A 144179-nucleotide genomic window follows, 5' to 3' on the forward strand; every position below is an offset into this window, starting at 1 on the left:
CATTTAAACAATAACATAATCAATTACCTAGCTCTCTTCCAAGAAACTGAATGCAATATAATCAAGTGTAGCTGAGCCTATAAATATGGAACGTGTTGACCCAACCTGCATAATTTTAGAGCAAATCTTGTGCCAATTTCTTTTTGCCTTTCTCCAGTTTCAAGAAAAGAATAAGAATATATATTTAGCAAACATGGAAAGGATGGCAGTTAAATTTATAGACAAATGCTGAATAGTGTTAAATGTCACTTAAGTTTTGAAATATGCAGTATGAATTAAAGGCAATGGAGACGTTAAGTGATGAAAATGTGGAAACTCCATGGATTTACATTTGCTAAACTTTTATTTATTTTTTCTATCCACACATGTGAGAGTACCCTGCCTTTTTGCCATGGCACAAATGTAGCTGTGAGAGAACAATCTCAGGTGTCAGTCTTCCCCATCACGCTTGTGTGAGGCAGGGTTTCTAGTTCACATCCGTTCACGGCTATACACAGAAGCGTATCTCACCCTAAAAGCTTCTGGGATCCCCTTCTTTCTGCCTCTCATCTCTCCTTGCAAATGCCAAGATAACAGACATGCGCTGCCTTATCCAGCTCTCAGCCAGGTCAGGGAATCTGAAGTCAGGTCCTCATACTTTCACTGTAGACATTATAGCCAGAGTCAGCTCCCCAGCCCATTTTGATTTTAACTTTACTGAAAATACCAAAAATGAAATGTACCATAAAGAATAAAATTTTAACCCACATCGTGATGATGCACACCTTTAGTCCCAGTACTCAGGCAGGCAGATTTCTGAGTTCAAGGCCAGCCTGGTCTACAGAGTGAGTTCCAGTACAGCCAGGGAGGGCTGCAGAGAAACCATATCTCCAATAAAGAAAACAAAACGAGAACATTGTAGGATACTTTTACTTCACTTTTACCTATTTTTGTATATTTGATTATTAAAGGTTCAATTGAATTGCAGCTACTGAACACCTCACTGGAGGAAATAGGTCATTACGATAGGCCCTACCTCTCAACTGAGTTCCTTACCTGATTCCTGATTCATGGAGATGTATGTGCAACCTGCCTGCCCCTGTGCCTCCTTGCCGTGGACTGCACTGCCAAAGCTAGGGCAGGAAGTCCTTCCTCCTCCTCTTGTTGTTTTGTTGGGGACTTGTCATGGTGCTGTGGAAACTAAGTAAAATACTAGTCACACCAAACAAAAAGCATTCCTACAAATTTCCCTTGACTTTATAACCTAAGCTCATGTACATTTCCAAACTACTTAGAAGCAGCACCATACCAGCCCCCTCCACTTTATGTCTTTTAGCCTGTACCTGCTTTGCTCCTCTTGGCTTCTGTTCCATGTAGTCATCAAAACAGCTGTATCTCTTCCTCCTTGCCCCCACCCTGTTGTGATATTTTTAAAAATCCCCTGAGCTCCTCTTTGATATTTAAAAGTATTATGCCAATGTCCTGCTGGGTGTTTTCTTTAGAAGACTGAAGAGGCAGTTAATTCTCAGTAAGACTAAATTAGAAGCTTGTGGTCACCCTGCCCTAAATCCTGTTCTTTCTTATTGTTACCACGCTCAGTGCTTCAACCACCAGTTGCTACACATTATATTGGCTTTAAATTCCCCTTTCTCATCTGCTGCTTAGTCTATGTTCAACTCATTTACAGAATTATTTAATTTTTAAAACAATATAATTATGCTCATTTCTGCCCTTCCCCCAACACCCTCCCATATACTCCTCCCCATTTTCCTTTAACCTCATGGCTTCTTCAACTTATTTTTATTAATTTCATATATATATTTACCTACATTCTTATCATCATGTGCATGTGTGCTAATGCTAAATTTTGCGTACATTCCTGATTTCATGGAATCACCCTCCAACTTCAGAGTAATTAATACAGCATCTTACCATCTCTTTACATCATGCGATTCTTCTATTTTCCTTTATAGAAGGAAATAATGTGATTGGAAACACTCAGCTCACCCAGGAAACTCAAGATTTCTTTCTTTCTTCTTTTTTTAAACTTAAAGATCATTCATTGTTTAACCATGGCTGCAAAATTTCATTTGTTTGATAAGTGAACATAGCTACAGGATCTGGGCATTAGTGTGGAGGCATTTTTAAATCTCTAAGAGCCAGCTGACACCTTTCATTCATGAAGTTAATACAATCTAAAATTGCTTTTCTATCTTTCTCTGCCACTTATTAGCATCATTTAAAGGTATACAAATATGTGCACATTTATATGTGTCTGTGTAAGTGTGTGCATGTATGCTTGTCTGTGTATCTATCTATCTATCTATCTATCTATCTATCTATCTATCTATCTATGTATGTATCTATGCATGTGTATGTAAGTATATGTGTTCTATTTTAATTTCTGTTGTTGTGATAAAAATACCCTGTAAAAAGCACCTTATGTGACCTTATATTTCTGGGGGATAGTACATCACCTTGGAACTTCAAACAACAAGTCACATCCACAGGGAAAAGCAGAGAGAAATGAATGTGTACTTGTTCACTTGCTTGAACACAGCTTGACTTCTTCACTCTTGCAACATTTAGCATTCCCTTCCTAGGGAATGGGCTGTACCTTTTAGTGGTCTGGGTTTTCATGTATCAATCCTGTACCCAGGACAGGAGAGACAATCCATTACTAAAAATCTTCTTCTCATTCTGTGTCATTCTGTGTGAAGTGTAAGATTAAAACTAATACCACAATATGTTTGTAAATGTTCATTTGTATGCTTAGGTATAAGTACATATGTTATGTGATACTATCCCTGGGAGATGTGAGCAAATATCAAGGAATCAATGGCAGAACAAAATGTGTAAACCACCAAATTCAATTTGATGAAACAATGAGTTTCATTAGGACTACATATAGGCATAGAAATAACTCAATAGTAGATATATGACCAAAAGCCCACCAAACATCGGTGACAGTTGACAAAATCTGGAAATGTGGAGCATAATGCACAGCCTTCAAGCAGTTCAGAGGTTGGAGGGTGTCCTTTCCAGATAGTATAAGGAAGCACAGCTTGCTTGAGATACTCTCTTAGTGTGTATTACACTTCTATATGTTTTGAGAAGAAGGGGACTGGTGAATTTGGTTGGTTTCTGGAACTTCCTGAAGGTATTTGAGATGTTTACTTCCTGAATTACTTGAACCTCCCCATAGGATGCTATACTACATCTTTTAAAACACCAAGTTAATAAAGTTGCCTGTGTCTTAATGAGCTCCCTCCAAGATGGAAAGTTTTTTTTTAATTATCTGTTTATCTATCTATTTATTTACTTATTTCCTTTTTTATTAATTTATTCAGATTACAGCTAAATTCTTATCCATTCCCTTGTATCCTCCCATTCTTTCCTCCCTCCCTGTCTCACCCTATTCCCCTCCCCAAGGTCTGTGACAGTAGGGGACCTCCTCCTCTACCATATGGTCACAGCCTATCAAGTCGCATCTTGATAGCCTGCCTATTCGTTCACCTAGTGCCACTAGGCCTCCCCTTTAAGGGAAGTGGTCAAATATGAGGCACCAGAGTTCATGCTAGAGTCAGTGCCCACTCTCCACACAACTGTGAATAATGTCCTGTCCCTTGGATAGAGACAAGTAGGGGTTCAATATTTACGGCATGCATTGTTGGTTGGTCCAGTAGTTGCAGAAGCCCCCCCCATGGGTCCTGATCAGCCCATCACGATGTTCTTCTTGTAGGTTTCTAGGACCCTCTGCATCCTTCTATTTCTCTATTCTCCCATACTACTCTCACCTAGTGTCTCAATAGGAGGTCCTTGCATCTATCTCAATTTCCTGCTAAGTGAAGACTTTCATGGGTCATCTCTTTTGGGTTAGTGTTCAATTGTAAGTGAGCATACACCATGTAAGTCTTTCTGAGTCTGGGTGAACTCACTCAGTATGATCATCTCTAGTCCATCCATTTGCCTGCAAATTTCAGGGCTTCCTTGTTTTTAATACTGAGTAGTGTTCCGTAGTGTAAATGTACCACAGTTTCTTTATCCATTCTTGGATGGAGGGACATTTAGGTTATTTCCAGGTTCTGGCTATTATGAGTAAAGCTGCTGTGTACATGGTTGAGCATATGTCCTTTTTGTGTGGTGGAGCATCTTATGGGTATATTACAAGGACTTGAATAGCTGGGTCTTGAGGTAGCCCTATTCCCAGTTTTCTGAGAAACTACCAGATAGATTTCCAAAGGGATTGTACAAGTTTGCACTCTCACCAGCAATGAAGGAGTGTTCCTCTTTCTCCACATCCTAGCCAGCGTGTGCTGTCACTTGAGTTTTTGATCTTAGCTATACTTATGGGTGTAAGATGGAATCTCAGTGTCATTTTGATTTGCATTTCTCTGATGACTAAGGAGGTTGAGCATTTCCTTAAGTGTTTCTCAGCCATTCAATATTCTTCCGTTGAGAATTATTTGTTTAGTTTTGAGCCCCATTCCTTAATTGGGTTATTTGTTTTGGTGGTGTTTAATTTTTTGAGCTCTTTGTATATTTTGGACATTAGACCTTTGTCAGACGTAGGGTCAATGAAGATATTTTCCTAGTCTGTAGGTTTGTTCTCTTAACAGTGTCTTCTGCCTTACAGAAGCTTCTCAGCCTCATGAGGTCTCATGTATTAATTGTTGACCTTAAGAGCTGGGCTGTTGGAGTTCTGTTCAGGAAGTTGTCTCCTGTGCCATAGAGTCCCAGGCTCTTCCCTATTTTTCCTTCTAACAGATTCAGTGTCTCTGGTTTTATGTTGATGTCTTTGATCCACTTGAACTTGAGTTTTGTGCATTGTCATAACTACGGGTCTACTCGCATTTTTCTACATATAGACATCCAGTTAGGCCAGCACCATTTGTTGTAGATGCTATCCTTTTTCCATAGGATAGACTTGGCTTCTTTGTCAAAAATCAAGTGTCCATTATGTATGTGGATTTATTTCTGGGTCTTCGATTTGATTCCATTGATCAACTATCTTATTGATATGGCAGTATCATGCTGTTTTAATTACTGTTGCTTTATAGTACAGCTTGAGGTCAGGTATGGAGATTGCTCTGAAGGATCTCTTATTGTAGAGGATTGTTTTGGCTATTCTGGTTTTTTGTTTGTTTGTTTGTTTGTTTGTTTTTCCATATAAAGTTAAGAATTGATCTTTCAATGTCTTTAAAAAATTATGTAGATATTTTGATGGGGATTGCATTGGATCTATAAATTGCTTTTGATAAGATGGCAATTTTTACTATGTTAATTCTCCAGAACCATGAACAAGGGAGATCTTTCCATCTTCTGATGTCATCTTCAATCTCTTTCTTCTGAGATTTGAAGTTTTTTTTTTCAAACAATTCTTTCATTGGCTTGGTTAGAGTTATTCCTAGATATTATATTACTTGTGGCTATCATGAAAGGTATACTTCCCCTAATTTCTTTCTCTGCATGATTGTCTTTTGTATATAGAAAGGCTATTGACTTTTTTGAGTTAATTTTGTATCCAGCTATTTTGCTGAAGATGTTTATCAGCTGTAGGAGTTCCTGGTAGAATTTTGGGGGTCACTTATGTATACTATCATATCATCAGTGAATAGGGATAATTTTGGTTCCTCCTTTCCCATTTGGATCCACTTGATCTCCTTTTGTTGTCTTATTGCTCTAGCTAGAATTTCAAGAATTATATTAAAGAGATATAGAGAAGGTGGGCAGTCTTTCCTGGTTCCCAGATTTTAGAAGAATTTCCTTAAGTATCTCTCCATTTAATTTGATGTTGGCTATTGGTTTGCTGTATATAGCCTCTGTTTTGCTTATGTGTGCGACTTGTATCCCTGATCACTCCAAAGCTTTAAACATGAATTAAGCAGGAATGGGTGTTGGATTTTGTCAAATGCTTTTTCTGCATCTAAGGAGATGATCATGTGTTTTTTCTTTCAGTTTGTGTATATGGTGGATTACATTGATAGATTTCTGTATATTAGACCATTCCTGTATGCCTGGAATGAAGCCTACCTGGTCATGGTGAATGATATCTTTGATATTTTCGTGGATTCAGTTTGTGAGTATTTTATTGAATGCCTTTGCATCAATGTTCATAAGACAGTTTTGTCTGGAATTTTCTTTCTTTGTTAGGTCTTTGTGATGTTTAGATGTCAAAGTGACTGTGGCCTCATAGAATGAGTTTGGTAATGTTCCATTCATTTCTATGTTTTGGAGTAGCTTGAAGAGTGTCAGTATTAGGTCTTCTTTGAAGATCTGGTAGAATTCTGTGCTGAAACCAGCTGGCCCCGTGCTTTTTTTGGTTGGGGGACTATGACTTCTTCTATTTCTGTAGGGGAATTAGGATGATTTAGTTTGTGTTTCTGATCTTTATTAAATGTTAGCAAGTCGAATTGATCAAGAAAATTGTCCATTTCCCTAGATTTTCAAATTTTGTGGCATATATGTCTTTGAAGTAGGATCATATGATATTTTGTATTTCTTTAGTGTTTGTTCTTAAGTCTCTCTTTTTATTTCTGATTTTGTAAATTTGGATAGTGTCTCTCTGCTTTTTAGTTAGTTTTGCTAACAATTTGTCTATCTTGCTGATTTTCCTCAAAGATCTAGCTCCTGGTTTTGTTGATTCTTTGAATTGTTTTCTTGGTTTCTAATTTATTGATTTCAGCACTGAGTTTGATTATTTCCAGACATCTACTCCTGTTGGGTGTTCTGTTTCTGTTTTTTTTAGGGCTTCCAGATGTGTTGTTAAGTTGCTTATAAGGGATTTTCCAATTTCTTTATAAAAGCACTTAATGCTATGAATTTTCCTCTTAGCACTGCTTTCAATGTGTCCCACAAATGGAATGTTGTTCTTTCATTTTCACTGAATTTCAGTAATTTCTTTCTTTGTTTCTTCCCTGACCCATGTGTCATTAAGTAGAGAGTTGTTTAGTTTCCATGTTGTGTATGCTTTTTGTTATTTCTGTTGTTGTTGAAGTCCAGCTTTAGACCAAGGCGATCTGATAGGATACAAGATATTATTTCAATCTTCTTGTATGTGTTGAGGTTTGCTTTGTGACCTACTGTATGATCAATTTTGGAGAAGGTTCCATGGGGTGCTGAGAAGAAGGTATAATCCTTTGTGTTTGGGTGAAATGTTCTGTAGATATCTGTTAGATCCATTTGGTTCATGTTGTTGGTTAGTGTCCTTATTTCTCAGTTAATTTCTGTTTCAATGACCTATCCTTCAGTGAAAGTGGGGTGTTGAAGTCTCTCGCTATTAATGTGGGGGGATCAATGTGTGGTTTAAGCTTTGTTAATAGTTCTTTTACAAATGTAGGTGCCCTTGTATTGGGAGCATAGATGTTCAGAATTCTGATGTCACCTTGGTTGACTTTATCTTTAATGAGTATGAAGTGCCTTCCTTATCTCTTTTAATTAATTTTGGTTGCAAATTAATGTTGCAATGTAGATGTTATAATGGCTATACCAGCTTGCTTCTTTTGTCCATTTGCTTTGAATACCTTTTTCCAGCCTTTTACATTAAAGTAATGTCTATCCTTGTGGCTGAGATGTATTACTTGAATGCAGAAGAATATTGGGTCTTGTTTATGTATCCATTCATTTAGTCTGTGTCTTTTTATTGGAGAATTGAGACTGCTGATGTTGAGAGATATTAACAACCAGTGATTTTGATGTTGGTTGCAGTAGAGTGTTTGTGTGGTTGTGTTTTTGTGATGGTGTAGTTAACTATTTTGGTTGTAGCTTGGTCCTTTGGGATGGAGTTTTCCTTCTAGTAAGTTCTATAAGGCTGGGTTTGTGGAAAGGTACTGTTTGAATTTGCTTTTGTCATGGAATATCTTGTTTTCTCCATCAATGGTTATAGATAATTTCGCTGGCTACAGTAGTCTGTTCTGGCATCTGTGATCTCTTAGGGTTTGTAGAACCTCAGTCACGGCCCTTCTGGCTTTTATGGTCTCTGCCGAAAGATCAAGTGTAATTCTGATAGGTTTGCAATTATATGTTGCTTGGCCCTTTTATCTTGCTACTTTTAATTTTTTTTCTTTGTTCTGTATATTTTGTGTCTTGATTATTATATGAAGGGAAGCTTTTTCTTTTCTGTTCTATTCTATTTGGTGTTCTGTAGGCCTCTTATATGTTTATATGCACCTCCTTTTATGATTCTGTTGAAAATATTTTGAGTTATGGAGTCAGGCATCTTCTCTTTCCTTAATGCCTATTATCCTCAGGTTTTGTCTTTTTATGGTGTCCTTGACTTCTTGAATGTTTTATGTCAGGATTTTTTCAGATTTAGCATTCTCTTTGATGGTTGTTTCAAGATCTATGATTGTATCTTCTAGTCTCAAGATTCGTTCCTCCATCTCTTGGATCCTACTAGAGAAGCTCACTTCTGTGTTGCTTGCTTTCTCTCTAAGGTCTCTTGTTCTCGTTTTACTCCTGTCTGTGCCTTTATCATTATTTCTATTTTCATCTTCAGATCTTGAACAGTTTTATTGATTTCCTTCATGAGATTGTATATTCCTGAGTTTCTTTCATTTCCTCTTTATAAGGCTTCAGATTTTGAACTGTTTTATTGACTTCTTTCATCTGATTGTGTTTTTCTGAATTTCTTTCAGGGTCTCTCTATAGGCATCTTTTATGTCTTCCACTTGTTTGGATTCATCTTCCTGCATTTGTTTATGGATTTTATACATTTCCTCCATTATGATATTCATTACTCAGGATTTGAGGTCATTTTCTTGTATTTCAATTGTGTTTGAGGTCTCCGGGTTGCTTACTTTGGGATAGCTAGGATCTGGAGATATCATATTGTTTTGGTTTTTGTTGTTTATGATTTTATGCTAGCCTTTAGTCATCTTGCTGTCTCTGATGTCATTAGATAGCTTCTGGTGTCCTTCACTGCTTGGTGAGAGTGGATTGTTGGTGAGTGATTGTAGGTTGAGTGCCTTTGCCTGTGGGGATCAGAGAATCTTCCCTGGGACAGGCAGGTCACCTGGTTTCAGCTCCTAGAGACTTTTCGCCACATCCTGGGCTCCACATTGGGTCAGCAGAAGTAGGTGCTGGTTCTCTGCATCTTCAGAATCAGTTTGAGGTAGTGTTTGTAGACCTGGTTATCCTGTCTTTGGCTGGGCTTTGAATACTCTGCCCTCTGACCTTGTGGCTTTGGGTCCTAGGCTCAGATCACCCTAGAGTGCCTGAACCTCTGCTGTCTTCTAGTAGTTGTTTAGGTTTCTGCCTGATCCAACCAAGAAGTGGGGCCTAGGTACTGCCTGCCATGGAGAGAGCACCTACTGACTTCTGATTGTTATTGGTTGGCTAGATTTCAGTTCTATCCCCTCAGGCCTGGCCAGACTCTCCCTAGAGATTGGGAGGCCCTTCATGGCTGATTACTTTTCTGTCTTATCCCCTCAGGCCTGCCCAACCTCTGCTGAGAGCATGGGAGGCTCTGCTAGGCTGTGGAGCCTGGCTTTGTTGGGTCTGTTCTGGCCAATTGTACAGGGACAATCCCTCTGGCTGGTAACGAGGTTCCTGCCTGGCCCATTCAGACTGCGCACCTGAGGTAGTTTCATCTCGCTGGGTTGGCCCAGCTGAACAGTCCTGACCTTTCCCCTTAGGCCTGTGCAGCCTCTCCCAAGAGCATGGGAGACTCTGCCAGGCTATGGAGCCCATCTAGGCTGGGTCCACTGTTACCAATTGTGTCAGTACAGTCGACTGGGGCTGGCAGTTAGGTTCCTGCCCAGCCCTGCTCAGATGTGGCAACTGTGGCTAGGCAACATGTCCATAGCCATCTGGGCCTCCATGTGACACCTGGGCTTTCTGAGGACTGGCACGGAGTGGGTGGGTTCGATTCTGAGGACCCAAGATTTCCCTAGGCTAGGAGCTCTGGTTTTTCACTGCCAGGAGGTCAGTCCCATATACCAAGTTCTTACTGCAGAGCAAGGCTACAATTTGCAGCTCTCAGGCGGGCTGTGTTCCAGACTCTGGGGACTAGACTTCCACCGTGTGTTGGCAGATGGATGACCAGAGGCCGGAACCACCTGTGGTCTGCACAGTGCAGACCTTTCTCATCCAGTGCTCCGCAGCTCCTGCAGTCTGTGGCTCCCAGTAGCATCCCCAGTCTCCTTTCTGTAAATGAGATACCTCGCATTCTCAGTGCCCCCATCTTGAAATCTGATGGAAAGTTTTAATCTCAGAAGAAACTAAAATTGCAATCATGTGTATGTGTGTATGTGTATGTGTGTATATGTGTATATAATATTTCATGTATATGCAAAAATGCATATATGTACATATGTAAGTATAGCTATTTTATTTTTTGCATATCATATTTCTAGGAGATCACTGTTTCTGTAAAGGTCATTTTAAATCCTATTACAGTAAACTGATGGCCTCTTGGTGGTTTGTGATCATGACACAGGCCTTATCTGGAAAAAATCAGGAAACTGAGCATCCAACAACTTTCTAGTAAGTTTTTACAGAAAGACCTCTTGTTCAGTCTTCCTATTTCATTTACACTAAGTTGAAGATGGTTCTGAACTCTAATGCTACCAGGCTCTATAAGGCTGTATGCAATCCCAGAACTTTGTGTGAAATCCTGTTTACCATTACTTGTTGTTTTTCAGATTCCAAATCTAGCTCTATTCCTGAAGTTTAGTCTATGTAATTAATGTTTGTTCAGGATTCATGTGATGCAACTTACTGTATCTGGTTCACGAGAATCAAAAACAAACACCCCCCTCCAAATCCCAAACCAACCAGCCAACCAACTAAAAAAAAACCAAAATTTCAATCCATTCTTCAGTTCTATGTGTTTCTTTGAAGGCACTTTCCACCCTCCTGCCAAGACAACATACAGCATATCTTGTGGACAATACATAGTTGCATAGTAACTTCCTTGGTCTATAATAATTTAGTAGATGGTGGATTCTGAAACTAACAGTTGTGAAAGAAACCCTCAACACACATATACCCAGCTAGGAACAAGGGAGACATCACTATATTGTGTTCACTCCATATAGGATTCTGATGACAGAACAACAACAGCAAATTTCACCTACATCTAGGTTAAGTGAACCAATGAGTCTACTGGGATCACTTTCAGAAGCAAAACATGGTTGACTCAAAGGCAAATGTCTCATCACAAAATCCATCCATTATGAGTGATGGTTCATTAAAAACTATATCCCTAGAGCTCTCTGAATGACTTTGGGTCAGTTTGACATATAGGGAAGACCTGTTTCTAGAGAGCAATTGTTATTGTTTGTGTAATCTTTTGGAAGAGCATTGTGAGTCCGGAGAAATATAAGTTTTGTTTGCTTCTTGAGTTTTAAAGAGGTCTCCCAGTGGTGGAGTATGCTTCAGGACTAGAGGTAATAGTTTTATAATACATGGTCTTTACATTCATAAAATAAGTCTTTCAGCATGCAATGATTTAAAAATTTCCATGAAAAATTGATATGGGTAATTATATTAATTTTATTCCTAGGTATTAAAAGATCTCAGGTAACAGGTTTAGTGGAAAGATTAAAGCAACTTGTCCTTTTGGGTAAGATATTTCTTAGGAGAGTTATTAACAGTATAGGTTGATGATATGATATGGATTCTAAAGAGAGTTCAGACTCATGAATAGAAGACCAAGTTCCCTCTTATAGGTTTCAGAGAGGAGGGGGAAGCTTTGTCTTATTTAGTTGGCAAGTAACCCATAATGCATATTTACATTGAGAATTTGGCCCTTTAATTAATGTGTATCTGTTATACAGGAGAAAGCACTTGTCGCCCCTGGTATCTTAGGATATTGGTAAACCATCTATTGGGGAAGTGAGGATTACACATTGACAGTCATGGTAGGGTTCATAACAGTACTTTTTTTTTTTTTTTAGCAACTATGAGGGGAGAGAAATAGACTTTGCTGTGGGTGACTTCAGCAACTATGAGGATAAACTCCACTGCAGAAGACAAAATCAGAGCAGCTCCTAGCATTACTCTGCCTGGCAAGTCCAGTGTACTTCCCTAGAGCTTTTCTTAAAACACATATTCATTTTAAAATAGAATCTAGCTTCTTAGACAAATGCATTCTAGTTCAGATTGGCTGTTGAGGAGACTGTTGCTTAGATGTTTTTTCTCATCCTCCATCATAACGTCAGCTTTCTCATTGAGTAAGGGGCCATGATCATGATTATAAATATCAATTATAGAAATAAAGCAATTATTTTCCTCCCTGAGTACTTAGAGTACCACCTGTCTAAAGGAACCCTATTCACCCAAGTATATATTACTTTTGAGAAAATTTGCCTTAGGATTTCTGATATTCAGTATAAAGAAAAAGAAAACAAATAATTAACTCATCTTCTTAGACATTTTATCTTGGGTGTATTTCTTCTCCTTTTGAAAAATAGAAAGGAAATTAATCTCCAAAGTTTATGATTTGTATATATGTTTTAATAACATATAAAATAGTGAAATGATTATTCTTTATTTTATGTATATGAAAATCATGCTTGCAGGCATGTCTTTGCACCACATGGGTGCCTGATGCCCATAAAGGCTTGAAAATGATGTTGGGCCTCTATGAAGTGGAGTTTCAGGGTTATTAACTACCAAGATGGGAAATAGACTGTGGTCCTCTTCAAGAGCTAATATGCTTAACTGGTCATCTTTCCAACCCCTTTAATTTTTTTTCTCAAAGTAAAAAAAAAAAAAAATCAGTGATACGTAAGTCTCTTACCTCTAGAAAAATTTGAGAATATTCTTGAACAAATAAAGTTCAGAATTCTTAGTGTCTCAAAATATTAAAACTTGATAGAGAGAAGAATGGTATTTAAAAAGAGTAGAGAGTATCTTTGTGTATTTGTACTTCAAATGGCTTGATACTTGCACTAGATACTTATGACATTCATCCGAATTAATAAAAAAGATTAAAAAAAACTAAACATTATGTGGAAAACTACTCTCAGTCTGCAGACCTGGAAAGAAAGGAGTAAGTTCATTTAATTGCTACAGGGGAAAGATTTCTGCAGTGCAAATGTTACAGCTCTAAAGGGAGCTGTAGAAACACCAAAAAGGGACACTGCAGAACAAACCTCACATAAGGGATTTATTGGGAAAGACGTAAGATGATGGCTGCCTGTGCTTGGGCAAGAAGCAGCAGAGAACTGAGTGGGAGGCAGGATTGTATAGATTTCCTTTGGGGCAAAGTTTTCCAGAGAGGTTATTTCCTGGATGGAGACTGGTGGGATTGATAGATTTTTCAAGCTCAGGGATTGGTTGGTTTTCAAAAACTGGAAGTAAGCTAACATTTTTTACCCTACCCTGCATGATACCACATCTCTAGCTAGGCGTATTAGTCACAATTGAGAAGACCGTGTTGAAGATTGGGACTGAATAAGCTGGTTTCATAGTGTTTTCATCAAGAAAAAGAATAATTCTCTTTCATATACTTTATGTCTATGATATAATGTTAAAGCGTTTTTGTGTTCAAACATAGCATTAGGCTTGCAATACAGTCTATATAATTTCATTTACTTAAAGTTTATATATTTTCCTAGATATATATTTTTTTCACAAAGAAAAGAAAAAACCATAAAATTTATAGATATATCTCAATCAAATAATGACTAAGTGTTTAAAAAATGGCTTGATGACTGCTGGTGTAAATTTACAGTCAGGACAGTATAATCTCCCCAACTCTACAAATAATGTTGATGTGGAACTACAAGCCAATATGAAAAAAAGATGAAATGAAGTGCCTACAAATATGGAAGATACATGTCCATTGGGATATTTTAACTATTCAGACTTTGATAACATCCAATAAAGTTAGTACCAGTGTTGTAACTACTGGTTATTTTTTATAGTTGTGAAATATCTTGATACTAATTAAGAACAACTATGAATATATTGGCTTGAGCCTCCAAAAACCCATAATATGATGACAAAATCAACAAAAAACATGAATTTACTATGTAGCTAGTGATATTAAAATAATCATGATTTAAAAGTAAATATAATCTTCCAAGTTGAAAAAAATGAAAACACACTATAATTTATTTCCTCATTTAACTTTCTATACTACAAAACGCAGTTAAATAAATGAACAACTCACCCACCATTATTATATACCATACTCATCAATAAGACATTTGAAATGATTCATCACTCTAACCAAAGCAGTCAGTGAGTACGCCAAGAGCACAAAATGGAATCCAATGCAGGATAAAAAAAATAAAGGGAGGTTATGTTTTGCTGACATGAGATAACATCCTAGCTGACTTTTTCTTGAAAGAAAGATTATTGGCATAAATGTTAATGCCTGGTTTGAAAGAATAAAATTTTTAACAAAGTCACAAGGACACAAAAGATACAAAGGAGTATATCTAGCCATATTGAAAGTATAAGAAATTTAAAAAATAATAGTCAATAAAGCACTTTTCTAGCAAGCATGAATGCTTAGGTATGGTCCCCATAACTTACTTTAAAAAGCTATTTGTGATAGTATGCAGCTGATGCTAGTTTTACGGAAATGGAGACAAGAAACTCTATGGGGCTTGCTGGCCAAAGATGATGCCTTGCTCTTTGTACGAGCAGGTGAAAGATATCTGGTTTTTTTCTTTTTTAGGCTGGTCTGGATTTTATACCAAACTGTAATACCAATTTTATCTATGCCATTTAAAAGAATGGCATGATAAGTCCTGAGGATTTTGTAGCAAACAAGATTTATTGCCTATCTGTACACATTTATGACTCAGCCATTTTAAGAGCTAATCCAATATAGAGGTGCTAGCACATATATAACCAGTCTTGGTCTTGATTTGTTTCTTTTTGTGTGTAGTCAAAATCTTCCAGGAGTCTCTCTCTGTCAATTCTAATTTTCAACTATTTGAAATGAAGACACAGCTTTTCATTTCCTGTTGGAACATGCACAAAATCTCCCTAATGCAATACACCTCCTTTCTCCCTTTTTGGAATTAGGGCCTCTAGATGCTGATATAATTCAGCAGTCCTTTCTAAAATCCAGTATTGTTGTGGTACTTGTCTTATATGGACCTTTTAAAAATTGAAAGTCAACAAAGCAACATTTAACCAAAGCATTCTGGGATATTCTTTATCCCCCTTCTGTTTTATAAGCACATCTTTTAAATTCTTGTTGGATCTCTTTCCCTCTAGGATTGTAAGTTCTATCTGGAACATTTTCTGTGATACAATGTTCAAAAAACTGATGTATTCCAATGGATACACATGCCAAAGCACCATCAGTCTCCATTTGTAAATGCACCTCCAAGATAGTCAACGTCTCTAAAAAAGATCTAAACTCCGAATCATCTTCCCTAGAATTCAAGGGGAAATCCCACTGAAATTCTGAAAATATATCAATAAGTGGAATCTGAATTTTTCATTCAACTTATCGCAATTCTATAGGTTGCCGTTCTAATCCCTCAAGCTTTTGCAGATTTCTCTCATCTGGAACTACCTCTATTGTCATTATGGTAAGTTTGGATTACTCTGAAGGTATTTTATGTTGATTTGAAGAGACCAACAACCTCTGTTTTATGTGTAAACTAGCACGTAAGTTCTTAGGCTCCTTTTTCTTTAAGTTTGTTTTAGTTGATTTTTCTTAAAAAGAGTACACATACACACAGACACACATATAGATGATTATGATTCAAATTATTATTATTATTATTACTATTATTATTATTATTATCATGTTAATAGTGAAAACAAAACTTGAGATCCAAGTCTTCTCCTATATATGGTTTCACATTTTTTAACATGAAAAATATTTATTTGTTCATTTATTTATCCACTCATTCATTCATTCATGATCTCTTAAGGAGACTTACATTATTATGTAATCTTTGTACTTTTTGATTGTCTATGATAAGTATGTTTGTTTATTAATGTTTTAGCATCTACATACCATTAAAAACATTTGAAATTTTTTTATAATTTTATAATTTATTCATTGCATCCAGGCTGTTACCCCTTCCTATCCTCCCTACCTCTTCCTATTTACCTACACTAGTCCTCTCTCAGGGGGACCCTTCCTTCCCCACCATCGGACCATAGCCTATCAGGTCTCCTCAGGAGAGCCTGCATCCTCTTCCACTGAAGTGATCACATCTCAGGCACCAGAGTTTATGTCAGAGGCAGTCACCACTCCCACCCACCACCCAGGTAGAGAATGAGCTGTCCATCCTCTACAGCTGAACATGGTACTAGGTCCTCTGCATGCACTGTCCTTGGTTGGTGCATCAGTTTGTGTAGGACCCTCTGTGTCCAGATCCACTGGATTTAATGGTCTCCTTTTGGAGCTCCTGAACCCTCTGGGCCCTCCTATTCCCCTACTTTCCATAGGGCTCTCAACTCTCTACACAGAGACCAATTGCAAATCCCTGCATCTTTCTTGATCCCCCTGGGTGGAGTCTTTCAGAGGATGTCTATATAGGGCCAATATTAACTTATAGTTGAATATATACAATGTATGTCTTTCTAGGTCTGGGTTACAACACTCAGGATGATAATTTCTAGTTCTATCCATTTACGTGTGATTTTCTTGATTTCCTTGTTTTTGATAGTTGAGTAGTACTCTATTGTGTAAATGTATTACAGTTTCTTCATCTATTCATCTATTGTTTCCAGATTCTGGATATTATAAATAAAGATGCTATGAACATAGTTGAGCAAATATCCTTCATTTATAGTGGAATATCTTTTGGATATATAACCAGGAATAATATAGCTGGGTCTTGCAGTAGCACTACTCCCAATTTTATGAGAAAGCAGCAGATTGATTTCCAAAGTGGCTGTTCAAGTTTGCACTCTCACCAGCAATGGAAAAGTGTTTCTCTTTCCCCACATCCTCACCATCATGTGCTGTCACTTTAGATTAGCCATTCCGATGGGTGTAAAATGGAATCTCAGAGTCATTTTGATTTGTATTTCCCTGATGACTAAGGACACTGAACATTTCTTAAAAGGAGAATTTTCTGTTTAGCTCTGTACTCCAATTTGTAATTGGATTATTTGGCTTGTTGGTGTTTAATTTCTTGAATTCTTTATATATTTTGAATATTAGCCGTAAGTCAGATGTACCATTGGTGAAGATCTTTTCCAAGTCTGTAGGCTGCCATTTTGTTCTGTTGAAAGTGTTCTTTGCTTTACAGAAGCTTTTAAGTTTCATGAGGTCTCATTTATTAATTGATCTTAGAGCCTGAGCTGTTGGTGTTATGTTCAAGAATGTGTCTCCCATGACAATGAGTTCAAGGACCATCCCCACTTTTTTTGGACATATTTAGTGTTTCTCTTTTTATTATGACATCTTTAATCTAGTTGGATTTGAGTTTTGTGCAGGGGATAAATATGGATCTATTTGCATTTTGCAACATGTAGTCCTTCAGTTGGACCAGAACCATTTGTGGAAGATGCTATCTTATTTCCATTGTACGACTTTGGCTTCTTTGTCAAAAATCAAGTGTCTGTAGGTATGTGGGTTTATTTTGAGGTCTCTGATTCAAACCCATTGATCAACCAACCTATTCTGTGTCTGTAACATGCAGTTCTTATTACTCTTTCTCTGTAGTACAGCTTGAGATCAGGGATCTATATTCCTCAGGAAGATCTTTTATTGCACAGGATTGTTTTTGCTACTCTGGATTTATTGTGTTTCCATATAAAGTCAGGAATTTATTTTAAGGTGTGTAAAGAATTGTGTATGTATTTGATAGGGATTGCATTGAATCTGTATATTGCTTTTGGTAGGATGGCCATTTTTACTATAGTGGTCCTCCCAACCCATGAGAATGGGAGGTCTTTCCATCTTCTGATATCTTCTTCAATTTCTTTCTTCAGAGACTTGGAGTTTTTTCATACAGTCTTTCACTTGCTTGGTTAGAGTTACATCAAGATACTTCATATGGTTTGTGAGTATTGTGGAGGGCATAGTTTCCCTAGTATCTGTTTGTGTTTTGTATAAAAGAGGCCAACTCAATTTAAAAAAATTAATCTTGTATTTAGCAACTTTGCTGAAGGTGTTTAGCAGCTGTAGGAGTTCTCTGGTGGAATTTTGAGGATCACTTATGTATACTATATATATATATATATATATATATATATATATATATATATATATATATATATATATATATACATATATATGTATATTTTGACTTCTTCCTGTCTGATGTGGATTCCTTTGATCTCCTTTTGTTGTCTTATTACTGTAGTTAAAACTTCAAGCACTATAATGAAGAGATAGAGAGAGTGGGCAGCTTTGTGTAGTCCCTCATTTTAGTGGAATGTCACTGCATTTCTCCCCATTTAATTTGATGTTCCAATCAGATTGCTGCATATAACCTTTATTGTGTTTAGGTAAGTACCTTTTTTCATGATCACTCCAATACTTTAAACATGAACAGGTGATGCATTCTGTCAAAAGGGTTTACTTTTAAAATATTATTTAATTAACTTATTCAGATTACAACTCAATTGTTATCCCATCACTTGTATCCTCTCATTCCTCCCTTCTTCCCTTTTTCACCCTATTCCCTTCCCCTAGGTCTATGACCGAGGGATATTTCCTCCCCCACTATATGGTCATAGGCTATCAAGTCTCACCTTGGTAGCCTGCTTATTCTTTCTTTGAGTGCCACCAGGCTTCCCTACCATGGGAAGGTGGTCAAATATGGGGCACCAGAGTTCATGTTAGAGTCAGTCCCCGTTCTCCACATAACTGTAGAGAAAGTCCTGTCCCTTGGCTAGATCACGAACTCCTACTCTGATCTAGCCAAAAGGTTTTTCAGTATCTAAGATGATTATATAGCTTTTTCTTTCAGTTTGTTTATATGGTAGATTAAATTGATATATTTCCATATAGTGACCATCCCTGCATGCCAGTGATGAGTCCTACTGGGTCATGTTGAATATTATTTTTGATATGTTCTTGGATTCATTTTGTGAGCATTTTCTTGAGTATTTTTGCATCAATGTTCATAATAGATATTTGTCTGAAATTCTTTTTGTTTATTGGGTCTTATTTCTGGTTTAGGTATCAAGTTGATTGTGGCCTCATAGAATTAGTTTGGCAGTGTTTCTTCTATTTTGTTGAATAGATTGAAAAGTACTGGTATTAGCTCTTCTTTGAAGGTCTGGTAGGGTTCTGCTCTGAAACCATCTGTCCCTGGGTTTTTTGTTTGTTTGTTTTGTTTGTTTTTTTTTGCAGGGGAGATTTTTGGTACTCTGTCCTTTGCTTACAGGGGATATAGGACTATTTAGTTTGATTACCTGATTACTGAACATTGGTAAGTGGAATCTATCAAGAAAATTGCCCATTTCATACAGATTTTCAAATTTTGTGGCATTAGACTTTTGAAATAGGACCTAAAGATTCTTTGGATTTCCTCTGTGTCTGTTGGTACATCTTCCATTTCAATTCTGATTTTGTTGATTTGAAAAGTGTTTCCCTGTCTTTTAGTTAGTGTGGCTAAGGGTTTGCTATCTTTCCCAAAGAATCAGCTCTTGGTTTCCTGGATTCTTTGAATTGTTTTTGTTTGTTTGTTTGTCTTTCTGGTTTTTTTTTTTTCTAATTTATTGATTTCCACCCAGATTTTGATTATTTCCAGCCATTTATTCTTCTTGGGTGTGCCTCTTTATTTTAATAGGGCTTTTCATTATGCCATTAAGCTGCTTATTTGAGAGGTTTCCAATCTATTTATGAAGGCATTTAGTGCTGTGAACTTTCCTCTTAGCACTCCTTTTATTGTGTTCCATACTTTTGGGGATGTTGTACCTTCATTTTTATTGAATTTTAGGAAGTCCTTAATTTCTTTCTTTCTTCCATAACCCAGTTATTGTTGAGTAGAGAGTTGTTCAGTTTCCATGTGTGTGTAGGCTTTTAAAATTTTCTGTTGCGGTTGTGTCCCAGCTTTAGTCCATTGAGGTCTGATAGGATAGCACATACTAATTCAATCTTATTGTATCTGTTGAGGCTTGCATTATAAGCTGCTATAAGGTCAATTTTGGAGATGGTTTAATAGGCATAGTATTTTGTGTTTGGGTGAAAAGTTCAGTAAATACCTGTTGTGCCCATTTGTTTTATGACATCTGTTATGTCATTATTTCTCTGTTTAGTTTCTGTTTTGTTTACCCATCCTTTGTGGAGAGTGGGTTGTTGAAGTCTCCACCATTAATGTGTGTAGATTGATGTGTGCTATAGGCTTTATTATGTTTCTTTTACAAATATGAGTGTCCTTGTATCTGAGGCACAGCTGTTAAGAATTACGATGTTATGATGTCATCTTGGTTGAATACTCCTTTTGTGAGTATGAAGTGTCCTTCTTCATCTTTTTAAATTAATTTTGATTGAAAGTCTATTTTTATTAGATATTAGAATGGCAATTCCAGCTGGATTTTGGGGTCTGTTAGCTTAGAAAATAGTTTTCCTGCCTTACTCTCAGGTAATGTCTATCTTTGTTGCTAAGGTGTGTTTCTTGTATGCAGAAACATGTTGGGTCATGATTACACATCAATTTTGGTTGTCTTTGACTTTTTATTAGAAAGTTGAGTCCATTGATGTTGAAGACTAATGACCAGTGACTGTTCGGTCCCATTATTTTTATGTCGGATTTGGGAGTGTGTTTATGTGCTTCTGTAATTTTTGTTTTTCTGAAGTAACTTTATCTATTTCCTGTGTTTTCCTGTTTGTAGTTATCCTCCTTGGGTTTGAGGTTTTCTTCTAGTATTTTCTGTAGGTCTGGATTTATGAATACAGACTGTTTAGTTTGTTCTTCTCATGGAATAGCTTGTTTTTTCCAGTTACGGTTATTGAAAATGTCACTGAGTATCGTAGTCTGGACTGTCATCTGTGGTCTCTTAGGGTTTTCAAGACATTTGCCCATTCACTTCTGCTTTTTATGGACTCTGCTGAAAATCCAGGTGTGATTCTGACAGGTTTGCCATTGTATGTTACTTGTTCTTTTTCCCTTGTTGCTTTTAATAGTTTCTATTTGTTCTGTACATTTAGTATTTGATTATTATATGCCATTAATATTCTATTTTCTCTTCTAGTCTACTTGGTGTCCTGTAGGTATCTTTTATGTTTATAGGAATCTATTTCTTTAAATTGGGGAGATTTTCTTCTATGATGTTGTTGAAAATAGTTTCCTAGCCTTAGAGTCAGGAATCTTCTCTTTCTTCAATTTCTATTATAATTGGGTTTTGTCCTTTCTTTAAATATCACATTTAAAAGCAAATAAAATAAAATAAATGATAAGGCAAGACATGGAGTATTTTCAAATAGCTTTGAAGCCAAGGTGCTGTTTTAGTGAGCAAACATATGTAACTTTTATAGTAACATAAGAAGGGTTGGAGAGATACATCAATGGTTGAGAACACTTGCTGCTCTTGCAACAGACCTGAGTTCAGTTCCCAGGTCCCATGTGGCATAACACAACTACCTCTATCTCCAGCTCAAGGCAACACAGGGCCTTCTTCAGAATCTGTACTCATATGCACATATTCACATACACACAAACATATAAATCAAATATTAAAAATACATTATTTAAAATATACTCTCTGCTAAACCACTTTCAGGAGTTTCTGACAAAATATATTTCTTGTTTCTCTTGGATTTAAATTTGTGTTAAGGTATGACAAGTGTGTTTCAGTTGCCCCGAATGATAATATCTCTGAAAGTAATACCAATTTAAGGCTATACACAAGGTAATTGAAAAAGTCATAAATAAAAGTAATGATTAAAAATAAGTTATTAGATGAAAGTGATTTCTTAAGAAATATTCCTACAAAGTTATCAGCCATATTCTTAAAACAGGTAATTCACATGACAAAAATAGGATAGTTTTAAAGATTTACTTTTACCTTTAATTATGTATATATATGTGTGTTGGTGTGTGAAAGTGCCCACAGATCCACAAGTGGGTTAGATAACCTGGGCTACAGGTGAGTATTTGCCATCCATTGTCAGTGGAAACAATGTTGTTGTCCTCTGGAAAAGTGGCAAGTTCTCACAATTATTGGGGCATCTCACCAGTCCAAGGATGGACTGTTTTGAACCATTAGAAACCTATTTGATGTAGTTTATTGGGAAATTTCTATTGACAATCACAAGAATATATATAATACATATAATAATATATAATAATAATAAATTAATGCATTCTCCTGTGATTTTCAGATAATACTCAGGGTCTCATCCTTCATCTAAGGATTTTTTTATTTATCAAATGAACAGCACCTATCTTTCTCAGTAACATGAAAGGATAGAAGATGTAGACTTTCATTTTGCACACATGTGTGTTCACATATGGCCTCCATTAAACCTTTTGCAGGTGCTGAATGTTCAGGTTTGATTTATTATATACCTCAGCCCCATGAATGACCATATGAACCTATAAGTCAGAACATTTTAAATTAATATTTTCATTTATTTATTTATGTGGTAGCATCTTGTGTGGAAGTCACAGGACATCTTTTGAGAATTGAATGAGAAGTTACCCTTACAGCTTCACATATTTGAACACTTATTTCACCAAGTGGTACTATTGGGAGAAGTTATGGAATTCTTAATAGGTGATGCCCTGCAGAGGAAGTACAATACTGAGGCTGAACTGTGGACTGTGATGTGGGACAGACTTGTTTATTCTCTCTCTCTCTCTCTCTCTCTCTCTCTCTCTCTCTCTCTCTCTCTCTCTCTCTCTTTTTTGTGTGTCACCAGCCAGCCTCTTGCTCCTGGCACTGTGATTTCTCTGACCATTACCATGCCTTCCTTTTCACCATGGACTCCATCTCTCTGAAGCCCAAGACAAACTCTTTGCCTCCTCTCAGTTGCTTTTGATTATGGGAATTTATTTCAACAATAGATACATAACTAATATACATTCTACACAGTATTCATGAAGTATTTGGAGTTCTGTCATATAATTCAGAGATCTATTTTATAAACTGCAGAGAAGCATTCTGATACTTCTGTCCAATACATCACAGCCTCCAAAAATATTCCAAAATTGGAATTAATTTAGTTTTGAGAAATGAGTTCCTAGACATATGGATGTGCTGTTGTAATGGCTGAGTTTATTATGGATGTAGGGGATATTCTACCTGGTAATTTGCAAGAACCTTTTCACCCCATTTTTCATTCTCATAATAATCTGAAGTGAACAAAGTCTAAAATGATTTGAAGAACCTCACCAAGTTCTTGCAGGGAGCAAAGTAAGCATAAAGGATTCATAGGTAGGTCTGTGCATCAAGAAAATGGTCCTTTCTCTGCATCAAGCCTAAATTTTAACAACCATATGTGTGTGTGTGTGTGTGTGTGTGTGTGTGTGTGTGTCTGTGTGTGTGTGTGTGTGCGCACACACACATGTGTAGGAATGTGTTGTTTGTGTGTATATGTATGTGTGTATTAGTCTTTGTGCATGTGTATGTGTGTAGATGTATACATGTATGTCAGTATGTGCATGTATATGTATGTGTATGTGTGCATGTGTATATGTGTGATGTTTAAGCATTCATATCATATATACATATATATATATATATATACATGTATATATGAGAGAGAGAGGCTCAAAATTTACTTTAGAATATTCTTTGATTGCTATCTACTTTATTTATTGAAGCAAAGTCTCTGTCTGATCTAGAAATTGCTAATTAGACTTTTGTATCTATGTAGTTTGTCTTGAGAAGCCATATCTCTGTTTCCTGACTTCTGGGATTAGAGGTATTTCTGTTCTGAAACACATATTCTGGTTTAATTGTTTTAGCTTGAGCCCTTTACCAACTGAGTCCTCTCTTCTGCTCCCATAACTATTTGTATTAGAACATTTTTCCTCTGATCAGAGGGATCTATGGTATTTATTATAAATTTAGTCACATTTCTCATTACTAAAATGTTTATTTTTAAAAATCATTAGTTTTCTTCAAAGAACTAATTCTTTCAAAGTCACCTTTGAATCCATCTCGATGGTGGTACAGTTTAATCAAAATACATATGAAGCTAAAACTTCAAGTATATGGCCAAAGGCACAAAGAAAGAATCAATTTTTGTGCTTAATATTCATTTCCAAACCTGTAGTTTTGAAAGAAGTTTCTAGAAACCTCACAGATCTTTTTGTACTTGTTAAAGGTTAAAACCAAGGTGTGTGTGCCTTTGGGCTATTTATCCAATAGAGTTTCCTAATTGTGGGAACCTATGCACAGAGACTCTGAGTGTTGGAGCTGGCATGGAAAGATAGCCTAGCAGTTGGGAGCCAACGAATACCACAGAGTCAGACTGCACAACACAATAAACCTTACACAAGAAATTTATTGGAAGAAAAAAAAAACCCAGGAGGGTGGCTGGCTCTGATCAGATGAGATGCTGCAGAGAACTGAGCAGAATATAGGGATTGGACGGCCTGGGATTGGACGGATTATGTGGCTTGATTTTGGGGTAAGTTCTGGGATTGGTGGGATTTTTTTCCTGTAGGTAAAGGCCTGACCACGCTCTCCTCTCAGGACTGGGGATAGCCACTATAGCCATTAGGGAAGGCTGGAGGCCCGGCTCCTTGGGGGCTCCTGGAGCTCCTCGGGGGGTGAACCTGGCTGATCAGCTGGCCACTTATGTGCCTCAAGGGCCTCAGTGTGTCCCTTGCAACCAGAGTAGTCTAGGATCCTGCTCACATGAGGTCCCCAGAGCTGTGGCTTACATGGAATATCTGACCCTGGCAAGAAAGTCCCTCTTGCTTTCTTGAGTTGGAGTAAATAGCAAACAGGGACCACCAGGGAGAATAACTCTGCTGTAACACCTTTCTTCTGCTAAAGCAGACTCTACTTTACTTCCTTGTTTGTAGAATGGGAACAATCAAAATGGAGCACACTTAATTTTAAAATATTATTACAAACATTTATTTACTAATTCATTTTGTATGAGTGTCAACATAAGTGCATGCACACACATACACGCACACATACACACATACACATACACACACATACACATACACACACACATACACGTGTGAGTGTACCTACCAAAGCATGCATGTAAAGGTTAAGGAGAATTTGGGGCACTCATTTCTTTCCTTTCCCAATGTGGGTCCCAGAAATGGACTTGGGTTGCCAGGCTTTGCAGTAAGGGCTTTAATCTGCTGATCCAATGCAGTATAACTTGGGGAATCACTTTTATTTTGTAAATATATATACATATTTATATGTATATATATATACATATATATTCATGTTTCTAAACTGTAGACAGTAAATGAAACACTAAAATATATAATTCTTCTTTATTAATCTAATTATTACTAAAAGAGAGTATAAGGAAGTCAGCAAAAAATCAGAATAGAAATTTCCACCCTCACTCCCTTAGTGAGACACCCTTAGAATTATGATGGGCAAGATACCTTAAGAAAACCCAGAAAACAACTGAAAAAGCCCAGTCCTCAAACAAGAGAAAGATGGGAACAGCTACTTTGATATGTGGACAGTTTGCTCTTAAGCATCTTCCTGACTGGAATGACTTAGATGCAACATGGAAGGCATTTGGCACAGAGCTACGTGTGGAAAGAGTATAGAGAAGAGGAGAGCTATCTTCTGTTTTTCCGAGCACTGACCAGGGCTGGGGTCTTCTTTCCCTAAGTCGGAGACATGACAGTCCTGGCATAGGGTGGAAACCTATGAAAGGCATAAAAGAAGACAAGGGAAGCTGCCTCAAAACATGGAGACTTCAGCACCATGGAGAGTGGTTGGTATCTTTCAACCCTTTGAAACCCAGGGAACCTGCTCCAGTGCGGTTCGCTCTAGAGGGAGAGAAACAGGGCACCATTTAAATCCACTTTACCTTTTCTTGTATTTATTTTTTTCTTCCTATTTACTTTTATTAACTTCCTCCCTCCTTTTGTTCTTCTTCAATTCTCTTTTATCTTTCTTTCCTGCTCCACTCTCACCACACTTTCTTTCTACTGAAGAGAAACTCCTATGTTTTCCATTACTGAGAATAAGAGAGCACAGAGAGACTTACTGCTGTAGCACTCCAGAATCTGCACTATAATGGATCCCCATTTGCATATCCAAGGCAAGTCAATTCTAACCTCACAGTGGATATTTGAATTTTCAGTTAGTTCTGAGCTCTATACATGTTATTGACTAATATGTATAATTTGTAAATTAGAAGAAGTGGATAATTGACAGTAGCTGATAATAAAATGTGAACATAAGGTAGACTGTAATAGACTTTAAAGGAAACAGTCTATTTCGCCTTAAAATATTTTCTTCTTTATGGCTAGCTGTAGAAAATGAAAACAATGGGGCATGATGGTGCATGCTTTTAATCCCAGCTTTAGGGAGGCAGAGGCAGCAGATCTCTGTGAGTTCGGGGCCAGCCAGGGATACACAGAGAAACTGTGTCTCAAATAAATGAAGAAAGAAAGAAAATGAAAACAAGGGTAATGTAGGACTGTTTCACCATGTATGGGTCACAGAACACTGAATACATGACCAATTCCTTAAAAGAAAATCCTCACGGACCTCTAAGGGAGCCTTCACACACATACCCAGAAAAGTTACATGTTCACCTAAAAGGCTTCACTGAGCTCAGGGATTTCTTTCTGGGGTAATTGTTGAAGGGTTTCCTGAGTACCTACACTATACAGAGGCTTCTTTTCTTCCAGTGCATGAACCCCAGCAAAATAACACAAGGCATATGAAGAAATAAGAAAATGTAAACCACAAACAACAAGATAATTATGTAAAAATCAATCTGAAAAAATGGAAATCAAGAAATTATTTAGAACAGCACTATTTTTAAAACTATGTTTTCACTTATTTATGGGAAAAGAAAGACAGCTAAACAAATCCAGTGATAAGACACAACAGAATGAGAATTTTCACAAAAAGAAATGAAGTGTGATTTAAACAAACAGATTCTGAAGCTGCAGAATATAATAAAAGATTGAAAAAATCTAACAGGGGCCTGAGAGATAGCTGAGCTTTCTTTAGAGTTCTATATATATGCTTTGGCATGATCACACTCATACAATGCACACACATGCAGGCACACACACTCAAACACACACACACACACACACACACACACACACACACTAAAATTCACTGCAAAGATTAAACTGAGAAGTTCAAAGGCAGAGTTGAGGAAGCCCACATCCTCCTCCTAAGCAAATTATTTGAAATTACTGATTTAGAGTATGAAAAGTTATCTCCTGTTTTAGACTATGGGAAATAATGTGAGGATGTCCATCCTACTGAAAAAAAGAATGTTGGCTGCACTGCCATCCAGTAAAAATTCAAATGGGTCTCTTATTCAAATGAGTTCTAAAACTAGACTGAGGACATGGTTATGTAGCATGAACAATGGTTGGGTTCCACCTCCAGTGCCACATAAACCAGGTGTGGTGGTACATGTGATCCAAATACCACGGAGGTGGAGACAGAAGGATCAGAAGTTCAAGGTCATCCTCAACTACATAGTAGGTATGAGTCCAGCACAGACTACGGAAATTATGTCTCAAAACTAACTAACTAACTAACTAACTAACTAACTAACTAACTAACTAACTAACTAACTAAACAATCAAAGAAACAAGACAGAAAAGATTTTTCGTAATTCTAAAATTATGTGATATCTTTTTTCTGTTGTTTTTTCTTTTTAAAATATATTTTATTAATTTATTCATATTACATCTCAATTATTATTCCATCCTTTGTATCCTCCCATTCCTCCTTCTCTTCCATTTTCTCCTTACTCCCCTCCCCTATGACTGTGACTGTGGGGGACCTTTTCCTCCTGTATATGCCAATGGACAGGACATTCTCCACAGTTGAGTGGAGAGTGGAGTCTGACTTTCACACGAACTCTGGTGCCCCATATTTGACCACGTCTCCTGGATGGGGAGACCTGGTGGCACTCAGAGGAAAGATAGCAGGTTACCAAGAAGAGACTAGATACCCTATGAGCAAATTATGTGATATCTTAAGGGAGCCATGCTGTGAAAATGATTAAAGCTAGGCCCATCCAACTCCCTGCTTCAAAATGCAAAATGAAACTGTTCACAAGTGTGGTATCAGCTTGGTTTCTCTATTTCCTGTGACCAACGTGTTTGGTGTATTCAGCAATCCAGTCCCACTGTCAATTCTAGTGGGCAGCTAAGAGCAATGAAAATAGCTTATATTGTTTTGGGCTCTAGGGAGCAACCTGACTAAGAACACAGAGAAGAATACACCACACTTAGGACTGGGCTTTTTGTGATAGTTTAAAAACATTGGGAAAATGTTTTATGAAGTTGGAATGGATACTACTTTTTGGAAATGCCAATGCATACAGGAACTGAAGCCAAAAATGGACAAATTTTTCTGTGTCTGGTTTGAGAGTTTTTCCTACAGCAAAAGGAATAATTAGAATTAGACGAAACATTTGAGGCCAGTGAAATATCTCCATAGATAAATGTGCTGACCATGTGAGACTGGCATTTCCTATAACTATCAACTGTCAGGAAGGGGGAGAGACACAATTCCTGAAAGGTGTCCTATGATCTCATCTCCAGATTTACTTCATAGCAGTCCCTATGAGTAGATATAATCAAAGTCTATCTATCTATCTATCTATCTGTCTGTCTGTCTGTCTGTCTATCTATCTATCTATCATCTATCATGCATTATATATTTAATTTTAAAAGCAAATGATGATATGTAAAATATATATTTGTAATATAAAATAAAAAGGTTAGATATCCATATAAAGAACTTCTATGGTTCAATAAGAGAAATAATATAAATATTGATACATTTTATTTGTCTGCAATGGACTCCAGGCCTATGAGAAAATACAGCTCATCATCTATCAATATAGCACTTCAAAATCATCATGTGAGGTCACTCCATGTTCCTAACATTGGTACAGTAAAAAATAATTATAGCAAGTGGAGAAATTAAAACTCTAAAGCACTGTTGAGGTGATTGTAAAATGACCTTCTTACTATGGAAAACAGCAAGGAGGTCCCACAAGAAATGAAAAAACCAAACTACACTACAATGCAGCAATATTGTTATTGGATGTAAATTCAAAAGGTTTGAAAACTAAGTCTGTGAGAATAATTTGTTTTTTTCTCATTTATTGTAGCTTCACTTAGAGTAGAGAAAGTGTTGAGAGTAAATATTCAGGCTAATAGGAGGGAAAGAAAGAAAACATGTGGCACATAACTAGTGGAATAATACCCTTAAAAAGGAAAGATATTCTATTTTATGATGCAACATATTATTTCTGGTAGGAAAAACATGATAATCGCAAAATATAATTTCCTGTTGGAGTTTATCATGCTTAAAAGACAAACTGAAAAAGAATGATAATTATCAATGTTGGAAGGCACAAGAAAAGTAATTGTTTAGTGGATATAGCTTTAGATATAAAATATGCAACATTTCAAGAGGTTTGTTTTATACAAGTATAGAGTTAGTATACATGGTTCTAAATGGTTAAATTAATGGTGTGTTTACCAAAATAAGCAAATGTTTATGTATAGATAGTTAGATAAGTGATTCTATGTGTGAATGAAATCACATAAAATTAAATGACATTTATAATGTATGTACATATTTATAGATAAATATATTATCACCATATAAATGTCCTTATACTATTTCATTTTTATTTTTATTTTAAAATATATTTATCTCTGTGTGTCTGTGTATGGTGTACACATTTGAGTGCAGTACCTGGAAAGACCAGAATGAGGCATTAGATTACCTGGAACTAGAGTTATAGGCTTGACATCATGTAGGTACTCAGAATTAAATTCAGGACCTCTTTAAGAGCAGCCCGTGGTCCTAATAGCTGAGCCTTCTTTTTGGGTCCAATGTTTACATTTTAAATGTAGAGATTTTGTTTCAACTGGACAAAGTATACTTGTTTATTGCTCCATTAAGATTTTATTTCCTATGCTTCTCTCATCTAGAGTTCCAATAGGATGTCCTCCCCTCTATCCCAGTTTCCTGGTAACTGAAGGCTTTGGTGGGACATGCCCCTTGGGCTAGTATGCAGATATAAGTGAGTATATACAATTTAAGTCTTTCTGCTTCTGGGTTAACTCCCTCATTATGATAATTTCTAGCACAATCCATTTATCCACAAATTTCGGGAATTCCTTGTTTTTAATAGCTGAGTAGTATTCCATAGTGTATATGTACCACAGTTTCTTTATCCATTCTTCTACTGAGGAACATTTAGGCTGTTTCCATAATCTGGCTATTATGAATAAGGCTGCTATGAACATGGTTGAGCAAATTTTCTTGTTGTGTGCTGGAGCATCTTCTGGGTATATTCCCAGGAGTGGAATAGCTGGGTCTTGAGGAAGCCCTATTCCCATTTTTCTGAGAGAGCACCAGATAGATTTCCAAAGTGGCTGTACTAGTTTGCATTCCCACAAGCAATGAAGGAGTGTTCCTCTCTCCCCACATCCTTGCCAGCATGTGGTGTCACTTGAATTTTTGATCTTAGCCATTCTGATGGGTGTAAGATGGAATCTCAGAGTTGTTTTGATTTGCATTTCCCTGATGACTAAAGAGGTTGAGCATTTCTTTAAGTGTTTCTCAGCCATTTGATATTCCTCTGTTGAGAATTCTCTGTTTATTTCAGCATGGGAGAATGGCAAAGTAGAAGGATCCAGAGGGTCCTAGAAACCTACAAGTAGAACATTATGATAGGCAGATTTGGGCCCAGGGGTTCCGCTCAAACTAAGGCACCAGCCAAGGACAATACAGGCGGTAAACTTTAAACCCCTTCCCAGATCTAGCCAATGGTCAGAATATTCTCCACAGTTGAGTGGAGAGTGGGGTATGACTTTCTCACGTACTCTAGTGCCTCACATTTGACCATGTCCCCTGGAGGGGGAGACCTGGTGGCACTCAGAGGAAGGACAGCAGGTTACCAAGAAGAGCCTTGATACCCTATGAGCATATACAGGGGGAGGTAACCCCCCTCAGGAACAGTCATAAGGGAGGAGAATAAGGGGAAAATGGGAGGGAGGGAAGAATGGGAGGACACAAGGGATGGGATAACCATTGAGAAGTAACAAGAATAAATTAATAAAAAAAAAAAAGATTTTATTTCCTGGGGCTTGGAGAGATGGCTCAGTGATTAAAAGCAGCAGGTTTGGATTCCATCACCCCATGTTGGCTCACCTCCATCAGTATCTCCAGCGCTATGGGAGTCGGCCTCCCTCTTCTGGCCTTTTTGGGAGCCTGACACACACATGGTGCACAGATGTACATGTAAACAAAGTTGCCATAAATATTAAGTATATATTAATTAAGAATTCAAAAGCATTTTTAAAAGATTGAGTTCCCTCTATCAAAACTATAAATGTTAGAGGACTGTCAAAGGTTTAAATCATTATAATTATTTTGTAAAGTTTCATTTAGTCAATCTTATCTTTCCACTTTTGACACCCAAAAAGTACATATAGAAATGAGAGGTTTTCACAAGTATGAATAAAAGTTTTCATGAATCTGTTATTGACCATCCTTTGGATAATTACAAAGGTTTTGAGTCTGGAAAGCATTATTTACTACTTCATCTTACTCTTGCTCTTTGCTTTCATTTGCTACAGAAGGAGGACGATCTGTTGTATTTTCACATGACTGAAAGTTCAGCAAATTTTCAACTAGGAATTTTACAAATACTCCCTAGATATCATATGGACTCTCATAGTTTGGATATAGGTTTCTAAAAAAAATGTAGACATTCAGTTTTGGAATGTTGATCTACATACACTTATATTTCTTCTGGTGTACTGACAGCTATTATCCTTGAAGCACAATGGAGGATAGTTTCATATTTAGACATAGATTTGCACTCAACAAAAACAGGAAGTAGTCTGAGGCTACAAAACTTCAAACCCTAGTCCCTTCTGTTCTAATGTTCCACAGCACACATTTCTTACATGCTTCCAAAACAGCACAGCTGGGGACCAAGCACTGCTACTCATGACCCTGTGCAAGACACTTCAGACTGAAACACAACACATGCACACACTCATTTGTTTTATTAGATATTTCTTTAAATCTTTTGAACTTTCAATTGCTTATGATTTGGTTAATTATTGTTTTCTGATTAGTATTTTGGTTTTCATTTAATGTCAGCCTCTTAAAATGGCCTACGTATCCTCCATGTGAAACTCTTAAGGTAATTAGTTCTGTGAAAGGACTGACAGCTGCAACTGTCTTGAGGAATTTTCTACTGTATGCTGAGAAAAATTGATGTATGGGTGCTAAAGAAAACTGGATCAAGAGGACACAAAATTGATATTTCTCTGTGTTTTATGTTCTGATAGCATAGGAAGACAAGGGATGTGCCTCAGATGGAAAGATGAGAATGTTCAAAGTCATGAAAATAAGACAGCAAGATCTATCTTCATAAAACCTTTGTATGACCACAGAAAAAGTCTCATACACCAGGCTGGCTTCAAATTCAAAGGGATTCACCAGCCTCTGTCTCTCAACTGCTGGGGCTAAAGGTGTGTATCACTACTATCCCATTTAAATAATATTTTTAAGATATTAATTTTACATATGTTTATGACATGAATTAACATGTTTGTATGGGTATGTACACACTTGTGTATGTGTCCACAAAAGACCAAACAAGACATCAGATGACTTGAAGATAGTTACACGTGGTGTGATCTGCCTCATGTTGGTGCTGGGAACCAAACTATTCTCTGCCAAAGCAGGACTGGTCATAGCTGCTGTTCCACTTGCCCAGTCCCAAAGCGCATGTTTTAAAGGCGTTGTTCTTAGAGAGAGCATTCTGGTGGGTGTGGCAGATCTTAAAATGTTATCTACATTGAGAAGTTCTCAAATGACAGGGGGCATGTACTCAAGAAGAGTTGCAGACAGCTGTCACTTCCTCACTCTTTCCTTGTACCCTTTCCATAAGAAGACAACTTCTTCTAAGCCCATGTTTCCAAAAATAACAGGGCTGAGGATCTTTAGCCCACAGGTTGGTGCTGCTCTCATTGAGGATAGTTCTTTATGGCACTGTTAACTCAATCTGAGAATGGCCTTACACATACACCAACGAGTCATGTATCCATGGCAATTCTAAGTCTTCAAGTTGACAATGAAGATTAGCCTCTGCTGAAGGTGAAGAATCAGAGCTCGGCCATTTCCTTCAGGCCTCAGTAATTACAATTTCAATCAGCACATTGTGCAAAGAGTGAATGCTGTGTGCTCTGAAAGAATATTGACAGATTAAGTTACACAAACTACTCTCTGTAAGCAAACTGTGCCTTAGTAAACTTATCATATTGTGGTAAACACCACTATTAATCAGACCTCTTGAGTGGAAATGCCATCAGAATATCCATGAAGGAAGAGCCTATTCTTTCAATAACACCAGAGATGCTTTTGAAACTTCAGGATAAAAAAAAATTGATCTTTGTTTTTTGTTTTTGGTTTTGTTTTTGTTTTATTCTCTCACCCCTCATTGAGAGTACCAGAATCGATAGGTTTGTAATTACTATGCGACTGTATAAAAGTGTATTGTATTTCGAGTAAGTACCAAGAATATCCTGGGAAGGGTGAATGGCTCAGTTGGCAAAGCCCTTGTCATATAAGTGTGAGGATCTGAGCTCCAATCTGGACAAACCATGTAAGACAGCGTATGGCAGCATGTCAGTGTAATTCCTGAACTAGGAGTCAGTGATAGGTAGATAATGGGCCAGCTAATCTGGTGAGATACAGATTCAGTGAAAGACCTTCTCTCAAAAAATGAGATGGAGTACAATTGGGGAGATGTTCAAGACTGACCTCTTACTTTATATCTAGACTTACTTTAAACATGCACGCATGCACAAACATTCGTGTGCCACATACATATAAAGTACTTTATAATCTGAAGAAACAGATGTGGCAAAATATAGAAGCTTCATGTAATTTAGTCACTCCTTGTATCATTGAAATAAGGACCTCAGGCTGGAGAGGTCACCCAAGGACAACTTCTATAGAGTAACTTGAGTTGAAATAATATTATTTTGCTTCCTGTAAAATTTTAGGAATTTTAATTAAGAAATAGCTTTCTAATATAAACAGAATACTCTAGGTACATTTGTGAATATTACCAATTATATTCTACATTTAAGACATTTTGTGCCAAATATTATAAAAGCTAAAATGTAAATTCCAGTCAAAGTGTGATTTTATAAATGTAAAATAAATCTCACACAACAAGCCTTGAGCATAAGCTTCCACAATATGAAATTCTGATGTTTGCTGGTCAGGAATGAAATTCAAATAGAGAGGCTCCCTGCTAGACCTGAATTGCTCCAAAGTCTTCTGCAAGCTGGATGAGAATTTACTTTACTGTTCATAGTGAAAGGGAATAAAGAATCAACAGACAGCTAATCAAATACAAGATTAATAGTAAGATCTGTAAGCCCAGTTGCACTGAGTAGGGCCAAGCTAAGATTTGAGGCTTTTTTTTCCTTTACACTTTGAGACTCCTCTTAGGATTATTGAATTCTGTATGAGACAGCTAAGGAGATAGTTTTGGATGAATTTTAAGAAATGGTAGGTAAATCTGTCTTGAAGTACAATAATGCCTAAAGTAAACAAGGGACTTTAGTAAATATAATCTGAGCCAGAGAAATGGCTCAGGGTAAGAGTACACTCACTTTTTCAGAGGACTAGAGTCAGGTTCCTATCAGCTGCCTATGGAGACTCACATTGGCCTGTAATTCTAGCTACAGGGCTTTCCTCTGCTTCTGAGGACACCTGCACTCATGTGCATGCATGTTCAAGCTCATACACACACAGACACAAACACACACACACATACAGTGATGTAATCACTTATTTTCTGTTATGAAATGCAGCCTTTGCTAAGAGTATTTGGGGCATCATCACATCTAATTTTTGTCTGGTGCTGAACGTCCTCAGAGGTCCACTCATTTTAATTTAAACCATGTCATTTTGTCACAAACCCTGTCCATGACACAGTGCTGAAAGGGTCACAGGCTACACAATCATTCCAATTTCAGTCTCAGCATGGCTGTCTAACATCTACAAAGACACATGATAGTTAATTAATCTCTCTGAGAATTAATCTCTAGTTCTCTCTCACATAGAATAGAGCCAGCAGCATTCAAGCTCAGGCTTGTGTTGCACCTAAGATAATTGTGTTCCTTAATACACAATTCATTACTTATTCATATACAGCCAATACTGTGCAAAATACCGAGCTACAGGAGGTTCTCTTTACATTTCTTGGAGATGTCAGCCTGAGTTCATTCAGATGGATCTTTCTTTTCACATTTTCTCCTCAGCTCACATTTATACTTTGTGTTTGATTTCCATATGTAAATGTCTTGCTTTGACATTTGACAGTCGATGGATCCATCTAGGGAAAATGTTCCTTTCACTTCATGGAAAGTGAATTTAAATACTTCCCTGATGACAGGGGTCAGAGGTTATAACATGTAGCCTTTCTGTAAGTACACAGAGTACAAGGTGAAATAATACTAACGATCAAAAGCTGCCACTCAGTTGATGGAGTGCCAGTTTCACATGCTGGAGGCCCTGGGTTTAATACCCAGCACCACAGAAACCAGGGATGGTGGTACATACCCATAACCCCCGCATTTGGGAGAGAGAACCAGGAGGACAATGACCTTCTGATGTCACTTACAAATGTACGTCACCAAAGGTCTTTCCCCTTTATGCTTATCAGACAATATTTGAATTGTGGCTATTTTCCAATATGTATTTGAAACTATTCCATCATGGTGAAACTACATCACCATCTTTAGTATTTCATAAACTTAGCTTATCCTTAAAAACATCAATCTAAGAGAGTAAGCATATCAATTCTGTTTAGAAAGAGAATTATTTGAATAATTTGAATAACTTGGTGTATGTGCGTGTGTATGCATACATGTGTATACCTATGTCAAGAGTCTTTTATTATCTATATCTTATTTTTGAGGCCGATTCATGCATTAAAATTTGAACCTACTGATTTAACAAGGTTTTCTGGCCAAAAAACCTCCAGTGATATCGTTGCATGCACAAGCTGCTGAGACCACTTTGTTTTATGTGGATGCTAGGAATACAAATTAAGACCCTCATAAGTATACAGTAAGCTCTTTACCCACTGAGCCATCCCCTCAGACCCTACAAGTAATCTTCAATAAGAGAAAATAATGCAGTAAGTAACCAATTACGTGTACAAGCAAGCAGTTAGGGCAGACATTGGTTTAATGTGATTGGAAGTAAAGAACCATAGTAGAGATTGAACACTGTAAAGCTTTCAATAAGCTAAGAGGGGAAAAATTCATATCTTGATTTACAACTTTCCTTCATAATTCTCCCTGTGGCCATCTGTGGAACTTGTGGTAGGAAGGATGCCCAAGACATCTGCATCTTCTGCTCTAGAGAGAGTGAATTAATACGCACTCCCAAATGAAATGAGAAACTGTATTTACTTTTCTTATTGTGACAAAATTTCTGGCCAAAGTTCACAGTTTGAGGAAACAATCTACCATATCCCGGAAGGCACAGAAGGACAAGTATGAGGTCACAGGCATCCACAGTGGGGACATATGGAGATGAGTGCTGCTGCTTAGCTTGCCTTTTCCTTTTCAATAAATCCAGGATCCCAGCTCATGGAAAGTTGGTACCCTCATTTAGAAAGGGTCCTTCTGGCTCAACTAAACTAGTCTAGACACTCTTTCTGAGATATGCTCTGAGGTTTGTCTTGTACGTAATTTTAGATTTGCTCTAATTGACAACCACTAATTATTAAAGAAAGTTTGGACCTGTGGCTTAGGACTTATGATACTGAGAGGGGAGATTCCAAGTAGATCATCTAAGAGTGCTAAGATTAATCCTGGGAGGCAGAGGTGGAAAGGCCAGGCCTAAGTAGATCTGAATGTGAAAGAGTGTGCAATATCCAGGCCTTGCTTTGCTGCTGGCTTTGAAATAGGGAGAGGGGAGACCACAATGCAAGGCACCAAGCTGATTCCCTCTTATGGATCTGTGTCCAGTGTCTGTACTAATGATAGACTGTGTGTTGTTTCTACACATAGACCTATTTCCCATTATCAAATACAAAATCCTCTATTACCCTCCACAACATACCCCACACAATATTCATCTCTAGTAGTGACTAACTTTTAAAATAATTTATTCACTTTACATCTGGATTGTAGCCCCCTCCTTTCTCTCTTCTTTCCCTCCCTCTCTTCTTCTTCCCCCTCCCAATCCCATAGTTCTCAGAAAAGGAGAGCACCCCTATCCCAGACTATTTAACTTTGAAATGGGGAGTTTTAGCTTCTACATATGAAAGGATATAGAAATTCATTGTTTCCTAGTGCAGGACTTGTTTTATGCAATGTGGTATCCTCCAGTTCTCTCTACTTTGTTTTAGTTGATGGGTTTCAATCTTTTTTTTTTTTTTCATACACAATACTTCAGTTGGCTTTTCTCCCCCATTTTCTTTATTTATATGGAAGCTAAGGCAATTTGGCCTGTATTTATTCAGTCATCATTGTGGTTCCTCTCTCTATCTCTTTAAAAGATTCATTTTATTATCAATCTATGCATGTAGAGGGTGATATGTGTGCAAGTGTTTAAGGATAGCTAGTGTCACACCTCCTGGGGATGGAGTTAGAAATGGTTGTGAGCTGCCTGTCCTGGGTGCTGGGAACCAAACTGACCTTCTTCAAGCTTTCTTAATCACTAAGCCATTTCTTCAGCCATGGCATTGGGCTCTACCCAGAAGAGTAGTGATAATTTTCACAACCGTCAGTGGTTCCCTCAGAAGTTCCAGGGTTTAGATGTACTGTACTGTCTTCAGAAGAACGTGAGTAATAGGCAACATACATTCCCATCACAGGGAAAGAAATCAGGCAAGCTATGGTGCAGTGTCTTTGCATGAAGACCAGAGAAGACATGGGGATAATTGACACTATGGGAAGAAGAAACACAGGGAAAGAAAGATGTGTTTGGGAGTTAATACAGAAATAGTTGTCAAAACCTCCTAGAATGAATGAAATTCTGTGAACTTCATTAAAAGACACAGCTTTCTGAGAGTAAAATGTTTCCAAGGTAGACCCAAGCCAACCATCTAGGGAGCTGATAAGGTGATTGAACAAGTACAGCAGCTTGCTGACATGCCCGATGACCTGTGTTCCATCACTGAGACACACAAGATAGAAGTTAGATGGACTCCTGCAAGTCATCCTTTTGTCCTCAACATGTCTGTCATGGCACATGCGTCCTTTCCCACTCAAATAAAGAAATGTGGTGAGTATGGTAATTTTTCAGTTTCTTCGTTGAATATATGAAGAAGTCTAGACAGATCGACTTATTACCAGTCACTGTATCACTGAAATAATAATAAGACATTGCAGCCACCAATGGGAGAGAAACTAATATTTTGAGTGCCATTATTTGATTTAACAGAAATCTCTCTTTATGCATTTTATAAGCATTTATGAATTTTTAGATATTTACATTTGCACTATGCTCTCATTGCATATGTAAATTATGGTTAAAATCACAGGAATTTAAATAGAATTTAGCCATTTAAAAAGTGTAATAGATAATTTGCATAAAATCTCTGGAATATGTTATGATGAGTATTTTATACAAATCAGTAGCTCTCCAGAAACCACACTCAGGCCTCATGTACTCTCAATTCCTACAGGGGATGCACCTGTTTCAGAGTCTTATTCTTTAGATGAGGATGGCCTCAGAGCTAATGCCCTCCTATCTTAACCTTCTGAATGTCAGGGTACATGAGTATATCACCATGTCTGTCTGCACTGTCTATCATCCATTACCTAACCATAGTATTATATTTTTTCTGAGAGAATGCAGGAAAACTATGCTGTTTCTCATGAAAGTTAAGAAATATTGATTGAGACAGAATAAATTTCACTTTTCTGTAATGACTCAGTCTTTCATTCATGTCCTTGAATGCTATTTTTGGAAACATCCCATAATTATTACTACTAACCATATCTTTGTGTACTCATACTGGAAAAGGGTGTTGACTCATACAATTGACACTTTTCTTAAATTTACCAAAGGTAGTTACTGGAATTAGAAACCTAGCAATAAGGTATCCCTGATGTGATGATACAATTTTGGAACAAAACATTTACTGTGGCCCATATGAGACACAGACAGTGAACCAGCAGAGGTGATTTGGGTAAAGGCCACAAACCACATTGTCTGCCATCCCAAGGTGGCCTGGGCAACACCCAAGCAGCTTTAGGCTTAGATCTCTTTCTACCCACTCTACACTGTCCTGGCCTGTCTAGGAAACAGAGAGCGAACTAGCAGAGGAGGCAGTGGGGCATGCAAGCAGCTTTTGCCTTGGATCTCTTTCAGCCTACTCCTCACCTGCCTGTCCTTACTGGGACACAGACAGTGAATCCAGCAGAGCTGAGCTGGGTACAGGCTCCAACACCATCCTGAGGAAGCATCCAGGGAGACCTAGCAAACAGCCTTTGAAAGGGAGCACTCTGTATGCTCCTTACCCAAGGGACCCACCTGGGACACAGGGAGCTACCCCATTGGAGAGACCTTCAGGCCTGCTAGCACCAGAGGAAACCAGATGGCTACGGGCCAGCATAAAACATAAGCAACAAAACTTAGATCCATATGACACTGCTGGGCACCAGTGGTCCTACCATAGCAAGTCTTGGAGATACTAACATCCACAAAACACAGGAAGAAGGTTTTGAAATTAGAGGTGATGAAAATGATAGAAGCCTTAAAGGAAGAAAATAATCTATAAAAGAAATACAGGAAAACACATTCAAACAGATGAAGGAATTGAATAAATGCCTTAAAGAATTACAGGGAAATATAATAAAACAGGTGAAAGAAATGAATAAAATCATTCCAGACCTTAAAAAGGAATTAGAGGGAACAAAGAAAATGCAATCTGAGGCAATCCTGGAGTTGGAAAATCTAGGAAAGAGAACGGGAAATGCAGACACATGCAACAACAACAGAATATAAAAGATGGAAGAGGGAATCTCAAGTATAGAAGATACTATTGAGGTAATCAATACATAAGTCAAAAAATGAGAAAACTAAAAAGTTTCTGGCAAAAAAAAAAATAATACAAGAAATCTGGGACACTATAAGCCAACCAAACCTAAGAATGTTAGGAATAGAAGAAGGAGAAGACTCAAAGCTTCATGGTCCAGAAAATATTTTTAACACAATCTTAGAAGAAAACATCCCCAACCTAAAGAAAAAGATGCCTTCAAACATGCAAGTAGCCTACACAACTCCAAATAAATTGGACCAGAAAAGAAAACCCTACTGCCACATATTTATCAAAATACTAAATGTACAGAACAAAGAAAGAATATTAAAAGTTTCAAGAAAAAGAGGCCAAGTCAGATTTAAACTCAAACTTATCAGAATTACAACTAACGTCTCCACAAAGAATATGAAAATCAGAGGAGCCTGGACAGATGGCATGCTGACCTTAAGAGACCACAGATGTTAACTCAGCCTACAATACCCAGCAAAACTTTCAATCACAATAGATGGAGAAAACAAGCTATTCCATGATAAAACCAAGTTTAAACAGTACCTAGCCAAACAGAAGATGCTAGAAGGAAAACCCCAACTCAAAGGGGCCAACTACACCAGGAAAACACAGGAAATAAATAAACCCATATCAAGAAAGCAAAAGAAAGGAAACACACACTATCATGTCCAACATAAAAAAACAGGAACTAACAACCACTGGTCATTAATCTCTCTCAATATCAGTGACTTCAACTTCCCAATAAAAAGGCACAGGCTAAGAGAATGGATGCAAATACAGGACCCATAATTCCACTGCAAACAAGAAATATACCCAGCAATAAAGGTAGAATTACCTCAGAGTAAAAGGTTGTAAAAAGGTATTACAAGAAAATGGACCCAAATTGCAGGCAACTTTAAGTAGACAGTCTAGAATTTAATAAAGTAGACTTTCAACCAAAACTAATCAAAAGAGATGGGGAAAGACATTTCATACTCATCAAAGGAAAATACACCAAGGTGATATCTCAATATATATGCCTCAAATCCAAGATCACCCACATCCATAAAAGAAACCTTACTAAAGTTTAAAGCACACACCTAACCCCACACATTAATAGTGGGAGACGTCAACACCCGACTCTCACCAATAGACAGACAGACCATCAAGACAGAAAATAATTGGAGAAATGACGAAATTTAAGAGATGTCATGAATCAAATGGACCTAACAGATATCTACAAACATTTCACCCAAACACAAAAGAATATATATTCTTCTCAGCAGCTCATGGAACCATCTCCAAAATTGACTACATACTCGGTCACAAAGAAATCCTCAACAGATACAAGAAGATAGAAGTAGGCCCTTGTATCTTATCAGATGGAGCTCAACAACAGAATCAACAGAAAGCCTACAAACTTTGGGGTGGAGCACAGGGAATCTTATGGAAAAGTTGGGAGAATAGAAGGGTCTAGAGGGGACAGGAGCTCCCCAAGGAGACCAGTGGAGCCAACAAGTTTGGGCTGGGGCTGGGGCTGCTGCTGAGACTGATGCACCAACCAAGGACCATGAATGATGAAGATCTAGACCCCTGCACAGACGTACTCAATAGGCAGCAGAGTCTCCTTGTGAGTTCCATAATATTGGGAGTAGGAGAAACCTTTGAAATAGACTCTGGTGCCCACACGTTGACCACTTCCATCTGGTGGGGTGACATTGCCAGAAGACAGAGGAAGAGGATGAAGACCGTCTAGATGAACCTCAGTAGGCTGGGTTCAGATGATAGGGGAGGAGTTTCCCTTTCTGAGGACTAGGGCATATGGGAGGGAGGAGAAGGGAGAAAAATTTGGGATGCCTATGGGAAACAATGCCATTCAAATTTTTTTCTATTTTGTTTTGTTTTTTTGTTTGGGTTTTTAAAATTAATTTATTCAGATTACAATTAAATTGTTATCCCATCACTTGTATCCTCCCATTCCTCCCTCCCTCCCACTTTCATTCTATTCCCCTTCCCTAGGTCTAAGACCGAGGTGGACCTCCTCCTTGACTATATGATCATAGGCTATCAAATCTCATCTTGGTAGCCTGCTTATTCTTTCATTGAACATTTAAAATTATTATACTAAATTTAGGAAATATTTTATGTGAAGATTCGTATATTTTTAGAACTTCTTCCTGGGAAATAAAACTACTTGCTATATGACAACTTTCTACTCTATTCTGCTTGCAATAATTTCTTCAGAATTTTCATTTTGATTCTTTTTAAATTTAATTAACATTATAAGTGTGTATGTGCTTGAGAAAAAAAGAGAGGTAGTGGGTCTTGTGTATGTGTGCCTCTGTGTGTGTGTCTCTGTCTGTCTGTCTGTCTGTCTGTCTGTCTGTATGTATGTATGTCTTCCCCCTACTCCCTATGTTCCTCCTCAAAAAGAGGAGCGTGCGTGCATGTGCGCATGCGTGCACACACACACACATACACAAACAACAACAACAACAACCCATCCCAGCACATCAAGGACTAAGCTCATTCTCTTCCCCTGTGAGCTGCCGAGGCAGCTCAGTTTGGTGGAAGTGACCAAAATCAGGAAACAGAGTCTATGTCAGAGATGGGCCCCAATTTCTCTTACTATGGTACCCACATACAGAATGAGCTGTCCATTTCTTACATCTGTGTAGAGGGACTAGGTCCAGTTCATGCATGGTCCATGGTTGGTTCTTCAGTCTTTGTAAGCCCCCATGGGCCCAGGTTAATTGGCTGTTGGTTTTCTTGTGGCACTCCTCTCCCCTCTAGGCTTTTCTATCCTTACCCCTACTCCTCTGCAAGACGCCCTGCATTCTGCCCAGTGTTTGGCTGTGGATCTCAGTGGATATGTTTTGATCCACTTCCAGGTGGATTCTCTCAGAGGCCAGCTATGCTAGGCTCCCATCTGCAAGTGTATCAAAGTATCATTGGCTTTCTTCCATGGAGTTGGTCTTAGCTTGGGCCAGACATTAAATGGAAACTCTGTCAATCTCTGCTCTATCTTTATCCCTGCCTTATAGGAAAGGTAAATTTTGGGTCAAAGTTTTATTGGGTATGTTGGTGTTCCCCTCCCTCCACTAGGAGTCCTGTCTAGTTAGAGGGTGGCCTCTTCAGAGTCCATGACTCTTGCTACGAGGAGGTTTAGCTGGAGACACCCACATACTCGCCAAGGATCTTGTGCATCTGCAGCTTGGCTCAGAGGTGACTCACTCATGGTTTCCCTTCTCTCTGCAAGCCCTCTGTTTTCCTACTTCATTTTCTCAGAAAATTGGGGACAGTTCTACTTCTAAACCCAGACATACCACTCCTGGGAATAAACCTAAAAGATGATCCGCTATATAACAAGGACATTTTCTCAGCAATGTTCATAGCAGCTTTATACATATGAGCCAGGGTATGGAAACAACCTAGATGTCCCCCAACCAAAGAATGGATAAAGAAACTGTGGTATTTTGCACAATGGAATACTCCTCAGCTATTAAAAAGAAGGAAATCTTGAAATTTTCATACAAATGGATAGATCTAGAAAATATTATCCTGAATGAGAGCCAGAAAGACACACACGGTACCTACTCACTTATAAGCAGATATTAGCCGTATTATACAGAATAACCATACTACAGTTCATGGACCCAAAGAAGATAAACTAGGATGGCCCAAGGGAGGATGCCTAAATCTCACTCAGAAGGGGAAATAGTATAGATCCTTGAAGTGGTTCTTTCCTGTTTTGAAAGTTCTCTCAAAATTGCACATTATCTTTAATAAATAATTTGCAAGTTAATAACAAGTTGTAAACTATCTATAATGAGGGTCATACTTTCCTTTGACTGGACAGCCACTTGGTTCACTGACATAACAGAAGTGTTAGGAAGTGCACATGGTCCATACAACAACAGACAATGTTTGAAAATGCATAAGTAACTGACTTGTAGATTCTAACAAACATGGAGATGGCCATGGAAAGATCACTCTCAAAGCTCTGTCATCCTCATATCTATGTATAAACTATCTATCTGCCTTACATAGCCAAACATGGCTGCTAAAGGCAATGGATTATTCTGTATTAAATATATTTGATTCAGGGTCATTCATTCACCCAACAAACAATTCCAGCAGGCTTATTGTTAGCCTCCAAATCTTGGAGAGAGTAATGAATTACTAAGTTACTAGGTTCCATGACTTAAAAATTAGCCTCCTCAGTGGCAATAAATAACAAAGCAATAAAAGGGTAGGCATTCTCATTTATTTCATGATTCTTCTGTTAGCATATGTATGCATATTTAATGAAATAAATCCCATCTTGTCAATTTTTAGGCAAGTGTAGTCTCTGATTCAACAGTTACTTTATCTAAGAAACACTGGGCACTGGGCTAATAAGCAATGACATTGTCTTTTCATTAAAGTACATGGCCAGTCTAAGAATAAATTAGCTTTATGGTTGCTACTACAAGCTGCCTTCTATGACACCACTTGGTGTCGTAGTGAAGAATAAAGGAGACACTTGAAGATCTGCTTTCATAAAGAGTAGATAAGTCCTTGTCTTTAAGAGAACTAGGAGATGAGAGAAGCCTATTCATTAGCAAGGTTAACCAGAGATGTCAAGAAAGAAGACTGTCACAGTCAGCCTTTATCGATGCTTCCAAACTTCTACCATTTCAAGAAACCTTCAAGGATGAAAGAAAAAGATGACACGAGAGGAAGCTGGAGAGATGACTCCAGGCTTCAATCTTTCCCCACTTTATTTGGGGTTCTTTAATGACTCTACTTCCCTTCCAGCCCACCAAGCCTAGATAGGAGAGAAACAGGGTTAGTAAGGACAGGAGAATTAGATGTTTTAAGACTCAGTTCTTTGGGCAGATTCCACTCTTTATTATCAGGATTCCAAAGACTCCTTAAAAAGAAAACCATAATTCTGCGAAAGTGACCACAACCAGGGCAGCTGGAACCTGGAAGCATTCTCTGCATGGTTTCTCTCTAGGATCATCTCAAAGCAGAGAGATTAACAGCCAAGAAATGTGAAACAATGCAAAAGCCAAGTCTCTGTTTTTTGGCCTCTATTTATCTCCTCTCAGAGTCCATACCAGGATGTTTATCAACTGGTAAAGACCATGTCCCCACAAAAGGCAGTTCCTTTTCTAGTGGACAGACATCTTGCATCCTCTTACAAGTCTCTTTCCCATCCCACACTTGCGATAAAGACGAATACGTGTTTATATCTGTTATACATGGCTCATGGGTTAAGAGTATTACTTCTAGAGCAACCCAGTTAAGTTCCGAGAACCCCCATTTTTCTGGCAGATTACAGACACCTATAACTCCAGCTGTGGGGGATAGAATGGCCTCTACTGGTTTTTGTGGGCACCTGCAAATCCACACATAGACTCATAAGTGAAAAAAAATAGCAGTGCTTATCAGTTGAACAGAAGACTATTTGGGCCCATAAAAAGCTGAGATATTTAGTGTCTGTCATGTAGTATGTCAGACACATTTGGTGCAAGTAATATTATTTGATTTGAGATGGTCATATAATAACACAATATTGTAAGGAAAATATACAGGATTTGGGCTGTGTCAGAGTTTGTAGAACATTTTTTTCTAGCAGGCATGAAGCCCTCAGTTCCATGCTAGCACCTGGAAAAACAGAGCATGAGGGAAGATACCTATAGTCCAGGCAGTTGGCTGGTAAAGGCAGGTGGGTCAAAAATTCACAGTCATTTTTGGTTACATACCAAGAAGAAGGCTAGCCTGAGATATATGAAACCCAGTCTTTTCTTAAAAAATAAAAAAGAGAATAAGTACAGGAAAATCTAATATGAGCTTCCTTCTATTTTGTTGATGACAGTCTTGTAAACTGTAACCCAAATTTATAAGCATATAGGACATATTTCTATCACTACTAAGGTCCTTCCCATGACCCTTTACAAATGACAACAATTTTATTCTGGCTTCTAGCTCTCGTGCATGCATCTCCAGAGAACCAGTCCTCATTTGTAAAAAGGTTTTTTTTTCTTTTCTCCTAATAGCTTTGTGGGCATTTGCTTTTTCTTCTTTGGTAGGAAAGACTTTCCATCTTTTGGTGAAATATTTTGTGATTTTATGAAAATCTTTTACATATGTTTTATGGCTCTATTCTTTGATCAATTTTATTGATCGTTACAGATAAATAGCTCTATTTTATTCATTTTATTTATTGTTTTCTTGTTCTCAGTTTCATTTATTTATGTTCTTATGCTTGTAATCCCTTGATTTCACTTGTATCATTTTATTTTATAATTCTTTTTCCATAATAGGTTCCTAAGGTCATGGCTGAAATTATTGATTTGAGCATTTTGCTTTCAGTTCATTGCATTAGCTACTGGTTGCTTTGGTAAAACACCTGTCAAAAGCCTGTTATAAGTAGATGTCCTGGTGTCAAGAGCAGTGACAGGTCTGAGAAGAATCAGGTCACATGGTATACACAGTCAGGAAGCAGAGAGAGAGAGAGAGAGAGAGAGAGAGAGAGAGAGAGAGAGAGAGATTGAGATTTACCTTATTTTCTCAGTTACTCCCCTGTTATTCAGTCCAGAACCCTTTTAAGAGGAATTGCACTCAAATCTCAAATTCAGGGCAAGTTTGCCTTCTTCAGTCAAACCTCCTGATGCTTTCACAGACAATATTATAGTGGTGTGGATAAGTGCCTCCAAATACAGTCTCGTTCACCACGAAGAGTGAGCTTCACACTGCAATGTATAGGTGAGACCATAAATGCACCCACAATACCTTGGTTTTTCACACATTTTACACTGAACTTTTATGTATGTTCAGCTCATTGTGTATATTTATTTTCTTCTGTGATTTTTGTGACTTCCTCTTTAACTTTTGAATTACTGAAGACTGTCTATTTTTAAACATTCAAATGTCTGGAGATGTTTCCTCTATCTACTATTTATCTATAAGTGCTCTGTGTCCTTAGTTGCTTCAATGTAATAGCATGGTCCTATTCTTAGAGCACATTTATATTTATTTATTTTTACATTTATATTTATTAAGATCTATCTAATTCTTTATTTTTGTTAATACAGGGTTTCTTTGTAGCCGTAGTTGTCCTGGAACTTTCTCTGTAGGCTGGGCTAACCTTGAATTTAGGGATCAGTTTGTTTGTCTCCCAAATGATGGGAATAAAGGCATCCAGCACCACACACAGCTTGCTAAGATCTATTTTACATGCAGGCTGTGCTGAAAACATCTAAAGATGGTGCTGGGAGATGTCTCAGTGATTAGGAGTACTTGCTGCTCTCGTGAGGAATATGTGTACATGCATACACAAAAACACATATGCACACGCATTAATAAATAACAGAAATCCGTTTCTAAAACTTTTAATTTTGTGGGAAAGTGTCTAGTTATGACTTGATATGGTGGCATTCACCTACAGTCTGAGATGTGGAAGTCCTAGGGCAGAGGCCCAGGAGTTTGAAACTAGCTAGAGATAACCTGGTAGTTCCTTGTCTCAAAGTCCAAGATCTCAGGATTTAGTTCAGTGGAATTTCCCTTATTAAACATGTCCAAGGTCCTTAGTTTAGTCAGTGGCAACACAAAAGGCAAGCTTGGAAGTTCTTGAGTGCTATTCAGCTTTACCTGGCTCGTTTCATTATAACATGTTAGTGAATTTTGAGTGGTCACATTCATCTCACCTCACTCCAAGTGTTCATTTTCCACTTATATTTACCACAGAACATAGCATGATGTTGGTCATTCACGGCAGCTCAAGCCAAAGGGAAAGGTTTCCCTGTGGTGGACTCTCTTTGTAAACTTTGTAAACCCTCAAGGAAGGAAAGTGTCGCAGGCCTCCACCTGAGGAGCTGCAGAATCCAGGCCAGGGAGCTTCAAGCTTTGCCCTGGGGTACCTCCTACATCTTTTCTCGGGTGCTCCTCTCTTCAGCTCCCCTGGGTGCCACCCACTGTGGTCCTGCGAGGGGTGCTGGCATCTTCAGCCTGTGCTGCTGGCCTCTCTACCTCAGGACAGCAACACCTCAGGACTCCAGAGGCGCTGAGGCTAAATCTCCACAGCTGTGGGGCCTGCGATCAGATGCCTGGAGACACTGAGGCGCTGAAGCCTGAGCTCCCGCAGCTGCTAACAGAGAACTCAGGCGGAGGGAAGCACGGTCCAACTGGTGCCAGTCTGCCAGCTCAGGTGCCATCTCTGTGGCATCAATGTATAAACTGGCCATTCCCCCTAGGCAGGAAGCTTTACAGAGTTCAAGTCTGTGTGAACCTATTGAGGCCCCTCCACCACACCGCTCAACTGTCGAAATGGCATTTCCAGCTTCTGTAGCTGTCACAAAGGTCATCTCCAGTCCCTCAATAGGACCCTTCCCAGACTATGCTAACTTTAGGTGAAGAGTCAGAACTAAAAATCCCCACAAAACCCTGTGCAGGGAAATCCACCGATCCTTGAGCAGGAAACCTTATCAATCCCTAATTTCTACCAAGCTCAGCATTTAAAATACAACGAATCCTCACCCTGGAAATCTGTGCCCTAGAAAGCTCTGCCCACTAAGAAATCCTACTTAAAGACTGTCTGCTCGGTTTCCTGCTGCCTTCTCCTAGGAGCAGAGGCTATCAGCCCTAGATTCATCCCTGTACTCCCCGAAACCTCCAATAAATCTCTATTATGAGATTTACTGCATGGTGTGATTCTCTCCTTGGTAGAAACCAGGAAACACTGAAGAGAAGAAGGAAAGAAATGGAGTAGGACCGAAGCATCTGGGCTCCTTAGCTCCACTGGGGATACCTTCCCCTGGGAGCTGCAACCCTGAAGAAGGAGCAAAGCTGAGGGTCCTGAGCTCCTCAGCTCAGCTGGGGATACAGCAGAGCTGCCATGGCTCCACTGAGGAGGCCTCTTCCCAGAGCTGTGTGGTTCCTGGACTCCCGTATCTCAGGATACCCTTCCCTTGTACCATCTCAGAGCATGGGTTCCTTGGGCTCCTGAGTCCCAGGATGCCTTTCCATCTGAGCAGGAAAAACAACGATAACCTCTTCCAAACTGTCCCTTTCTCTTAGGAACCTTATGTTTACCAAAACAAATTTCTCTTACTTAAACACTACAAAATAATGTTTCTCACGTGATCATCTGATATAGTAGGGCTTTAGTGAGTTTTGGGGCAGAGCAATTTATATGATTTACCAATGTTTTATCATTCTAATGATCTGGGAGGGATGGAATTAAAATGTATTTCGTAACTTATCTGTTTAATGATTTTTAGTGTTTCTGACATTTTAAAAATTGGCTGATGGCTTGGGAAATGTGAATAAAGTGCATGCTTCCCAAGAATAAGGACCTGACATCAATGTTAATCACCGTGTAAATTTCTAAGTCCTTTGGTGTGAGCCTAGAACTGGAGTGCCTGTGTAACAGCAGAGAGATTTCTAGGCCTTTCTGGCCGGGAGAGTCTAATCAAATTAATAAGCTCCAAGTCTGCTGAAAAAAATATCTCAGAAAATGAAGTGGAGAAGGAATTTATGAAGACACCAAATGTCAATGTCTGCACCACTAAAGATATGCTAGTTTCAGAAACCAAGTTGGGGCCAGCGAGATGGCTTAGCAAGTTAAGGTGCTTGCTTCCAAGTCTGACCACCTGATTTTAATCCCCATATAGTAAAGAATAGACTCTTGTAGGTTTTTCTCTGTCCTCCACTTGTATACTATGGCAAAGTGCATGCAATGCGCATGCGCGCGGGCGTGCACACACACACACACACACACACACACACACACACACACACACACAAACACACACACACAGACTGAAATGTAAAAAGTAAACCAAGATGGACTTTCAACCTTTCTCCTACTCAGTTCCTTTATATTATGTCATTACTGCTGCAATCACAAATTAGAGATTTTCCTGACGTACTTGTAATGGCAAACAACAATATGGCTATCCTCTTAAATGAATATTTGATAGAAGCCTAAAATACATGGCTAAATACTAGGGTCAAAAGTAAAACCTCTAAACTTCAGTTGGAAAGATGACTCAGTATTAAAGCTGCTGCTCTTTCCAGGGACCCGGTTTTGGTTTCCAGCACTCCTGTAGGGAGGCCCATAAGCACCTCTTACCTGTCTCTAGAAGAGTCAACACTCTTTTCTGTCCTTTTTAGGAACCTTTGTGTACCTAAACACATAGTCATAATTTAAAATAAAATTTAAAAATAGACTCTAAACTTTTACTTACAGAGCATGCATTAAGAGAGTCAGAATTATCAAATTATTTCCCAGTTGTGTGAGGTGGACTAAGTCTTCTGTAACAAGCTACATTTGATTAGTGTTGATTGCACTCTGGGCTCATCTGATTTATGTTATGGCCTGGTATTACAGAACATTAAAAGTAAACCTCTTTTAAAGTTGTGCTTCACTCTGCCAACAGTGTCTTTCACTGGTAATTTAAGATTTGCTTAACTGATAAATGTTTCCAGAATCCATTAAGGTCTTAACTGCATAATATATAGAAGCTACTTTGGTCCTAGTGTCTCCAAAGGTTTATGTGATGAAGTCTTAATTTCTAACACAGCAATGTTGGGAGGGGGACTAGTGGGAGGTGTCTGATAGAACCATAGTGAGTGGTGGTCTAGTGTCATATCAGTTTCTGTGACAAAATACTTTGACAAAAAAAAAAAAAAAAAGAAGAAGAAGAAGAAGAAGAAGAAGAGAAGAAGAAGAAGAAGAAGAAGAAAGAAAGGAAGGAAGGAAGGAAAGAAAGAAACCTAGGAGAAAAAGGCTTTATTTGGTTTATAATTCTTGGCTCCTGGCAATCATTCTTAGGAAGTCAAGACAGAATCTCAAAGTAGCTCTACTCGTGCCTACAGGAGAGGCAAAATAAATGCATGATGTCCATTTGATTTCTTGCTTGCTCTCCTGAGCTTGACTTTGCTATTATTACATAGGTCTGAACCCTATGTGTGAGGAATGATACCACCAACAGTGGCCTGAGTTTTCCCACATCAGCAGGCTTAATTACAACAACCCCCCCCCCATAAGCATGAACATAGGCCAAACTACGTAGGCAATCTATCAACTAAACTTTTCCCAGTTAACTGTTAGTTGTGTGAAGATGAAAGTTAAAACTAGCCACCTCAAATAGGTTTCACTTCACTTATGAACTAGTCACCATGATCCTCTTTTCTATTTTAATTCAACCTCTCTCTTCCCTTCTGACTCTACTTCGTTATGAAGCAGAATAACACCATTGCTTAACTTTGGACTTCTTGGCTATATTAGCTAATTTTCTCAGTGTGTGTCAAAACTCGTATCCAGATCAACTTAAGCAATGATGAGGGTTTATTTTGACTCAATACTGAAGGACATCATGGTGGACTGTCACAGAAGGACAGTGAGACAACTGTTCACACTCATCCACAGTCAGAAAGCAGAAAGCGGTGAATGCTGGTGATGAGCTTGCTTTCTACATTTTATTCAGGCTGAAACACAAGCCCATGGGATCATTCCATGTACTTCATGAGTTTCCGTGACCACACTCATAGTCACACCAAAAGGTATTTTTCCATGTTGATTGAAAATTTCAACATGTTGGCAAGATTATCCATTATTTTAGAATTATGGGTCAACATTAGCCTCTTTAAAAAATTTTTCCATTCAGAATTAGTTACTCTGAGAGTTTATAACACTCAACACTTATCAGACTGGCACATATGCAATTCTGTATCACCTCATATGGCAAGCATTTATCAGTGTGTTCCAGGAGTCATCAATAAAGTAGAGAAAATGCCAAGGCCCATAAAAATTTTAGTAAAGGAAAATAAATATCAGGTGTGATGTAAGGAGTATGAGCTCAAGCAAAATTTCTCTGTCCAGCTGTATTTTACAGCAATTGTAGATAAAGGGTAAGGCCAGTGGTGGCTGCACATCCTATGTCCTGTACCTTCCCCTTGAGTATTCTTGTCAGACAAGTGTCTCATGGAGGAAATCAGCTTACATATAAGGTAGAGTTTAAGAGCTAGAGCTAACATGTGCCAGATATGAATCTCTTTCAGTTACCCTTGGTACATAGATCAATCCTATGCATTAATTCCAGGGTCTTGTAAGTCATTGACTGCTGTTTCAGCCATATATTCAGCCAGAGAATGGTAAGTAAATTACATGTATTGTTTTGTAACCAGCAGAGGGAAGATTTCCACAGAATGCTTCCCAGGGCTATGCTATTGCTATTACTTTCTAAGCCACATCTCTTACCTTTGTTCATTTGTCCTGTAATTGGTTTGCAAGAAAAATCAGCAGTACATAGTGACCAGGAAGATAACAGGAAGAAAATAAACCAAAAATTTTGAGGGGAATAAAAGGAGAGGGTTTTTTATTAGCAAAAAGATTGGTATTATCATCACTCAGAGTCTTTGACTTTTAGGAGGTTTGTGAAACAAGTGCTGACCCTAAGCACTGGAGAGAGCAAGGAAAGACTGAAAAAGCAAGACATATCGGCTTGGGATGATTTAACCTAATGTATTCGATTGCAGATGAATTAAATATTTAAAATTAACAATAGACTAATAAAAAAGAGAGGTTTGACCTTGTTAAATGTAACCCAAGATTTTCTCCCATTCCATAATTAAGTTTGGCTCTCTGCATAGTCTTTGATTTGATAATTTCTTTAGTTGTAAAGAAGTTTCTGTTGTTCCTGTTGTTGCTGCTGCTGTTGTTCTTGTTGTTTGTTTTCTCTTTATGTCTTTTCCTGGAACTCACTTTGCATATGAGGCCAGTGTTCAACTCACAGAGATGCCCTTGCCTCTGCTTTCTGAGTGCTGAGATAAAGACATGCGCTACCATGCCTGACAGGAAGATTTTTATTTGTCAATTTGGTGTATGTGTGGGGGTGTTCTTTCTATGCTATCAGGTTTCATTCAGAAAACTTTTTCTTTAACTGTCCTTTGAAGGCTCCCTTTAAAGATGTCTACCTCTCAATAAAAATCTCCTTTCCCCAATTTCATGGGTTCTTTTCCGACTTTCCAACCTCTTCCGACAGAAATTCACAGCAAGTAGAAGGTAGTACTGATAGCTATGTAGAACACGCTGCGTTTGCTTTTCTTTGTATAGTGGGAATGCATTCTATAATTTTTAACATACTTTTAAAAATACATGGAATTGGGCCTATAGAGATATCTCAGAGGGTAAGAATGCTTGCTGCTCTCACAGAGCACCTGGGCTCAGGCTTCAGTATCCACATTCACATGTCAAATCATAAGAGCCTGTAATTCTCATTGTTGTGGAGCTTACACCATTTTTCTGGCCTTCCTTTGCATAGCACACAGGCAAGCAGGCACACACATATATGTACATATATGTATGTATATATATAAACATTATATTATATACAATCAGATTTATATTAAAATTAAATATATGAATTCCAAAAACAGATATAAAATTTTCAAGTAATATGGTCTAACTCACATATTGACAAGCTGACTTTTCTTCTCAAGACAAAGCTAAATTCCTTTTCTTGCCTTTTGAGCTTCTAAGGATTTTCCACATCCCATAGTCCATCATCCTTCCTCTACTTTTATTTATAAGTCATCAAGTACATGTTAATTCATCTGTAGAACACTAGAATGCCCCGCTATGATTTGATGCCTTCATCCCACATGTATAATTTAGGATAATCTCATTAACGATCCATGTCTTGATCATAGGCACACATTTCCTTTCATAGTAAAAGTATTTTATTCAAAAACTCCAAGAACAGACATCGTTATCTTTTGGTGGAGAATATATTATCAATAATACGTTACTTTAAAATTTACTGGCTCAGAAATAAAATGATAATTATTTCTCATGTTCTGGGGCCAGAGTTCTGGTTGATTTTCTTGGTGGATCTGGACCAGATTCTCATGAAGTTGCCCAGGAGTTATTGGCTAGGATTATAGTCTTCATCAATTTGACTTGGAATAAGAGGCTGCTTACACTGTCTTACAGTTGTTTGCACATCATGTTGTATCTTCACAGTGTAAATATCAAGGAAAACTATAGCGCCACTGTACATACCGGTTTGTTGGGCAGTCCTTGCATTCACACTTTCTCCTGATAGACGATAATGCACTGTTTAACCCTTTCCTTTATAAGTTTTGTGAATTCACATTCATCTATTCTATTATTAATGACTTCCAATCTTGGCATAACATTCTAGAGATAGCTTACTGTGTTTCATCATAAGAATTTTAGGGATTTGAGCCTTACTTCATAGTCTTTACTACACTTTAAGTACTGTATGTGACATGGAGGGAAGACCAAACTTTTTAATGTTGTATCTTACTCTCTGAGCATCAGTTATGCAAAAGCGCTATCATTTCCCCTCTTGAACACTAGTATTGGAGCAGGTCCACCAGAACAACATAAACTCACTTTGGTACCTTCACTTCTGTCATGGTGACCCATACGTCAGTCCTTATGCTAATGTAGCTGAGCCACTGCCACCTAGGAGTGAGTTTAGCAGTAGAATCCAAGGGTGCTCTGAACCGATTCTCCTTAACAGGTTAATAAGTACATACTTCTATCATGACGTTTATTTTCCTAAAATATCCTTTTGGGATTATTGTAATGAGTTTTCACTTCAGGGTACAATGCTTGTTGATCATAAGTAAAGCTTTGGCTTTGACACCTTACTCCACATAAGAAAATTTAAAAAGTTCACTTTAGATTGAGTATTGCATGTATATAAAATACAGCTGGTTGTGTCTAATTTCCTTGCTTCAAGTTTTACTAACACATTTAATGTTAGTAAAGAATCTGTGGGATGCTTTAGGATTTCGTTTCTAAGACTGTGTTACTCCAAGTGTTGACAGGCTTATTTCCTGCTTCATACTTAAAATTTTATTTTCAAAAAATATTTTGATACATCAGTGTTTCAATTTAGAAGTGATAAGGACACCGATCTTTCTCTTATTCCTCATATTTTACGAGTAATCTTCCAATGTCACTATTAAGTAGGATGCTGTCTGTGAGTCTTCCTTTCAGGGGAGGTTTTTTTTTTATCTAGCTGTGAGGCTTTTTTCCAATTCTTCATTGTTGATGTTTATCATGAAAATGTGATAGTTTGAACATTATTTCTCAGTCTACGGTGATCACTTAAAAACTACCTGTAGAACACTAATTACTGTACACTAAACTTGCTTCGTATTTCTGGGATAAAGCCATTTTATTCAGTCTTTAATTTCTGTTATTTGCTGCTGGATTTGATCTGATGCTATTTTTGTTGCCACATTTATCCACTTTAAAAACAGATCTACATGCATTTTCTCCCATTTTACTGCTTTTTAGTACTCACGAAATTGGAAAGACCTTACCCCAATGGGTAAAATCAGTTGAGAAGGCTTCCCTGATAATTCATTGTAATTAATTCCTCCCTGTTTGGTACAACTTACCAGAGAAGCATTTGAGTCTGACCTTTCTTTGTGGTTATCTTTTATTGGTAATCCTTGGTGTACTGACCTTACCAATAGCTTATTTCATTTCCAGTTTATAACTGTGAGTTGTGTCTTTCTAGAAACTCACTTGTTTTGTCTAGTGGACCTTATTTATGTAATTCTTTATATTATTCGTGTGTATTTCTGACAGGTTCATAGTAACCTACCCTTGTGTACTGAAGTTTTTGTTTGTTTTTTAAACATAGAAATGCTATGTGATATGTTTTTGTTTCAATTCCAAGTGAGGGATATGGGCTGCTTCAGATTGTCCGCAACAGCTGACTCAGGTTTTCCTTGTACTCTGGCAGGGGCATGGTTTTGCCAGCTGAGTATTGTTTACAGTTGTGATTCAGTAGACTCTTCAGAGTTTGTATAAAAGTGCAGGAGCTGCAAGATGCAGGGACTGCTGCTCCCCCTGTCGCTGCTGCTGCTGTTAGTCTTGTTGTTTGTTGCTGGATTGATGGCTCCTGGTTGCTGGTTGGAGATGTCCTAAAGAAAGAACTTTGCCCCAAGGAACTGGATGCTCCTAATCAGCAGGAAGTAGTCTGAGGGTATCAGTGTCCTCTTCCTCCTCTAACCTTCTTTCTCTCCTACCTCAGGTTAGGATTTTGAAGGGATGGGATAGGTTAGGCAAGTAGAATAAAGAACCCATGTATGGAGCTTCTCAGGCATCTGAACTGAATCTTACACTTCCAAAGAAGAAAGATCCAAGTCAAAAGTGCATAATTGCATAAGTACTAAATCATGAGAACGCAGGTCAAAGGAACAACTTGTGGGCACCAGTTCTTTCCTTCATACATGTGTATCCTGGCAATCAAAATCATGTTGTCAGCCTAGTAGCAATTGTCTTTTCCTGCTCAGTCATCTTGCTTGACTCCAGATGTACTCTCAGCCTGCTTTTAGCTACAGCCCCAGGTGAAGAGGTTTATAACCCCATCTCAAGTCCTTGCTAGTCGTTTCACAGTGCGCAATCCAGCAAATAAAATATGGCAGCATACGGTATATTAATAAAGTCAGCTTGTGGGGGGGCATGCCAATATTGATAAACCAGAGTGCTCTCCATTGGCTATATCTGAACAGGGTGTCCAGGTTCTCTGTATGTAATGTCTTTGGTTGGTGCAACAGTTTATGCAGGGCCCCTGGGTCAAGAGCTGCCAGTCTTAATGGTCTCCTGGGAGGTTCCTGAAGTCCCTGGGTCCTTCCATCTCCCAATTCTTCCATATCACTCTCAGTGTTCCACCCAGAGTCCAGCAGATTCAGGCAGCATCTATACCAATCCATCACCCACCCCACCCCCACTGGGTGATGTCTCTCATAGGACATCTATGTTAGGCTTATATCCACTTATAAGTGAGTGTACACCATGTGTATCTTTCTGGGTCTGGGTTACGTCACTCAGGATTTGCCTGCTAATTTCAAGATTTCCTTGTTATCAATGGCTGAGTAGTATTCAGTTGTTTAAATGTATCCCTGTTTCTTTATCCATTCTTTGGTTGAGGGACATCTACGTCGTTTCCAGATTCAGTCTGTTATGGATAAAGCTGCTATGAACATAGTTGAGGAAATGTCCCTGTTGTATGGAGCATCTTTGAGGTATATTCCCAGGAGTGGGTATAGTACTATTCCCAGTTTTCTGAGAAAGCAGCAGATTGATTTCTAAAGTAGTTGTACAAGTTTTCACTCCCTCCAGCAGTGGAGGAGTGTTCTCCTTTCTGCACATCCTTATCACCATGTGCTCTCACTTGAGTATTTGATCTTAGCTATTCTGGTAGGTGTAAGATGGAATCACAGAGTCATTTTGATTTGTATTTTCTTGATGACTAAGGATGTTTAGTACTTCTTAAATATTTCTTGGCCATTTGATGTTTCTTTGTTGAGAATTCTCTGTTTAGCTCTGTACCCCATTTTTAAAAATTAGATTATTTGGTTTGATGATGTTTAATTTCTGGAGTTCTTTATATATTTTGGATAGTAGGCTTTTGTCGGATATAGGGTTGGTGAAGATCTTTTTCCGGTCTGTAGGCCATCTTTTTTTCTGTTAATAGTCTTTTCCCTTTTTCCCGGTCTGTAGGCATCTTTTTTTCTGTTAATAGTCTTTTCCCTTTTTCCCGGTCTGTAGGCATCTTTTTTTCTGTTAATAGTCTTTTCCCTTACAGAAGCTTTTCAATTTCATGGGGTTTCATTTATTACTTGTTGATCTTAGTGCCTGAGCGAAATAGTCTTCTGTTCAAGAAGTTGTATCCTGTGCCAATGACTTCACGATTTTATCTGGGTTACTGAAGCCTCTACCTCCATTCCACCACCCTTAACCCTGGGTATGAGAAAGGTTAATGGGGAGAAGAGGCACAGATCCCTTTACTTCTCCTGGCTGTTTAGGGTAACTGTGTTCTTTTGGGACAATACCCATCTTTGTCAATGGCAAATGCAACAAGTAGTCTCCTCCAAGCCAGTGCATTGAAACGTCTCTCCCCTTTTGCCACCCCAGTCTCTGGGCTCTCGAAACTGCTACAAGCCTCATACCACCACCACCACATGCCAACTTCATTGTATTCCGCAGTCTGGGGATGCCATTCTCTCCTTTTATATGTTACATTCCTTGCTCGGATTGGATCTTCTTCACCAAATCTTCAGAGGACCTATTTGTCTATGTAAGGTTGTCATGGATGTCTTTTGGACCCCTGACATCCTTTTTGTTACATACAATGCCTGTATGTCAAAACTTATGACAAGAAAAATGTCTAAGGCAGAGCTCAGGGTTAAATATTGCTTTGCTAAGAGTGATGGTAAAACTGTATTGGAAATCCTGCTCCTTTTTGTCCCTGATCTCTGGTATTCCATATCTGATCATCTTGACTTTTAATATCTGACTAATTTTAGCTACTCTTAGCTAACTTTGTTTCCCTTGGTTCATTCTTCCCCAAAGAAGTAAGATACCAAGATATCCATATAACCCTCCACTTCAGTACCTTCCAGGATCTTCATCTTGGTATGGAATACATAATTATCCTGGTCTAATACTATTGCTAGTTGATTTTTAAAGCAATTTCTTCTATTGCTTCTGCAATAATGTGAAAGAAATCCCATTTTGTATCAGGTTGTGGTGAGTAGACAATAGTTCTTCTGATGATGTACTAAGCCCACACTGTAAACTTTACACTCAGGGAAGAAGAGGAGACAGCACTACCAATGATTTTCAGTAATTTTCTAGGGGAGATATTGGTATAGTGGAGGTGGGAGTTTCACCCTTCTCTGTCTGATTTCAATACTATTTGATGTTTCCTATATTTATAAGGCAGTTCAAGAGGGATATCGCCTGGGGATGTGGATCAGTAGGCAGAGCATCCATGAAGCCTTGAGTATGATCCCTGACAACACACAAAGCAGGGAGCAGCTGTGCACATCCGTAATCCCTGCATGCTGGGGAGGAAGAGGTAAAGGAATGGGAGTTGAGAGTCACCTTCAGCTACAGAGCTACACAGCTACACAGCTGTACAAAGGCCAGCTCAGACTGTAGGATAGCACCTGAAACAAGATTAAGGGCAGAAGAAAAAGTTACTTTTATTAATTAATTTATATTAAGATTTATTATACATTTCTTTTGGGGTTGGCCGTAGGTTCCAGAAAGAGCAAATGATGAAATTAAAGTATGGAAAGAAAACAAAGTCTGAAAGTAAAATTAAGACTTTGTGAAGTCACTAAGTATTTTAGCTGCATGAGCAACATATATATATATATATACATATATATATATATATATATATACATATATATCTTCATGCGCACAAGCATACTCATGCACAAACTCACACACAAGTACACATACATATTCACACACACACACACACTCGCAAACACAAACATGCACACAGAGAACACTTTATAATTTAGACCCAGCATAGCAACAGCTGTTTATTTATATTTATACTAAGACTATAATTTATTACCTTATCTTAATAAATAACTTAAAGGCACCCATGCTGTCTTCTGCAACAAGCACAGAAATTAACTAATGGCCAAAAAGCCTGGGAAAAAAATTTTTAGGTCCTGTTTATTCAATTATCATTAATCACTTCAACATAAAATACCCTTTCATAAAAACTCAGAATTAATTGTGGATATGATTAAATAGGTTCTTTGGAGCTGTAAAACATATTGTAAAGATGAGTGTAATTATTTTCACTCAATAATTGTGTTTGTATTATATTTTTGCAAAGTATTTTATTTTTCGTTGAGAAAACTAAAGATTGTAGTTGGAAAAGGAATTTGACTTGTTTTAAATAAACATGTTAGAATTTATAGAGATTTTGTAAACTCTGTGTTTAGTTACATCACTAGCTAAATTTATAGATACATTAAAAGACACAACAGGCATTTCCCTAATCAGCTGGTCTTTCTCCCCTTAAAGCTACTCACCGTTAACATTTCATGAAGAGGGAGATGCATTCCTTACTGGTAGAAAACATCAGGGCGCAGCTGACGATGGCACCTCACATCTACAACCTCAGTGCCAAGACGCTACTATTAGAACATTACCTGGAATTTGTTGTCAGCCTGGGCTACACAGGACCATTCAGGCTAGCCTGAGAAACAGAATGATACTCTGTATTGGGAAAAAAAAATCTCATAGCTATTAAATGCCAATAAGAAAATTCTCAAATATAATTTGCTTCACTCCTTGATGTTTTCTTCAGGAATTATCACTCATAATTATGAATTTCAGTTTTTTGAAAGGACATTGTTTTAGGATTACAGTAATGGGGTCAATTTAAAATCAGTTACTGTCATTTCATTCAATTTTATAGATAAGTGTGTATTTTTTCTAGTACTATTTATTAAATAATAGGGACATATTCCCTTAGTTGGATTTGGGTATCTCTAGATAATGCATGGCTCTTATTGTCAGTAGACTTCAGCCTTATTATCTCATTGAATGAAGACAACTACAGACCAGAACCATAACTGAAATATGCAACAGACTCAACAAAATGCAACTCGTCTTGTAGAAGTGCCTCTCTCTTGAACTATAGGCATTCTCATAGCCTTCAGTGCTCTTTTCTCTTATATTTACAGCTTTTCAGTAAAATAATTATTCAATTGCATTTGTATTAATATTTAGATATTAGTTTCTTTTGTATAACACCTCAAATCTAAACTAAAATAACATAATGCACGAGAAACAAATTTACAAATTCAAGTCACATATAATGGAAATATAGTTTCTATTGTTATCCAAACTGCAAAACAATTTGCAAATTTCCACTAAAAGTTTGTCTAATAACATTATTTAGTTATTGCCCAAAAGGTTGAGTGAATGACATGGTACAACTATAATTAATGCTATATTCCTTCCTATGTGCCATCTCAAAATACATTGGTGTGAGTGCTGGGCAGGGGCAGGGAAGAAGGCGATTGAAGGAAGAATACGTGCAATCAGAGTCTTTCTATAATGTTGATAATACAGATTGGTACAGTCAATGTCCTCTACCTCCCTGAGTATCATTTTCTTGGAGCAATAGTATTTGACAGGACAGCCATTTTGGTTCAGTACTGGGACACATTTCCATATTTTTTAAAGAGTACTTTAAATTTTATTTTTTTATTATATATGTGCATGTGTGTGTGTGTGTCTTTATGTAGGTTTGTGCACATAAGAACAGAAACCTGCAGAGTTCAGAAGAGGGTGTCATACTTCGAGCTGGAGTTATAGATGGGTGTGAAACTACGGATATGTGTGCTGGGAAACAACCTTGTCTCCTTTGGAAGAGCAAGAGGTGCTTTTACCTGCTGAATCATCTCTCCATCCCCCATAGGATTTTTAAAATGTTTTTTAAAATATATTTTATTAATTCATTCATATTACATCTCAATTGTTATCCCATCCCTTGTATCCTCCCATTCCTCCCTCCCTCCCGTTTTCCCCTTACTCCCCCCCCCCATGACTGTGACTGAGGGGGCCCTCCTCCCGCTGTATATGCTCATAGGGTATTAAGTCTCTTCTTGGTAACCTGCTATCCTTCCTCTGAGTGCCACCAGGCCTCCCCATTCAGGGGATGTGGTCAAATATGGGATACCCAAGTTCGTGTGAAAGTCATACCCTATTCTCCACTCAACTGTGGAGAATGTCCTGTCCATTGGCTAGATCTGGGTAGGGGTTTGAAGTTTACTGCATGTATTGTCTTGGCTGGTGCCTTAGTTTGAGCTGGACCCCTTGGCCCAGATTTGCCCATCATAATGTTCTTGTAGGTTTCTAGGACCCTCTTGATCCTTCTATTTCCCCGTTCTTTCATGCTTCTCTCAACTAGAGTTCCAGTAGGATGTCCTCCTCTCTGTCCTACTTTCCTGGTAAGTGAAGACTTTCATGTTTTAAATTTAATGTTATGGTTGGGATATGTTCATGGATGACAAAGGGCAGCCTGGTGCAGCCATTTCTCTCCTTTCATCTTTACATGGGTTCTAAAGATGGGATCCAGGTCCTCTGGCTTACACAGTGAATGCTTTCTCATTGAGTGCTCTCATTGGACCTACTTTCCGTATTTTCTGTTCTTGTAGAATTTATTTTACATTTCAGAATTGAATACAATAAATGTTTGTATACTGTAACTTTCTTCAGTCTTTTAAGGTGCTGTCCAATTTTTGTTTTTATTTTTTGAAAAAAGTGAACCATTTGACATTCCCATTGCACAGGAAATTAAGTTTCTATTCATTCACATTTTAATTTGCTTGGTTTTAGTCATCCTGCTAGATTTGCACTGGTGTCTTAAGAAGGGTTACATTTCCACTTCTCACTGCCTGCCGACATTGAGCTGTTCTCGTTGGTTTAGTGGGTATGTACACATTCTCCTGGGAGAAACACCTTTGCAAATCCTTCTACCATCTTTTCATTTAAATAAGCTATTTCCCATTTTACTGTTGAGGTGTAGTATAGCTTTGTCTGTTCGGAGTATAGCTATCTCCTAGGATGTGGTTCATGTCTGTTTTCTTCTCTTCTATGGGGAGTCTTTAGGGCTTATTGCTACTGTCCTTAGAAACAGGAAACGTTTCCATCCCCCCAAGGACAAACAGTAAGTTTTTTACAGCCATACATTTCCCTACCTTATCCTATATTTAAGAATACATTATTTAATTCCAACGTATATGTGAACACCTAATACTTTGATTCTGTTTTTGATTTGCTACTATATTCTACTGTGGCCAGAGAACACACCTGGTATTATTCCAATTCCTTCTGTCTTCTGGGATTATTTTCTGGCCTTATATGTACGCTACCCTGAATAACTTTCTCTGATGAGGCAAATGGCATGTGGACAAGCTTGAGAGTAGAGCTTCTGAATGGCACATTCACAACCCTGGTTTATCCCTAATGCAGAAAGAAAGCATATTCGGATGCATGTCACCAGTTCTCTGGATGTCTGTGGAGTCTTCATGGCTTTTCTTGTTATTCCGTACAATGTAGTATCCCCAGCTATTATTGGACTGCCTGTTTCTTCCATTCTGCCAGTTTCTGTTTCATGTATTATTTGGGGGTCTCTGTTTTAAGTGGTAACACTGATAGAAAAAAATCTCTGCAGAAAAAGAACACTTTTATTTTATGTGTTTACTTATTTTTATTTATTTACTCATTTGGTATTTTATGAGAGATTCTTGCTATATAACCAAAGCATACCCCAGACTTGGGGAGATCCCCCTGCCTTTGGCTCCCAAGTGCTAAAGTTACAGGCATGTTTTGCTATGCTGGTTTAAAAGAATACACTGAATGTGGTGGCATATGCCTGTAATCCCAGCACTCAGGAGGCAGAGGCAGCAGATCTCTCTGAGTTTGAGGCCAGTCTGGTCTACAAAATGAGTTCAGGACAGCAAGGGCTACACAGGGAAACCCTGTCTTGAAAAAACCAAACGAAACAAACAAACAAACAAACAAAGAACACACTTAAATGATAAGAGATTTGATCTACAATGAAGGAAAAAATATTCAAATATAAATAGAGTATATAATGGAGATATGAACAAGGAGACACATTTTAATTAGATTAACAGAAGAAAGAGACCAAAATTAATAAAGCAAGGAAGGAAGAAAAGGAGGGAGGGAGGGAGGAAGGAAGGGAATGAGGAAGTGAGTACTACTAACGACCTTGTAAAAATAAAGGTGATTAAAGGTTCCAGTGCCTGTTCAGAATCTGTGACATCTGAGATTTTCTTTTTTGCGGGGGTGAGGGGGGCAAACAATTCCATTGATTGCATCCCCTTATCCCTAGCTTCTCATTTACAAACTCTTTCTCTTCTATTTTTCTGTCATCAACTTCTTAACTTTATTTGGATACATATAGGTTCTTAAATTATATTTTCATTATGTGCATTCATTATAATTGGGACAGTATGTTTATATATTGTTTATAAATGAAATACATTCATTATGGTATAGAAGAATAGATGAATACAAATACATATTGCACATATAGGCTATTCTCCCCTCACTCACTATTTCTCCCTTTTCTACCCCTCCATGTGTCCTCTCTGATGCTTCTATTTTTGTGTCTTATATGTGAATTTCATGTAAGTAAATGTAGATATGCAGTTTTTCCAGTGGCATAAGTTGGAGAAGTGGGCTTACTTCAATGTAAAGAATCACTTGAAATACCTTCAGATGAGTCTGCTAATTCTTTAAATTCAGCAATGCGGCGTCTGTCTAACACTGGGCTTTTCTTTGTTGGGAGTCCATCTTCAAACTCATTGCTCAACATTTTTACAACTAGTCTCACACAAGCACAGTGGAACACAGGGTTCTGTCATAATGTGGTTTTTTTGCGATCTATTTGTAAAGCAGGCTTAGGTGAGTTTTCAAGAACATTGGCTCTGTCAGAATTTTTTTACCCTACTGCTGCGTCAGTGGAGTGATCAAGTAGGTTAGCAACTTATTCTACCATTTTCTGAGACATCACTCCACGTCTGAGAACCTCTCAGCTGAGGACTGTGCGTTATCTGTCTGATACATGAGGATAGATTCTGGCAGAGACATTGCATTCAGCTTGGCTCAATTCATCATGACAACTAGATGAAACAGTTGGAGATAATGGGCAATTGATGGAGCCCTAGAACAACTCCCACAACAATAGAAACAAATACATCAGAAAAATTCACCTGGCAAAACTGCACACACTGCTGCCCAGAGCCATTCCTTTGTACTAGTGTATTGACTCTCATCTATCAACTGTAGAATTGCAGGAAATTTATGTTTAATTTATCATGTAATTGCATCTTAACAGAAAGAAAGATTTCTACTAGATGGAACTTATGTCCTTCAAATTTTACTTCAGTTTTGACAGTCACAACCTGAACTAGAAAGAAGTTTTTTTGTTTTTTTTTTTGAAATACAAAAACATACTTCATTAAGCTACAGTGTTCCTAGAGCTATTTCTTTAAAACATGTTGTAGAAGACAAATTCCTTTATCTTGAGGTGTGTAGGTGCCCATGGATGCACTGGTAGCCACTGAGTCAGCTTTTGAGCTGTGTAGGTGCCCATGGATGCACTGGTAGCCACTGAGTCAGCTTTCTACCATGTTGGATTTTGCATCACAAAGCAGTGTCAGACAAGTTGAAAGGAAGACTTAATCAGAGAGGTGGAAGATCTTTTAGAAAACAAATTAAAAGGTGCCAATTTCATTCTTTATCTCTATGGTTTATATGATTTGTGCTTGACAGCCCTGTAGGAAATCACTACTCCATTAATTACTAGCACAGGAAACCAACTCTAGGAAGGGAAATGGTTGCATCGACCTGCCTTAACTTTTCTGATATAATGAACTTCCAAATTAGGGGATTGCTGACAAATTTCATCTCCCTATTAAAAATACCTGGTTTTGTCTAAACATGACCACTGAATTAATTATATATAACCAAAACTATGGCTGTTTTAAATGTGTATTATTAGATGAATTGTATGTGCAAGAAACTCATAAGAAATTTTAGTCATAATTTCACCTTCATTATTGTTAATAGCTTTAATTATGAACTTTGAAGAACATGGCATTGTTACTTGCTATTTGTATAAAACAGCTGACACTAGAAAATGATATTTTCAGTCAACTTTAGCTGTTTAAGATGTCAACACTTTTGGTTACATTTCTGAGCTTTCAGTATTACCGTGTCTATAAAAACATTTGCTATAGATCTATACAGTCACATCCTTCTTGTTTCTTGATGTTTCCTCAAAGTAACTGCTATCTTGGAGTAAGCTCAGACCTTGAGTCATGGCCACCAAAATGGAAAGTCAGTTTGGTTTCATGTTAACAATTTAGAATTTTGTGTTGTTTTAGAGGTTTTGTTATATTAAAGGGCTGGTGAATTATCTCAGTTTTATGTAATTAATCTAGTTTAGAAAGCAGATTTGGGCCCAGGGGTCCCGCTCAAACTAAGGCACCAGCCAAGGACAATACAGGAGGTAAACTTTAAACCCCTTCCCAGATCTAGCCAATGGTCAGAATATTCTCCACAGTTGAGTGGAGAGTGGGATATGACTTTCTCACGTACTCTGGTGCCTCACATTTGACCATGTCCCCTGGAGGGGGAGACCTGGTGGCACTCAGAGGAAGGACAGCAAGTAGCCAAGAAGAGACTTGATACCCTACGAGAATATATAGGGGGACGTAATCCCCCTCAGGAACAGTCATAGGGGAGGAGAATAATGGGAAAATGGGGGGGGAGGAATGGGAGGATACAAGGGATGGGATAAACATTGAGATGTAACAAGAATAAATTAATAAAAAAAAAAGAAAGCATTGCATGTGTTCAAATGAAATCTGTAACCATCCCAATCCAACAAGGATGAGACACTGTGAAAATAGTTTGTCCTTTAAGAAAGCAGAAGATCTCCCAAAGCATGGGAGAGATTTAAAGACAGGACTGAGTCACACAGACAGAAAAATCTCAAAATTACGCACAAAGAGAGACCAGAAGGAAATACCAGCTGTGAAAGGATGAATTTTTTGCTTCTTGGCATACATAAAAGCATAGATAGCTGTCATGTGTGAGCGTGGCCCATGCCCATATATGCACAGTTCTACAAAGTCTACATCTTGATGTGCCTGTGGTTTTCTGGTATCGATAACTGGGTTTCTGACATCATCACTACTTGCTTACCACACAAACTGGGTAAAGCACTCCTGATGCTCTCCACCTTCTCTGAACCAGTCTGCTTTAGGTGTATGGTGCTTCGGGGAAAGAAAAGTTCAATAAATATTGAGTCACCATGTTTTAAACTTTTATTGAAAAGGTTTTTTTCCATATTATATATTATGATTACAGCCTTCCTTTTCTTTCTGATAGTCTGGTTTTTTTTTTTTTTTTTGCTTGTTTTTGTATTTATTAATTTGTTAATTAATTAATTAATTAGTTTTATTTATTGATGTAAAATTTATTATTGTACATCCCAATCAAAAGTCCACTCTCTACTCTCCTCCCAGTCCCACCCTCCCACCCACAATTCCTAAATCCCCTTCCCCCACTTTCTAACTCCTGGGTACCTACCCACCCTGGAATGTTGATTCACATCAGGATTAAGTGCCTCCTCTTTCCTTGAGGCAAGACAAGACAGCCCTGCTAGGAAAAGGGGAGCCAGTGGCAGGCAACAGAATCCAAGTCAGACACAGACCCCACTACCATTCCAGTTGTTAGGGGACCCACAGCCCACAGACTTCATATGTGCAGGGGCCTACAGTCTCTATGAGCCCCCATGGGTCCCAGTTAGTTATGTAGGTCTTCTTGTGCAGTCCATTACCACTTTAGTCCCTTCGATCCTTCCCCTAACGTTTTCACAAAAGCCCCTGTCTAACGTTTTGCTGTGGGCTCTGCATCTATTTTCATTATCTGTTAGATGAGGCCTCTCAGTTGACAGTCGTGCTAGAGTCCTGTCCGCGAGGATACAGAGTATGATTATAGTGTCAGAGGCTGGGTCTTTCCCATGGGGCGGGTCTAAAGTTGAGGCCAGTCCCTGGTTGGCCGTTCCCTCAATCTGTTTCATCTTTTATCTGTACACATCTTGGAGGTAGGGCACATTTTGCCTGAGGGTTTTATGGGTGGGTTGGTGTCCTCCTCCCTCCACTGGAAGTCCTGCCTGGCTATAGAATGTGAACAGCTCAATCTCAGTATCGACTTCTATTAGCAGTTTCAGCTAGGGTCACCTACATATCTTCCCAGGAGCTTCCCCCATCCCTGGTCTCCAATTTTCCCCAGAGATGCCCCAACACTAATTTTCCTTCTCTCTCCCAGCCCTCTCATACCCTGACCCCTGCTGTCCCCATGACTTATTCTCCGCTCCACCTCCTCTCTCACCCAATTCCCTCTACTTCCACTTCTGAGGTCTATGGTCTTTGTTTTATTCACCAATCTTAGTGGGATTCATGCATCCTCCCTTGAACCGTACTTGTTACTTACTTTCTTTGAGTCTCTGGGTTGTAGCACGGTTATCCTGTACTGTATGGCTAATATCCACTTGTGAATGAGTACATGCCAAGTTTTTTCTTCTGGGTCTGGGTTACTCCACTCAGGATGATCCTTTCTAGTTCCATCCATTTATCTGCAAATTTCATGATGTTATTGTTTTTGATACCTGAATAGTATTCCATTGTGTAAATGTATCACAATTTCTTTATCTATTCTTTGGTTGAGGGACATCTGGGTTATTTCCTGTTTGCGGCTATTACAAATAAAGCTGCAATGAACATAGTTGAGCAAGTGTCCTTGTAGTTTGGTGAAGCATATTTTTAAGTATATGCCCAGGAGTAGTATATCTGCTTCTTGAGGTAGAATTATTCCCAAATTTCTGAGAAACTGCCAGATTGACTTTGAAAGTGGTTGTACAAGTTGGCAGTGCCACCAGCGATGAAGAAATGTTCCCTTTGCTCTATCATGTGCTGTCCCCTGAGCTTTTGGTCTTACCCATTCTAACAGGTATAAGATGTAACCTCAGAGTCATTTTGATTTCTACTTTCCTGATGACTAAGAACGTTGAGCATTTCTGTAAGTGCTTCTCAGCCATTTGAGATTTCTCTGTTGAGAGTTCTCGGTTTAGCTCTGTATCCCATTTTTTAATTGGATTATTTGGTTTGTTGGTGTTTAATTTATTGACTTCTTTATATATTTTGGATATTAGCCCTCTGTTGGATGTCGGATTGGCGCAAATCTTTTCCTAATCTATAGGCTACTATTTTGTCCTATTGACAGTGTCCTCTGCCTTAAAGAGGCTTTTCAGTTTCAGCAGGTCCCATTTATTAACTATTGCTGTTGGTACCTGAGCTGTTGGTATTCTGTTCAGGACGTTGTCTCCCTTGCCAATACTTTCAAGGCTATTCCTCACTTTATCTTCTATTAGATTTAGTGTATCTGGTTTTATGTTGAGGTCTTTGATTCAGTTGGATTTAAATTTTGTGCAGGGTGGTAAATATGGATTTATTTGCATTCTACTATATGTTGACATCCACTTATACCAGTAACATTTGTTAAAGTTACTTTCTTTTTTCATTATATTATTTCTGGCTTCTTTGTAAAAAATCAAGTGTCCCTTGGTATATAGGTTTTTTTCTAGGTCTTTAATTCTATTCTATAGGTCCATTTATCTATGTGTATGCCAATACCATGTGCTTTTTATTATGATTTCTCTGTAGTACAACTTAAGATCAGGGATGCTAATACATCCAGAACTCTTACAGCAAAGTGGCTTGATATAAAATTCACTCAAAAAAAATCAGTAGCCCTTCTATGTACAAACAGTAAGTGGGCTGAGAGGGAAATTATGGAACCAGCACAATTCACAATAGCCACAAATAATATAAAATATCTTGGTGTAACTCTAACCAAGCAAGTGAAACACCTGTATTACAAGAAGTTCAAGTCTTCGAAGAAAGAAATTGAAGAAGATATGAGAAGATGGAAAGATGTTTCATGCTCTTTGATCAGTAGGATGAACATAGAAAAAATGATTATCTTATAAAAAGAAATCTCCAAATTCTACATGATTCCCATCAAAATTCCAATGCAATTCTTTATAGACTTTGGAAGAGCAATTCTCAACTTCATATGGAAAAACAAACAACCCAGGATATAGAGAGCAACCCTGCATAGCTTTCCTATTTGCTACATCTACAGATCCTGCCCACGTCTCCTCCATCTGATCCACACTTTTCTGTCTCTCATTAGAAAGCAAAAACACATCCATAATCATAAAATAAAATAATTTAAATAAACCCAAATAGAACATAACTACCTAACAACACCAACAACAGCCACAAAAGAGAAACCACAGACATTTAAGCACATATTTTCCTTACCCGCTCATCTGCTGGTGAGCATCAATGTCGTTTCTAATTTCTGGCAAGTATGAATAAAGCATCAGTGAACATGGTTGAGCAAGTGCCTCTGTTATAGGATGAAGTGGCCGTTGGGTACATACTCAAAAATTCTATACCTGAATCTTGAGGCAGATATATTCTCACATTTTCTGAAGAACTGCATATTGATTTCTATAGTGGCTATGAAAATTTACACTTCCACCACCAATGGATAAGTGTCCCTTTCATTTCATATCTTTACCAGCATGAGGTGTCATTTGTTTTACCAATCTTAACCATTCAGACAGGTGTATGATGACATCTTAAAGTGTTTTGATTTTCATTTCCCTGGCAATTAAGGATCTTGAACATTTCCCTAAGGCTTCACAGGGATTGGATTCCTTATTTTGATAATTATCTATTAAGATCTGTACCTCATTTTTAATTGTTATTTGTTTTCTTAATGTCCATTTTAAAATTTTGGTTGTAGATTTTGGATAATAGCTATCTACTGGATATAGAATTGGTTAAAATATTTTCTTATTCTGTAGGCTACTGCTTTGTCTGTATAATGTACAGAAACTTTTAAGTGTCATAAGGTCCCACTTATTGTTATTGTGTCTATGCTAGTGATGTTTGGTTTAGAATGTCTTTTCCTGTGACAAGCAATACAAGATAATTCCAAGATTTTTCTTCTATCAAGTTCAATGTTTCTCGCCTTGTGTTGAGGTCATTGATCCATTTGGAATCCATTGTGCAGGGTTATATGTATGGATCCATTTTCATTTTTCTACATTTAGCCATCAAGTTTGAGTATTTATTGAAGATGCTGTCATTGTTTCTCTGTGTGTGATTCTGGCTTATTTCTCAAAATTCAGGCTCCCATAGGCATGTGGACTTATTTATGGGCTTCAATAAGTTTGTTTTTATACCAACACCATGATGTTTTTATTACTATAGCTTTGTAGTGCAATTTCAGATTGAGATTGACAATACCTCCAGCCGAATTTTTTTAAGAATAATTTTATCACCTTGTTTGTGTTGTAGTTTGTGAGTGTATGTGTAGCTGAAAATTGTCTTTTATAGATCTATGAAGAATCATGTGGGAATTTTAATGGGTATTGCACACTTTTACTATGCTTCTAATCAATGTTCAGAAGAAATCTTTTCCATCTTCTGATACTGTCTTCAAGTTCTTTCTTCGATGTCTTAAAGTTTTTAATCATGCAATCCTACTTGCTTGGTTATAGAGTTGCCCAAAGATATGAGTTTTTGAGACTTCTGTGAAAGATATTGTTTCCTTGATCTCGTTCTTATTCTGTTTGTCATTTTCATATAGAAAAGTTACTGATTTTGTTTGATAAGTTTCCCCTACTACTTTGCTGAAAAGGTTTCTAAGCAGTGTGAGTTTACTATGGGATTTTTAGGGTCATTTATGTATACTATCATATCATCTGCAAATAAAGATACTTTGACTTCTTTGCTTCCTTTTCGTATCCCCTTGACTGCTTCAGTTGTCTTATTGCTCTAGTTAAGACTTCAAGTACTATATTGAATAGATGTGGAGAGAGTGGAAAACCTTGTATTGCTTCTGATTTTAATGGAAATGGTTTTAGTTTCTCTCTGTTTAAGCCAATATTGGCCATGATCTTTTTGTAAATTGCTTTTATTTTGCTGATGTGTGTCTATTGTATTCTTAATTACTCCAAGACGTTCGCCATGAAGGAGTGTTGTATTTTGTCAAAGGCCTTTTCTGGATCTAGTGGATAATCTTGTGCATTTTTGCTTTCTAGTCTATGTGTATGGTGGACTAAATTTATAGGTTTACATGTGTTGACCTATGCCTGCCTATTTAATCATGGTAGATGACCTTTTGTTGTGTTCTTAGATTCTGTTTCTAAGGCAAAATGATCTGCAGTTCTCTTTCTTTGTTGAGTGTTTATGTGTGTCTAAAAACAGGGTAGATAAAATTATCCTTTAAAAAAATCAGGGTAACTGGCTTCGTAAAACAAACCAGGCAGTGTTCCTTCTGTGTCTATTATGTGGATAATTTGAGAAGTATTAGAATTAATTATTCTTTGAAAGGTTGATAGAATTCTGTATGAAAACAACCTGGATATGTCAATGGTACTCCTTGCTAGCCCCTACTTGAATGTATATACTAACAGAGAATCATAAATGACTATGAGAATGTCATGTTCTTTTTATGTTCATGCTCTTAGTTCCATCTGTTATGTGGTTGGCTAATATTATCCTGAGGTGTATTAAGTGCATGGTCATGTTGATTTGCTAGAATTTCCTGTATTAGGCCTTCACCATTGGAGTGGAATTCTAACAAGAAGTCGATGATGACTCCTCGGCTCCACATGCCTACACATTACCTCAGGGGCTGTGTGCTCTGCCTCGGGGTTTGGTGCTAAGTTCATCCTTACCTCAGGGGCTGTGTGCTCTGCCTCGGGGTTTGGTGCTAAGTTCATCCTTAAGGGAATTTTAAAATTAAGAGTGTTGCCATTAATTATAATAATTGCAATCTACTTGGTATTTAAAGTGTGATGTTATGCATTCAGAACTTACACCAAAATATCTGAAAAGCAGTAATAAGCAACTAATATTTGACTGAGCATCTGTTTAAAATGTAACAAATGGTTACATTACTCACAGTGTCAAAACCTTTTATTGCCAAAATGTCTTCATTCACCCCCACAACTCCAGCAGGAAGCAACCAAATTCCCTGGGTAGGGGTTTAGAAAATCTCTATAGAAAATATAATAAAACATGACTTTAAAAAAAGTACAGAAAAATACATTCCTAAATAAAGAGTGCGCCTTTCTAAAATGAAACACCCTTTCTTTTTTATTAATTAAAAGTTTTAATTTATTATAATTTATTCTGATTATATCCCTAATGTTATCCCTTTGCTTATATCTTGCCATTCTCACTCTCCAAGGAGACCTTGTCTCTCACTATATGACCACAGCCTTTTAGGTCTCATGTTTTGCTTATACTAGGCATCCATACACAAAATAAACATCTGACCAACAATGGGTTTTCCTCCTAATCTTTGGTGTCCCTGTCCCTCATCATTCCCTGGTGGAGACATAGAAGGGAAGATAGGCAGGGTCATCTCCTCCATCATCATTTTCAACTGCAAAATTAGTATCTCAAAGGCAACATAAAAGTTGCTGTGAAGGAACATTCCAAGGACATGATACAGCAAGCTTTCACCAAACCAACCCTTCCCTAAGTGGAAAAATCTTCCAACCATGTCTCCGTTAGAAGTTCAAAGGCTACCCTACTTTTGAAAATAGGGAATGCTAGATCTGGGTAGGGGCTCAAAGTTTACCGCCTGTATTGTCCTTGGCTGGTGCCTTAGTTTGAGTGGGACCCCTGGGCCCAAATCTGCCTATCATAATGTTCTACTTGTAGGTTTCTAGGACCCTCTGGATCCTTCTACTTTGCTATTCTCCCATGCTTCTCTCGTTTAGAGTCCCAATAGGATGTCCTCCCCTCTGTCCCAGTTTCCTGGTAAGTGAAGGCTTTCATGGGACATGCCCCTTGGGCTAGTACACAGATATATAGCCAACGGTCAGAACATTCTCCACAGTTGAGTGGAGAGTGGGGTATGATTTTCTCACGTACTCTGGTGCCTCACATTTGACCATGTCCCCTGGAGGGGGAGATCTGGTGGCACTCAGAGGAAGGACAGCAGGTTGCCAAGAAGAGATTTGATACTCTATGAGCATATACAGGAGGAGGTAATCCCCCTCAAGAACAGTCATAGGGGAAGGGAATAATGGGAAAATGGAGGTGGGGAGGGAAGAATTGGAGGATACAAGGGATGGGATAAACATTGAGATGTAAAAAGAATAAATTAATAAAAAAATTAAAAAAGAAGAAAACAGGGGATGCTTTACTGTGGGGCACATGATTTTTTGCCTTATTTTACAAAATCCGAGCTTCAATAAAAATATTTCCTCCACACACAAAAAAAGAGTTTTAATTATAAAACTAATGCTTTACCTGCATGTGATGGACTGTAACCTTTGTTTTTCACTTTAAGATAAGTTACCTATTGTAATCTCCTAGTATTTTGCATGAAGTTATCATTAACTGTAAAATTTACACCAGGAAGCCTTTTGAATGAGAATTCATGGAAGAATTAGTGATTTAATATGAACTCTACTTACCTGGCAATAAGGTATTCACATGAATTGATTTTCTCAAACACAGCCTGTCATTGTAAAACTAAGCTACTTGGTCTTCAACTCCCTCAGATTGTATATATGTGTAATAATATAAATGTAAATGTAAAAAAAAAAAAAAGAAAAGAAAAACACAACCTGCCTCGAACTTTACTTGGACTGTATGAATTGAATGTATCACGTTTCCTTCTCAATCAGAGTCTCTTTTAATGTGTTTGCAGTATCTACTTCTACACCTCATCTGTGAGAGGCATGCATTGATAATATTGTGGAGGAAGATGGAGAAAATGAAGATGCATGCAGACAGAGGAATATAGGGACAAAAGCAAGGCTCCTATTCACAGTGGGACACAGGCTTCCTCTGCTGCACAGCCTGACTCACTGGAACAGATTAAGACCTCTCAGTCAGATTAGAAAACTATTACTAATATTGTCCTCCAAGAAACATATTATTTTAAGATATTCAGGAACTATTGACAGCAAGCTTTGCTGTCTTTGTCTTCCAATGAAAATAGCTAGAAAATATTTTTCTCAGTTTGTATGTGCATTTGTTTTTACAATATTTTAGTACTGAAACTTTGTGCCGTTGAAGAATGATTCGTGTGTGCTTCTGTTCCTCCCAGTATCACAGAAGCTTTTATCAAAATAATGTTTCACACCAATCCCAGTGAAACTGAGAAGTCTAATTCTAACTTGTCAGGCATGAGTTGAGTTGTGAAGCAGCTGCCTGACAAGAGGCAGATGACATCTTTGTGCAACTAGAAATTATATTTACTGCAGCTTTTGAGAGTTTGATGTACACAGTTCTTGTTTTCTTTTGGATGATGGACACTTGATACAATTTATCTACAAAAGGATCTCATAAAATGACTTTAATAAAACTTGTGTCTGTCAAACATTTTGTCTCATTGTATTTTAATATTGGCCCCTAATTTATGCAAGTGCATATAAACAATTTCTAAGTTTCAGTGTCTTTAAATTGCCTTCTCTCCTTGCTTCCATGTGAGACAGTCACCTAATAGCTGTGGTGATCTTTGGGTGCCTGTGGGGTAATGGCTTCTAGTGACTTCTACAGATGCCCCAATCCATAAATGATCAAGTGCTTTGTGTAACAGGATGAGAAATTTGCATGCTCTACACGTCTTTATGTGTACTTTAAATCATGTACAGATTCCCCTAAACACCTAATATAAAAAACAATTGTTCTGCTATATATTGTTTAAAGAAAATGACGAGAATAGTTCATCTGTACATGGTAAATTAAAATTTCCAGGATTCTAGTTCCCTTGCGTGATGACTAGCTTTCATGAGACCAGAAGGCAACACTTTGCAAGATTCCAGAGATGGAAGAGTTCCATAGAATTATGAAGCCTATGAACCACATCAGCAACTGGCATTGCACAACTACTGCCTAGGTACAATAGGAGCACACATAGCTGTGGTAACTGACAACTGCATAACCGGACTTAGCCCTCAGTCAATAAGAGGGACAGCATGGCTGGTGCTGGAAACTTTGCTAATGTCAGGTTCATTGAAGGAGAATCAACAGCCACAAATTTCCTAAACCAGTATGATTCCTAACAACTACTGATAATCATTCATTCTTAAAGTAAAATGTAATTATAGTGTTCACCCCCTCATCAAACAATCTTCATTTTGAAAAAGAAATGGATATCTCTACGGAAAACCAAAACTAAGTTGTGGAGCCCAGTCACAATGACTACATCTTCAAAGCACTCCTGTAGCTAAGGATCAGATAATATGGTGGCACAGTAAGTGTGAACACTGTAAGAACCAGAGGATGGGGGAGTTTGCTGTTAGACTGTCTCCTAGTAACATCAGAAGCTACACCTATAAGCTCTCACCAACATGACCACCAAAACGCGAGATGAACAAGAATGAGATCAATGACTATACCAAACTGCATGGAGAAAAGTCCATGAGGTTTCAAAACTACACAAAGAGCTATGTTAAAAAAAAAAAAACTCAGGTAATTGAGAGAAGCTCAGAGTAGAAAGTGTGGTCTTCCTTAGGGAAGAGCACTTCAGTTAGTTTTCCAGTACCAAATGGCCAGCTCTGAAAACATACATACAGGTAACATCTTATGTACTGAGAAGTTGATATTTACAAATATTTATGTATATACAGATACTTGTAGGTATGCAACAACAATTATTGAAAACTGAGGCCATGAGTTTGGAGAGGAGCAGGGAGGAACATCTTGGAGGAAGGAGAGAGAAAGGAGAACAAGCATAGAATTGGTAAAACTATGTCTCAAGGATGGCAACTATCTACCAGAGTTGTCCACTGATGTCCACAAGTGCACCGTGGCACACAAACCACTTCATTTACTCTCACAACACACATAATAATGAGTAAGAAGTTACATTATTATCAAATTATGCATTTGCTATGAAGGCGCAATAATTAAACGTCTATTGGCTAGAAGAAATGTCAATTATCTACAAGTAAAACCACCTACAGAGAATGTAGATTGCCAAAACAACATTTCTAATGTTATACTTAAAATTGTTCTGGAAATATTTAGACAACTCTGCAGAAATTAACTCTAAGTCACACTAATGACATAAGACTAACCATTCAGATTTCCAGTCTCTAGAAGGTTGGGAAAGAGTGAACTGTGGAACTGTCAAATATTCTTAGGAGCAGTCTTTAGGCCTTACTAAGGACAAAATAAAGAAGTAGGATTTTTTTAAACAATGTGGACTTTTGTCATTGAACTTTCTACTGAACCAAAGAGAGGCTATAGGGAGATCATAGTATCCCCCAGTATTCCTCCAATATGTAAACAATACTTGAAACTCAATAATGAAAAACCAATAAAAACAAAACAAGCAAAAGGGTTCAAATGTGCTTTCCAAAAGAATATGAGCATCATCAGATATCTAGAGGAGGAGGAGGAGGAGGAGGAGGCAGAAAAGGATACCACCAATGAAATTCTAAACTGATCTTTTGAAAAGTAAAGTTAGTTATATCACTGGGTATTGATTTTTTTTTTAATCCAGAAGAGACAGCTCAGTTGGTAATGCACTTTCCATGTAAATGTGAAGACCTGAGTTCAGTTCCCCAGCATCCATGCAAAGCCAGATCCATGAACTTGTCTTAAATCCCAGCATTCTGATGATAGACAGGAGGTAGAGACACCACATGGAGTGATCAAACTCAGGTCCTTGTGTTTGCAAGCCAAACATGTTAGAGCCTGAAGCATCCTCTGCTCTGGCGTTATTTACCATATGTACATCAGGGTGATGCAGTGGTAGAGATGGAGGTAACGTGACTATGGTCCCTCTGCTTCTGTCCTCTGATGAACTTGAGTGGGGTCATACTGATCAGTTGTTAAACATCTTCCAGCATTCACCTGTGAGGCTGTGAAGCAGGGCGGGTTTTAGTTATAGTTTTGTGCACATCATCTGTTTCTCTCTTGAGCTTCAGAAAATACATTTTAGGAAGTGATATTTTATAGTTTTAATCCAGCTTGAGATCCTTGGGGGCTTGCTGTACAGCCAGCTTGGCCTGATAGTGAACTCCAAGTAAATGAGACCCTGTGTCTTGAAACATATTTTTAGTTTTAAGAAGTGGTGTGTGTGTGTGTGTGTGTGTGTGTGTGTGTGTGTGTGTGTGTGTGTGTGTGTGTGTGTGTGTGTGTGTGGTACAGGGGCTTGGACTCAGGCTTTCTGGAAGAGCAGTGAGTGTTTTTGATCCCAGAGACATCTCTCTTGTCAGAAACTCTAACTTAATGGACATGAATGACATTTCCAATCATGACAATCGAAGCTGTTCAGTAGTATCCACATATACATATAAACACATTTTTAAAAACAGAATAAATCTTGTGAACAGGGGCAGGTTAGATGGCTTGGATTTAGGAATCCACATGGTAGGAAAAGAGATCAGACTCTTGGCAAATTTTCCCTACTACCACACACAGATATATTTGCAATATATACACACAAAATAAATAGATGTAATAAAATATACAGTACTTATTAATAAACATCAGCAAATCCAATGAATCAATATGCAGAAAAGCAAAACATTATGAACATAGGTTATATCATTTAAGGAAGTGAGTGGTTTTTTCAGCAACATTAAACTTCTTCCTATGTAGTAGGGAGACCCCATGGGATAATGCCATCTTTTCTCCTGGTTGGTTGTGCTACTGGTGTGATTCATAGTATCTATTGATAAACTTGAATTTAAAACATGGTCCTATAATCCTTGCCTCAGTCACTGTATCTTGTGCTTTTCAGATAGAAATATCTGTTAGGAATCATATTCCTTTTGCCTAACTCACCAACCCCTCATGGGAACATCTAATGGTAAGTACGTTTAACTACAGCTCTATGGAGAATAATGTTCCCTGGGCTTAGTTTATCTAACTCCTTGCTCTGCTGTTTCCTTTGAAAGATATCTTTACCATTCATAGAATTAAAACCTGCTTGTTTATATGCACTATTTCCAGGTCTCACTTTTAAAGTGAGAGTCTAACTTGTAATAGCTGGCTAGCTTTCTGAAGCCAAAGCTTCTCCCAGCCTTACATAGGCTCCTCTGGTCTGGTGTGTGATGCTAGATTTGTGTTTTGCAGTAAATAATGAGAGCAGCTGAGGAGAATGGGCCTGGGTGGAGTGGGTAGGGATAAAAGAAGGTAATTACATTAAAATACCTTGCCTTCATATATAAAATTGTCCAAAATAAAATAGAAAGCCATAAAAATATGTGTTATTTGGTTGCTGTCTTTTCTTTCTCCCCCTCTGCCCTTGTGGGTTTTTAAAGATTCTTTTATAAAATATTTTTACATATACATTTATATTATTACACATATATACAATAAACTACCTACAGCAAGAAGAACCACAAAACAATCAGGAATTATATAAATGTTACATTAATAATGTTTTGGCTATTTGTATTTGGCAGTCTAGGAGAAAACATCTTTTCTATCTTGTTGCATCTAAAATTCTGTATGTAAATCAGTATCTATCATATCTCATCATTATCAACTTACAACACATCTAGACCTAAACACATCTTAGCCCCTAAACAGCTAAGCTTCATTGTAAAACCAGGCTATCTGGCCTTAAACCCTATCAGAGACTTGAGATGGAATAAAATTAATTACCTGAGTACACAGGGAGTGCAGGTTAGCAGCTTCCCAAATGAGAAGATGACAGAGACAGTTTGCTACCTGAACAGTCACTCAAAACTCTCTATAAGATTGGAGCATCATCTTCTGCCTTCTGGCCCAGTATATCTGACAGACATATTTGTGAGGTAGGAGCTATTGAGGGCTTGCTTATCTTGTCTTGGCAGGGTTTGGCCATCAAGCTGTGGTGTGGTCTTTCCTCTTACTTGTGGAAAACTTGCAATTATAAGATTTCTTCAAATACTTGTGCTTTGCCATCCTCTCTAAAGCTCCCTCTCTGGTGCTTTCTTATGAGAAAACAACAAAGCAGGAAAAAGTCAAATGACAAAATGTCTGCATTTCCTTGTAACCTCACATCAATCTTACAGACAAGTGGGGGGAACTGAACTGCACCAAATCCTTGATGGAGAAAATATAGGGGATTTAATTAAATATGACATGGTCACACACATCCACAAATGGAGAGCGTGATTGAATAAGACAACTAATGTCAAGCTCTGCCCTTCATGTGTGCAGCAAAGACCTGTACCTGTGTGTGGACACACACACACACACACACACACACACACACACACAGAGAGAGAGAGAGAGAGAGAGAGAGAGAGAGAGAAGGCTGCTGAGGTCATAGGAAGACAGGGAGTAACAACACACATTTGTTAAAAACACTAGCTCTTACTGTTACTGGAGAAACCACAGACTTCTCTATCAGGAAACACACCCAACTAACTAAAGAATGACTGCGTATTTTTTTATATTTTGAGAAACTGAAAATTTCTCAAAACAGAATAACTCTTCTCTGGAGTGAAACTGGGTTTAAAAAGACCAAAATGTGGACATATGATTTGTACTTTAATTTGTATTATTACATGGAAGGTTAAGTTCACAGGAATATGGAACAAACCTAAAATTTAAAGGTGTATAAAAACAGAACAATTTTGCAAATAAAGAATTGCTACCTCTCATACACTCAAGCATAAATGCTTTAAACACTGCAGATTTTATAAAGTTACTGAATTAAAGCAATTTTCATGCATTTGAGGGTTTTGCACATTATAGTCTTGGAAAGCTGAACTACTAATGAATCAATAATATATAACTGATAAAAGGTTACATTGTGTAGGATTATGAATTTACTATTAAATGCAGCTTATTGACTTTCAGATAGAAAGTATGACTAAAACTTAATTTCTGCATACAGATTTGAGAGGAAATAGCCATAGGTCAAAAAATTAATAAGAGGTTTAGGACTGAGTGTCAAGCATCAAGAATACCATGTGGCACCAAAATCAGTTCCGAATCCACAATGAAGGAAATGTATGTCGCTGCATTGAAAATGTACTGGTTTTTCACAATGCTTCTAAAACACCAGTCCTAATCTGTACCAAGCAACATTATTCCAGTTAAATAGTTTTAAGTAAAAATTATATGATAAGAAGTTGATTTCTTTATGGTGATTTTATATACAATGCTTGGTTTTTTGACAGTCTGCTGATGTAGTCCAGGTTAGCCTTGAATTACTGTCCTCCTTCCTCAGTCTTCCAAGTGCTGTAAATATATTTATACTTTTAATCAATAGCAGTAAATTTACTATAAAATATGAGATAAATATGTAATTCCATCTGTTCATTTGATTTAGCCACTCAAACTAAATTACCATGGTTATATATAACCATGTATATAAGGGACACACATCCACACACACAAACACAGGATTGATTCCAGTTTCAGTTCATTATTACTGAAACTTTGTATCATCTAGGTAATAAAAATGTAAATCCACCATAGTTCAGATGTTATTGCTGTGGATGATCTGGAACTACTATGTATCCAAGTGTTTAATTGCTTGTCCTTCATATTTACTGTTCTATAAACGCATTTTCTATACACCAGGTATGCTGTGTAAATTTGCCTCCCAAATTATCTCTGATTGGTCAATAAAAGTTGCCTACACCTGGGCTGGGCAGAAGAAAAGAAGTAAGAGCCATGTGTTGAGGGCTTAGAGGGTCGCAGACAGATCACAGTAGAGAGGGGTGCAGGGGAGAGAAGGAAGAACACCAGGGGTTAGTGTGAACAAGGAGCACATGGCCTGGAGTAATGCACTCCAAGGGTGGGCATGGGGGAAAGAAGCATCCCAAATGGAGCATATGCAAGTATTTATGGGGATTTTAGATGGGCTGGGAGATAATAAGGTTTTTTAGGGGGTCAAGATCTGCCCAGCTGCAGTGTTTAAGTCATATTGAAAATCTCACAGTTATCTGTGTCTTTTATTTATGTAATAGTGGGTAAAAAATAACTGCTGTCTTAATAATCACATTAATTAAATTTAAATATTAGTAGTTCTTCTACAGTCATATGACTCTAAACAAAAGTTTCTACATACATTTTCTGACAGACATTAGCATTTCTTCTTATGTTTCCAACTTAATTATGTGTTTTTTCCATATTGTGCTTATATCTTATAATATTTTAATTGACTTGAATGAGCTTTAAATCCATGAATTAATAAGGAAAGAAATGGTTTATTTATCAGTTTATTAAAATATAATTTAAGACAGAATACTAAAAGAATACAAGGTAGGTCGTTATATACTGAAAAAGGGCCAACGTGGCAATAGGAAATAACAATTCTAAATAAACTTAATTTAAATAAACCAAACCCATAAAATAAAAGAGAAGAGGATGGCGACGGAGAGAGAGAAAGACTGTAACCTGACAACAGTAGGGAACATTAGCACAACATTTCCAACAATGTGACACATCTGAGGGACAGAAATCAACAACAAAACAGCTAAGTCTTGTTGTACCCTAAAAAAACAGGTTGAACTACCATCTGTGACATGGCATACCTAAATCATGCCTCTGAAGACACATTTTTCTAATCAGTACAAGAGACAACTTTGTGGGGTGCCTTGCCAAATTCTGCCACGTCAGAAATCCTGGGCTTAGGCCGCACGCTGTGACTGTGACCTTCCAGCTGCTGAGCTCTGCCAGAGGAGGTCTTTGTGTTCCAGGCCATCCTTGGACTACTTACCTTTGAAAGGAGTAGGGAAGTCCCTACTGAGAAACACCTGGAGGGTTGAAGAATTCCTTTCAGAGAGCTACTCAGTAATAGGAAGTCCTTACAGGGAGCTATTCAGACTATTGTGTTCTTCTTTTTTTTTGGTTTTTCAAGACAGGGTCTCTCTGTGTAGCCTTGGCTATCCTGGACTCACTTTGTAGACCAGGCTGGCCTCGAACTCACAGGGATCCGCCTGCCTCTGCCTCCCGAGTGCTGGGATTAAAGGCGTGCGCCACCACGTCTGGCTCTATTGTATACCTAATAATAATATTGTGTTCTTCTTGCTTTGGGGGCTAGGGAGAGAAGGATCAGAATAGATCCTATTGACCTTGCTATATAAAGTCTTACTTGTCCTCATTAAAGAGAATATTGATCAGAAATTTCCTGATGTGATTTGTTGTTTCTCGCGTCTCTGTGCCCTGCTTTCAATCCTCATTCCCTCTCAGGTGAACCCTGATTCGATTTTTCCCTCAGGCCAGGACACGTCACAACTTCCAGTAGAGATGTGGACTAATAGTTTGCCACAAAGTGACTCTAAATAGTTAAGAAACAAACCAAACCAAACCATTAAACCAGATCTTGTGAGAAAACTCAGTGAGTTAAGCTCTTGATCCTATAAAGCTGATGACCTGATTCAATTCTTCAGCAGCTACATGGCAGAAACTGTTTCCTGAAAGCTGTTCACTCACCTCCACTTGCATGAAGCCACCCACATACACATACATACATATACACAATGCACAATACAATATCAATTTAAAAATAATGTCCTTGATGAAGATCCATACAACCCCCCCCAACAAAATACCATCAAGCTAAATAGCATTACCACTGAAAAATACTGTTCACTATGACTGTATGCTATTTCTATCAGAACTGCTAACATAATTCTGTGTATCCAGTTCAGTAAGTATGACACACTGCCATAACAGAATGAGAGGTCAAACCCATAGTTATTTCTAGAGATACACAAAGCTCATCTGAGAAAATTCGACATTCCTTTATGGTTAAAAATGAGTAAGTTATCCATACAAGAACTTATGTCAACATTTCAAAAGAGCATTTGTGAGTGCTGGAGAAATGGCACAGTGGCTAAGTGTACATGGTGCTCTTGCACAGGGCTTGAGTTCAGTTCCTGACACTGATATCTAGCGGCTTACAATATAGCACCAGCTCCTGGAAATCTGATTGTACTTTTTTTTTTCCTTTTGTTTTTTGTTTTTCTTCTTATTGAAAATAGACTTCCTTTTCTGAAAAAATACAGCCTGATGCAGCTTGCCCCCCCCCCACTCCTCCCATCTAGTTCTACCCCCTTTCTGTCTCTCAGAAAGTAGACAGGTAGGGCACTGGAGTGGCCTCAGTGGTTAAGAGCACTGGCTTCTCCTCCAGAGGAATGGAGTTTGATTCCCAGCACCAGTATGGCAGCTCATAGCTGTCTGCAACTGCAGTTCCAGGGAATCTGACACCCTCGCACAGACAGACAGACATGCAAAACACCAATGCAAATAAAATGAAAATGAATAAATTTTGAAAAAGAAAGAAAATGAACAGGATTCTAAAGGACAATAATATAATATAATGTAGTAAGTATAATAAGGTAAGACCAAAATTAACACTAACACAACCAGAATTGAATGAAACAAAGAACCAAAGGAAAATAGCCCAAGAAAAGCCACAAGGAACGGAGACCAACTTGTTTGCACACTTAGGAACCCCATAAAAAATGATGAACTGGAAGGCAGAATAACAAAGGACCTATGATAGAGAAAAGAAAATGTATGAATAAAAAATATTAAGATAATTTTAAAAAAAGAACCCTGGCACAACATCACTAGGCCAGGAATTTATAAAGGTGTCTTTGAGAACATTTTCTGCTGGCCATTTGCGGGGCATGGAGCCTACTCTTAAGAGTAGCATGCTTTCCCAGCAAGACTGCCTTGGAGGAAACTAAATTTCCACTTGAAAGTAGTTAACAACTGCAGATAGGTTCTGGGTTAAGGATGGGGCATGCAGCTACATCTTTCGTCTTTAGGACCCCAGCTGGTGCAGACACATGTAGGTTCTGATCATGCTATCCTGGTCTCCATGAATTTATATAGTTTACATGTTCCTGTGTCATCTTGTGTTTAGAAGGCCATGTTTCCTTGATCTCCTCCACTCCCTGGCTCTTACATTCCTCTTACCCTCTCTTCTTCAGGGTTCCATGAGCCCTGAGGGGAGAGACTTGATGGAGACACCCCATTTAGGAATGACTGTTTCAAAGTCTCTAGCTCTCGGCTGAGGGTGTCTGATTTTGTTCCCATCTGCTGCAGGAAGAAGCTTATCTGGTAATGGGTTGCCTTTATCTTGTCCGTGATGGCGCCCGCACTCACATGGAACACAACCGTTACAGAACACAGGCATGCACATAATATTTTAAAAAATGTAAAGATCATCTAAAGGAAGCTATTGAATAGGGAAAGATTAGTGGTTTTTCCACAGGGACAAGAAGGCAGAGCACTGAGTCTTTTCCTACATATTTGCTTAACACAGTCTTTTAAGACCTCATCAGAGCAGTCAAGTCAAAGAAAGAAACGAGGGGCACCCAAACCAAAATAGAAGACAGCACCAAGTTATTACTACAGATGGCAGGAATTTCTAGACCAAAGCAAGTCTGATTAGAATAAAGGATGATGAAATAAGTGTAATTCGAATTCATTGAAGTTGGAGAACTCCAGAGGAGCCTACAGAAAACAGCTCCAGAGCTGAAGAGTAGGTTCTCGGTGGTTAAGTACTGATGCTCTTCCAGAAGGCGTGAGTTAGGTCCCCAGCACCCATGTCAGGTGGCTCACAACTACCTGTCATCCCAGCTCTAGTATCTGCAAGCATGTGTACAGACAGGAAGACCCATAAATAAGAATAAACTCTCAACGAGTAAAAATCCAGCCCACAGTGTTATTTTATATTAATGATGAGTGAGCTAAAAGAGCGAAAACAGAGACAGCAATAGCTTTGCAGGACAACAGAAAACAAACCAGAGTCTTCAGTGCTGAGGACAGCAATAATAGCTGCCAGGCTCCCTGACACCACTTACTCACTGCCTCGCTACCCGCTTTCCCCACACTCTTGCCATCTATCCACAGAGAAGTGGGCTGAAAGTTTGGGTTTTGAGGTTTACACTGACATCACACTGCCCCCACAAAGTTCACGAAGGAGACAGATCTTCCAATGTACCACTTTGTGGAAGTGGGCTGCATTGTAAACAGGAGGGGTGACTAGCAAATGGAGGAGGGCGGCTCTTCATTTTTCTATTCATTCCTGACAGTCATGAGGCCTTGGTTAGTATTGTCCTATCGTGGGAGCTAGAGAGATGGCTCAGCTGTTTTAGCACTTGGCGCTCCTCCCGAAATCAGAGTTCAGACTCAAGTACCTGTATCAAGTGGCTTTCAATAGCATGTAACTCCAGTTCCAGGGGATCTGATGCCCTTTTCTTGCTCCTGTGGACACACATGAATGTGTGCACATACACAAGCACACATAAATAAATTACTTAAAAATAATGCATGTTGCATGCATGAATAGCTCTGACTTCCACGAATCTATGGAAGTCCTGGACAATTGCTATAACAGTTATGATAAATACACTTCATCTGAGTCTCTTTTATCATTATGCAGTTTTGACATGACAGGAACTCTCTGCTCAGGGAAAGATAACAAAATTTCACATTTCAGAGCATGCACCTAAAGTAGCTGAAATGAAATGTCTGACATCTTAAGCTGACAAATCTGTTGTTCTTATGGTGTTCATGTCAGTAGTGTTCCACTAAATTTTATTTTTCAAAACAAATATTTCATATTATTGTATGTGAGTGATTGTGGTCCAGATGTATCTTAGGTAAAACTAGTGACTGACCAAATGTGGATGTTTTCTGGAAGCCTGTGTCTGTGGTAGTGTTTGGCCCTGGAGGTCTACATTTCATGGCACAGAGGGAGAAGTAAGCTGGACACTGTTGCTTGGCCTAGTTTTTAATTGCAGTTAGTGTATCCAGTGAATGAAACAATGTAAAACACTCTCATTAGTAAGGTTTTGATACATTCAATTCAATTTAGACCTGAATTGAAAAGCCTCAATTTATGAACAGGACCCTGGAATCATTTTAAACTGTCTACATTCCGTCTAGTAAACTATTGAAAGATCATTCGGCATCTTTTAAAGTAAGTGTCTACCATGTTGTAATTTAAAGCCTCTACTGACATGCAGTTTTTGTTTTTGAGGAAGAGAATCTGGGAATATTCCTCTGTAGAGAAAACGGCTTCATGAAATATTATCAAAAACTTTTCTTAAAGCTGGTCTGGAGTAAAACTGCAGGTGTGCTTTCTGCTGTGCGGTAAGTAGAGTCTGTTGACTTGACTTAAGAGTGGATGCATTGTGCTCCAGAATAATCAAGGAAAATCAAGTAAGAGCTTTCGCCGAAAAGGTGGAATCCTATTATTTGAAAAAAAAAAAATGTGAATCATAGGGGAGGTTACACGTTAGGAGAAGACACGGGAAGAGCATCTGCATGTCACTGCATGTCTTTGGGAATCCAAACAAGCTTTTGGGTTTTGGAAGTTGAGAGAAAGATGACGGTCCATGCTGACACTGGGGCTATGTGAACATACACAGCCTGTGCTGTCACCAGAATCTATATGGAAGTCCATGACCCATGCTGCTGCTGATTGTAAGGGCAGAGAAACTTCTTTTGCGGTGGTGTTGAAGATAGTAGACTCACAGGTGAGGATGAGGAACATAGAAGGCTTCTGTGACAACCTCTCTCTTCTCCCACCAAAGAAAACCAACCAACAAACAAACCAACCAATGAACCAACCAAACAAACAAAAAACTGTCTAGACAGGAATCCATCGATGAGAACTCCTAAAAATTGTGTTAGAAACCCTGATGTGTAACTCTCCACAACTGATGTATTCTAGCAAATGTGGGATTGGGGAAGGACTCAGTTTTCTTATATTTTTCTTACATTTTGCATGTGAGCTGAACCTTTAATGGCTGAGTCATCTGTCCAATCTCACACTTTTCTTTAAGGGGCTGGCTACTGAGACTTTGACCACACTACAGTGAGTATATAGGCAACATAAATTGGACATGGGATTTTTTCTCCATTTTTCTTTTCTTCTTTCCCTTTGGGGAGGTAACGAGGGTGGACTAGGTGGACCTGGGAAAACTGGGAAGTAAATGGGATCAGGGAACTTTATGTAAAACTCTCAAATAATCAACAAAAGTATATTGGGAAAGAAGAAATGGTGAGATTTTTAAAAACCTGATTTAAACATTATAAATTTTAATGGCTGATTATGTGTTGTGGAAGTAATATGCATAAAATTTCATGTTTTTATGAATCAGTCAAAATTTTAAAATAATGAGATTGGCCCCTTGAAAGATCCACATCTATACCTGGACACGCCTTACTCTCCATGACTTTTTTCTAAGGAGCCCACACCCATACGCTCGGCTGAATGTTGCTTATTTTGAGTGCCTCTCTCTTAAAATTTCTGCTGTGTTCTCTTTAAAGCATCTTTACTAAAACCCCAACTGGGCTTCAGAACATGATGAAATGGGTGAAAAGATGACAGTTCAAAACAAAATCCGTTAATATTTGCTCATCTTCAAGTAGACAGGTCTTAGATCATTCCTGTTTTAGCTGCATTCAAAGGTGAAAAGTTGTGTCTGTTAATGTTTTCTCATGCTCTTGGCTGACAGTTGACAGTTCTGTTATTATCTAATCACCATGTAGCTTTCTGCCACCCTACTTCTCTGTTTTAAGTCTTGCATCATCACTAATGACATCAGTGGTTAGTCAGTAGATCAGCTTTATGCTGGATGTTTTTTTCTTTAAACTTGGAGTGATTCCTAGCATAGAAAACATTTTCTTGTTATATTTTGTGGTTACAAGGCTTGTGAAACTTTGGTAGTTCTATGCTTCCAACATGAGAGCAAAAGAAAACCCTAATGCTTAAGTGGAATGTTTAATAGGGGATAAATTTTAAACTGCCCGAGAACACATAATCTTCTGATTATCTAAAACTTGCACCTTCCTATGAATACTATGCACCTCATCAATGCAGATAGCATCCCCTTTCCACGTAAAGGACTTTTCAAAAAATGATGCCACAGACTGGGCGAGGGGATGGATCCGATATTATAGCACCTGCCATATAAGTGCAAGGACTAGCATTCAGAATTCCAGAACACACAATGAGTGCCAGGTGAGTGTGATGGCCTGCTTGTACCTCCAGCTTGGGGAACTAGAGACTGGTGGCCCCAGAGCAAGCTGTCTAACAGGAAGTGCTATATCAAGTGAGCTCTGGGTTGACTGAGACATCTTGCCTCAATAAGTAAGATAGAAAGGGATGTGGAGTGGCTCTAACCATTAAATGTATGTCTCTACAAGCAAATGACCACATATTTTTTGACATCTATACATGTGAGCCTACATACTTGCAGACATTCAAAACATACACACACACACACACACACACACACACACACATGTACCTACATACACAGGGGAAAATATGACTTATGTTTTTTATACATAATATCTATTTACTATTTTCCTGGAACATCAAAAGTGATTATGATAAAAGGTAATGCATTATTGTCTGGATTTTGTTCAATGAAAACCACAAACATCTAAAAGAATGCTTTTAAAGATTGTAGAAAGTTCAGTTAATTTTAAAATTTCCTTACTATTTTGGGTCAGTCTGTGTCCAGTTAAATTATTCCTACGACTTCACTGAAAAAAAAAAAAACCTAAATTCTGTTCACTGACTGTAGAGGAGAAGCACACATGCTGCTGAAGATAAAGTCTGGGAAAAACATGACCCAGTAACAACTTACCATCCAGGGAAGAAAACCAGGACATCCTTGGCTCACTGACAAAACAGCATATGTTAAGCAATATTTCAGTTTATACAAAGGCACTGTGGGCTTTCTCTGGACTAATGATCTCCTGGTTGTAGAGATAGAGCTGCTTCATGCATTTGGAGTAGATCATATTTTAGGTGAATCAAAGAAAAGGGTCTGGGTCTGGGGAGATGGAGCATTGAGTAAGAAAACTGGCTGTGCAGGCTTGAGGACCTGAGTTCAGATCCTAGCACACGTGACAATAGCCAGGCATTGACAAGAATCCCTGTAATTGCGTCACTGCCTGGGCTAGAGGTGGAGATGGCAGGGAGTACTCGAGGCAGAAAGTGGATGTCATCCTCCTGCCCTGGAGCACTTATGTGAGCATCTGCCCCCATGTGTACAAACCAGACACAGGTGCATAAGGAAAGAACAAAGAATAAAGCAAGTCTCCCACCAATTTGGTTAAATACCCATGATGATAGTTCTGAGTAAGTTAGGTAACTGCAGAGGTCTAGCAAGGAAGGTAGGAAGGAATGATAGGAGACAGAAATAAGTCAAAGAGATAAAGCCCATGGCATTCTTAGAAAGATTAAAGAAAAAGCATGAAAGAAAATGTGTCCCTGTGGCTGCAAATGAACAAGCGAACAGTATTGGAAGGCACCACTGAGAACTAGAAGTTTGGTTATCATGGAAAATGATTTTACCCTTGTCTAAGAGTTGATTGCAAAGTCCCTTCTCTCAGCATCTGTGCTCAGAGGCATCCATGGAAAGTAGTTGCTTCCTGGGGACCTGGGACTCCTCAAATGAGCTGCAGATGGCATTGTATGTATTCACTCTCCACAAACAACTGCTTAAAATGAACTCAGAACTTTCCTTCAGCATTTTGTTCTTCGTCATCAGGGTATGGAATGGGATAACCATTTTATCCTTGCTGTTTTAATTTTTAATTTATTCGTTAATAATTTCATCACACACACACACACACACACACACACACACACACACACACACACACATTATTTTCACCATACCTCTAAACTCTCCTTCCTAATAAGTGCCCTGTTGCTTTCATTTTTTTATTTTTTGATATTTTGATTGTCTGTGGTCTGCTGCATTTGATTAACGTTGCCTGCCTGAGCACGGCTGGTTTATTTGATTGACTAAGGTCAACTTAATCCAGCCACAATTACTCTTGTGTACCTCCTCAAGGTGAGGAAGAGGCTTATGAATTCTCCTCCATCCACAACGGAAGGCTGGAGGATCCTTGGGCAGGTAGTGGTTATGTGTCACTTCATGTGTTCAGCACTTTCATCGTGTGCAGAAGTTGTCCAGGATGCAATAATGGTGGGGCAGACTGTGGAAGGTGCTGGCTAACGTGCTGCCCTAGTAGGGCTGGTAGGAGAGTTGATATCTTCCACCCTGCTTCTCCTAGCACATAGAAGATCCTAGTCAGGAGACTTCTAGTAATGCTTGGATGTACAGTCAATCCATAGTCTTCCCAGGGAAAGGAAAATAAAGTAATTCAAACTTAAGAAGTCTAAGCTTTCCATGTTTTCATCTTTTTTTAATATTTCAAAAAAATCAGTGAAAATATGATGACTAAACCAAACAACTGGTACCAGTACTATGAGCTTAACAGCTTCCTGTTCAAATTCACGTAATTTTCATCTCAAAGCAGTTGTGAATGAATCCTTTGCTGATTTCAACTACAGAGTTTAACAGTACATTTGCAGTTATAGCTACGTAAATTTGCTAAACAAATGATTTTTGTTTCTAAACTGCAGACTGTGTTCTTGCACTTTCATAGCATTAGCATAAACATATTCTTATAGGTGCATTCATAACTTCAATCCAACTTCATGTTGGTTGCACTGTTTAAAATTTGCCAACTTACATAATTGAGAAAATGGTGAGTTGATAATTATTTTTTCTGTGCACTTGTAAATTATCTGGCAGAAATTTTATTATGTAGCTTACATTTGGGGCTGTATTGGTTGCTTCTCTCATTGCTGTGATAAAATAATACCCTGAAAGGGGCAAGATAAGGAAAGGAAGGTCAACTTGGCTCTCAGTTGAGCACACAGTCCATCATGATGAAGAAGCAATGGCAGGCAGCACAGGAGGCAGCAGGTCACATGGCACCTGCAGGCAGGAAGCAGAGAGAGAGATGAAGAGAGTTGCTCAGATCACTGTCTCCTTTTTACCTAGCTCAATACCCAAGTCCATAGGATGGTGCTACCCACTTTCATGGTACATCTCCCTGAAAGCCAAGTTCCAGGTTAAATCAGAGACTCTGTCTCAAAGGGATATGAGGGAAAGTGATAGCGCAGGACACCTGACATTCTTTTCTGTCCCTTGTACATACATACAGGAAGATATTCATGTGCATAGATATATGCACCATACATACACACAGCACACTAACATGTAAGCTCACAATAACATAATCAGAAAAGCAGCATAGTAATTGTAACTGACTATAGTCACCTTTATGCCAATAAGATTATAAAACATAATTCTTCATATTCTTTACAAGAAGGCCCGAAGCAAGCAACAGTGCCCAGGTCTCAGGATAGCTATCACAGAACTCTTGTGCTTATAGGTCTTAAGCAACTATTTGAATAAAGATATAATTAATTGAAGTCAAATATATTTGAGCTCTCTATATAAAGAACTGGCTGGCCAACCCTGGCCATTAAAAATTTAACTATGTCAAGATCTCCTTTACACAACTCAGCCTTATGTAAATTAGTCTTTATAATTATACTGTGGAAATGCAGATTCACTCACATGATATGACAATCTTTAGCAATAGGGTTATATGTCATAAAATCAAGTCCAGTGTGTGTGTGGTGTGTCAGTGGGATGTCATGTAGGGTATGCATGCTTGATGTCTTCTGGTGTGATATGTACGATGTCGTATTTCTGTGTGTGTGTGTGTACGTGTTTATCTGTGTGTGCGTGTGTGTGCACCTGTGCATGTATGATGTGATGTACGTGAATGTGTGTGGTGTGTTTGTGTGATGTGGTGTGTATGTGGGTTCACATGTATGTGGCATGTGTGTGAGTGTGGGTGTGTGCAGGTCAGAATACAGTATTCTGGATTTGGCTTCCGGGTCCCCTGTCATTCAAAGGCAGGCTTTTCCTTCTTTGCTTACAGAGTTCCATGGATCGTCTGCCTCTAACCTCCCATTTCCCCATAGGAGTGGTGAAATAGTAGGTATGAAGTAGCTTTTCACACGGATTCTAAGGATACAAACCCAGTTCTCCACACTCCTGAGAATCGCAGTAAGTGCTTTTACCCACTGAACCATCCCACATCCCTAAGACAAGTTGTTATACAGTGTATTTTACCAAGAGAACAAGTAACCCCAAATAAACTAAAATAGGGCTACACAAAGCACAGCCTTCTAATTTATAGCCTGTAAACAATGACGTTTGTGTGGAGACATTTATTAGAACATAATGTGGAAAGGTTGCAGTTTATCTCAAGAAAACATCTTGGTGTATATCAACAAATAAATATTAAGTTGCAAGCATGGATTAACTACAAAGCCTGATCATAAATAAAAGGCAGTTGGAGCAATACACAAGACATGATTCAGGCGGAATTAGACACTTTGAAAAGAGCATTTTTCAACAGAAAAAAAAAAACAGTGGGTACCAAACATTCATTCAAATATCACCTATTGCACAGTATGCTACTCTGGTTAGCTACAACTCTAACAAGGAGAAGAAGAATGCCCTGAAAAAGCTTCCTCCTCCTCCTCCTCCTCCTCCTCCTCCTCCTCCTCCTCTTCTTCTTCTTCTTCTTCTTCTTCTTATTATTATAGGCAAAAAATTTTAATAACTTGAAAAGCAGTAGGAAAATTGTACAATTTTAATGTATTTACAAACTGCAATAGGATTAATTCATAAATATTAGGGAAAAATTTAATTGGGCAAACTTCTCTTCTTTTTATATGACTGTATTGTAATTTTAAACATTTTTAGTATTTAAGATAAATTAGCTTTATAGTGTTCAATAAATATAGTGATGTGGCTTCAGCTTGGGGAAACTGTGCCTTTATTGGTTGATTTAAACTCCACAGTATAATTATATGAGCAATAGTATTTTTTATTCGGTGTGTGTGTGTGTGTGCGTGTGTGTGTGTGTGTGTGTGTGCGTGTGTGTGTGTGTGCGTGCGTGCGTGTGTGTGTGTGTACGTGCGTGTGTGTGTGCGTGCGTGCGTGTGTGTGTGTGTGTGCGTGCGTGTGTGTGCGTGTGCGTGTGTGTGTGTGTGTGTGTGTGTGCGTGTGTGTGTGTGCATTTATGTGTCAGAAAAACTTATGTGAGTATGTTCTCTCCTTCCATCTCATGGTTTCTAGGGACTGAACTCAGGACATTATTTTTGATCACAGGAAGTTTTACCCACTGAGCCATCTTGCTTTCTGACAGTTTAATTACTTTGTATGCTTGTCTGTTCCATTTTCTTTCTTTTTTTTTTTTTCTTTTTTGTAAATCGACATAAAGCTGTTTATTTTTCTGTTAACATACCATGTTTTCAAGTAAAAATGCAATTAATTTATTAATAGTACTTTTATTTAATGTTTGCTCATTTGGCACCAGGCTTCATGCTTCTTGGGCTCGCCATGTATCCGAGGATGGCCTCAAACTCGCCATGGATCAGAGGATGGCCTCAAGCTCCTCCATGCACCACCATGTCCACTGTTCAATCCTTGATTATTTTCTTTTATTCAGTTGTCAAAGTCTTCCAATGTTGAGCGAGTAGAAATGTTTGTTTTCCTGCACTCGAAGTAAGTAAACGGGGAGATTGAGGGTGTGAGGGCGTCGGGGCGAGTCGAGGGGCGTCGGGGCGAGTCGAGGGGCGTCGCGGCGAGTCGAGGTTTTAGTACTACAATGTCTCACCACTTGCTGCCTTCCTTTCTGCCCCAATCCGCAGGCTAGGAGAAGTCCTGACTTCACTGTTAGCAGAATTCCACAGGGAGGCAGGCAGGTGGAATTACTTCTTGCTGAGGAGATGTCTTGGTTCCAGTCATGCCTTTAAAATGGATCTGATGAGGCCTACTCGAACAGGGCTCTAGTCAAAACACACTGATTTTCACATTAATCTCATCCACCCCCAAACAAAATCACAATAAAATAATTCCTTCAGAGAAATATCTGAAATTGTGTTTGACCAAATATCTGGTTACCATAACTCATCCACACTGATGGGTAAAAATTAACAACTGCACCTACCAAAATTGTCAGGTTTAAATGTGGCAGCATGCAGCATCCTTACAGAATGGAAAGGATTTAAAGGAACTTAATCAAATAAAGACATGTTTCCCCCCACTCTCTCATACTCTCCATAGTGGTTCTGCCTTTCACACTGACCTTGCTCAGGACTGCTGTGACTATGCCTCTTCCATTTTCAACAACAACTTTAAAGAGTTTTGAAGCTCAGAAAGAATCAAATATAATTGAAATAAATGTCTAAACTTCTTATTGTATTTTGGTATGTCATATAGAGCCTTATCACACGCTTATAATATTTTCACGTTCATATTTCAGGTTATTGGAGAGTTGGTACAAATAAAATAGAAATGGGGGTCCTGGGACATTTATTGGAATAAAGAGAGTAATATATACTTTCAAAACTTCAGTGTATTATTACTGTGTATATAAGCGCACATGTGCACATTCTTGCCACAGTGCACATGTGGTGTTCAGAGGTCAATTTTCAAACTTCTCTCCTGCAACCATGGATTCCAGGGATCAGACTTAGGGCATCCAGTTTACAGGGCAATTGCTTTTACTGCCAGCCCATAAAACGCAATTGAAATACATTCAGGTGGCATAATTTAAAACTAATTGAGGATACTGGTTAGCTTTGGGGAGTGGAAATAAAATGAAGAGACAAGATAGGTTAATGAGGTTTTTTACTTACCTAATTAAGGGTTCATTGTAATACCTACCAATATAGTCATTCAGAAGTAGATAGGTTTTTGGGTGGAAAGAATAAGACATGATGAGTTGAAAATTTTTGCATGCTATGAAAAATGCCTGGTTAGCTACATCATTATAGAATTGTCCCAGGGAAATATCAGGGGGAAGAGATATGACTACTTGGAACCAGTTAAATCGCACACAGACATGTGAATCTACCACCAACATTTGGGATAAGAGGAGGGAGGAGAACATGTAAAGGAGAGAAATAAAGGTGCTCCTAAGAGCTGCAATGCAACACCAGGAGTTCATAACTCCCCAGAGAAGGGTTATTCGGAAAGAAAAGAAACATCTGAGGTTAGAGAAATGAAAGGTGTCCATGGTGTTTTGTGAAAAACTAGCCATGGATAACCTTTGCTTCCTCAGGCTTCTGAGCAGAAAAATAACGGTAGGATTTGAGATATTTATGGGGAAAGAGAGCAGAAATGAGGGGTGTCAAAAGGCTTAATAAAGGTCATTTCTGGTGATTTTTTTTCCTTCTCTTTGGAGCCACAGAGAGAAAAGTAAATAGATTACAGGATCAAAGGCTTCTGTTTCGACAAAAGAAGGTAAGTCCAAAATTCTTATGATTGTGGATGGGGCAGGGATTATTGGAAAGGGGAGCTGGGAAATAGGGTTAAAAATTGATCAGTTAGTCTATTTAATGGAGAGGTATGGGTCTAGAATAAAAAGAGAGAGCTCTCTCCTCAGACCAGGGATTTAGTCTACATCTTCCTTTATAAGAGTGGGGAAGGCATGCAAAGTGACAAAGGAAAAGAGAAAAGAGAGAATTACTGAGGCTCGTGGCCAGTGACACACAGAACAATAGTAAACACGTTCAACTTTCATATTGCGTTTTGTGCAGGTTGTTACAAGTGGGTATAACTGTTTGAACACACACATAAAGTCATTTTCAGTGGAAAGCAAATTCTTTGTGCAGACATTGTTTTAAAATTTTTCATTATATGTGCATGTGTGTGTGCATGTGTGCATGCGTGTGTGCATGTGTGTGCAGGTGTATGTGAATAGAAATTCACTTACCTCAGTGTGTGTGTGTGGAGGTCTGAAGGTAACTTGGGATTTGCTTCCCTCCTTCTACAGTGCATGTCTAGAATTAAACTCAGGTCATTAGGGTTACAGCAAGGGCCGAGTCATCTTGCCAGATCCACTCATTAGAGTGATGTTGCTACTCTGTCCAGGTGTAAGAGAATGGGGCTAGATCACGGGATAAGTGCTAGACCCTAAAGCATTAATTTGATGTTACTATTACAGAGAATGTGCATTACTGAGTGACGAAATGGCATTTGGTAATAGGAATATATAAAGATTGAAATTGACCAGACAAAAACTTCTTCAGTTGGCCCAGAAAAGCCTAATGCATAAAGACACGCAGCAGCAGGTAAGAGCCATATATGTTACAGAGAGTTCTAGTTAAAGTTGAGAAAAGAGTGTAAAGAGGGAATTGGCCTTGCATATGTTTAGACAAGAGAAAATAATTGTCTTTTTATGCTGGATGCTTTACATTACATACAGAAAGCCAATAAAAATTAAATCTAAAAGTAAAGGAGGTGGAGAAATGCCTCACTGGTTAAATATGTGTGTGTTTATGTGTGTGTGTGTGTGCATGTGTGTGTGTGTGTGTGAATTTAAAAGTAAATGAGGAGGGGGAGACCTGGTGGCACTCAGAGGAAGGACAGCAAGTAGCCAAGAAGAGACTTGATACCCTATGAGAATATATAGGGGGACGTAATCCCCCTCAGGAACAGTCATAGGGGAGGGGAATAATGGGAAAATGGGGGGGGGGGAGGAATGGGAGGATACAAGGGATGGGATAAACATTGAGATGTAACAAGAATAAATTAATAAAAAAAAAAAAAAAAAAAAAAAAAAAAAAAGTAAATGAAATAAAAATCAGAGACACTATAAATATTATACCAAAAGTATATTGGAAAGAATAAAGTTAGGAAAATTATTATAGGCTCTAACATTAGTATATACAATTAGTGAAATACTTTTTCTCTAAAAAGGACCTATCCAAAAAGGATATCAAGAAAACATTTACCTTTATAATAACTAGCCTCAAGTAGAATAAATAAATCTAACCATGTGAGATAGCTAAGACGTGAGTGTTATAAATCGACAGTTGGAACAGAAGAAGGCATGTTAAAAACTATTTCGAAGAGCTAATATTTTCTAAATACTACCTAGGTAATCTAAAGAGAGAGTGAATGTAAATGCCATTAAAACCCCATGATATTTTGTTACTTACTTTATGCTTCTATAATAAACAACTGACCCAAAACAATTAAAGAAGAATGGGCTCTTTTTGGCTTACTGTTCTAGAGAGCTAGAGTTCATCATGGCAGGAGATACGTCAGAGGGCATGGGGAAGAACAAGGTGAGACATGGCCAGTGCCCGAGAAGAAAGTGGGGCCAGCCTATGAACCGTCAATGCCACTCCCAGCAATCCACTTCTTCGAGAAAAGATTGCCATCCTAAAAGTCCCCCAACAATGTCACCAACTGGCAACCATGAGAGATATTTCTCAGCCAAACTACCACGAATGTATTTTCTGGAAAGAAAAGTACACCTTAAAGTTTGTATGAAACCTTCTATAAAAGATTCAGATTCACCAAAGTGATCTGTGGGGGGAAAAAAGGAATTAGGTGGCATGACACATGGTTTTAAAACTGCAGTAGCATGGGGCTTGAGAAAGGCAGGCAGCTCAGTGAAACAAAAGAGAGAGCATCCTTGGGCACATGCTAGTTTTGACAGGTGCCTGAAGTACAATGGTATAGAATAGACTCTTCAGTGAGTGCCTCTCAGAACATCTGGATACCCTTAGGAAAGATGGAGTTTGGAAAATTAAGTACTTATGTACAAGACCTGAAAACTTTAAAGTTCATAAAAGAAAGCATGAGAAAACATTCCATGATACTGGTTTTGTTTGCTTGGTTGGTTGCTTGCTTTTTTTGTTTGTTTTGAGAACTATGAAGCCAGTAGTACATACAGACACCAAAATCAAACACACACACACCAAAAAAAAAAAAAAAAAAAAAAAACCAGAAAAATGTTCTGAATCAAACTGTCACAGCACAAGAAATTATCTAAAAAGGGAAGAGTTGACCACGGAAAAGAAAAAAGTATTTATTAACCACAAAGATGGTAAGAAATTTAAAATCCAATATATGTATTAAAAAATCATGCAGCTCAATAAGGAAATACAACCCAGCTTAAAATAAGCAAAGGAGGTGGAGAAATGCCTTAATGGTTAAGAGCAGTTGATGCAATTTTAGAGGACTGGTATTGGGTTCCTAGCACTCCCAGTGGGCAGTTCACAGCTGGCAGTAACTCCAGCTCCAAGGAGTCCAACACACACACACACACACACACACACACACACACACACACATACACACACACACACACACACACACACATACACACACACACATACACACACACACACACACACACACACCACACACACACACACACATACACACACACACCCATACACACACACACCACACACCCACACACACACACCACACACACACCACACACACACACACACACATACACACACACATACACACACACACATACACACACACACACAACACACACAACACACATACACACCACACACACACACCACACATACACACACACACACATACACACACACACACATACACACACACACACATACACACACACACACATACACACACACACACACACATACACACACACACACAGACATACACACACACACACACACACACACACAAGTCTTTAATGAAAAACACTTAAGACTTAGCAATTTAGCACAGGACCTACATGCATACTTCTCAAAGGGATTGGTAGAAATGTCTAGAACTATGAGAAATGCTAATCACTCATCACTGGGGCAATTAAAACCTCAGTGAGCTATTACTTGCATTTGCCAGGATGGCTGTCATCAGAAAAACAAAAGATAATACGTTCCAGAGTAGATGGAGACAAAAGTCGATCTCTGCATGTTGTTGGCACACATGTAAATTAGCACACGATTACAGAGAAAATATGAGAGTTTCTCAAAAAACTAAAACTAGAAGTACAATGATTCATAAGTTGCATCTCTGCGTAAATATATCCAAAGATACAAAATGAGCACAACAGAGGTCTCTGAATTCCCATGGTTATGCAGCATTATTTGAAACAGAAAAGAAAGAGCATCAGCCAGAGTGGAACAAAGAAGACACAGGTATGTACACAGTGGGATACTATCCAGCCATAACAAGGGCTGGCACTTAGAAATTGTAACAACACAAATGAGCATTATATTCATTGAAATAAACAGGTGGAGATAGACTAAAGCAATGTATGTTCATTTACATGTGGTATACGCAAAGGACTAAATGAATAGGCAAGAGCGATGGATCAGTGGTTAAGGGAGTCATTCAGGGGACCTGAGATCAACTCCCAGTGTCAACGTAAGGGGTCATGGAGGAAAACAGAGGTGTGATGCTGTGTAAAGAAAGTCCTTGAAGAGAGCTTGCAAGAAGCAACCGATGGAAAGTAGAGCACTGGTACAGTTGAGAGCTCTGTTTTGGAGACGCTAGTGCCAGGGGATGACCACCAAAGCCTGTGTGGAGCGGAGCCATCTTGAGACTATAAAACAATCTGTGTGTGCTGTGAATTCCAGGCAGAGATAGAGAAGTGCCCTTTGGCAACCAGAGGATTGTGAGTGGGTCCCAGATTGCAAGCAGTGAATATCTATCACCGTTGCACTTTGGTTTTGCTCTGTTCAGATTATGAACGTGCCCTGGTTCTTCCTTCATGGATTAAGAAAGCACTTAGCTTATTTCTGATTTTATAGAAGCCCACAGTTGAGAGACTTTGATCTTTTAAAGAGACTTTGATATGTTAGCGAAATCATGAATATTTTAGAAATTGAAAATTTTAAGATACTTGGGAGTGCATTTTGGAGAGAATTTGGAATTTTAGAGAAATTGAATATTTAGAGAGACTGAATAGACATGTTTTTGGATATTGTGGAGGTGATTTAAACATAGAAAGAGACTTTAGTTCTTTTTAAAAGGCTAAATTTTCTACAAAGAGTCCAGGAGAGCCAAGGCTACACAGGGAAACCCCGGGCCCCCCACAAAAAAACCCACTGTTTTTAAATATTGTGAAACTCTTAAATTTACTTATGTTTTATTTGTAAAATTAATATGAGCTATTGGGTATGAAAAAAAAGAAAAAGGCTATGGTTTAACATTTTTTTTTGTATTTCAAGTTTCTAAAGAGTCAATTGTGCAAGTTTTATGTCAACGTGACATACATTAGAGTCATTTTGGAAAAAGAACACTCAACTGAGAATACGCCCCCACTAGATTGCCCTGGGGGTAAGTTTATGATTTATTTAATTGATTGATAATTGACATGGAAGAGCCCAGATTTGTGTGGGTGGGTACCACACCTGGAAAAGTGGTCCTGGGATATATAAGAAAGCAGACTGAGGAAGCCATGGTAAGCAAGCAAGTAAGGACTCTTTCATGGCTACTGTATCACTTTCTGCCTCCAAGTTTCTGCCCTGATCTCCCTCAGGGATGCTCTATTACCAGGAATTATAAGCCAAAATAAACCCTTTCCTTCACAAGCTGCTTTTGGTCACTGGTGTTTTACTACAACAATAGAAAACTATAATAACATCAGCTCTGAAGAACCAGATATGTTATAATACAGTTTTTGTGGCTTGTGACATTTATGATTTTTAGTCTGGTAAGTTGACAATCTGCAACCAAAAAATATTAATCAATTTTCAATAAAGCATTTACTTAAACATATTGTATTATAAGGTGACTTTCTACAAAGTAAACTAGATAGCATTCTACCAAATTTTAATTAGTTGTGGCTGAATACATTTGACCCTCAGCTGTCAGCCTTTCAGAATATACTGACTTGGTCTTTATCCTTAACTGCCTGAGTTTCGAGAACACTCTAATCCACCTCTGACACATTCAGATATTTTGCAAAAGATGCAGAGGCACAAATGAGATACAGCCTGCTGTAGGAAGCCAGCCAGGGCACAGGGTCATCTGTCCATTGCTGAAAAAGACTTAGCACTGGTGCCGAGTGTGATGTTCTCTTTAAGGGTTAGCCTGAGTCAGGGCATCAGTGCTGAGGCCAACTTTGTACTTTGTGTGACCTCACCATTTCAGCTGGCAACTAAAAAGAATTCTTTGTATTAGAAAAGCTTATGGGGAAAACTTTACTATGATATAATTGTCAACACCATTCTCAATATGATTTTAAAATATGTAGTTAGGGTACTAAAAAAGCTAATTTAGTAGCTTTTAATGTTGTGTTTATGATCTATCAGTCTATTTCAACCACTTACTTATCCATCTATCTATCAACATACACTTATACTCTATTTGTTCCCCACCATCTAACTTCTTTTTGTATTTTCATAAAAGACAGTGCTCCTTAACTCTCAAATCCTGGGAGCCAAGTTCTCCATCCTTTCTGTTCCTACATCTATTTGTTTACCCATTGTATTCTCCCTCCCTCCCTACCTCTCTCATCATCATCATCATCATCATCATCATCACCATCACCATCACCATCATCATCATCTCTTTCTCTCCTTTACAATTTAGATGTGATGGATAGAAAGGCTGGCCTTGAACTCACGGTCATTCTGCCTCAGTGTTCCAAGTTCTGGGATTAGAAAGTTTCAGCACCATATCAACATTTTAATTCTACAGCAAACTTGCATTTTTAAACAAAACATTTATGCAATTACAAAATGATTTCTTCCACTGCATCCACCCAAAGGAATCACAGAATTGTTACAAATATAGAAATTCAAATTTGTGGCATAATGAAGCCATCAAGGGCAATAAGAAAAACATTGGCAGTCTAAAATAGAGTTGAGGACAGGTATCTTCATCAGGGCATTAACCACTGGGAAATTGTGCTTAGTACTGCCTCTCACTATTTCAAGGGGAAACAATTCAGTGGTGAGTCTTTGCACAACAAAATTGATAGATAATAATTTTCAAAATGCTGTCATAACATTTATAATAAGTTTTCTGTGTGTGTGGCTCATATGTTTCTATGTGAGTGGGCATATGCTGAGTCATTTACATGTATGTGTGCACATGTATACTTGCAGGCCAGAAACAGAGGTAAAGAATGATTCAGTCACTCTTCCACCTCACTAGCTGAGGTAAGCTTTCTCGGTGAAACAGAGCTCTCTGCTATACAAGACTCACTAGCCATCTTGCTTCAGGGATCGCATCTGCACCTTCCAAGGTCAGAGTTACAAGCAGGCATTCCATTCACACCCATCATTTCTGGTATACAAATTTGGGTCCTCAGGCTTGTGTAGCAAGGACTTTAACACATGCCAAAGTCATCTCCCAGCCCCAGTACTATATATTTTAATTGGATGGCAATATTAAAAATATTTAATAAACCACAGAGTCACCCAAGCTCAAGTTACAAAACTTTGAAAATTCCCAGTTTATCTGACTTTGGGGAAATTGCACTTTTAATTCAGTTTCTTTGGCCAGAAAGAAGATAGAGGATGCTGCACAGGCTAATTGGCTAAAGAAATCAGTCCTCATAGTAGTTCATACTCAAGACATAGCAAGTGTGCCATCGCAGTTCCACCAGTCCTTTAATTTACCTGAAATGTAACCGAATACCAACGTGCAGTGAGAACACACAGTTAAGGTGTTCTCTGTCTCTGTCTCTCTCTCTGTCTCTGTCTCTCTCTCTCTCTCTCTCTCTCTCTCTCTCTCTGTGTCTCTGTGTCTCTCTGTCTCTGTCTCTGTCTCTGTCTCTCTCTGTGTCTCTCTGTCTCTCTGTCTCTGTCTCTGTCTGTGTCTCTGTCTCTCTCTCTCCCTCTGTGTCTCTCTGTCTCTCTGTCTCTGTCTCTGTCTCTGTCTCTCTCTCTCTCTCTCTCTCTCTCTCTCTCTCTCTCTCTCTCTCTCTCTCTCTCTCTCTCTCTCTCTCTATTTTGGAGATTTGTTTTTGATGGAGTGTCAGGATTCTATAATACTCCCTAAATAATACATACAATAAGATATAACATAATAATAAATATATAGTGTATGCATTTAAAGTATTATGTGGTCAGAGAAGTTCATGGAATAGATTGACGAGATAGAGACATATAAATATACACATAGGCTTTTATCTGTCAATATCTCAGACTGGCCTCAGATTTTTTTAGCCAAAATATGACCTAGAATTTACTATCTTCCTTCTTGTATATCTAGAGTCCTAGAAATACAGGTGTGAACTACAGTGCCCTTTTTATTCAGTGCTAGGATTTGAACCTGGGGCCTCCTGAGTACTAGACAAGCCCTCTACCAAGAAAGTTCCATGCTCAACCCATATGCATACCTCAGTTTTAGTCTATCGAAAGGGACATCACTATGGTATCAGTGCTACATGACTTACAGAGCTTCACAATACTCCTTGAACTTTCAGTAAGACCTTGAGGTAACATTCATATTTTAATCAAAATCCACTGTATGCTAGGTGCCCATCCCAGTCTGTCCAGAGAACAAATTACCAGTTTTCTAGGGTGATTTCTGATTCAATGGAGCAATGGATTGCCCTGCTTCCTAGCATTTAATTGAATTTTACTTCATCTGTACATTCGGGATAAAAACTATTCGGTTTGGCTTTTACTTCCCTGCACCAATTCTACCGCCATCCACTGAACTCTATACTGATCTCAAATGCTTCACTCCAGACAGAACCCAGGCCACCCACCAACTTCCCAAGTTCTATGTCTAAGTGAAGGTATCCCGGAAGAGGCCTCCTGCCTTCACATGACTTCCTCTGGAAAGCCATCATTATCATCCAGCTTTCATGAGCCCACAGAAGCTGGAGCGTTTTAGTGTATCCTTTAATCCAAGGGAGGAAGGGGCAGGTGGATCACTATGAATTGTGTGTTTGAGACTAGCCTGGTCTTCATATATCATCAGTTTCAGGCCAGCCAAGGCTAATATAGTGAGACTCTGGCTCAAAATTATTTAAAATTTTTTTAAAAATTAAAAAGGAACAGAGAGAGAGAGAGAGAGAGAGAGAGAGAGAGAGAGAGAGAGAGAGAGAGAGAGAGAGAGAGGAGGAGGGAGAGAGGGAGGGAGGAGAAGGGAGGAGAGAGGAGAGAGAGAGAGAGAGAGAGAGAACAGAACATCCAATATTTGATTGTGGTCTAGTCACTATTATCTATAATATTGATCTTCTGGGCCAGTGAGATTGGTTAAAAGGCAAAAATCAAGCCTGAGAAGCCAAATTCAAGCCCCAGGACCCATATTGCAGAAGGAAAAATCCAACAGTTAGAAGTTATTCTATGACCTCTACATGTGCACCTAAGCACATACACTGCCCCCCAACATGCATCATACACACAATAATTAATGCACGAATAAATAAATATAAAGGAGTGATGCTCTAATAATGAAATATTCATTTATGAAAAACAAATATTGAAGTTCATAGAATTCTTTACTGCCCATGTACCATTGAACACACACACACGATGAAATTGTTACTGTATTAGTCGGTGTTCCCTATAGTCACAAAATGTATGAAATGCATATATATTTGTATACACATATATGTGTGTGTATATATATATATATATATATATATATATATATAATATGTATACATATGGAATTTACTGGAGTGACTTACAAGCTGCTTTGCAACTAATCCATCAATGGTTGGCTGTGAATGGAAAGACCAAGATTCTAGAGTTGCTCAGTCCTACAAGTCTGGGTGTCTCAGCTGGTCTTCTGTATATGCTGTGATTCTGAATAATTAGGCTGCAATCCCAGTGAAGGAATGCATGTGCTAACAAGGAGAGGGCAAGCATGTAAAGAACAAACCTCCCTTCTTCCATCCTCCTTATATAGGCTTCCAGCAGAAGGTGTGGCCCAAATTAAAGGCGTGTCTTCCTCCCCCTACCCAGACAAGATCTGGAATAAAAGCACGTGTCTTCCTTCTGCAGGATCCATATCACAGGTGTGCCCTTTATTTCTGGATTGTAGTTCTCTCCAGATATAGCCAAGCGACAGACAACAATAGCCATCACAGTTATGCCATGTGGCTCAAGTGAAGGGAAAACCAGAAGGGTTATGGGCGAGAGCTGTATGATATTCTGAAGTTGAAGTTTATTCATTAATACAAGGATGGATATTGACTGGTAACTTTCTACTCACATAGCTGAAGCCTTATACTCAATCTCACAGGGCTCCAACCATATCTATTGAGCTCGGTGCTTTCTACATATATTCAGTTCATTGGTTTAAGATTCCTACTTGCAGATGGCGCAAGCCAAGCATGTGTTAACTGGTGCATTCCCTAGCTCATGTTAACTCACTTGTTTCTTGGTCATAATGTCAACTGCCTATACACTTTCCATGACCTCTCCAGATTCTGCAAAGTTATATAACTTTTGTTTTAGGTTATTTAGGTTATTTGCGTTGAAATTTTAGCCTCTGGATTTTTTTCCCTACATTTGCTGTGTTTATTTATTTTTTAATTTATTCATATTACATCTCGATTGTTAGCCCTTCCCCTGTTTCCTCCCATTCTTCCCTCCCTCCCATTTCCCCCCTTCTCCCCTCCCCTATGTCTGTGGTTGAGGGAGACCTCCTCCCCCTATATATGCTCTTAGAATATTGAGTCTCTTCTTGGTAACTTGCTATCCTTCCTCTGAGTGCCGCCAGGCCTCCCCATCCAGGGGACATGGTAAGAAAAGGGGCACCAGAGTTCATGTGAGAGTCAGATCTCACTCTCCACTCAACGGTGGAAAATATCCTGTTCATCGGCTAGGTCTTGGTAGGGGTTCAAAGTTTACTGCCTATATTCTCCTTGGCTGGTGCCTTAGTTTGAGGAGGACCCCAGGACCCAGATCTGCCTGTCATAAAGTTCTTCTTGTAGGTTTCCAGGACCCTGTGGATCCTACTATTTCCCCATTCTTCCATGCTACTCTCACCTAAAGTCTCAATAGAATGTCCTCTCCTCTGACCCACTTTCTTGGTAAGTAAAGTTTTTCATGGTACATATCCCTTGGACTAGTGTTTTGATATAAGTGAGTATATACCATTTGTCTGTTTTTGCTTCTGGGTGAACTCACTCATTATGATAATTTCTAGATCAGTCCATTTGTCCACAAATTTCGGGAATTCCTTGTTTTTAATAGCTGAGTAGTATTCCATAGTGTAAATGTACCACAGTTTCTTAGTCCATTCTTTTACTGAGGGACACTTAGGCAGGCTGTTTCCATGTTCTGGCTATTATGTATAAAGCAGCTATGAACATGGTTGAGCATATGTCCCTGTTGTGTGGTAGGGCATTTTCTGGGTATATTCCAAGGAGTGGGATAGCTGGGTCTTGAGGAAGCCCTATTCCCATTTTTCTGAGAAAGCACCAGATAGCTTTCCAAAGTGGTTGTACTAGTTTGCATTCCCACCAGCAATGAAGGAGTGTTCCTCTCTCTCCACATCCTTGCCAACATGTGGTGCCATAGCCTCTGGATTTTATTCTCTTTCTTTGTTCATTAAAAACACCCATCTGTCAGAAAATAGTATGACAAAGCTGTAAAATAAGGATTTGGGGAAATGTGAAATATGAGACAATATTGTCATTCCATAAGAATTTTTCTGTTCAATTACATATTCCTTTAGAGTTATGTAAGTCTAATGGTTACTTTTACATAGGACTGTTCACATTGTTTTGATTATGCAGCATGCGCTTTTGATGTTGCAACCTACAGAAAGATGCTCGTTAGATAACTAGAAATAGATTTTGACTATATTTATGCCAGCTATAAAGCTAGTGTTGAGTTTGGTATATAGATCAGTACGTAAATGATTGCCTTGAAGCCAAAGGACCTGAATTTGAGCTGCCAGCACCAGTGCAAAACAAAACAAAACAAAAACAAGCATGATGGTGCATGCCTGCAATCTCAGTGCTCGGGGCGGAGGCAGGAAGATCACTGGACTCACTTGTTAGTCAGCCTGGTCTGCTTGTTGGCCTCTAGGCTTATGAAGCCTTTACTCAGTATCTGGCCTCTATACAATGCCACTGTAGTCACCATTCATGAGACTATGATAACAGGGTGCTGGTGAGCAGTGGTAGTGTGCTTCTTTGCTTGCCTCCAGACATATTGACTTTGCATATGGATGCATATGGATGAGTAACATGAATAGCTCCCATAATGTGATGCCTTCAGCAGACAAACCATTGATGCTTAGAAATAACTACTCTGGCTATCAGGCACCCCAGCAACACTGTGAGCACTTTAAGACCAGACACCCAAAACACCTGAGCATCATTCTTATATATATATGCTATGACATATTTCATATGCTATCACATCATTATTTCACTCATAACCCATGTTCAACCTCTTTGTTGTGCAAACCAAATCCCTGAAGACAAAGAACCAACCATTTTTTCTTGTCAAAATTCTCAGTAGCAAATCCTCAGGATGGAACTCGGAGTGAGATGACTTCTATCTTTATCATTTCCTATGTTTCATCCCAAGCTGTCCTTAACATTTGTACCACAGGAAAACTGGTCCAACAATGCATTCCTCTGACCTTTGTGCTTTTGGCTGCTTTACCTGTTAGGCAGTTTCTATCACTGCAGCACGCTGTCAACAGCCTGCCCTGTGATGGCACACCACTGACTGTCTCCTACATGCCTCCTGACAGCTATCTCTACAAATAAAATTTAAATTGAAACCACTCCAAAAAATACCCATGACCTCGAGGAGATTTATCAGCTCTCCTGGTGGATGTAGTAAATGAAAAGTTATTATTCTCCCCTCACACAAATTCTGTCTGACAGATGGTATTTGTTATTTTAGGAGAGGAACAATCCACTGGGTCTTTAGGGGGATCATTTATTGGTCCCTTGTACCCTCCCCACAAATCTTTTGCTGCTGTCTAAGAAAACACATACAATAAATTCTACTGTAATAGAACTATGGAAAATGAGCATATCTTAAGGTTATGAGGACGAGATTAAGTGAAACAATTTATATGAAAGACCTGGGAAAGATAGCAGTCCCTCCTATACACATATGCAAAGTGGAAAGCTGTGGCTTCCAAGTTTCCCAAGAGTTGTTTCATGGAGTTTTCAGCAGAATTTTCATAGAACTAGCCTTTGCCATGGAACATACTTTCTCACCTTTGCCCAAAGCCTGCCTGCTAGTAAGTCTGACTTATGTAATTACCATTACATTTAACCTCACACCAACACAAACTGAGACAGAATTATCTTCTGAAGGGTCCCTTTGTCAATCTTAACAATAAGGTTTAAATCTCCAGAGTCCTTGCAATGAGCTGGGGGTCTCCAGGAACACCTATGTAACCCTAGCTCCAGCAGAGGCAGGAACAGAAGGACCAGTAGGGCCTGCTGGCCATCAGCCTAGCTACAGATTCAGCAAGAGAGTGTCTCAAGGGAATCGGCTTACAGCAAGAAAGCAGAACCCCTGATGCCTCCCAATGGCCTCTGTGTGCACACAGCTGTGTACACCCTTACACACATACACACACTGTACACAGACATACAATAAAAATAATTAAATAATGAGTAAAATGTAAATTTTGTAAAACTGATATTCAGCATCAGGAATGTTTTACTTCTTTATTTATTTTTTGACAATTTCTCTTTAAAAAGAAGATTTTAACACTTTTTCTATGTGAACCTAAAATGGTTAATCATTTTTAATTAGACAAATCAATTACTATGTGGTGTTAAAACATACCAAAAGTAGTCTTGTATGGGAAGTATGTAACTGGGTGAAATAATCTATAAAATATATTTTTTTTGTAAAGGCTAGATTGATTTGAGATGTTTTCCACGCATTTGCATCCTAAGTTTACATTAGTGTTCTTCTAAAATTGGAAGAGTAAGGGAGGCCAAGATAGTGCTATGGGTAAAGACACTTACTGCATAAACCTGATAATCTGAGTTCAGCACCTGGAACCAAGGAGAGAGAGAGAGAGAAAGAGAGAGGGGGGGAGGGAGGGAGGGAGGGAGGGAGGGAGGGAGGGAGGGAGAGAACTCCACTTCTAAAGGTTGGCATCAATCTGGGTCTCTGATGTAACACTTGCAAACTAACTACAAAAGTCTGGTTTGCACAGTAAGAATAACCCAGTCATAAGCAGCAATGGCTGTGTATAGAGTAGCAATTAACACGCACGATCACCAAAACAGCCTTCCCTGCCCTGACCAAAAATTCTAAATGGCTTATCTGTTTATTGTATCAAAAAGAATCTCATCATATGCCCTAGCCTACTTTGTTCTGGCCAAGCAGTACAGCCTGGGCTCCATTAAAATTATTTTTCAGTCTACCTTCCAAGTGCTAGTGTTTAGGCATGGCCTCCACACACAACTAATCTTTGCAGTTTCCACTGAGCTATTTCCATTGAATATTTTAATGTCTTATAAATGTTAGTTTTTATACAGTACATTTACATTTTTATAAAGGTGTAATCATGCTTTCTAAATTATGTGACACATTTTTCCTGTAAAGCTTTGAGAACCTTTACAAAATGTACTTCTATTTCTACTTCGAAACTCAGGCAATGTGACTAGTTGATTAAAAATGATGAATTATCAGCACTTTTATTTTTAGATTCATTTTGTGATTTTAAAAAATTACATGTGTGTCTCTGTTATGTACATGCAAATTCGGTGCCTGTGGAATCCAGAAGAGGGCATCAGATCCCACAGGCAGTTGTGAGCTGTAGGACACTGCACTAAATCCACACTTGAGTCCTCTGGAAGAGCAGTTTGTGCTACTGATCACTGAGCCATCGGTGCAGGCACCGCTCTGCCCACTCTTAAATTTTAAAATAATCACATTGTGGGGCAAGTTCAGAATATAGGATAGCTACAAGATGGAAGAAAGTGTCCTCTATAACTCAGCACCTCATTTTAGTTTTTGCTAATGCTATACTTGATGTGTTAAGGTACTTTGCTCTAAGTGAAGACCGGCACATTAGCAAACCCCAGACCCAACTGAGAATTCGTCAGTTTGCCCAGTAATGTCCTTTGCTAGTCAGCATCCTCCCAGAAAACCACATTCCTTTTACTTTTCAGCTACCCTCCACTGTCCTGCACCACCTGTTTCTTAGTGCTTTCAGGATTTTCATTGCCTGGGCACTTTGATGAATACAGCCCAGTGCATTCTGTTTTTCAATAAAGGGTGGCCTGATGCCCTTCTCATCATGAGGCTGAGCTTGTTGGGTTTTTGGAACAAGACTTAAGAGATGTGGTGCCATTCTGGTTAACACATTTTTCCAATCAGCATAGGATTGCCTCCCTTCTTCTTGAGGTGCCAGAAGGAAGAAGGCAAATCCATAGGTTAGAGTATATAGGAAAGGGCCTGGGTATATAGGAGTATATAGGAAAGTGTTAGTAAGGTGGGGGCATGCAAGCATGAGGACTGGACTTCAGATCACTAGCACCCATGTACAAAGGTGAACAGCATAGCCCTACTGCAGAAATAGGCAGAGACGGGAGGGTCCCTGAGCCTCCCTGGCCACCCACTCTATCCAAACCAATGAGCGCTGGGTTCTGTGGGAGATCCTGTCTCAAAAATAAAAAGTGGGAGGTGGCTAAACAACTCAACCTACACACACACACACACACACACACACACACACACAGAGAGAGAGAGAGAGAGAGAGAGAGAGAGAGAGAGAGAGAGAGAGAGAGAGAGGACACATATCTATATATTATTTATATTATTTATTGCATACAACATGCAACACTCAAGATTCTGGCTCTGCCACGTGCAGGTCTTTCCAGTACAAAACTGAATTGTTACCCTTTGGACAAATATGAATGTCACATTAGATATTGCTGTGTGTATTTTTACATGAGGAAATCCTGAGTGGCACAGTGATGCTAGTCACTATTTTTAGGAACATAATCAAGTCCTTAAATATCAATTTGGAAAATAATGCACCGTATTATACCATCATTCATAATACACGAGCCGCAATACACTGGACCTGCTAAAGCATGCCTCTGCAGCTAGAGCAAGGTGTCATTCTCAGTGTAGAAATCATTGTATTTATTTAGACTTAATATAAAGATGTCAAAGAAAATGGTATTTATTTGAATGTTACCTTATAGTTTTGAATCCAAAGTTTTTCCTTCTATGCTGCCATGAACACCTGACTCTTTATTGTACATATACTAAATATTTACTTTACTGTGCTTTATTATAATGATTGTAATTTTTTTTCATAATTCAGTAATAGTTCAACATTGATTTGTTAAACATCATATATGGCTTCATTACATGTTTTGTAATTAACAAGACTTTATAAGATTTGCGTTTACCACCTCTGTGACTTATGTGTGTGTGCATGTGTATGTGTGTGTGTGTGTGTGTGTGTGTGTGTGTGTGTGTACAATTGCTTGCAGTGTCCAGAAGAGAGCGCTGGATCCCCTGAAGCTGTAGTTTACAGGTGACTATGAATTGCTTCATGTGGGTGCTGGGAACTGAACTCAGGTCTTCTGGTACAGCAAGCTTCATTTTTTGCTAATTATTCACTTTCAATCCCAGGCATAGCCCCCTCCCTCCTCTCCTCCTGATCCCACCCTCCCTTGATCCCAGGCATAGCCCCTCCCTCCTCTCCTCCTGATCCCACCCTCCCTTGATCCCAGGCATAGCCCCCTCCCTGCTCTCCTCCTGACCCCACCCTCCCTCGATCCCAGGCATAGCCCCCCTCCCTGCTCTCCTCCTGACCCCACCCTCCCTCGATCCCAGGCATAGCCCCCTTCCTGCTCTCCTCCTGACCCCACCCTCCCTCCACATTTCCTCTATCCTCCTCCCCTTATTCCTCAGAGAAGGGGAGCCCCCACTCACCTACTCCAGGTCATCAAGCTGCTTCTCTCTTTCCCTGTGACCTGGTGAGGTTTTTGGATTTTTTTGTTAGTTTGTTTTTGTTTTGTCAAGACAGGGCTTCCCTGGACTAGCTTTGTATCCCAGGCTGGCATCGAACTCTTAGAGATCTGCCTCTGCATCCCTGAGTGCTAAGATTACCGGCGCATGCCACTGTGCCCAGTTTATTCACTGTTTTTAAAAAGATTTATTTATTTATTATTTATGCAGTATTCTGCCCACGAGACAGAAGAGGCACCAGATCTCATTATAGATGGTTGCGAGCCACCATGTGGTTTCTGGGAATTGAACTCAGGACCTCTGGAAGAACAGACAGTGCTCTTAACCTCTGAGCCATCTCTCCAGGCCCTTATTCACCATTTTAAAATTAAAACAGTACACTTATTTTTTTGTGTGGCTATGGAAATGTGAGTGTGTGTGGTGGTGATCAGCAAGGCATTCATGAAATAGCATGTATGTGAATGTCAGTGCATAGCCTCTGAGAGTCATTTCTCCCCTCCCACCTCTTGGGTCTCAGCACTTAAACTCAGCTTCTTAGACTTGGCAGTGAGTGCCTTTAACCACTGAACCATCTAACTAGTCCTTGCTCATAATTTTAATGACCAAAAAGAGGTGTTAATTTACAAATAACATTTTATCCTTGTGACATATTTGTAGTAAGAAGCCACTGAGATAAAAATATTTTCTAAGCAAGTTTTCCCAAGAATTTCTTACTGTAGAAAACAAATATTAAGTCCCCTAAATGAATGACATACATCACAAATTGTATCAGTTTTCAGCTAATGAGAACTTGGGGATGCTATTCCACTAGTCAAAAAGGTAATAACGCAGGCTCCAGTGAGATGGCTCAGTGGGTAAAGGCACTGGCTGTGCAAAATTGATGTGAAAGTTCAATTCCTGGAAGGAGAGAATCAATTCCCACAAACCATCGGTCCTCTCAGCTACATGCACACATACACACTTATTCCCCCCACACAAGATAAATAAATACATTTAAATAAAAATATATAAAGAACTGAGACTTCACACACTATGTTAAGCCTGGTCTAACTTGCAACAAGCAGCTCTCATCCACACTGATAAACAACAACAAAGGGAAACCGTCATCAGAATTTAGAGGTTAGAACTGACTGTCAGGCTCCCAGAACTGGGCACATGTGTGGGAATTCATCACTGCTGTAGTGGAAGGTGTATTTTCTTCACAGTGATCCAGGCAGAGAGCAGGGTTAGGATGGAAACAAAACAGTGGAGAAAATTTTGTTTATTCTGTTAGGTTTTTGTTGTTTTGTTTTAATTTAATTAATTTATTTAGATTACAACTCAATTGTTATCCCCTCACTTATATCCTCCCATTCCTCTCTTCCTCCCACTTTCACCCTATTCCCCTCCCCTAGGTCTAAGAACATGGGGGACCTCTCCCCCTCCACTATATGGTCATAGGCTATCAAGTCTCATCTTGATAGCCTGCTTATTCTTTCTTTGAGTACCATCAAGCCTCCCCACCAAGGGGAGGTGGCCAAATATGGAGCACCAGAGTTCATGTCAGAGTCTGTCCCTGCTCTCCACATAACTGTGGAGATTGACTTATAATTGGGCACTAGCCCAAAAGGCATGTCCCATGAAAGTTTTCACTTGCCAGGTGATTGGGATAGATGTGAGGACATCCTACTGGAACTCTGGGTAAGAGAAATATAGGAGATGGGGAAATAGAAGGACCCAGAGTGTTCTAGAAACCTACAAGAAGAACATCATGACAGGTGAATTGGGGCCCAGGGGGGTCTGCTCAAACTACTGCACTAACCAAGGACAATACAAGTAGTAAACATCGAACCCCTACTATTCTGTTAGTTTTATGACTATTGGAAGCCACTTAATTGTTGTGGTTTGCATGTGAATTGTCACACAAACACTTATATGTTTGAACACTTTATCCCTATATAGCAGTGCCCTTTGAGCGGTTTATGAAATCTTTACTCGGTGGGCCTCTGTGGAGGAACTGTGTGACTTGGGGAAATGCTTTGAGAGTGTGTAGCCTTTCTTCGCTTGTTCTCCACTTCATGATTTCTAGGTAGGCTCAAGTTCCTGCTGCCACTTATCCTCAACTGTAATGGAATGTATTCCTTCAGCTACTATGAGCCAAACAAGCCCTCTCTCTTTTAGGATGCTTTCATCATGGTATTTTATTAGAATAGGAAAGTAATATAAAAATAGGGAGGAGTAAGAAGTCATTCAAGGACTGTCATTCATTTACTCATTCTCTCAATAGCCTTCAGCTAAGACTATCAGAATCTTAGATACCTTAGGACATAATGGCCCAGGATGAAGTGCCTCAAAAGAAAGGATTCAGAAATCAACAAGGCTTACATGAAATAATTTGTTGAAGAATCCAGAACATGGCTCTGGTTCTACGTGGAATGTTAGATTGCAGGACAATAGATAATCAATGTTATTCAGTGTGAATGCATTCCTCAGCTTGGAAGTTCCATCACACAGCCTGTTGCTACTTAAGAAGTGGTGTTTTCGTTCTTCCTTCCTTTCTTTCCTTTCCTTCCTTTTCTTTCTTTCTTTCTTTCCTTCTTTCTTTCTTCCTTGTGTGCGTTCGTGCATGTATGCGTGCGTGCGTGCGTGTATGCTTGTGTGTGTGTGTGTGTGTGTTATTAGGAGAAGGAAGGGTATCTGGTCATTTTTGTAGTTTGGTCAATGTCTTATTTTGTTGATTAGCCAGGGTCCCCAAGTAGCCTTTTCTGATATTATACTATGGGATGATGCCTAATAAGAAAACAGTAAGACCTAGTTTTAGTTATGAGGGCTGCAGCAACCCATCAAGTTCTGTGTTCTCTCCCTCCCTCCCTCCCTCCCTCCCTCTCTCCCTCGTCCTCCTCCCACTCCTCTTCTTATTCCTCCTCCCTCTCTTCCTATTCTTCCTCCTCCTCCTCCTCTTCTTCTTCTTCTCCTTCTCCTCCTCATCCTCTTTCTTTCTTTCTTTCTGTCTTTCTTTTTTACTTCTCTCTCCCCTCTTCTCTTCCACTTATTGAACAAGTAACAAACGTCTAAAGTACCTGAACTGTATGTGTGGCTCTAGATTTATTAGTGTGTCATACATCCCTTCCTAATGCATACACTGCCACAACTACACACACACACACACACACACACACACACACACACAAATATGCACACTTTCTGTCTCTGTCTCTTTTCACTTACTCATTAAGTATCTACTGAACCTCTGCTACAAATATGTGTGAGTCTAAAATTTTCACTACATACTTGATATTTTCTACCTCTCAGTGAAAAGCAAGGCTCTATATTAGAATTTAAGATGGTAATTATATATTGCAGAGGAATTATATTATTATCAGGGTGCAAGAGCACTGATGATGCTTTCAGAGGAAAGAGGTGGCATTTAACAAAAAATCAAAGTACTCATAATTTTTTTTTTACCAGCTTTAAATAAAGAAGAGCACTGTGGGGATGATTGGCAGCTGAGCCAGGCCTAAGGCATATGAAGAGCACTCCAAACCCACAGCTAAAAAGTTTTAGGCAGGTTCTGGCTGGGGAGGTAAGTGAACATTGCCCTCCCCTATTTTCTCCAACATTGATCCATGCTAGATATTAGTTTTCAGAGTGACACAAGATTGCTATTTGTTGTCATGACAGGACCTAGAATCACAAGCCTCCAGGTACACCTGTGAAGAACTGTGCATTAGGTTAACCTTTCAGCATGTCGGTGAAAGAGTCTCTAGGTTGGGTTGAGATGGGAACCTTCTATCCAAATGTGGGCAGCACCATTCCCATAGGCTAGTATCCCACACTACATAAAAAAGAGAGAGATGGTTGAATACTAACATTCTTTTTTTTTTTCTGCTTCTTGATGGTGGATGTAATTCGACCAGCTGCCTCACACTCCTAGTATCATGAATTTCCCACCTTGATGGACTGAACGAGCAGAATAAGAGCTAAAATACAATTGGCTAAAGATATAATTGACTTCCTCATGCAGAATGGATGGTTTGGGAGTCAGAAATCACACCTGAAAGAGCTTGGTACTAAGCAAGCCCCATAGTGGGTGCACAGAGATGGTCCCTACACTTCCATTTCCTATCCTTGTCCCATTAGAATGCTAATCTCCAGGGAAGAAAGAGCCCTGCTTAAGAGTAAATTTCAGTCACTGACTAAAGATTATTCTTAAGGAAAGAGGAACCATTTAGTCTTTGTAGAAATTTTACTTGATTGTGAAGAAAGATAAAAGGCATCGAAAAATTGCATCCTGGTGCTAAGAATACTCACTGGTTTTACAAATCAGCCATTCTTTCTTAACTTTTATTCAGACTATTATTAAATACAGAATTTAAAACACTCTTTCAACCAAGCATTATTAAGTGGTAAAAAGCAACAGCAAAGAAAGACATGGCAACTTCTCAAAGGGTCTAAGATAGGATGGACTCTAATCTTTCTTGTATAATTTCAAGGCATCTCAGGCGATGATAAGGAAATTAAGGGATGACCTTTCCATGTTCTTTCTAGACTAGAAATTATAGGATAATGTATGCTAATAAGTCCTTGTAGTTAACAAAATAGGAAAGGACCTCTTTACGAACTCTGCATTATTTAAATTATTTTTTTTCTGTAGAATTAAGGATCGTTTTATTTCAAAGTTAAATTGTGTGTGAAATTGGTTCTAAGGTTTTTTAAGCAAAAAGGCTACCTATGGTTTTCAAACTTCTTTTTTCATCTCACAAGTAGTGCATATTTATTTAAGACAGTTTCAAAAATATAAAAATGTCTAGGAAAGAAAAATATCACCCATAATTTTGGTCCTTAACTATAGTCCTGCTCAATAATTTTTATCTATGTTAACTACATTCAACTTATGAAATTGCCCTGGGCAACCTTTTTAGTCTTTCTCAGAATTGCTCCTTCCCCTTCCCCGCCCCACCCATGAAAAGGCCCTCTCTAAATTTATACTGGTTCAAGTACCATTTTTTTTATAACATTGATTTTATTTTTATTTGTGTGTGTATGTGCATAAGCATACATACCAGTGGAGGTCAGGCACGGCATTGGAGCCCCTGAAGTGGGGTACATGTGATTGGGAGTCACCTGATGTAGGTGCTGAGAACTGAACTGAAGTCTTCTCAAAAAAGCAGCATGGCCAAGGTGTAGTGGTGTGTGTCTTTAATCCTAGTTCTCAGTAGAAAGAGGCAGGAGGATCCCTGAATTTGAGAACAGCCTGGTTTATAGAGAAAAATGTAGGACAGCTAAGAATAGACAGAAAAACCCTCTCTAAAAAAGAAAAAGAAAACAACAACAAATGAACAGCATGTTCTCTTAACCACTGAGCCATGGCGCAACTCTCTAGCTCTGGATAATATCTTGCTTTTCCCCATCACATTCCCTGCTATTGCTGTTCCAAACATCCCCTAATCGCTTCCCTTTCATGAATGCAGGGAGATACTAGGATTGAAGGAGAAATACACCAACTTCTCTTTTACAAATCAAACTGTTTTCTCTTCCTTTCTTCTCCACCAGAACTTTATGTACCATTCAACAGAAGATATTGAAAATTGTTGATGAAAATATAATAACACAAATAACTCAAAGGGAGCACTCAGGTTCCTGATGCCTATACACTGTTGATGCAATGGACTCTTTTGAAGTAACAGACATTCAAGTAAGGTGAGAGCCATGTATTGAATTTGGGGCAAAATAACACATTGCAGAAATACATGAGTGATATCTGAACATTCACTCAATGACATAAACACTGAACAAAACACTTTTGCAAATCTGCATTATATGTAATTATTTCAATAAAGAAACTAGAGATGGTTTTGAAATCCATCAGAGGAATTAATTTTAACCTAGGTAGCCCAATTTGCTCTATCAATAATCAGAATAAATAAAATATAAGAAAGTATAATAACATCTTCATTAAGAATTCTGTTTTAAGCCGGGCGTGGTGGCGCACGCCTTTAATCCCAGCACTCGGGAGGCAGAGGCAGGCGGATTGCTGTGAGTTCGAGGCCAGCCTGGCCTACAAAGCGAGTCCAGGACAGCCAAGGCTAAATAGAGAAACCCTGTCTCAGAAAACCAAAAAAAAAAAAAAAAAAAAAAAAAAAAAAAAAAAAAGAAAAAAAAAAAAAAAAAAAAAAAAGAATTCTGTTTTAAGGACAGGAAAAAAAGGGGGGCTTAACAGGTAAAGCACTTGACATACAATTGTGAAGACCAGAGTTCAGATCCCTTCCTTCCGTGTACATGTCCAGGAAGAATGAGACCCCCCCCCCAGAATCCCAGCATGTGGATAGCATATATGGAATTTGTAGTGCAAAATGGGTTGCTAGACCAGCTGAATTGGTGAGCTCTGGGTTCAAATGAGAATCTCTGCCTCAATTTATAAGGTGGAACATTGTAGAGGAAGAGACCAGCATTAGTCTCTAGACTACACATACATGTGTATACACATACACACCCATACACTCAAACATGCATATACATACATGCACAAACCACACACACACACACAATAAATTTTAGTTACTAAAAGGAAGCTATTGAAATGGAGGCCATCATCACTGCACTGAAGGGCACTGAGTAACCTTCAAAGCAGGAACCCTTTGTCCTGGATGATCCTGGTGGTGTGCTCAGTTCTTTCTTCTTCATCATGACTCAGCATATGTGGAGATCTTCATCAGATCCATGAGGAGCTATTGTCTCCCTGGAGACAGGCAGGATTTACTGCAAAATCCCAGTTAGTTTTCTTGCAAATGACACGTAAATACTATCAGTGTACTTTGATTCATATTTGTTTCATTGTGTGGTGTGTGTGTGTGTGTGTATGTGTGTTAATGTTCACATGCTTGCTGGTGTCTAAAGGTCAGAAAAGTGTATCAGGTTCCGTAGGGCTAGAGTTACAGGTTGTGGTAAGCTTTCCAAGGTTGGTTCTGGAAATGAAAGTCAGGTTAGTTAGAAAAGCAGTGAAAATTCTTAACCACTGAGCTATTTCTCCAGCTCCTGAGTGCACGGATTTCTGTTAGTGTAAAGGTTAATGTTGATTGTCAACTTGACAAAATCTGGAATCACCTAGGTGATAAATTGCCAGACATCCCTGCAGCACACTCCCTAGATTAAGGTAAATGAGGATGGAGCCCTCGTATATACACGGATGCACCATCCCATTTGCTGGAGTCCTGGCTCCATCAAAAGGGGGATAGTGCGCTGGGTACCAGCATTCATCTCTATCTTCTTTCTGACTACCGATGCAATGTGACCACCTGCTTCTGTTCCCACCACTTGTCTTTCCTTCTGTGATGGACAACATTCTTCAACTTTGAACTAAAATAAAATTCTTATTCTAATTGCTTTTGTCAGACATTTTGTGACATCAACAACGCAAAGCCACTAGTGTGGTAAGGAAAGAGATCCTGATAGATGAACACGGTTAAGAAGTTCATAATGAATTGTCAGAGCCATCATCATGGTCAATACATTGAGAGAGAACCCAACCTGACTTTCATTTATAATGTTATTTGAGAATATATCTTTTACTCTCTATATGTAGGAAGCGGCTGCATATTTACCATTTCAAGGGGATCCCTCTACCCTTTATCTTGACTTGGTGACAGTTTCAGTTGTATACATGCCCTTTCTTGTTTCAATTACACCTCAACCATCAAGTAAAATGCAAGGCATATTTCCTTCTATCAGGAGTATTCCAAAATGGTGGGGGTATTGCTCTCAGATTCAGGTCTCATGTCATCTTTGTTGATAACAATTATAAGAATCAAACACCATATGTACCTTATTGTTTCTGTTTTTTCTCTTATTTACATCTTGTGTCTCCAAGTTAAGTTTCTTTACTTGGTTACATTATATTAAAGTGTCACTTTCTCCAAGTATGGTGTGGCATGCCTGCAACTCTATCGCTCAGGAAATAGAGACTCTAATATCAAAAATTGAAGATTATCCTTGGTTACATAGTGAATAAAGGTCACCTGGGGCTACACAAGACCCTATCTCAAACATACAAATAAGAAATTTATAGCTCTCTCTCACTTTTTTTTATATCCTCACCACAACCTTTGACACTGATGCTAAGGGCACTCCTCCCTCTGACTCAAATATGTTCTCTTCTGAGTCTGTTTATATATACTTCATCAATAAGCTCATAAATTTGGAAAGGAGACTTTTGCATCTCCCATAGTACATGCAATGAAAGCATTATTAGGGCTGAGTTGATGATGACTCAGTCAGGAAAGTGCTTGCAGCACAAGCGAAACATGCTAGTTTGTACTAACACTTCTTAGATAAAGTTAGACATAGGATTGCAGGTCTGGAACCTCAGCAGTGGAGGGAGGGGTACAGAGGCAAGTTTGCCCTGCAATTCCCTGGTCAGCTCTAATAGCCAGGTGATGAGCATCAGATACAATGAGAGGGACTCTTTCCATGGTATGGTAGAGATCAACTTAGGAAGGCACATGATGTCAAGCTCTGGCTTACACACACTCTCCAACACCACCAACACTACCAACAACAATAACAGATCTATCTTCGTAGAAGAACTTGGAGAGGTAGAGTGAGAATATGAGACATGCCTTTGTAGGGTTCCTTAGCACAATACTGAAGAACAGTTAGGAGAGAACCATCCTGGCTAATAGCGGGTGAGTTATGGATAGGAAAGTTACCTAAAGGAAGTGCCATAGAAAATATAAAAGAACAGCTTAGCTCAGACGTTGTTAAAATGACTTTTGATACTGCAAGTTTAAGGCCCCAGTTTGGGAGAGTAACACGCTTTTCCTGGAGGTCTGCACATGGAAAGAACAGGTGGTCATGGAGGAATGCAGGGACAGTGTGACTGTGCATGATGATGACATAATTTTGCATCTCACATCAAAGCGTTTTATTTTATTATCAATGATATTGTAAAGCATTTGGCTAGACTCAGCTTGTAGAGTCCACTTTACTAACTTCTGCCTAAAGTTCTGACTCTTCATAAGCGTTGAAATTTATATAACCAAATGCGCAAAAGAAAACTATTTTAAAAGAGTTAAAACAGAAAACCTAGCTAGAAGACAGATGGTGCAGGACTAAGTCTGGTGCTTTGAGTGAGAAATGTTCCCTGTGGGCTCATGGATTTGAACACTGGAGACCAGTTGATGGTGGTATTTGGGACAGTTATGGATCTTTTAGAAGATAGAGTTTTGCTGAAGGAAGTGCAGCATGAGGACTGAGTTTTGAGATTTTAAAACCTCACTTTACTTCCTGTTCGTTTTCTCCATTGATCCCCTGCATGACAATTAAAATATGTTCGTCCCACTGCTGCCACCATACTTTACCTGCCATTATGGATGACACACTCCTGGCACTATAAGCCAGAACAGACATCTTTCTTTTCAAAGCTGGTCATGATACTTCATCGTGACAATAGAAATGTAAGTAACACACCCTAAATTGTATGCTGACTTTTACATTAAGTTCATAGTGTAACCATCTCTGCGTGTCTCTCCTATTCCTATGGTAGTGCTGCGGACTGAGAGTTAGGAATTGTAGAATTGTTAGACTAATGGAATCCCAAAATATCACATCTGAACATAAAAGTCCCAAATCATCAAGTCTAGTTGCATTGGCAGATGAGAAAATGTATAACAGAAAGAAGAGTTACCCTGTGTCATTTAGTTGGGAACTGATTAAACAAAGGCCACAGTATGCGACTTCTGTCCCTTATGCCAAGGGTCCTTACTGTCACTAAACTGACTTCTCTAGTGTTCCAATAGCCATTAGTATGAGTTAATGGAAAAACATTATTGATGGTCATTTCAAAATTACTTCTAACAATTTTCAACATATAAAATCACAGGAAGCTGTTTTATGACCCCAATTAAAGATATTTGACAAGAATATAAAGTAGCTCAGCAAAGCTCCTTTCCATAATGGTTGAATTCTACATTTTAATACTTTACATATTAAAACAATTTGACACATTTATAAGACACATGAAAAGGTACAGTTCTTGGTCAAGATGTAAAGCTTCTATTTTCTGTTCAAAAGTCTGTCAAGAGACAAGAAATAAAACATTAAAAGGCTTAGATAGTATCTCAGTTAATGGATCCTTTCAAATCTGAGGGTATGAGAGACAGATACAGAAGGATCACTGAGGTTCCCAGGCAACCTAGCCTATTTCAAAAGCACTAGGCCAACAAGAGAACCTTCCTTCCCACCAAAAAAATAGAAGTCAACTTTCTAATGACAGCTCAAGTTGACCTCTGGCCTCCACAAGTACAGCTGTGCACCTGGATACACGTTGATCCATGCTCACATACCCTCCCCACATACACTAACAAAGGGGAATACAAAATTAATAATTACAGCAGTTTGAACAGGAGCTTTGGTATGTATGAGAAAGAAGCAATAGATTAACAATGTTGCTACGGCTATGAGTACATAAATTAAATGATCATGCTGGTAGAAGAGAGAAGATTACAAAGATGTGGGACTCAGGAGTAGAAGCAAGGGTTAGCTTGACAAATGCTATAAGCCAACTGCCAGGACCACCAATGGAAGAACACAACACAACAAAACAAAATACAACTAAGCAAACACAAATCAATAAAGAAGAGATTATTATATCAATGGTTCTCAACTTGTGGGTCACAAGCACTTCAAATGGCCCTTTCACTAGTGTTGCAAATCGGATATCCTGTATATTAGACATTTTCCCTAAGAATCATAATAGTAGCAAAATCACAGACATGGCATAGCAGAATTTTATGGCAGTGAATATTTTATGCCTGAGGGGTCACCACACCATGAAGAATTGTACTAAGGGATGTAGTATTAGGAAAGTTGAGAACCCCTTTTCTATTTGATTTCATGCAGCCCCCACCTCCTGAGAGTGTCAGTCAAAGATTATTTTTCAGATTATAATGAGGGTAGTATGGTGTTTAGAGACACACAGGACAGTGCAGTGTAGCCATCCAAGCCTCCTGCATCATATAACTGTAAGAGCTGACTGATGACAAAGCAGAGTTCCGCTGTCACACAGTACCCCTGGCTAAGTTCTCTCTACATAAGCTCACTTACACACAGACAGACAGTAACAGTCTGGAAACACGAGGTCTGGCATCCTTTAAGATTATTAGATGGTTAGCCCTTCATGTTTAATTCATTAACACCCCCTTGAATGGGAATAAATCTTGCTACTTATAGGTCCTCCTGGCACAGACAGAGCTCAAGATCTATTTTCCAACTTTTGAAAAAATAGAGTTGAAAAATGGTATATATACTAAGTTAGGAAATCATACTGGTGGCTACTAGCCAACAGCCCAGTTAGTCATTTAAAAGAGTGAGAGCAACGATACCTATGAATGACAAGTATTAACAAGCAAACATCATACCGAGTCAGAGTTCATTGTGCTAAATGAACCGAAAACTTCAGATGATTCAGTCCTCTGCCTCTCCTTTTCTCCCTTTCCCTTCCTCTCCTCCTCTCTGCATGTTAGTGGAGGTCAGATGTCAGTGTCAACTGTCTCCCTCTGTCACCTCTATCTTAATTTTTTTAAAGAGACAACATCTCCTCATTGAATCTGAAATTCCCTTGAACCTCATATTCATTTCGGCAGGACTACCTGACCAGTTACTTGCTGAGACCTGCCTTCCTCATCTTCCCTCCCACCACCAGTGCTGGGATTGCAGGCTGGCTGTCGTGCCAAGCTTTTATGTGGGTGCTAAGGATCTGAACTCAGATATTTAGAATTCCTCAGCAAGCCCTTGACTCACTGACCATTTCCATAGCCCAAGCATTGTCATCTTGTACATAGGCTCTTATTCTGGACAAGGGAAAGATGTAGGTCTGTGAGTAAGGGAGAGGCAGGGTGGAGGAAGGATAGGGAGGAGACAGGGAAGAAAGAAGGAAAAAGAAAAGGAAAGAAGTGAGTATATACCATTTGAGTCTTTCTGCTTCTGGGTTAACTCACTCATTGTGATCATTTCTAGTTCAATCCATTTGTCCACAAATTCTGGGAATTCCTTGTTTTTAATAGCTGAGTAGTATTCCATAGTGTATATGTACCACAGTTTCTTTATCCATTCTTCTACTGAGGGACACTTAGGCTGTTTCCATGTTCTAGCTATTATGAATAAGGCTGCTTTGAACATGGTTGAGCAATGTTTCTTGTTCTGTGCTGGAGCATCTTCTGTGTATATTTCAAGGAGTGGAATAGCTGGGTCTTGAGGAAGCCCTATTCCCAGTTTTCTGAGATAGCACCAGATAGATTTCCAAAGTGGCTGCACTAGTTATATTTGCGTACTAGCTCAAGGGGCATGTCCCATGAAAGTCTTCACTTACCAGGAAACTGGGATAGAGGGGAGGACATCCTACTGGGACTCTCAATGAGAGAAGCATGGGAGAATAGCAAAGTAGAAGGATCCAGAGGGTCCTAGAAACCTACAAGAAGAACATTATGATAGGCAGATTTGGGTCCAGGGGTCCTGCTTAAACTTAGGCACCAACCAAGGACAATACAGGAAGTAAACTTTAAACCCCACCCAGATCTAGCCAATGGACAGACCATTCTCCACAGTTAAGTGGAGAGTGGGGTATGACTGTCACACGAACTCTGGTGCCTCATATTTGACCATGTCCCCTGGAGGGGGAGACCTGGTGGCACTCAGAGGAAGGATAGCAGGGTACCAAGAAGAAACTTGATACCCTATGAGCATATACGGGGGAGGTAATCCCCCTCAGGAACAGTCATAGAGGAGGGGAATAAGGGGAAAATGGGAAGGAGGGAGGGAGGAATGGGAGGATACAAGGGATGGGATAACCATTGAGATGTAACAACAATAAATTAATAAAAAAATTTAAAGAAAAGGAAAGAAGAAAGGGAGGGAGGAATGGGGATAAGGAAGAAGGAAGAGGGAGGAAAGAAGAAAAAGAAAAGGAAGAAGAGAAGGAGGGAGAAAGGGAAGAGGAAAGGGAACAACAAAGGAGAGAGGCCTCATGTGGAGGAAGCAGAAAATCAGCTCTTACAAATGTCCTCTGACTTGTACACACATCCTGGGACAATCCTCCCATTTAAGTATTTTTTATTAATTAATCTATTTATCTTACATTTTGATCATAGCTTATCCTCCTCCTCTCCTCCAGGTCCCTGCCTCTTACCTTCCTCCGCCCCCTCCCCACCATCCTTTCATCCTCCCTTTCTCCTCAAAAGGAGACTCAGAAAAAGGGATACCTTCCATGGGTATCAACTCACCTTGGCATATCTGAAGAACTTTGCTTTCTAAGGCAGAAGTCTGATGTTGCTGGATAGCCAACTGAATTTGGTCTATTAAGATGGGATCCCTTTCTCAGAGGGTTTCTCTCTTCACCTGATCTGGAGACCCCTAGATCTCCTAAGGAGCATCACATAGCCCTCAGGGAAGACCCTTTTCTGATAGACCCTATTCAGCAAGCACCTAGAGATTCCTAGAACTATGCACCCTGTGTTAAGCATATCTTTAATCTTACCTGGAAGCTCTTCCCTCACCCATATATAATTGATAGAACCCCCTGCTACTGCATATAAATGAGATACTGTACCACTGCATGTAAATCAAGTCTCCTGGCACCTCTAGGCCTAAGGAATCGAGCACATTCACCCACAAGCCGCTCTCCACTGCTCTAGGTTTATAAATCCCTGGTTCACCAATAAAGATTGGCTGTCTTGCTTTCTCATGCTTCAGCCATTCCTCCACCATGACCTTCTCAGATTTCATTTATTCTGGGGAAGAGAGGGCTCCCTTTCTCCCTAGAGAACTGCCACTGGATGCCTGGGGCAGTGATGTTGGAACTGCCTTGGCAGCCGCTGAATCCCACTCAGTTGCCAGAAAGATTGGTGCTGGCTATTGGTGAAGTACCCTCCAGGCCTGCATCTCATCAGCCCTGTACAACAGCTTAACCAAAGAGCTGTTACACTGTCTTATCATCACCAGCCTTTGAAACATCCAAGTTTCCAATGCCTTCTGATACCAGCAATTTCATTCTAAAAGAGCTAAACTATAACAAGCAGGGGAAAACTCATTTCCATGAACCCCAGTGAGATGAGGAACCTCTCCTAGCACATGGCCCTCCCTCTGAGCACTCTACACCCACACTGAGCAAGAAACAGGACCATGGATCTTCAGGTTGCTCTTTTTGGTCAAGAAGCAATCAGTGCTTGGACCAGCCCACTGGTCCCATTGGATGATGGACAAGTTGCAGAAGGACTAAGTGCATCTTCTCCTATTATGGATAGTCAAGTCAGCCCGGTTAGGGGAATGGGACACAAAGGTTGGCAACAGAGTGAAAGGAAGCCTCTGCTCCTGCTGTTCGAGGTCACACATTAAAATTGAACTGCACAACTCTTCCACATTACCAAAGCTTAAATGACACATTGATCCACACACATTAAGAGAAGACTTCAACCCTCCTCTCTCATCAATGGACAGATCATCAAGATAAAAACTAAACGGAAGAATAATGAAGTTAACTGATGTTGTGAGTCAATGGAACATACCAGAACATTCCATCCAAACACAAAGGAACATATCAGAACATTCCATCCAAACACAAAGGAACATACCAGAACATTCCATCCAAACACAAAGGAACATACCTTCTTCCTAACACCTCACAACCTTCTCCAAAATTGAACACACACTCAGCCACAAAGCAAGCCTCAGCAGATAAAAGAAAATTGGAATAATACATTGTATTTTATCACCTGAATTAAAGCTGGATTTCAGAAACATACTCTAGAGGAGAGAAACATGGGAGAATGGCAAAGTAGAAGGATCCAGAGGGTCCTAGAAACCTACAAGTAGAACATTATGATAGGCAGATTTGGGTCCAGGGGTCCTGCTCAAACTAAGGCACCAGCCAAGGACAATACAGGTGGTAAACTTTAAACCCCTACCCAGATCTAGCCAATGGTCAGAACATTCTTCACAGTTGAGTGGAGAGTGGGATATGACTTTCTCATGAACTCTGGTGCCTCATATTTGACCATGTCCCCTGGAAGGGGAGACCTGATGGCACTCAGAGGAAGGACAGCAGGTTACCAAGAAGAGACTTGATACCCTATGAGCATATACAGGGGGAGGTAATCCCCCTCAGGAACAGTCATAGGGGAGGAGAATAAGGGGAAAAGGGGAGAGAGGGAAGAATGGGAGGACTCAAGGGATGGGATAACCATTGAGATGTAACAAGAATAAATTAATAATAAAAAATTTTAAAAAAAAGTAAGGGGATTACAATCAGGATATAAAGTGATTAAGTTATAATAAATAAAAAATTTAAAGACCAAAAAAAAAAAAAAAAAAGAATGCCTAAAAACTCATAGAAACTGGATAACCCTCTATTAATTGACCACTTGGTCTGGGAAGAAATAATGAATAAAAGTAAAGACTTTCTATAATTAAATGAAAATGAAGCCACAACATACCCAAACTAATGGGACACAATGAAAGCAATGCTAAGAGGAAAGTTCATAGCACTAAGTGCCTTCATAAAAAAATGTAAAGCTCTCATTCAAGCAACTTAAAAGCACATCTGAAAGATCTAGAACAAAAAGAATCACGCACACACATAAGAGGAATAGAGGACAGGAAATAATCAAACTCAAGGCTGAAATCAACAAAGTAGAAACAAAGAGAATGATAATGATACAAAGAAACAACTATTAGTTTAGCTGCTTAGAAAATCAACAAGCTAGATAAACCCTTAGTCAAACTGACTAAAATACAGTGGAAAAATATTCAAATTAACAAAATTATAAATGGAAAGGGTAAATAACAATGGATACCCTTCATAATAGCCAAAAATAGCATAAAGAATCTTGGTATAACTCTAACCAAGCAAATGAAAGACCTATTTGACAACAAATTCAAGTCTCTTAAGGAAGAAATTGAAGAAGATATCAGAAGAAAGAAAGTTCTCCATGTTCATGGATCTATAGGATTAACATAGTAAAAAATGGCCATCTAACCAAAGTAATCTATAGATTCAATACAATTCCCATCAAAATTTCAATACAATTCTCTACAGAATTGTACAGAATAGCTAAAACAAACCTGAATAATAAAAGAACTTCTGGAGGCACTGCCATCCTTTATTTCAAGCTGTACTACAGAGCAACAGTAATAAAAAATGCATGGTACTGGGATAGAAACAGACTGGTAGGTAGATCAATGGATTTGAGCTGAAGATCCAGAAACAAACCCACACACCTATAAGCACTTGATTTTGACAAAGAACAAAGGCATACAATAGTAAAATGATAACATCTTCAATAAATGGTGCTGATCTAACGGGATGTCTACTTGTAGAAAAACACAAATAAATTCATATCCACCATCCTGCACAAAACTCAAGTCCAAGTATATCAAGGACCTCAACATAAAAACAGAAACACTAAATAGAGAAAGTGGGAAAGAGATCTTAACTCATTGGCACAAGAGACAACTTCCTGACCAGAACACCAGCAGCTCAGGCTCTAAGATCAGCAATTAATAAATGGTAAATCTTGACACTGAAATCTTCTATAACGCAAAGGACACTGTCAACAGAACAAAATGACAGCCTTCAGACTGAAAAAAGATCTTCAACAATCCTATATCAGACAAAGGGGTAGTATCCAAAATACATAAGGAACTCAAGAAATTAAACACCAACAAACCAAATATTCTAATTAAAAATTGGGTACAGAGCTAAACAAAGAATTCTTATCACAGGAATCATAAATGGCCAAGAAACACTTAAATGCTCAGTGTCATTAATCATCAGAGAAATACAAATCAAAACGACTCTGAGATTTCATCTTACACCCTTCAGAATGGCTAAGACCAGAAACTGAAGCGACACAGCATGTGCTGGTAAGGATGCAGAGAAAGGAGAACACGCCTCCATTGCTTAGGAAGTTCAAACTTGTACATCCACTTTGGATATTGTGGGCTGTCTCTGGCCATCCGAGGTCCAGAGACACATCCTTTTGCAAAGCCAGCTTTCTGTGCTTGGAATAAGGAAAGTGCCTCCCTCCTGCTGCCCACAGACCACAAAAGACCTTGGACCAAAAGGTGTCAAAAGGCTGGCTCTTTTCAGAGACACATTTCAAAGCAGACCACAAAAAATCTTCAGCCAAAAGGTAGCAATGGCCTGGCTCTTTAGAAGGACAATTCAAATCCATGAGGGAGGTTTCCTGGACATGCCTCCTGCAATTTACATACCTTGGCTTTAAATCCCAGGGTCTCCAAGTGGGAGATGCTCTCTCTTTTCTTTTATTCTAGCCCCTTGCCCTTGGTTTTTGTTTTTGTTTTTTGCTTTTGTTTTTTAATCTTTAAGGTTAGTTTGAACTCTTGTTGGAACAGAGAAATCAAGGAAGATAATCAACAAACCTAGTTCTTTGTCTCCCAGCAGCCTTATTTTAGCTAAGTGCCCTGTTACCCTGCACTTCCTCAAGTCTGGGGCTCAATCTGCCATGGAAGGGCTCAAAAGCTAGGGCTCACTACCCGCAGAGGACAGAGTAAAAATCTGGCTTTCCTTTCACCTGAAAATGCATGGGTGGGCAGTCACGTTCACCAATGTTTGATTCTCTGGCCCTTGTGTGACCAGTTCTCGGGACAAGCCTTCCAGGGCCAGTTCCCATGAAGGGAATGAGATTCTACAGAAATCAATCTGGTTGTTTCTCAGAAAATTGGGAATAGTTGTACCTCAAAACCAAGCTATAGCTTTAATTGGCATATACTGAAGATGCCCTTTTATACAATGACATTTACTCAACTGTGTTTATAACAGCTTTATTTGTAATAGCCAGAATCTGGAATCAACCCAGATGTCCCTCAACCGAAGAATGGATAAAGAAACTGTGGTACATTCACACAATTGAATATTCTCAGCTATTTAAAAGAAGGAAATCATGAAATTCACAGGCAAATGAATGGAACTAGAAAAGATCATCCTGAGTGATGTAACCCAAACCCAGAAAGACATTATAAATGGACTCATAAGTGGACATTAGCCATACACTACAGGATAACCATACCAAAATTCATAGCCCCAAGGAAGCCAAGTAACAAGGAGGGTCCAAGGAAAGATGCATGAATCTCACCGAGAAGGGGAAATAGACAAAAGTGGTTGAAGATAAAGAACAGGATAGGAGAGGGAGTGTTGAGGGAAGTGATGGTGGATATCTAATGTGGGGAGCGTGGGGGTGTTGGTGGGACAGGAATACAGAGGATTTGCAGAGAGAAGAGAAATGGTGGTCTGAGGCATCTCTGAGATAGGCTGGAGACCTACAACATGGTAGGCTCCTGGGAAGATATGGGACTGACTCTAGCTGAGACCCCTTCTAGAGGCAGACACGGAGAGAGAAGAGGCCACCCTTTAACCAGAGAAAGGGTAAATTCAACCCACCCACAAAAACTTTACCCCATATTTATCTTTCCTACAAGAAGTGCAGGGATATAGAAAAGGCAGCAATTGAGGGAATGTCCAGCAGATGCCTGGCCACAACGTGCAAAAGAAGCAACCCTTGACACTATTAATGACACTTCTCTTCCTGCAGACATAAACATAACATAGAGAGAGGCTCCACACAGCTAGAGATGGAAATAGATGCTGATCCTCACAGCCAACCAATGGAAGGAGTGCAGAGAGCCTTGCAGAAGAGTGGGAAGAAGGAAGGAAGGACCAGGAGGGGAGAGGAGCTTCCTAAGATCAACAGAGCTAACTAACCTGGGCCCGGGGGGACTTGCAAAGACTGAAAGATCAAACAGGCCCGATACACCTATATATCCCATGGGCAGCTCAGGTTTCATATGGGTCCCCTAGTAAGAGGAGTGGGTGCTGTCTCTGACATCGACTCAGCTGTCTGCTTTTTGATGGCTTCTCTCTAATGGGGCTCGCTTGCCAGGCTGCTATGGTAGAGGATGTGCTCAGTCCTGATGCAACTTGATATCCTGGAATGGGTAGGTGAGGGGCGTTCCCTGTTTTTGATGGGTAGGGAAGGGGGAATACAGAGAAGAGGGGGGAAAGGTAGAATGGGGAAGAGAGGAGGGAGAGTGCTACACTTGAGATGCAAAGTGAATAAATAAATTTATTTAGTTAAAAAGAAATGTCTACACTTTGGAGCCTGTTGAGTTTGCTGTTATGTTCTTACTTGCAAGCATTTTTATTAACAGTTTATAACATTAAAATGTTGTTGGTGGGCTGAAAAAAGTGACTCAGTAGTTAAGAATGTTTCCTTTTCTTTCATAGGATCTGGATTTGATTGCCAGTCCGCACACCAGCTGGCCCACAACCACGTATAACTCTGGCTCCAGGGATTTTACTTCCAGCCTAATGGCCCTATGTGCACGCACACACAAATCAGTTTTACTATTTCTTTCAAAAGGTGCCTCTTATCTAAGAAAACAAGTGCTATGAAAACAGACATTGTCACCAAACAATCTCAAAATGAGCACTATAAACATGATGTACTGTTCACATTTGAAAAGAATTTTACTCAGAATCAATATATGCACAAACATGGATGAGTAAACTGTTGCTACTGTGTGACAGGTTAATGTCATAAACTTCTATAGTGCATCATATATTGTCATATATTTACTTTAGTTTTAATTATACTCATGCATGAGGCTTTGTGTGGGAGTATGGACACTGGATGCCAGTGCCTGTGGGTGTCAAGACCTCTTGTGCTAAAGTAACCCATTGGTATAAAGTGCCTAAAATGTCACTGGGGACAAGACTTTTGCTCTCTGAAGGAACAAGTTATCCACACCTGTATATTGTTTTTTATTTCATTTATTTTTATTGCAATTTTTTTTCAATATATTTTGATTATGGTTTCCCCTCTCCCAACTCTTTCCTGATCCTCCCCACCACCACCCCCCCACAAGTCCAAATTCACATCTTTTCTTGGTCCTTCTCATTAGGAAACAATGAAGCATATAAAAAAGAAAGATAAAAGGAGAAGGGGAAATAATTAGAGCAAAACAAACAGTAGCAACAAATAGAGCAAAAGAAAAAGCACAAGAAACACATACAAGTGCAACACGCACACACACACACACACACACACACACACACACACACACATATTCACATTCACAAAAATCCCATAAAGACACAAAATTAGAACCTTAACATACAGATCCGGAAGATTAAAGAAAACTCCAAAAATACCATTGAGTTTGTTTTATTTTGTCCGTCTACTGCTGGACATTGGGGCTATCACTAAGTGTGGTTTGTGTTTCCCATGAGACTTAGTTGGAGAAAGCCAATTTTTTTTCCTTTGTGGGCTCAGTTGGAGATAGCTTCTAGGTTAAGGATGAGGGTTTGTATCCACTTTCACTCTCAACATTGGGACTCCCGCTGGCTTAGGCCCTGTGAATGATATTGGCATAAAAACAGACATGTTGATCAATTGAATCTGTTGGCAACCCAACATGAGTCCACACACCTATGGATATGTAAATTTTTATAAAGCAGCCATCAATACACACTGGAATAAGCAGAGTATCCTCAAAAATGGAACTGGTCAAACTATATGGCTGCATATAGAAGAAGAATGCAAATAGATCCATATAGCACCCTGCATAAAATTCATTTCCAAGTATAAAACTTGATATCCTTACTATTCTCTGAGAAAAAGCGACATCACAATGTTACATTTTGACAGAACATTGTCAGATTGTGTCATCACAGTTTCTTGTGACATCCCATTGTTATATTGTGAGACCACATCATTGTGTTGTGACATAACAGTGATCTATTTTGTCATCACTGCGCCCTATTGTGACATCATAGTGTCTGTTGTGACACACAGTATCACGGTGCCACATTGTGACATCATCATCATTTTGTATTGTGACATTGTGTGTGATAGCACCGTAGTGTTTTGACAAAATAGTAACCTCTTGTATCATTGTAGTGCTCTGTTACGACACGACAGTGCAGTATTATGACATAACCTTGCCCTATTCTGTCATCACCGTGCTCTATTGTGACATTACACTGTAGCATTATGATTTAACATTGCCCTATTGTGTCATCGTAGTGCCTTATTGTGACATTCCTGTGTTCTATTGTAGCATCACAGTTTTATATTTGGACATAACATTGCATTACTGTGTCATCATAGTGCCCTGCTGTGACATCACCATTGTGATACCCTATTGTGACATCACAGTGCCCATTATAATATCACAGTGTAGTATTTTGACATCAGAGCACCCTATTGTGATATCAGAGCATAATACTGTGAAATAACAGAGCCCTCTTTTATTGCCAAAGTGGCCTATTGTAAATCACAATGTTCTTTTGTGATGTCATAGTACAAATATAGTGACATAATATTGCCCTTTTATCTCATAATAGTGCCCTATTCTAACATCACAGTGCCCGTTGTGAAATCACTATGCCCTCTTGTGTCCTCACAGTGTTTCATTGTGAAATATCATTGCCCTATGTGTCATCACAGTGTAGTATTTAGATATAACAGTATCCTATTGTGACATCACAGTGTAGTATTTAGATATAACAGTATCCTATTGTGACATCACAGTGTAGTATTTAGATATAACAGTATCCTATTGTGACATCACAGTGTAGTATTGTGACACACCAATACCTGTAGTATCATCCCAGTGCACTGTTTTGACATCACAGTCTCGAGTTGGATTGTGACATTACATTGCCCTATTGTCTTATCATAGGGCACTATTGTGACATCATAGTGACATGACGTGTCATAACAGCAGCCCATGTGATATTACAGTGTAGTATTTTGACATAACAGTACCCTATTATGTCACTGCAGTAATCACAGTGGTCTGCTGTGACATTACAGTGTAGTGTTGTGCATAACAGAACCCTGTTGTATCATCATAGTGCCCTATTATGATGTCACACTGTAGCATTGCGACACTGTTTCCCTGTTTTGTCAACTGTGACATCACAGTAACGTTTTTTGATGTAACACACACTGTATTTTGACAGAACATTGCTCTATTGTCTCATCATCATGCTTATTATGACACCTCAGTGCCCTGCTGTGTCATCAGAGTGCCCTGATGAAACATACAATGCCATACTATGGCATCACAGTATTCTATTGTGTCATCACAGCACTTCTTTGTGATCTTCCAGTGTAGTATTTTGACATAAAAATATCCTGTTGTTAAGCAAGGGTGATGACTACTACACTGCAGAAAACCCTCCAAAACCAAGGAACTCTTACAGCTAATGAACACATTCACTGATGTGGTTGGATACAAGATTAACTCATAAAAAATCAGTAGCCCTCCTACACACAAATGGCAACTGCACTGAGAAGGAAATGAGGAAGTAACCTTCCTAATAGCCACAACTGATATAAAATATCTTGGGATAACCCTAACCTAGCAAGTGAAAGACTTGTATGACAAAAAACTCAAGTCTTTGAAAAAAAGAATTGAAGAAAATATCAGAAGATGAAAAGATCTCCCATGCTCATGGATTGGTAGAATCAACATTGTAAAAATGGTCATCCTACCAAAAGCAATCTACAGATTCAATGCAATCCTCATCAAAATTCCAACAGAAATCTATACAGACTTTGAAATGACATACTCTTTTTGAAATGACATGTCTTTTGTTTGGTATGGCTGAGCACTAACACACACCTTTAAACCAAGATTTAATAAACAGGATTTAATAAAGTCAACTTTAGGTCAAGAGGTGGAGCGAGAAACCAGCTGACAGGGATTAAAGAGTAGGATGGGTTTTGAGTTGAGGGTTATGTAAGACAACAGGTAGAAGTAGAAGTGGTCTTTGGCGCTTTTAGCTCTTGGGCTTGACTCTCAGGCTTTTAGCTCTTAGCTCTCTGGCTCTTCGTTCTCCAGCTCTCTGGCTCTTGAGCCCCTCAGCTTCTTGGCCTTTGAATTTTGGGGGCTTGAACTGGCAAGCCTTTGGCCTTGGGTATTTTGGCCTTTTCCTCCTGAGCTGTCAGCTGAGCTAGTGAGCTTTTTGGGCGTTTTACATTGGGATGTGAGCTGAGTAGGAAGGTCAGCTGGGTGCTTTCCTTTGGCTCTCTGAGCTAGGATGTTTTTCACCACAACATCTGCCTCACGAGTCTTTATTGGTACAATAGAACAATGTGGTATTTTTTAGTTAAAACCACAGTTGGTGCTGAAGAGATGCTGGTTCCGTTCTTCTGCACACTGCTCCTTTGCTGAGTTTGCATAGTGCATGGCATGGAGGCCAGAGGGCAAGTTTGGGTGCTGTTTTTTCAGGTGCTGCCCAGTTTTCTGAAGCAGAACTTATTGTTCTGGGCTTTGTTGCCTGGCCAGTAAAGCTCCAGAAATTCTCTTTTCTCTGCTTCCTCAGCACTGGGATGACAGGCATGCTGGACTCTATATGCATTCCAGTGACCCAAGTCAGATCCCTAATGTTAGCAAGACAAGTGCTTTTCTGTCTGAGCTACAATCACATCGCTCTAGGTTTTTATACTTCTAGAATTAGATAGCCCTGTCCGTCAATTTGTGGATTAACCGTGGTATCCCTAAGAGTCATGACCTCTGAACCTCATAATATATTTTCTTTCTGGATCTACATATAAGCTATATGGATAAATTACATAAGAAATATAAGATGAGGTCACATGAAATAAAGTAGGAATTTAACCACAAACTACTGGTATCATCATTGACATAGTCATAGACAGTGATGGGATTTGGAAAACTATTGTCCACTTTCAAGGAATGGTGTCTAATGGAGATTCCCCTACACTGGAGAGAGAATGCTTTGGTTGTTTTTAAGTCTGTGGATTTTTAATATCTTGTTATAGTATCACTTCAGAAACATTTACAGCATATTTTTAGAACTGCTTCAAATACCTTCTCAGATTTAAATTTTTCTTGATTCAAAATGCATGCAGTACTTGTGAAGGAAAAGCCATGACTTCTTATCTGCATACTTGCTAACAGAGCTTTTCAAAACAGACTGAATGCTTTCTTTGGATGATTAGAAACTTCCTTTTCTAGAAGAAATCTTTTCTTTTTCCGATAAAACACTTATTAAGACAAAAAAGAGATGTCAATTAGATATTTGAACACACCTATAGCTTCAGTAAAAAGATATAGAAGAAAGTCTGCAATAGCTAAAATGGAGCAACTATGCACTGAATTAATACAGATGTCCTTAAGTACAATTTTTTGTTTTGACAAGGTCCAGTGTAGGCGAGGCTGGTCTTGAACTCACTATGTATCTGAAGATTACCTTGAACTTCTTATCTCCCTATTTCCACTCCTACAGTGCTATAACTACAGGCAAGGGATGCCTCATCACGTTTAGACAGAGTGTAGAATGGAACTAAAAGATTTATTCATGGAAGCTAAGCACTCTACAAACTGACCCACATCCCTGACAACCGCACATTTGTAGCCAGGTGTTTTATGATTCCTTGGAAGCACTTTGTTCATCTCTGTAGGAACTCTTGGTACTGAAAATGGGCTGGATAGTTTCTTGATGAAAGCCACCTTCTGCCCCTGGGACATGAGAGGTCACAGAGAGTCTGAGAGTCATGTGACTCCTCCTGTGTTGCATTTCCTATGAGAATCCCAAGTTGGCATTCCTGCGGTCCTTCCAGCAACCTATTTTCCGAGATAAAAATGATGGGAAGTGGTCTGCTACTGGAGGCAGAGACCACTCGCTCCTATTCAAGGAGAACGGTCCTGGCAAAAGCAGGTGAGAGCAGAAAGCTTGACATTTTATTTGCCTTTCATAAAACACCTAGGGGAATAAGGAAAGAAAATAACCTCTCATTTCTAGTGTGCAATTCTACAAGAAAATACAATTGTGAGGCATCTGAGAGGTTTCTATTTCTGTTTGTAGCCCGTTGGTAAGCTTGTTAAGACAATATAGTCAAAGAATGGCTGACATTCTCATGAAAAATACAAACCTTAATGATACGTTTGTGGTGTGTGATTGAGGGGCTCAGCCTTGAGTGTGCATAATGCCCCAAATCATTGTTGTTTGGGCATGATGGGATGGATAGTAAGGGATATGTCTCGCATTTTGTGCACCTCCATCTTTTGGGTTTTGACCTTGTATTCTTGCACATTTACCAACCGTATGTTGTTACTCTGGAGGAAAGAGTGCTCAGATAATTGGGGACTCTAACATGTGAGTGTGGGGGGATTTATAGATTGTATAAAATTACCTTTAGCAACATGAAGTTTTGAGAGACTGGAAACATCTTATGCCTCCCAGAAGACTCAGAACTTATGAAACAAATGGAGATAAGGCCAGATTTATAGTAGGCCTTTACTGCATTTTCATTTGTGTTGTTTGCACCTCCTTTGATCTCTGGTCCCCATAGACAAAGTCAGAGCAGCAGCATTTCACAGTGAAACAGAGTGCATTTTCATATTGTATGAGATACAACTTTGAAAAACAGGATACCAGTTCACAAAATACCTCATGTGAGTAGAAAAGAAAAGAAACCATAAAATATACCCATAAAGGTCATTTCTACATTTCAAACAGATTTATTGCTATTTTTACAGAGCTTACAATGCAAAGAAAACTACCATCCCTAGATGGATTTATAAGTTTCACCCTGGCCACAAATACCAGAAAAATAGAAATGACCAACTTTGTGATTATTATAGTAAAGTCTCTGTCATCTAACTTAGCAATAAATGTTTTTTATTAAATTTTGAGCATTGTGTTCCATTATATGTTTTTGCAGGTGAGATAATATCTCGAGTTTAAAACATAGTTATAATTTAAAATGTTAGAACATCCCCATGAAAATGATTTTACAAGTCCTGACATTATCTCACCTTGTACTGGTTAATTTTTCTATTGCCAGCTAGACACTTAAGAATCTCTAGGGATAAGGGAAACTCAACTAGAGAGTTGCCTCCACTGGATTGGCCTATGGGCATATGTGTGTAGGGTGTTCTGATTGCTCATTGAGGCAGAAAGTTCCAGCCCACTGTGAGCCAAGCCATCCCTTGGCAGGTGAGCCTTAATTGTATATGAGTGGTAACCTAACCTGGGCCTGAGAGAAAGCCAGGAAGCACCATTTTCTTATGGTTTCATCTTCAATCTCCTGTCTTGAGTTTCCTTGATTAAGAACTATCTAACAGCATGGTGAATTAAACACTTCCCTTCCCAAGTTCCTTTGGGTTATAGTTCTCATTATAGCAACAGGACAGCAAAATAGAACACACACACACACACACACACACACACACACACACACACACACACACACGTGGGTATGTGGTGTGTATGTTTATGTGGAAACCAGGGGTCAAAATGGAGCTCATCCATTCAGCTGGAGTGGCTGGCCAGTGAGTGTCAGGGATTTTACTGTCACCATATTCCCAACATAATACAATATTGAGAGCACTATGATCACAGTGGATTTTTTGGTTTGTTTTGAGTTATATAGATTGGATCCAGGTGTTTATGCTTCTAAGGCACGTAGTTTATTAGTTAATGTGTGTCAAGAAAATTTAAAGGACACCACATCATCATTGGGAAGGCGCACAGTGCACTAGTCAGATAGCATTACCATCTGTCATCAAAGCTTCAGATATTATGTTTACAAGCCCTGGCTATCATATAGACCAGAGTGAGCATTCAGCCTCCAGTTAGGACCTCAGAGTTGAATATAATTAACTGTGAATAGATTATTCTATCAAAAAAAATGTAATACTGTACTGTCAAAATTCTTTGTCTAGAGAAAAAAAATGTACATAGGCATGAGGTTAACGTATATCAAGGACAAAGGCTCTGATGAGAGAGAGCCCTCCTTCCTCTCATATCATAGCAACCACCTTCCCTTTTCAGTGTAACTGTCAACAGCCCATCTGTGAACAATGAACAATTTGACCCTTCCCTTGCTCCACACTTATGTTTGAGTTCTAAATGAAGGATCTAAAATTTGGGGGGGGGGGGAGAAGGGGAACCTCTATAAAATGAATGAGACTGATAATGAAATAAGAAAGAAATTAATTCATGCAAGGAGATACAGAGACAGTTCATTTGGTAAAATGCTTGAGGACTTGAATTTGTATTCTCAGAATGCACATAGCAAAGCCAGACTTAGTGGTGGGTGCTTGTAATCCTAGTGCTGGGGAGGTAGAGACAGGTTGATTCCTGGCTCATAGACAGGCCAACCCAAGATACATGGTGAGTTCCAGTCCAGTGAGAGACCCTGCCTCAAAAACTAACCAACTAACCAGCTAACTACCTAACTATAAAGGATCACATCACATTTCAACTGAAGTTGACTTCTTGCATCCATACACATGCATGTACGTGTTTAGCTCCACACAGGCCCCACGAAAGTAAATGGATGTGCTTTATGTATTAAGAACACCAGATTCTGATGAGACAGAAAGTCACAGAAGTAGACATTAAAATATGAGAGAGAGAGAGAAAGCCAATAGCAGATGTGAGGGAAGAAAACTACCCCAGAGCTACGAGCCAGAGATTGTGCAGAAAAATGAATTAAGACAGAAAATCCCAGCACACAGGAGCTACAGAAAAACAGATTGAAAAAGGGATGAGGAAGACAAGTATTTAAGGTATAGTTTAGGTAAATCTAGCACAACCCAGGGGAAGCACAATTTGAAGTAAAATTTAAAAAAAAAAAAAAAAAAAAAAGGTGCACAGCAAGAAAGTTAGAAGTGTAGGTACAATTCTATTTATTATTAATTTATTTATTTAAAATATTTAACATTTTTAGTGGTGTGTACACATATGCGTTTGTGTGCAGGTACGCACATGTGTGTGAGTACACATGGAGTTCAGAAGAGGACATTGCATATCCTGGAGCTGGAATGACAAGCAGCCATGAACAACCAGTGCTGAAAACTGAACTCTCGTCTTCTGGAAGAGGAGCATGGTCCCCTAACGCCGGCACCATCTCATTTCTCCAGCGCCTCTAATTTTTCCCAGCCTCAGTATTAAACTGCAGAGCATCAGAGATAATCAAAGCCATTATGAAGTCATGAGAAATTCAACAATGTTGCCTTTTCTTTTAGTAGCAATGAATGCAGGAGACAAAGGAAAAATTGGCTTCAGCATTATGAGAAGGAAATATTTTCCACCCAGGATAGAATACTTTGTCAAGCTTCAGTAAGTGAAAAAGCAGAATAAAATTATTCTGTGTCCTCAGAGACTTACAGAGTTGCCTTTCATGCACTTGGGAACCCCCTTGAGGATGTGTCAGGAAGACCAGAGAACGGGGCAATTAAAACGAGGGTGTGAATTCAGGAAGGGAAGCCGGGAAAGGCAGCTGAGAAGCAGGCCCAGAGAGTTCAAATGGAAACAGAAGAAAGCCTGTCAGAGAAGCCTGGCTCTTGAAGAAAAGTGAATTCACTGAAGAGAGATCTTGAAAGTTTTTTTAACAGGTGAAAAGACTGAAGTCAAAGAATCCTGCTTCAAGTGGGAGAAACAACTGAAATGGAAACATTGCTTAAAAATCGAAACAAATGAAAACCAAGAACAGTAACAACAGCAGCCACAAACGAAAACCATGCAACTTATGGAATAACAAAGTGAGCCTTTTATGGTTGAAGTTTCTCCACAGGGACGTTATATATGAAATTTTTCTTTTAAAAAATTAAGATGTTTTATGATTGTTCATATATTCTGTGTGGTTATGTGCACATGAGTATAGTACCTGCAAAGCCCAGAAAAGGGTGTTCACCAACGGATCTGGAGTTACAGGGGGTTGTAAGCTTTTTGACATGGTTGTTGGGAACCAACGCAAGTCTTCTGCAAAGGAAGCCAGTTTTCATAATTGCCGACCCTCCTCTCCAATGTCTTCCCCTATCTCTGTTCCTCCCCCCACCCTCTGTCAGTCTGTTTTCTCTCTGTCTCTCTATTTTTTTAAACAGGAAATGACTAGTGTTAAATGACATTTAAAATAATAATGATGTCATTAAGTGACACAAAAACAATTATAAAATAAAGCACAACGAAAATGATTGTTAGTCTTGCCTAATCACTGAGAACCAGGCTCATTGAGAGACCCTGTCTAAGAACTCAGGTGGAAGAGCTAAAGAGATGCATAGACAGAAATATTTGTTGCTGCTGCTGCTGCTGCTGCTGGTGGTGGTGGTGATGGTTGTAGTGGTGGTGGCAATGGTGATCATTCAGTCTATCCAAGTGTGGTTATCAGCATCCATGTCTGGCAGTTCATAGAAGCAGAAGAACTCGCATACTCCTCTTGCTTCTGTGGGCACCTGCATGCATGTGCACAGACATACACATGGATACAAACACATACATCAAGATATATGCATAATTAAAGGATGGAGAGTGGCAGAGGAAATAATTAACATGGACCTGTGAGTGTACAAACCTGTACTACTCATGTCGTGTACACATGCAAACATGCACAATACACATACATAACATGCACCATTGCACTCTTCTTAGTTGCCCTAAAAGAATCCAGGTAATGTATTAAAGATTCCTATAAAGTATGATTTTAGGAGAGTGCTGTGTCCAGGTAATGGGATTACATGGTGGTTTCAAGACAGGGGTGACATGAGGTTGTAAGGTATGTACCAAATGAAGTTGATCCTGGTGTTAAGACACAAGCTGTCTAGGTCAACAGTTTAGGTAACAGGTCTTCAGAGAGCTGCAGATGTGAGGTGCACTTAGCCTATTCTGGAAGTTGTTAGTGCTGAAGAATGGAGGTGCTCCTCTCAACATCACCCAGGGTGTAGACTGTGGGTCTGACACTGAAGATAGACATGGTAAAAATACCAGTGTGCTAGAATTCCAATAGTACTGTGATGATTTAAAATGTGCTTTAAAGCAATAATGGCTGAAAAAATGGTACCGGGGATAAAAGCACTTGCTGCCAAGCCTGGTGTCTAGAGCTGGATTGCCAGGATGCACACTGTGGAAGGGAAGTAACCTCTCCTACAAGCTGCCCTCTGACTTCCATACTTGCTCCTCAGCCTGCGTGACCATCAACATACCAGAAAGACATTTATGTAATAAAAACACATTTGATACTTGTAAGAGGTTGTGTTTTGAGAACAAAATAACCAGCTGGATCGGACCTGAGAGGAATCAATCCCACCAGCACAATGGACACTGACATCCTGCATCCTCCTAGATCCAGCCCTGGATGATTCTTTTCCTTTTCTTCATCAAAGTTGGACAGCTTTCTGAACAACATTGTAGAAAACGTCTGATCCAATTAGAACCACCATTGCAATCTCCTACTAAGCCTGGAATCTCTCAACATTTAAAAACTGAACCACAAATGCAATCACTAGATTGCTTAACCATTCTCTCCAATTTTGAGGGGCCCACTCCAAAGTATTATGTGCCCCAATTGAACCTGAAGAAACCTTAAGAGATTGATGGTCAACTCCATTAAGAGGGGGGGGGCACGGTTGTATAGGTTGCTGTGTGTTTGCCTAATCTACAACTGCTTATTCTCATCGGGAGGTGGTCATAAGTCAATATTGGTCTTATACAGAGAAAAAATTAGGGGAAACACAGGAACGTCTCTCTTTGCCTTTATCTTGCATATGTAGGCAAGGAGATGGGAGCTGTAAAGAAAGAAAGGGAGATTTAGGAACATAGAGGGAGGACAGAACAAAAGCTAGATGATGGAACCTTCTCCTTAACTCAAGGCCTTAATTGTTGCTTATAATGAAGGGTATGTCTAAGTCCTTGCTATAGAATTCAATATATTGATACAAAACATGGGCATGTCAAATAACTGGCAGATTTTAACACAAGAATATATATCCTAAGTCTAACAGATAGATATGACTCTATCGATATATGAGGTAAAATAGTTGAATAAGGTCTTCAAAAGCCTCAGAGACACACAGAATATGGCACTTAAAGTTGTTCTCACGATCCTAAATTTCTTTGACAACAAGACAAGTTAACTCCTGACAACACCCAGCTGACCTTAAAGAAGATGATGAGTATCAAAGAGCCTCCTTATGGACATGGCTTCAAAGGTGGCAAAATAACGACTGGACAAAATGTCCTCGTTCCGCCACTAACAGAATCTGCCTAAAAATGGGCAATTTAGATGCAGGCAGAGTCGACGGCCGCACTCTGCCAAGTCAGGATAAGCAAGTCCTCAATAGTTCCTGCCCTGCGAACAAGTCTGGCAGAAATATTAGGCCAGAAAGCTGAAGATGAGGCTCCAACATTATACAGTGTATTGGGGGACTGGTCAGGAGGTAAACTGTCTTAAGTTAATTTGTACATTTTGGAAACTGCTAACCCCCACTGCTGGTTCACTCAGGAATTTAAGTTTTATTCTTTCTCAAATCTCTGAGGGGCACTGACGGCCAGATAGTATAGTTCTATAACCAAGTTTAGCTGGTTAGGGGACAAGATCGTTTTAGATCAAGATAAAGAAGTTAAGCTATTAGAGTTCAGATAAGATAGATATTGAATCTCATTCGGAGATTTAGACCCAACAAGACAGGAAAAACACTTACTTCAAACAGACGAATGCAGATGGCCAAGTCATTATGAATGTAACATACATAGTACTCGGTATTCTCATGATTGTCACATGGTTCTCCCTGCTGTATGTAGTTTGTTTTACACATGTGTAATAAAATAAAAGTATATATTTAAAAAAACACATTTGAATTTAAAAGCAGTGATTTGTTAAATAAATATTTCAACTGATTACCTTTGAACCAACAAGCAAGTTGCCTTTGAAAACAACAGTTCTCACCAAACCCAGCTAAGAAACACAGAAAGGTCAGCCCCACCCCCATGTACATACAACAGGAAAGCATGCCTCCCCGCCTTTTTTTTTCATTTCCTGAAAATAGATATTTGTTAAAATAAAATGTATCCTGATTAGAGTTTCCTTTCTCTCTAGGACTCTCAGTTTCTCCTCATAGTCTCTTCTATCCAGATTAATTCCCATTTCTGTCTCTCAAAGAAAACAAACATATTTCTATGGAGTAAAAATGAATTATAATATAATAAGAGAAACAAACGTATCAGAATAGGACAAAGAAAACAAATTGGAGAAGTATCAAAGAAAAGGCACAAGAAAAAAGATA

Source organism: Acomys russatus, chromosome 6, assembly GCF_903995435.1.
Source record: "Acomys russatus chromosome 6, mAcoRus1.1, whole genome shotgun sequence".
In the NCBI taxonomy this organism is placed as follows: Eukaryota; Metazoa; Chordata; class Mammalia; order Rodentia; family Muridae; genus Acomys; species Acomys russatus.